The sequence below is a fragment of the Bos taurus genome, chromosome 18 (assembly GCF_002263795.3).
Source record: "Bos taurus isolate L1 Dominette 01449 registration number 42190680 breed Hereford chromosome 18, ARS-UCD2.0, whole genome shotgun sequence".
Lineage (NCBI taxonomy): Eukaryota > Metazoa > Chordata > Mammalia > Artiodactyla > Bovidae > Bos > Bos taurus.
In genome coordinates this window covers 56,956,522-57,094,404 of record NC_037345.1, presented here as the reverse complement: position 1 = coordinate 57,094,404, position 137,883 = coordinate 56,956,522, and the positions used below count along the sequence as shown (strand labels likewise).

The 137,883-nt window shown below is 51.0% G+C and overlaps 10 protein-coding genes, 2 long non-coding RNA genes and 2 other non-coding genes across 23 annotated transcripts; 10 read left to right on the top strand and 4 right to left on the bottom strand.

Annotated features, from left to right (window-relative positions):
* The first annotated feature begins 10,324 nt into the window (after positions 1-10,324).
* Positions 10,325-19,163, top strand: CEACAM18 (CEA cell adhesion molecule 18). The gene is made up of 6 exons (XM_059877116.1): positions 10,325-10,506; positions 11,711-12,067; positions 13,246-13,515; positions 15,158-15,433; positions 16,895-17,030; positions 18,152-19,163. The coding sequence occupies exons 1-6, from the start codon at positions 10,455-10,457 to the stop codon at positions 18,168-18,170; spliced, it is 1,110 nt and encodes a 369-aa protein (XP_059733099.1). The 5' UTR covers positions 10,325-10,454; the 3' UTR covers positions 18,171-19,163.
* A 5,927-nt stretch (positions 19,164-25,090) lies between these two features.
* On the bottom strand, positions 25,091-26,693 carry LOC104974918 (small nuclear ribonucleoprotein Sm D1-like). Its single transcript, XM_059877115.1, has one exon. The coding sequence runs from the start codon at positions 25,875-25,877 to the stop codon at positions 25,578-25,580; it is 300 nt and encodes a 99-aa protein (XP_059733098.1). The 5' UTR covers positions 25,878-26,693; the 3' UTR covers positions 25,091-25,577.
* Positions 26,694-28,203: 1,510 nt separating this feature from the next.
* CTU1 (cytosolic thiouridylase subunit 1) lies at positions 28,204-35,660 on the top strand. The gene is given in 3 exon segments (NM_001077954.1): positions 28,204-28,292; positions 31,534-32,078; positions 34,345-35,660. Coding segments are annotated over 2 exon segments (1,044 nt in total). The 5' UTR covers positions 28,204-28,292; positions 31,534-31,570; the 3' UTR covers positions 34,881-35,660.
* Positions 35,661-52,602: 16,942 nt separating this feature from the next.
* Positions 52,603-58,361, top strand: KLK14 (kallikrein related peptidase 14). The gene is made up of 6 exons (XM_010815248.4): positions 52,603-52,717; positions 52,883-52,991; positions 54,090-54,258; positions 56,195-56,448; positions 57,131-57,267; positions 57,847-58,361. The coding sequence occupies exons 2-6, from the start codon at positions 52,952-52,954 to the stop codon at positions 58,000-58,002; spliced, it is 756 nt and encodes a 251-aa protein (XP_010813550.1). The 5' UTR covers positions 52,603-52,717; positions 52,883-52,951; the 3' UTR covers positions 58,003-58,361.
* A 3,029-nt stretch (positions 58,362-61,390) lies between these two features.
* TRNAC-ACA (transfer RNA cysteine (anticodon ACA)) lies at positions 61,391-61,462 on the bottom strand. The gene has a single exon. It is a non-coding gene; the product is annotated as a tRNA-Cys (tRNA).
* A 3,797-nt stretch (positions 61,463-65,259) lies between these two features.
* Positions 65,260-65,332, top strand: TRNAG-UCC (transfer RNA glycine (anticodon UCC)). Its single transcript has one exon. It is a non-coding gene; the product is annotated as a tRNA-Gly (tRNA).
* A 2,208-nt stretch (positions 65,333-67,540) lies between these two features.
* Positions 67,541-78,021, top strand: KLK13 (kallikrein related peptidase 13). Of its 3 annotated transcripts, XM_010815246.4 has the most exons (6): positions 67,541-67,768; positions 68,426-68,512; positions 71,806-71,995; positions 72,308-72,576; positions 74,492-74,628; positions 76,167-78,021. In XM_010815246.4, the coding sequence occupies exons 2-6, from the start codon at positions 68,461-68,463 to the stop codon at positions 76,353-76,355; spliced, it is 837 nt and encodes a 278-aa protein (XP_010813548.1). In that variant the 5' UTR covers positions 67,541-67,768; positions 68,426-68,460; the 3' UTR covers positions 76,356-78,021. The 3 variants fall into 3 exon arrangements, with proteins under 3 accessions (XP_010813548.1, XP_024834523.1, XP_010813549.1); XM_010815247.4 differs by lacking the exons at positions 67,541-67,768; positions 68,426-68,512 and adding an exon at positions 69,814-71,442; XM_024978755.2 differs by lacking the exons at positions 71,806-71,995; positions 72,308-72,576 and having other exon boundaries at positions 67,542-67,768.
* Positions 78,022-82,391: 4,370 nt separating this feature from the next.
* Positions 82,392-92,195, top strand: KLK12 (kallikrein related peptidase 12). 5 transcript variants are annotated; one of them, XM_010815103.4, is made up of 6 exons: positions 82,392-82,490; positions 88,009-88,064; positions 88,647-88,806; positions 89,642-89,898; positions 90,794-90,927; positions 91,823-92,195. In XM_010815103.4, exons 1-6 carry the CDS (start codon positions 82,441-82,443, stop codon positions 91,976-91,978), a joined length of 813 nt encoding a protein of 270 aa, XP_010813405.1. In that variant the 5' UTR covers positions 82,392-82,440; the 3' UTR covers positions 91,979-92,195. The 5 variants fall into 5 exon arrangements, with proteins under 5 accessions (XP_010813405.1, XP_010813404.1, XP_005219434.1 ...); XM_010815102.4 differs by having other exon boundaries at positions 82,399-82,490; positions 89,639-89,898; XM_005219377.5 differs by lacking the exon at positions 82,392-82,490 and adding an exon at positions 87,550-87,833 and having other exon boundaries at positions 89,639-89,898.
* Positions 92,167-101,312, bottom strand: LOC104974917 (uncharacterized). 2 transcript variants are annotated; one of them, XR_009491204.1, is made up of 4 exons: positions 101,224-101,312; positions 100,780-100,830; positions 99,479-100,559; positions 92,167-92,251 (listed from the first exon to the last, which is right to left on the bottom strand). It is a non-coding gene; the product is annotated as an uncharacterized lncRNA (long non-coding RNA). The 2 variants fall into 2 exon arrangements; XR_812918.4 differs by lacking the exon at positions 92,167-92,251 and having other exon boundaries at positions 92,507-100,559.
* On the top strand, positions 99,356-105,370 carry KLK10 (kallikrein related peptidase 10). Of its 2 annotated transcripts, none has more exons than XM_005219301.5 (6): positions 99,356-99,528; positions 99,911-100,021; positions 101,241-101,424; positions 102,337-102,611; positions 102,800-102,933; positions 103,813-104,462. In XM_005219301.5, exons 1-6 carry the CDS (start codon positions 99,522-99,524, stop codon positions 103,963-103,965), a joined length of 864 nt encoding a protein of 287 aa, XP_005219358.2. In that variant the 5' UTR covers positions 99,356-99,521; the 3' UTR covers positions 103,966-104,462. The 2 variants fall into 2 exon arrangements, with proteins under 2 accessions (XP_005219358.2, NP_001069358.1); NM_001075890.1 differs by having other exon boundaries at positions 99,397-99,458; positions 103,813-105,370.
* Positions 105,371-107,060: 1,690 nt separating this feature from the next.
* LOC107131443 (uncharacterized) lies at positions 107,061-116,356 on the bottom strand. The gene is made up of 3 exons (XR_001494209.3): positions 116,303-116,356; positions 108,413-108,528; positions 107,061-108,179 (listed from the first exon to the last, which is right to left on the bottom strand). It is a non-coding gene; the product is annotated as an uncharacterized lncRNA (long non-coding RNA).
* Positions 108,144-114,234, top strand: KLK9 (kallikrein related peptidase 9). The gene is made up of 5 exons (NM_001205984.3): positions 108,144-108,186; positions 108,321-108,477; positions 110,989-111,254; positions 113,313-113,449; positions 114,082-114,234. Exons 1-5 carry the CDS (start codon positions 108,144-108,146, stop codon positions 114,232-114,234), a joined length of 756 nt encoding a protein of 251 aa, NP_001192913.3.
* Positions 116,357-116,400: 44 nt separating the features above from the next.
* KLK8 (kallikrein related peptidase 8) lies at positions 116,401-122,147 on the top strand. Of its 2 annotated transcripts, XM_010815101.4 has the most exons (6): positions 116,401-116,488; positions 116,906-116,983; positions 117,438-117,597; positions 117,784-118,043; positions 119,918-120,051; positions 121,941-122,147. In XM_010815101.4, the coding sequence occupies exons 2-6, from the start codon at positions 116,914-116,916 to the stop codon at positions 122,094-122,096; spliced, it is 780 nt and encodes a 259-aa protein (XP_010813403.1). In that variant the 5' UTR covers positions 116,401-116,488; positions 116,906-116,913; the 3' UTR covers positions 122,097-122,147. The 2 variants fall into 2 exon arrangements, with proteins under 2 accessions (XP_010813403.1, NP_001180118.1); NM_001193189.1 differs by lacking the exon at positions 116,401-116,488 and having other exon boundaries at positions 116,914-116,983; positions 121,941-122,096.
* Positions 122,148-128,446: 6,299 nt separating this feature from the next.
* On the top strand, positions 128,447-133,668 carry KLK7 (kallikrein related peptidase 7). Its single transcript, NM_001075256.1, is given in 6 exon segments — positions 128,447-128,506; positions 128,828-128,949; positions 129,427-129,586; positions 129,896-130,137; positions 130,352-130,488; positions 132,899-133,668. Coding segments are annotated over 5 exon segments (756 nt in total). The 5' UTR covers positions 128,447-128,506; positions 128,828-128,888; the 3' UTR covers positions 133,055-133,668.
* The last annotated feature ends 4,215 nt before the right edge of the window (positions 133,669-137,883 follow it).

Genomic DNA, 137,883 nt, shown 5'->3' with positions numbered 1-137,883 from the left:
CTCTGGGTTGACTTCCTCTGCCCTGATCCCCTCCACCACCTCTCTGGCAGGACCCCTCCCAATCCTTCACTTTCCCCCAAAACACTCTGCTTCCTCCTGATACTGACCACTCTCATGTTTCCCTGGTGGCCATGTACACTGTCCTCCAAAACCTCTAAAGTTCACACCTGGAGCTCTAGGGGAGGGGGTCTTCACTATCTTTGCCTCCTCCATGGAAGAGGTTCCCAAAGCATCAGATGCCTGCCCAGATAACAGATCCCCACCACCATTCATTTTCATGCCACTGAACCTATATGGTAAATCAAGACAGTGTAAATCCTCTTGGGGGAGTTTAATCCACCCAGATAACCATTCTGAGCCCTCCTGCTGGGTTCCACCCTGACCTCTGGGGAGCTGGGGACACAGAAGTGAGTCAACAAGGAAGATGGACATGGGGAGGAGAGAGCTAGGGTGCCAGGGTGCCGGGATCCAGCCCCGGTGGATCCAGGGAATTCGAAGCGGGGACGGCGTCGGCGAGGATCAGGAAACAACTGCTTAATTAAATGTTAATTAAGGATATAAAGAGTAATAGAATAAGGATAGCTCAGTGAGGAAATTCAGTGGAGAAAAGAGGCTGAATAATTCAGCCAGAAGGTAAGAGAAAGAACGACATGGTGAGACCAAGTTTCGGTGAACAAGGCCCGCACTTTATTTTCCAAAGTAGTTTTTATACCTTAAGTTATGCATAGAGGATAATGGGGGAAGGGGTAGAGTCTTGCAGCAAGCCAGGCTTTCTTCCTGCAAACTTATCATATGCAAAAGCTTAGGTGATTTGCATCATCTTCTGGCCCGGAGGCTTGTTAACATTTTAAGACCCTTTCTTCAGAAAACTTATTTTTCTCTAAAGGTGATTGGTCAGGAGCCACCCTCCAAAAGCATTAGATAAAGTTGCATTCCTACAGAGCAAAGGTGTGGTGGGCTATAACAAGAAAAAGAATTAACAGGTTACAAACATTAAAGCTACTACTTACACCAATTATATTAATCAATACACTGCCAGGGACACAGCAGGTAAGGGATACGGAAACTTAGCAGCAAACATTGGCCCAACAAGTGAAAATCCCTTCACCAATACAATTTCTTATCAATCTTTTAACTGCTCAAAGGAATCTGTATTTAGACAGTTTAGAACATCTCCTGCCTCTCACAGTTGGGAGGCTCTGAACAGTCACATGTGGCCGGAAAAACCTATTCAGGCAGGCTAGAGGATTTCCAAAGGAGTTTGTAGGTTGAAACACTGTCACACCCAAGAATTATTTACTGGAGCTGTAAGCTAACTCTTTTTTCAGAGAGGTAGTGGGGGACAGCCCCCCGTAAAGTCAGAGGTGTAGGTGAAAGCACAAAGCAGAAAGTAGGCAGACTCTGGTTTGGGGGGTAGATTGCTCGAGAATTTCCAGGGAGACTCCTGAGGCTTGATCCCGCCTTTGCGTATGCCAAGCCTCCTTCCTCATGACCTTTGCCAGGGGCGGAGCTCGCTCCCCGCACCAGGGATCTAGAAATGGGGAAGAGCATGTGCAAAAACCCAAGTCAGAAGAAAGTGAAGTTGGTCAAGAGAGATCTGTATGTCTGACTGGGACACACAGCCTGGATGCTGTGTCTTCTGATGAATGAATGAATACATGAGTGAATGAATAGAGGTGGTAAAGTAGGGTAGATGTGACTCAAAAAGAGCCTACATTGGGTCCTACAGACCAGTTCACTCTCTAAGAGTGTGAGAGCACTGGGGAGCCATGGAAGATACATAAGCAGAGGGAGAGCAGGATCACCTGTGGGGCTTTGTAAGGATTCACAAAACTGACTTGTGAGGATGGGCTGGAGGCTGAGTATCCCGAGAGGCGGCCAGCCTGGAAAAGGATGATGAAAGAATGGACCAGGGCAGGGGCTGAGGTGACGGGGAGAAGGAGAAGGGTCGGGGGTCCTTCGGAGCTAGAAACCCATTCACCAGTGTCTCTGTGGATCGTCACCTGTGGGTATAAACCTCTGTGTGTGTGTCTTTTTCTGTTTGTCTTCCTCAGCCAGTCTGCTGGCCTGTGAGATCACCCAGGCCTCCAGCCAAATGTACATCAGCCCAGACCCATTCACAGGTTTGAAGGGATACCGGAGCCTCCTGATTTTCAACAATGCCCATAAAAATGTTCAGGAGTATAGTTGGCACCAGGGTACAAATGACACTGAGGAAAATCTTATTATCAGCTACAACACCACATCTCATTCCCAGCAGAATGGGCCTAGGTACAGTGGCCGGGAAAGAGTGTCCCCTACAGGTGCCCTGCTGATCAAGGAGTCTTGATTAAATGATACAGGGAACTACACCGTGCGGGTGGACGCTATCAATGACACCCAGAGAGCAAATGTCTGGCTCAAGATTCGAGGTGAGTGCGCAGCTGCCCCACTGCCCGACTGCACTGAGTTGAATCTGGAGGTATGGGGAGTGGTGTTCCTTGGAGCTCACAGTGTCTAGTCTCCACCTGCCCTCAGATGACATTCGGAGTCTTGGTAGATCATAGTCTAGCTTCTCCCCAGAGACAGGACCCTCACCATGTTCAAGGGCTCCAAGTTCCCTCTCAGTGTATTAGTTATCTCCTGCTGCGTGACAAATAGGACAAATAGCCTCAAGCTTAGTAGCTTAAAAGAACACTCATTTCTGTGAGTCAGAAGTCCAGGCATGGCTCAGCCATTTCCAGTGCTGAGACTCACAAAGTGTCAGCCAGGGGTATGTTCTTATGGGTGACTCTGTCCATAGGATTTCACATCATGGCTCTTCGTCTCTTCAAGGTCAAAAACAGTATCTCTCTCTAGAGTGGTGAGAAGGAACCTTATATAACAATGGGTAAAGAATACACCTGCAATCCAGGAAATTCAGGAGATGTGGGTTCAATCCCTGGGTCAGGAATATCCCCTGGGTGAGGGTATGGCAACCTACACCAGTATTCTTGCCTGGGGAGTCTTACCTGGGAAGTCCTGTGGACAGAGGACCCTGGCAGGCTAGAGTTGGATTCAGTGACTGAGCACTCACAGGCACACAATGATGGGAGTGACAGCCCACCCCCTTCGCCATCTTCTATAGGCTACAAGAAAGTCACAAGTTCTACCGGCATTGAGGGGATGGGATTATACAGGGGTTATAGTAGGGAGTGGAGATCATGGAGTCATCTTGGAATTCTGTCTACTCCACCGACCTCCAGGGGGCTCCACAGGGCTAGGGCAGGACAGTGTGGATTTTGAAGACTGAAAGACTTTTGCTTACCTCTGACTCTGTATATAACAAATCGCCGTAGTCTTCCCTCTCTGATCCTCTTGTCAGTAGAATCTGAGATAGTGTGGTCTGTTGTAAGGTTAGAGGAAGTATTTGTAAAGGGAATGGGACTCAGAGAGTAGGAGGAATTGTTATGGAGAGCACAGACCATTTCTCAGTCCATACGACCCCGTGGTTCCATGGATGGAGGATCCAAGTTTTATAGAAAGAACCACATGACAACATGCCTATGGGAAGAACTCACCATTTTTGCAATGAACGGCTATAGGGATGGCTCCGCCCATAGGACCACAGGCTCAGGGGATCGCCTGCATCTCGACTACCTGCGCCCACTCCTTGCTTCCCTGTCTGTCTCAGCCCCGAGATCCTAGATCCCATCTTATAATTCTGGGCTTCTTCCCAGCCTGCTCTGAAAGCCCCTATGGAGAGGAACAGAGCTTGGAGAGGCAGATCCAACCCCTAATCTTCTCCTTCCTGCTTCACCCAGTGTTTGAAATCCCAGGCATCTCAGTCAACACCAGCTACGCAGGACTGAATGTAGACTCCGTGGCTGCCATCTGCCAGACGAACGACACGAATGTCTACTGGTTTGTAGGCTACACACAGGTGTCCAGCTCTGAACGCGTGACCATCTCTCCAGACACTAAGACCCTCATCATCAAAAGGATCAGGAGCAACGACTCACTGCTGCAGTGCTCAGGGTCTCCCAGGGACATCATGACAAAACAGGCAGAGAGTGTGGCATGAGACACCGTGAAGACAGCTGTCCTGGCTTCAGATCCCAGTTCTGGCTGTTTGAAGCTTTGGACTTCAGAATTATCCTCACTGCTCACAACCCCGGTCCACTCAATTTAAACTGAGGGCCCTAATCCCTACTTCTCAGACAAGAAATACTATGAATGCACGCACATCTAGCTTTTGTGTAAAGAAGGGACTGAGTGCATGCTCAGTCTCGTCATACTCTTTGCGACCCCATGGAATCCATGGGATTCTCCAGGCAAGACTGGAGTGGTTTATCATTCCCTTCTCCAGGGGATCTTCCCAACCCAGGGATTGAACTTGGGTATCCTGCATTGCAGGTGGATTCTTTACATTCTGAACCACCAAAGAAGCCTGTCTGCTTCTACTCTACACCTATTTTATTGTGACATGAAGGGCAGCCAGATAGCTGGCCTGTAGTAAGTCTCCATAACAGAAGACACTGTGATGACTCTCATTATGCTGGCCCACCTGCCTTCATGGGGTGGGTCTGGGGATCCACTTGGGGCAGAGTGGGGATACCCTTGGTAAGAGGGAGACTTCCTGTGGATTGAGAGGAGACAGGACCCCCAGAGGTCAGAAGCATAGTCCGGGTGTCCTGCCCTGTCTCTGCAGATGGACCCTCCTATGCAATAATCTTCAGCATGCCTGTTAACTACCAGGGCATCCTGCCTGCTGAGGTCAGCTCCCAAGTGAAGATGGAGTATCTTTCTGATGGCAGACCGCAAATCAAGTACCACTGGATCCACAATATCTCTGTCCTGAGCTTCTCAGAGAAGAACATCACCCTCCTAAGTCTGACCTGGGACCAGATGGGCAGATACAGGTGCATCCCGGAGAACTCTGCCACCCACGAGATCTTGTACGATGAAGTCCAGGTCCAGGCCCACATGCCCAGTGAGTGCAGCAGCTGCCCCTTGCTCTCTCCAAATCCTGCCATTCTCATGCCTCTGCCTAGGCAGTGCTTGTCATCAGAAATGCCCTCTTCATTGTGTGTTACCATCCTCACGATGGTCAGATGAAGCCCCCCCAACCTCCCAGATCCAAGTCCAGATTGCTTCCTTTATGAGGCCCCCGGAGTCCTCAGGTCAGAGTTGGAGTGAATTCCAGGGATGCAGGATCAGCCAACACTGACTGAGCATTTACACTAGCAGCCACCATTCTAACCTGGGTGACCCTCCAGTCTCCCTACAGTGTAAGTGGCCATTATTACCATCACCTCCACTGTACAAGTGAGCAAATGGAGCTTCAAAAACTTTGGATGCTTTGTTCAAGGCTCCAGTTCTAATAGGTAGAGGACTCAGGATTCAAACCCTGGCCGTCTGACCTCACAGCCTCTGCCCTCCACAGCCTCTGCCCTCCACAGATCCGCGGGGCTGCTCTGAGATGAGGAAGTGGGAACACGCCAGGGGAGGTGGTGCAGGGGACGTTGGGAGCTGTCCATGGTGTGGCCTCTGGAGCAGGTTAGGAAGGAGTCTGCACGTGGGGGAGGCACCTATTCAGGGACCTCACGTCTGATCCTCTACACCACGGAGAAGGATGGACAGGCTTGGGAGAGAGCAGGCATGCAGGGCCGTGAAGAGCAGGAGCTCTGGAGTCCAGTGACCTAAGATCAAATCCCAGCTCTGCTGCTGCCCCTCTGCGTGAACAGGGGCCGCAGCGTCACCTCTGTGAGCCCCAGTTTCCCCCTTTGCAGTTTGGTAGTGAGGGTTCTAGTCGATGGGGTTGCAGGCACGAGGAGCTGTCAGCCTGGCTCAGAATGACATGAGTGGACGCTGAATGGGGGCTGGAGACATTTATTTCAGTCACTCTGCACTATTTACTAAGCATCGAATGATACAATTTTTGTGTATGTATGATGCCTCATTTCATGACATTTGACACATGCTGCACTGTTAAACTTCAGGAGGACAGAGGCTGGGCAAGTTCTTTGATCACCAATGTGTTTTTAACATAGCACCTGGCACACAGTTGGAGCTCAGTGAATGAATCCCCCTGGAAAGAGTTCATGACCCTGTGCATGCAGCCCACCCTACCCTGGCACTTTCTCTCCCCTGACGGGGGTTGAAGCTTTGCCAGAGCAGTTATTGCTGCCTGTTGTGAATCTGGATGTCTCTATGTTTAATTCTCAACTGTCCACCAGTTAGAATTCCCAGTTAACTCACAGCTAGAATGCCAGTCCCATTAGGGCAGGAAGTTTGCTTTGTTCACTGCTGAGCCCCTAGTACCCGAAACAGTGCTCGCACGTGGTAGGGGCTCGTGAGTCTCCGAGGAACCGATGTGTGGGTGGATGAAGGGATGAGCGAATGGCCGGTCATGACCTCCATGCCTCTTCTTCTAGAGATTAGCCAAGATGTCACCATGTCAACACTGCTCCTGAACTTCCTCATGACGTGGTCAATCTTGGGCTATGTCCTCCTCTTTACACTCATCCTTCTGGGCCTCATCAGATGTTATTCCACCAGGTACCCATCACTCTGGGCCCAGGGTGGGACACCAACTGGGGACTGGGACTCTAAGACCAGCACACCCTTGAGAAGGGGAGGCAGAACCAGAAGGGGAAGTGATCAGCCAGGAACAGGGCTGTCAGGGGTCATCTGGGCAAACAAATAGTTCTCAAGGAGCAGAGGCTTGTAGGGGAGAATAAGGGTCTGGGGTCAGCCATGCCTCTAAACAGCAGTGAGGTTTCGTCCAGTGACATCTTTTCAGCCCAGTTTGTTTGTGTTTACAGTGTAGATATTGAAGGTCAACCTAGAAGGGCAGGTGTGAGAATAACAGGGGTGCGTGCCAAGTATCCTGCATGTATCTGGTCATGGTAGTCACTAGTTACCAAGAGAAGTTGGGGAAACGGGTGGCAGAGGTCAGTGGTGCAGGGGAAGAGATTGGGTGGAGAGATGATTAAAATCTAGGTTTGAAACTCAGCTTTGCTGCCAGCTGGATGGGTGACCTTGAGCAGAGCATTCCTCCTCTCACGTCCTCCCGGCCCCTACTGGAGGATATGAAGAGTCACACTGCCCTGGAGGGTAATGTGGGGATTAGACACACATTGTGGAGGATGAAGGGACTGGCATTAGTTATACAAACAGAGTGGAGCGAAGATTTCCATTCTCAGCGCTATAAACATTTGGGGTCAATCATTTCAGTGGGGCTTCCCTGGTGGCTCAGCAGTAAAGAATCTGCCTGGCAATGCAGGAAACTCAGGTTCGATCCTTGGGTTGGGAAGATCCCCTGAAGAAGGAACTGGCAGCCCACTCCAGTGCTCTTGCCTGGGAAGTCCCAAGGATGGAGGAGCCTGGTGGGCTACAGTCCATAGTGTTGCAAAGAGTCAGACATGACTGAAGCAGCTTAGCATGGGTTCTGTGGCAGGCGTAGGCAGGTCAGTGATGTGAGTCGGCTGTAGGTGAAGCGGGCACTGATCAGGCAGGGGATGGACTGAGAGCAAGAGAACAGCCATTCTGAGTGGCCTGACCATACAGTCCACCATCCCATGACCCATGACGTCTTCCTCCAAGAACTTAAGACCTCAGATATATTAAAAGTATGGGGGGAAAGCTATCTAATCACAAAGGCAAAAAAATCAATAAAAGTGTGGGGACTTTTGGTGTAGAAGTCAAGCCTCTAGATTCATCACCTCCTACTCCTGGGGTTCCTTCAGGATGTGCGGGCTTGGAAAGAAGCAGTGACCTCTCATCTACCCACGACTCTCCTATATTCTTACAGTTTCCTGTGGATCCCAGATTTGACTTCTTCCCTAATTCCTCTCCATAGGGCAAATCGGTCTGTACGACTGTCCACCTCAGACATGGAGGACACGACCTGATGGGCAAGGAGGTGAGAGACCCCATAGAGACGAGCTGGGCTGGAAGTGGCCCAGGGACTGGCTGGAACCGACAGTAAAGCAAAGGACTCAGGCCAGTCACTCTGGCATTGGAGGTGGAGGCTCCTATAGAAAGTCTACAGTCTGCTCCTAGGACCGGGAGGGGGGGGGGGGTGGCGGTGAGAGGGTGGGGAAGCCCAGGAGCACATGGCTACTGACCACTCCATCTGCCAATCAGAACCAGCCAATGGGATGTAGACTGGGGCGGGCTCTAGTTCCCACGCCTCCTCCCCACAGTAAATAGGATTCCAACTTCTCCACTTCCTTAACCTGACCCTGTGGGACCATCAGAGAGGCTGCAAATATGCCCCATCTCAGCATCGCCAGTAACAGAGAGACGGAACCATCTGCACATGTCCAACAGTCGAGAATTGCTTAAACGGGGCACAGCGCATGTCACGTGAATCTGTCATGGTTAGAAACTTCGCTGGGCAACGAGACTCACTGGTGTGCAAAATGTTCAAACTTGATGCCGAGTTAGAAACGCACAATACAGACCATGTATTAGCTGATGGATATGGATAAAATTTTACAGTTTGTATGACTGTCTCCACGTTTTACATACGTATGTATGCATGATGTACATATAGTAAATATGCAGATCTGTGCAAAAATTGAGTAAAATGATAATTATCAGCAGTTCTGTCTCAGTTTCCTTCTTTGCACTTTACTGTATATTCTGAGTGCAGTTTTTTTCATCACAAAGTGTATAATTTGTTCTCATAGTTAGAAAAGACAACCCAATACTTTGGCAGAAACCAACACAATTCTGCAAAGCAATTATCCTTCAGTTAAAAAAAATATTAAAAAAAAATCTGAAAAAAAGAGAAAATATAACCCAATAAATTTAAAACATCATGAAGTTAGTTCAGACCCCATAATGCCATTTCTGAAACTTTTTTCTGAACTTTCTTCATGGGTGTGTCCAAAAATATATAAGCAAATTTGTTCATCACCATGGCAGTTAGAATGAAAGGAAGGAAAGGGGAACAAGGAGGGAGGGAGGAAGAAAGAGATTAGCTAAATCTCCAACAGAGTTTCCCAGCCCATCCTGGTCCTTCTTATGAGACAGAGAGGTTCCAGTTCAGCCTTTAACAACCATGGAGTTACAAGCTACCTGGCTGGAAGCAACATTTGAAGGAAGATCAGAATCTTCTTTCAAATCTGAGGTTGATTGTGATAGTCCTGAATAGGTTCATCAGGTTTTTCTGTGCAAGCCTGAATTTTGTCCAATGAACAGGCTTTGGAAAAACCCTAGAAAGCACATGATAAAGTCATCTAGTGATTGCCCAACCCTGATTGTACAATAAATCAGTTGGCTGGTCTCTGGGTTCCTAGAGACCTCTCAGGCGTTTCCCAGTTAGTGGCTTTCACTCTGGTGCTGGAGTCACTGGCAAGTCTTCACTGATAAGCATATGAACTAACTGATAAGTTGGAGAAACCAGGGTGATAAGTTAGTCTGACTCTATTAAAGGGTGTCCACTTAAAGCAAAACACAGAGCATCTAAGTTTTATTCAGGGTCTTCCTGAGGACTGTAGCCTGGGAGACAGCTCTGAGGAATGGCTCCAAAAAGGAAGGGGAGAAGCCAGTGTGTATTTGAATTTGGGAGCTGGGAAAAATGTGTCATCAAGCATACATCTTGGTAACTGATCACAGCTCATCACAAAGAACAGATATACCAAGTTAATGATTTTAGTGCTTTTTTTTTTTTTTTTTGCATATGACTGATGCAGAATTCCTCTTGCCTGGAGAATCCCATGGATGGAGGAGCCTGGAAGGCTTCAGTCCATGGTGTCACTGAGGGTCGGACACAGCTGAGCAACTTCACTTTCACTTTTCCCTTTCATGCATCGGAGAAGGAAATGGCAACCCACTCCAGTGTTCTTTCCTGGAGAGTCCCAGGGACAGGGGAGCCTGGCGGGCTGCCATCTTATGGGGTAGCACAGGGTGGGACACGACTGAAGCAACTTAGCAGCAGCAGATGCAGAAGTCATCAGTCAGAATTTATGAAATTCATCACCAGAAGAATTCATGAAATTCTTCCTGAGTCATGCATATGGGGGCCCGATTATCCAAATCACAGAGTGCTTCATCCTGTTTTTTCATCCCGAAATCCTCTCAGGGTTCACTGTTGCTGGGAGATTGAAGCAGGTAGTGACTGAACCCTTGTACAACCAGGTGATGAGTGAGCTGTGTGTTCTCTTTTTGTTCTCAGGTGGTCCAATTCAGTTTTAAGAAAAGTCAGTTGGGGATATCAAAAATTCCTCATAATGATTATTGACATTCTAAATTGCCATGGGTCCAAGGTCCTTCCTTGTGGGTATCAAGTCCTAAAGATAATCAGCCACCCAGCAGAGTGTCTTTTCCCCAGCTCCTCCCACCTTGCAGTTCAGAGTCCATCCCTGAGCAGGAAGTGGGTGGAGACCACATCTGGGGCCTGAGAGGACACAGGTCTGTAAAAGGGTACAGGAGGTGACTGGGTCCCTGGAAAGATCCCTCCAGCAGGAGGACCGGAGCAGCTCATGGACCTTTCCAGACCCAGGTGCAGACTCTGGAGGGAACTGGTCCTTGTGGGTAAGACAGTGGGGCTAGCAGGATGCAGGTGGGGTAGAAGGGAGTGACCCAGGACCCTCAGCAGAACTCTCATGAACTCACACACCCGGGCACAGCTTGCCCAAGACACACACACACATGCACACACAGAGGTAGCATTCCTCTCTACCCACCACAAGGCATGATGAAATTGAACCCCAACACACAATTCCCAGCAAGCACTTCCTCTGGGTTCACCTCCTCTGCCCTGATCCCCTCACTGCCTCTCTGGCAGGACCCCTCCCAATCCTTCACTTTCCCCCAAAACACTGTGCTTCCTCCTGATACTGACCACTCTCATGTTGCCCTGGTGGCCACATATACTGTCCTTCAAAACCTCTAGGGCCCACACCTGGAGCCCTGGAGCAGGGGGTCTCAGCTGTCTTTGCCTCCTCCGTGGAGGCAAGGCCTAGGGTTCCTATAGCAGCAGACACCTGTCCCCCCACTTAGGAGATAACAGATACACACCCCCATTGGTGTTTGCACCACTAATCCTAAGTGGTAAATTAAAGACAGTGTAGATCCTCTTGGGGGAGTTTAATCCCCCCAGATAACCATTCTGAGCCCTCCTGCTGGGCTCCACCCTGATCTCTGGGGAGCTGGGGACACAGAGGTGAGTCAACAAGGAAGATGGACATGGGGAGGAGAAAGCAGAGATCAGGGTGCTAGAAGTGAGGAAGAGTATGTGTGGTGGGTCAAGAAGAGCTATGTGTGTGACTGGGGCACACAGTCTGGATGCTGTGTCTTCTGATGAATGAACAAAGGTGGTAAAGTAGGGTAGCTGTGACTCAAAAAGAGCCTACCTTGGGTCCTAGAGACCAGTTCTCTCTACATGTTTCACAAGCTATGCTAAGGGTTGAACCTATAGTGAGAGCACTGGGGAGCCATGGAAGATACATGAACAGAGGGAGAGCAGGGTCACCTATGAGGCTTCACAAGGATCCACAAAACTGACCTGTGAGGATGGGCTGGAGTTCAGGGAGGAGGCCAGCCTGGAACAGGACGATAAAAGAATGGACCAGGGCAGGGGCTGAGGTGACGGAGAGCGGGGGAACAGACTGCCAAGTCCTTCAGGAGCTAGAAGCCCTTGACCCATTTTCCAAGGTCTCTGTGGATCATGATCTGCGGTGTAAACCTGTGTGCATGTATGTATGTGTGTGTGCCTTTTTCTGTTTGTCTTCCTCAGCCAGTCTGCTGGCCTGTGGGATCCGCCAGGCCTCCAGCCAAATCTACATCACCCCGGATTCACTCATCGGAGTGGAAAGATATTCGAGCTCACTGGCCATCGAGAACGCCCCTGAAGATGTTCAGGAATACAGCTGGCACCGAGGTGCAAATGACACTGAGGAAAATCTGATTATCAGCTACAACGCCACATCTCATTCCAGGCGGGATGGGCCCATGTACAGCGGCCGGGAAAGTGTGTCCATTAGAGGTACCCTGAGGATCTGGAGGTCACAGTTAAATGACACGGGGAACTACACAGTGAGGGTGGACACCATCAATGACACCCAGAGAGCAACTGGCTGGCTCGAGATTCTAGGTGAGTTAGCAGTGGCCCCACCACCCAACTGCAGCTGAGTTTAGGGAACGGTGTCCCTTGAAGCTCACACTGTCCTGTCTCCACCCACCTCCAGATGACACTGGGAACCTTGGTGGATGGTAGCCCAGCTTCTCCCCAGAAATGGGACCCTCACTACCTTCAAGGGCTCCAGGTTCCCTCTCAGTGTATTAGTTATCTCCTGCTGTGTGACAAATAGCCTCAAACTTAGTAGCTTAAAAGAACACCGCTTCTGTGAGTCAGAAGTTCTGATGTGGCTCAGCCATTTCCAGCGCTGAGACTCACAGGGTGTTGGCTGGGGCTGTGTTCTCACATGTGACTCTGTCTACAGGATTTCACATCCTGGCTCTTTGCCTCTTCAAGGCCAACAAAAATTTCTCTGTCTAGAGAGGAGTCTAATACAACAAAGCTTATGCTGGAAGTAACAGACAGCTCATCACCTTAGCCATATTCAATAGGCTACAACAAAGTCAGGAGCTCCACTCACATTGAGGGGATGGGATTATAGAGGCGTTATACCATGGAGTGGAGATCATGGGGCCATCTTGGAATTCTGTCTACTCCAGTGAGATCCTGGTGCTCCACAGGGCTAGGGCAGGACAGTGTGGATTTTGAAGGCTGGGAGAACTTAGTTCCCCTCTGACTCTTTATATACCATGTCACTTTTTGAGCTTTGGTTTTCTCATGTGTAAAATGGCAGTATTATCCATCGCTGTGGTCTGTCTTAAGGTTAGAGGCAGAAATTTGTAAAAAGAATGGGAAAAGTTAATGGGAGGAATCGTTATGGAGAACAAACACTGTCAGTTACTTTGAGTTCTATCTGCACTTCCTTTGATGGGGGTGTCCTGGTTTGGGGGTTCAGAAGCAACCATCAGGCCACTGGAAAATAGTAAGAATTCACGGTTATTGTAATGGAGCCATAGAGATGGCTCAGAGCATTGGAAGACAGGTCAGTAGAGAACCCTCATTTCGACTGCCTCGTGCCCACTCCTGCTTCTCTGTCCCTCTCAGCCCCAGGGATGCTCTCTTGCCAGGATCCTAGATCCTATCTTAGAATTCTGGGCTTCTCCCCTCAACATAGCCTGAAACCCCCGTTGAAGAGGAGCAGAGTGTGGGGAGACAGATCCAACCCCTAACCTTCTCCTCCCTGCTTCACCCAGAGTTGGAAATCCCGCAAATCTCGGTCAACACCACCTCCGTCGTAGATGGCGAGGATGCGGTGGCTGCCACTTGCTACACCAATGACAGCCACGTCCAGTGGTATGTGAATCATGCACCGGTGTCCAGCAATTACCGGATGACCATCTCCCCGGACAACAAGACCCTCATCATCCGAATGTTCAGCCGCTTCGACTCACCACTTCAGTGCGGGATAGAAATTCTCCCAGAGCTCATTCAGAAAAGTGACCTCGTCTATGTGACAGTGGCCTGTGAGTGTTCTGGGGTCATGAGAGTGAAGCTGTGGTGGGGCTCTGGGTTTTCCCACAGCATAGCAATAAAACCGGCAGAACTGGAGAGAGCAACATGAGCTGCCTTGCAGACAGCTGCCCTGGGTTCAAATCCCAGGTTTGACTATTTAACCCTTAGGCTTCAGAACCCTACTGGCTGCTCAGAACCCTGGTCTCCACTCAGTTTAAAATGGGGGCCCTAATCCCTACCTCTCAGATTAGAAATAGTGTCAATTTGTGACACCTGTCCCTTGTGTCATGAGGGGACTGCTTACAACCAATTGTTTGAAACATCATTTTATTGATTTGTTTTTGGCTGTGCTGGGTCTTCACTGCTTCGTGCAGGCTTTTCTGTAGTTGCATCGAGCAGGCGCTGCTCTTTGCTGTGGTAGCTTCTCCTGTTGCTGAACACGAGCTCTAGGGTGGGTGGGCATCAGTAGTTGCTGCTCCCGGGCTCTAGAGTGCAGGCTCAAGAGTTATGGGCTCGGGCTTAATTGCTCTGAGGCTTGTGGGATCCTCCCTGATCGGGGATGGACCCCACGTCTCCTGCATTGGCAGGTGGATTCTTTACCACTGAGCCACCAGGGAAGCCCCTACAACCATTTCTTAAAACGACATTTCATTTCTTAATTTTTCAAAACCCAACTGTTCACGAGTCTTCAAATTCAGCCCACTGATCATTTTATTCAGTTCTTCTAAATTTAATAAAATCATGTTCACTTTTGCTGTTACTGGGATGGGACTGATCATACTCCTTTAAAGAGTTTGGTTTTCAAGCTAAATTATGCATTTTATAGACACTCTGTTAAAGTCCTCTGCTGCCCATCAATGCAAGTTGGTATCCCACTAAGACCTGCTCAAATTCTCAAACAAGTCTTGTAAATCCAAGACACTGAACTTAGAAAGGCAGTGAAACTCAGATTCTTTGAAACCTTCCAGGACTGTTCACACTGATTCAACTCTTTCATCTCTAAGTCTAGCGTCATCATCACATTTAAATCTGGAACCACTCTTGCAGTGTCTCAGATTCCCTAAACCGAGAGCTGTGGACAAAGGGGTCATCATTTCTGACCTTCCCACACTGCTCACTGGCCAGAGGTTCGGAACCAAAGCCAAAGACACGGGGGCTGCAAGTGTTCAGGGAAATTCCTCCCAGGTCATAAGGGTACTTGCCTGGTCCTTTTGTAGGTCAACAGGGGACTCGTGAATCCCTAAACCTCTCCTCTGAGCCTCGTTATCCTCAGGCATGAAATGGATCAAGAGTGGCTGTGGTCACATGGGTTGGGTGGGAATTAAGTGAGTGTGTGAATGTGTGACATGTTTAAAACAGTGCCGGGAGTGCAGTAGGTGTGATGCCTGCTTCTACTTTTACTTTTCTATTTTATTATGAAGTGAAGGGCAGCCAGGGAGCTGGGCTGCAGTACCTCTTGGCAACAGAAGATGCTACGGTTACTGTCATTGTCGTTGGCTCAGCTGCTCTGGCTGGGATGGGTCTGGGAGTCTGCTTGGGGTACAGAGTGGGGGCATCTGGGGGCTGGGGAGGACTTCGTGTGGACTGAGAGAAGGAGTCAGGACCCTCGGGTGTCAGAAGCATGGTTCCAGGGGTCCTGCTCTGTCTCTGCAGATGGGCCCTACAGTCTGCAGCTCAGGAGCAGTCCCACTGACTTCAGTGGCATCCTGTCTGCTGAGATTGGCTCCCAGGTGGAGATGGAGTGCATCTCCTATTCCAGACCAGAATCCAAGTACCGCTGGATCCACAATGGCTCCCTCCTGAGCTTCTCAGAGAAGAACATCACCCTCCCAAGTCTGACCTGGGACCAGATGGGCAGATACAGGTGCATCGCAGAGAACTCCGCCACCCAGCTGACCTTGTACGATGAAGTCCACATCCAGGCACTCTGTGAGTGCAGGAGAGGCCTGTCGCTCTCTCCAAATCTCCCCACTTCTATGCCTCTGCCTGGGGGATGCCTGTCATCAGAAATGTCCTCTTCACCGTGTGTTGCCATGCTCACAATAGTCAGATGAAGTCCCCTCAACCTCCCAAGTCCAAGTCCAAACTGCCTCCTTTATGAAGCCCCCAGAGTCCTCAGGTTAGAGTTGGAGTGAATTCCAGGGATGTGGGATCAGCCAACACTGACTAAGCATTTACTCTAGCAGCTACCTTTCTAACCTGGGTGATTCTAAGCTGGGTGACCCTCCAGTCTCCTTACAGAGAAAGTGACCATTATTAGCATCACCTTCACTCTACCAGTGAGCAAATCGAGCCACAGAGAGTTTGGGCACTTTGTTCAAGGCTCCAGTTCTCATGGGCAGAGGATGCAGGATTCAAACCCTAGCCGTCTGACCTCACAGCCTCTGCCCTCCACAGATCCGCGGGGCTGCTCTGAGATAAGGAAGTGGGAACACGCCAGGGGAGGTGGTACGGGGGACGTGGGGAGCTGTCCATGGTGTGGCCTCTGGAGCAGGTTAGGAAGGAGTCTGCACGTAGGGGAGGCACCTATTCAGGAACCCCATGTCCAACCCTCTACACTATGGAGAGAGATGGACAGGCTTGGGGAGAGAGTAGGCATGCAGGGCCGTGAAGAGCAGGAGCTCTGGAGCCTAGTGACCTGAGATCAAATCCCAGCTCTGCCACTGTCCCTCTGCATGAACAGGGGCAGCAGCGTCACCTCTCTGAGCCCCAGTTTTCCCCTTTGCAGTTTGGTAGTGAGGGTTCTAGTCGATGGGGTTGCTGCATAAGAGAAATCAGTCGGCACGAGAAGCCGTCAGCCTGGCTCAGAATGACATGAGTGGACATCGAGTAGGGGCTGGAGACATTTATTTCAGTTACCTCTCACTATTTACTAAGGATCGAACAGACACAACTTTTGTGTATGAATGATGCTTCAATTCATGCCATTTGACATCCATTGGACTATTAAACTTCAGAAGGTCAGAGAGAGGCTGGACAAGCACTTTGATAATCATTTGTCCCCAATTTTTAACACGGTACCTGGCATACAGTTGGAGCTCAGTGAATGAATCCCTGTGGAATGAGTTTATGACCCTTTGTATCCAGCACACCCTGCCCTGCTGCCCTCCGTCCCCTTACTTGGGCTCATGCTTTTCCAGAGCACTTCTCACTACCTGTGATGAAGTGGGATGTTTCTTTGCTTAATTGCTGACTGCTCCACTTCCCAGCTAGAATGTCAGCCCCATCAAATCAAGAAGTTTCTTTTGTTCACTGCTGAGCCCCTAAACACATGGAACAGTGCTTCGCACATAGAAGAAGGTGCTGAGAAATCATCAAAGAGCAGATGTGTGAGCATACAAAGGGATGAGCGAATGGTGCTCTTGACCTCTATGCATCTTCTCCTCCTAGGGCGCCGGCCTGTTGTCAGCAGAAGTTTCACCATCTCAGGCTCCTTGTTGGTGTTTCTCATCATATTCACAGTTCTGGGCTTCACCCACTTCCTTATGGTCCTGATCCGTGCCCTGTTCAGACATTACTCTACCAGGTAGGTACCTATTGCATTGGACCCAGGGTGGGACACTGGCCGGGGGCTCAAACTCAAGGGACAGTACATCCTTGAGAGGGAAGGCAGAGACAGAATGGGGAAGGGACCAACCAGGAACTGAGTATTCAGGGATCATCTGGGCAAACAAATAGATAACAAGGACATGAGGCTCCATCTGCTCACCGGTAAAGTAGAGATGATGAAAGGACTGATGCTAAAGCTGAAGCTCCAATACTTTGGTCTCCTGAGGCAAAGAGCCGACTCATTGGAAAAGACCCTGATGCTGGGGAAGATTGAGGGCAGGAGGAGAAGGGGGAGACAGAGGATGAGGTGGTTGCATAGCATCACCAACTAGGTGGACATGAGTTTGAGTAAACTCCAGGATATAGTGAAGGACAGGGGGGCCTGGCGTGCTGCAGTCCATGGGATCGCAAAGAGTCAGACACAACGTAGCGACTAAACAGCAACAATAACAACAAAGTGGAGGTGATGCTGATAACAATCACTTACTCTGTGCGGAGACTGGTAGTGTCACCCAGGTTACAGTGCTTGGCGCTGGCATGGAGGAAGTGCTCAGAAAATGTGAGCTCTCCTTATTGCCCCGGAATTTACCCCAACTCTGATCTTAGGACTCTAGGGGCTTCATAAAAAGAGGCAGTTTAGACTTGAACCTAGGAAGTTGTGTGACTTTGGGCAAGTGACTGCCCAGGAACCTCTGCAAACACCTGTTCTTTCAGCCACAAAATATGTCTTATGTATCTGTTTGGTGAGTTCAGGACAATTTCTATACATGATCTACCATAGTGCCTGGCATAAAACAGGTGTGAAATTCATCATCATCAATAATCAAGCCAGGTAGTACCTATATCTTTTCCAGGAACACCCTGTCTGTTTTCCCTCTCCCCTGCCCCACAGCATTGCTCTCTAGCGACCTTAAGACCTCAGAAATATTAAACTGTGTAAATGTTGGAGACACTCATTGTAAGGGGTAAGCCCCCAGATTCCTTATCTCTCTTAGGAGTACGGGGCCTTGGAAAGAAGAAGCTGACCCCTCATCTACCCAGGACTCTCAGTTTCCTATGAATCCCAGATCTGACTTCTTCCCTAATTTCTCTCCATAGGGCAAATTGGTCTATATGACTGTCTGCCTCAGACCTGGAGAATAAAACCGGACAAGCAAGGAGGTGAGGCGGGAGTGAGAGTCCCCATAGGGATGGGCTAGGCTGGAAGGGGCCCAGGGACTTCCTGGAGGGGACAGTCAAGCAAGGGACTCGGGCCAGTCCCGCTGGGACTGGAGGTGGAGGCTCCCAGAGAACGTCTACAGTCTGCTCCTAGGACTGGGTGGTGGGATGCTGGGGAACCCCAGGAGCACATGGACACTGACCATTCCATCTGCCAATCAGAACCAGCCAATGGGATGCAGACTGGGGCGGGGCATGCGCGGAGCTCGGAGTTCTAATTCCCACGCCTCTTCCCCGCCAGTAAATTGGATTTCAACTTCTCTACTCCCTTAACCAGACCCGGTGGGATCATTAGAGAGGCTGCAAAGATGCCCCATCTCAGCATCGCCAGTGACAGAGAGTTGGAACCACAGCGCATGTCGGATGAATGTCATGGTTAGAAACTGCTGGGCAACGAGACTCACTGGTGTGCGAAATGTTCACAACTTGATGCCGAGTTAGAAACGCACAGTACAGACCTGCATCTGATAAGACCATGTTGTGAAAAGTATAGATTAGTTAACTGATATAGGTACAATATTACAGTATGTGTACACACACACACACATATGCTATATATATCCAGTGAGATGGTTGGATGGCATCGTCGACTCAATGGACATGAGTTTGCACAAACTCCGAGAGATAGTGAAAGACGGGACCCTGGTGTGCTGCAGTCCATGGCGCAAAGAGTGGGACATGACTTAGCAAGTGAACAACGATGACAATATCCACATATAGATATACCATATGTATCTCCATATATATAAAAATATCTGTGCACAAATTGTAGAAACTGTTAACTCTTAATGGTGCTATCTAAATTTCCCTTTTTGCACTTTACCGTATGCTCTGAAGTGGTTTTTTTTTTTTTTTTTCCTTCTCAAAGTGTATACGTTGTTTTCATATTTAACATAAGAACCAATAAAATTAAAACAACATACGGTTTATTGAGACCTCATAATGCCATTTCTGGAACTTCTTCTTGAGCTCTCTTCATGCACGTGTCCAAAAATATCGAAGCAAATTTGCTCATTCCCATAACAGAATAGAAAGAAGGGAGGGAGGGGAAAGAAAAAGATCTCCTGGCCATATCTATGGGAGTGTGGAGGCCCAGCCAAGCCTTTGTGGTTGTCGCTGCTCTCAGGAAATACCTGACTGTTTGAAGGTATTTCAAACAGTGAAATATGAAGCAGTTAGGGCCATTTCTGGACACAAGGCAGTCTCCTGGGCCCATTGCTTAAGACCTCTTGTTCCGTCTTGGGGTCCTCTAGCCTTCGTCTCCTCATCTGCATCTGCCTGTCCCCAAGTCACTAGGTCATTCACTGCTGTTTCTTCAGTAAAAATCAAAAGTCCTCATGGGAGATTATTTTGTGCAAACACATGGCCAAGGGGTCTGCTGGTTGCCTGACCCAACAACAGCCCATGAGGAAGAGACCCTCAGAACCCTGGAGGGGCGTGAGTCCCAATGCTGCCCTGAGTAGCTGGGTGACCCCGAGGCAGCTGCCTAACCTCTCTGAGCCTGGTTCCTCATCTCCATAACCTGAGAGACACTTTGCATTCCTTAGGATCCTTCAGCACACCTGGCACAGAGCCTCACACCAGCCAGGTGCTTGGCAAAGGTCCCAGGAAGCCATATGTGTATCTGATCGTTTTTTAGAAGAAAGCTACTGTCAGACTCCACCACCCAGCTGGGACCCAGCAAGGGCACAGACGACCTTCCACACCCCAGTTCATTCCCCAGCTTGATTCAGAAGTGACAATGCTTCTGGGAACTTTGAATTAATGCCTGGTCTCAACTGGGGAGTGGGAGGTAGTTATAAATTCTGCTGTTCAAACCCAGAAGGCATCCTGGGTGGGGCTGGACAGTGGCCAAGCCACGTCAGGTAAACAGGGACCTTCCTCTGGGAGGAGCGATGAGGTTTTTTTTTTCATCCTGAGTGCAGGAAGGGAGAAGGAAAAGAGTGAGTGGGGCTTTCTGTCTGTCACTGCCTGGATCCACCCACCGGGCACAGGTCATTCCAGGATTGCAGCTGAGCGGCTCAGAAAAAGCTGGGAGGGTTGTTATGAAGAGTGATTCAGGAGGAGGAGGCAACAGGGATCCCAGTCCTTGTTAGGAGAGAATTGGGACTGTGAGCTGCCATGAGAAATTCTTCCGGATGTAAATTGTCAAGCTTTGAGATGGAAACCTCTTCCCCTGTGCCAGGCTCCCAGCTCCCTCCCCTGTGGAGTCCTATTGGAAAGAAGTGCCTGCTATTGCATCTTGGTGCTATGTCTGTATGCTCTCCCTACACATCCCAAACCCTTTTTTGTGGCCTCTGTGCTCGATTATTTAACCACCATTGTTGTTGTTTAGTCACTAAGTCGTGTCCAACACTTTTGCACCCCCATGGACCGCAGCCTGTCATATCTATGCATTAAGATGCATTAGATTCGCAAGTATTTCCAAAAATTGCTTGATGTGAATAATAAAAAACTAAACACATCCCTCATAGGCTTCCCTCATAGCTCAGTCGGTAAAGAATCTGCCTGTGTGCGATGCATGAGACCCTGGTTCGATTTTTGGGTTGGGAAGATCCGCTGGAGAAGGAAAAGGCTACCCACTTCAGTATTCTGGCCTGGAGAATTCCATGGACTATACAGTCCATGGGGTCGCAAAGAGTCGGGCACGACTGAGCGACTTTCACTTTCACGATACAGACTTCCCTGTAGCTCAAACAGTAAAGAATCTGCCTGCAATGCAGAAGACCGGGATTTGTTCCCTGGGTTGGGAAATTCCTCTGGAGAAGGGAATGGTAATCCATTCCAGTATTCTTGCTTGGAGAGTTCCATGGACAGAGAAACCTGGTGAGCTACAGAGTCTGTGAGGTCACAAAGAGTTGGACACAACTGAGCGACTAACACAAACACATCCCAAGTTAACCATTGCGTATTCCCATTGACAGAGATGGGCACGTGTTCTACGTCTGTATCTAAACCTATATCTCCATAAAAAAAGTCAAATCACTCTATTGTACACTTGAAACTGATATAAGATTGGAAGTCAATTGTGTGTGCTCAGTTGTGTCCGACTCTTTGTAGCCCCGAGGACAGTAGTCCACCAGGCTCCTCTGTCCACGGAATTTTCCAGGCAAGAATACTGGAGGGGGTTGGCATTTCCTTCTCCAGTGGATCCCGTTTTGTTAGAACTCTTCACTATGACTCATCCGTCTTGGGTGGCCCTGAGCTATGGCTCAAAGCTTCATTGAGTTATGCAAGCCCCTTCACCAGGACAAGGCTGTGATCCATGAAGGAGGAATTTCTGATACTGCACATTAATTTTACCTATTCCTGAGCTTCATATCAATGGAATTATAAGGTATGTATTCTTTTGCATCTGGTTTCTTTCATTCAACATGTATTCAAAATTCATTCTCGTTACATGTGTTGTTGTTGTTGTTTTTGAGGACTAGTATTCCATTGTATGGATATACCATACTTTGGTTATCCATTCTCTTCTAGTATTTGGGTTATTTCCACATTTAGGCCGTTATAAATAACGCTGCTATACACAGTCACATATAAGTGTTCGTGTGGATATTTGCTTTTATTCTTCCAGAGTAAATTTCTAGGAGTAGAATTGCTGGGTCACAGGATGGATGCATTATGCGTAACTGTACACAAAACTGCCACATCATCTTCCAAAGCAGTTGCACTATTTACATTCCACCCCAGAAATGTGTGGCTTCCAGGTGGTGCAGTTGTCAAGAACCCTCCTGCCAAGGCAGGAAATGCGGGTTCAATCCCTGGTTTGGGAAGATCTCAGGAGTAGGAAATGGCAACCTACTCCAATGTTCTTGCTTGGAAAATTCCACAGCCAGAGGAACCTTGTGGGCTACAGTCCATGGGGTCACAGAGAGTCTGACACGACTGAGAGTCTGAGCACACTCAGAAATGTACAAGAGTTCCAGCTCCTCCACATCCCCTCTAACATTTGGTATGCTTAGGTTTTAAAACTTTAGCCACTATAACAGTTGTGATAGAACATCTATTGTGATTACAATTTTCATTTCTCTGGCATCTTTTCAGCACTTTTTCATGTGTCATTTGGATCTCTTCTCTTACAAAAATATATATATATATATTTTCCCAATTTAAAAATTAGGTTGTCATCAGTGTAAAAAGTAAAATTCAACTGAGCAGATTTAAATATCTAATTAGATATTTGCTTATTCATGAATCAGGCAACATCTCACTGAACAAGTAGAAAGATGTACAAAATGGAAGTCTTTTATATCGGAAGGGTGCAGGGACCAGGGAAGAATGAATTACTTCATCTTTCTTTGGGAGATAGAGATCTATATGGAACATCATCTCACTAGTGCTGACCAGAAAATTACAAACGGACTGGTTAAAGGTCACATCCTTGGGAGGCTGAAATCGCAATTAGGTTAGGTAATAAGTGTTGTTTGCTGATATGGGGCTTAGCAAGTATGACTCCATTTGGGGCCCAACTTCTTTTTTGAAAACATTGGTTCATCAACTAGTAAGAATTCTTTATATATAAGTTCAACCTGTCTTTCAGGGATCTCTTGATAGATAGAAGATATAGATAGATAGATATGATTTTCTCCTACCTTATAGCTTCCCTTTTATATTATTAATTCTGTCTTTGATGAACAGAAGTGTTTAATGAAGTCTAATTTATGTATTTTTATGCTTAGTATTTTGGATGTCCTTTAAGAATTCTTTGCACATCCATAGATATTTTTCTAAGTTTTCTTCTAGAGTAATGCTGTCCAAAAGAAATAGAATGCAAGCCATGTATGTAATTTTAAAAGTCTTAATAGCCACCATAGAAAAACAACTTGGTGAAATTACTTTTAAATTTTATTTATTTATTATTTTTGGCTACACTGAGTCTTCGTTGCTGCATGCAGGCTTTTTCTAGTTGCGGTGAGCGGGGCTACTCTTCTCTGCTCTGCGTAGGATTCTTATTGTGGTGGCTTCTCTTGTTGCAAAGCATGGGTTCTAGGGTGCAGGGGCTTTTGTAGTGGTGGCTCGAGGGCTCTAGAGACTCAGGAGTTACGGTGCATGGGTTTAGTTGTCCCATGGCATGTAGGATCTTGGTTTCCCGAGTGGAAATCTTAGTTTCCCGAGGGATCAAACCCATGTCCCCAGCATTGGCAGGAGGACTCTTAACCACTGGACCACCAAGGAAATCCGAAATTACTTTAAATTGTATTATATTTAACCCACCATATCAAAAATATTTAAACATGGCATTGCCAACTGAAAAAAATTCACAACGTGAGAGTTGTGAGTTAAGCTTTATTCAGGGCAAAATGAGGACTATAGCTCTGGAGACAGCCTTTCTAGGTCTAAGAAACTGCTCCAAAGAGATAGGGCAAAAGGTCAGTATATATGTAACTTAGGAACATGCAAGCAAGCTTTTTTTTTTTTTTTTGCCACTTCATTTATTTTTTTAATTAATCACATATTTTTTTGAAGAAGGTTTCTGCTTGCCTTGTGAAGGTTACTGCTAGTCACGAGGAGCAGACATCACCAGGAAGGAATTGAATGCTTTTCTAGACATAAGGAGATGCATGAATTGGGCTCATAAAATCATCTCCTGAAAATATCTAACTGTCTGAAGACCTGTCCTGCCAGTTTTTCCCACAACACAGATACCTCATTCCTGATCTCCACCCTGAACTCTCTTCAGGGGGTAACAAAGGTCAGCAGCTACAGCGGCTCAGGATTTGATCTTTGTCGAGGTAGATGGCAAGTGCCAATTTGTAGGGGACAAAATCAATATTATAAAGTATGAAAGAGACTCTCCTTCAGAAATGGGGCTTGGGGTAAAGCAGGAGGGGGGCCCAAGGGAGGTGATGGACCAAAGCCTGAGGTTGTCTGGGGGTCACACCTCGAACCCCGCTTTTAATCCTTCTATCTCCCCATCTCCTCACCAGCCCTAAACCACACACCCCACATTCTTATTTCTGAGACGCTGGAGCCCGGCTGCCCCGGGAACCTGACCTGCTCTATGCCCTGGGTCTGTGAGGTGGGCACACCCCCCATCGTCTCCTGGACATCAGTTGCTGCCACCTCCCTGGGCCCCAGGACCCCCCTCTCATTGGTGTTCACCCCATGGCACCAAGCTCCCCTGTCAGGTGACCTCACCTGGAGCCGAAGTGAGTGCAGCGAGGATCGTCCACCTCAATGTGTCCTGTGAGAGCTGGGCCAGGACGCCCGGGTCCCTGACAGGGTCCAGAGGGCAGCCCTTACCCATAACCGGGGGTCACAGGCCTCGAACACAGGTCCCAGAATTTGGCCTGGGAGGGGGTCAGGAGGATCCCTGCCCCATCCTTTCCCCATTTATGCAGCTCCTGAGGACACAGGGCCCACGTCCACTGAGGCCTCACTACTGACACGGGTCCCCCATGTCTCTCTGTCACAGACTTTCCACTGAACTTGACCGTGACCATTGTCCAGGAAAATGGCACAGGTAGGAAGGAGACCTCTCCCAGGCTGTGGGAAAGGGCTGCTTCCAGCCCAGGGCCCCACCTCAGTGATCCGAGACCCTCTTGTGGATGAACCCAGTAGTCCCTCCCCCTTCTCTGCCCCCATGACCACTGTACCATCCACGAAACAGAATGCTGACGGCCCCTCGGAATCTCCTTCTTGTTTCTCCTCCCCACTGCACACCCACTTCCCTCAATAAGCCCCAAGTGGAAAAAAAGGGAAAGTGTTAGCTCAGCCATGTCCAACTCTTTCCCACCCCATGGACTGTAGTCCACCAGGCTCTTCTGTCCATGGGATTCTCCAGGCGAGAATACTGGAGTGGGTTGCCATGCCCTTTTCCAGGGGTTCTTCCCGACCCAGGGATCGAACCAACATCTCCTGCACTGCAGGCAGATTCTTTACCTGATTTCTGAGCCACTAGGAAAGCCCCAATAAGCCCCTAGCCTCACTTTAATGCCAACTGGTTCCTTGCTTTTCTCTGTAGTTTTATAATCTGAGCATGCTGCCTTTGGTACTAAGCTTTGCACTTGTTTGTCTTTGTGTGTGTGTGTGTGTGTTACATTTATGTTTATTAAAAACTGCTACAAACAAACAAAGCCTGTACAAAAAACTTGAACATCCACCCCTGTGAAACAGCAAGCTCCAGCAACATTATCGCTTAGGACTTCACATTCCTCATTCCTCTGCCTTGGCCTCATAGTCTTCCTCTGTCATGTATCTGTCTTCCTGCCCCACTACTTTGAAATAGTAGTCTTGAGAGACATTATCGCCTAGGACCCCCTCTTCCTCTGCCTCGGCCTCGGCCACATCCTCTTCCTCGGCCTCAGCCTCTTCCTGCAACAGCTTCCCTTTTCTTAGACTTCACCTTTGGTTCCTCATCCACGAGTAGTGTATCCAGAGGTAAGCTGTCTGGCAGAATAAAATACCGAATGCTATTTCCTCGAATACTCAGTGGTTCCAGCTGTACAGGTTCTCTGTTCTTCAGGGTCATTTTCACTGCTCTAAGATGTGTATTCATACTGACATCTACACCTGTGATTATTCCATGGACCTGTGTTCCATTCTTTAATTCGATGGTTACAGTTTCGTGACTCAATTTTATAAAAAACCTCATGCGCTTCATCCTAGCGGTGCCGCCACCCTTTTGGCCTGATAGTACAGGAAATCCGACCACCGAGAGCCAAGGTTGGGCGTATGAATGGCTGGAAACACTTACTCTCAGGGCCTGCACTTGTTTTTCTTAAGACTTGGTATAAAGAGAAAAAAAAAATGCATGTTTTCTTCCATTCAGCTTCATGCCTCTGCCCATCTTATACCCCTCACCCCTCTCGTGGAACCATTACCCATAACCTGGGATAGGGTCGGTGCTGTGATCACTGAGAAGGGAAGGTGCAGGGTATATGCATACATGGGCATGCCCACACCATCATCAACTCTTGCCTTTTCAGCTGATATCTCATCTTGCAGCCCCATCCCCTTTTTGGACCCCCTCTATCCTGACCGACTCACTGTCTCCTAGCAGGGGTAGTTATAGTATCTCAGTGCTCAGAAGGGCTGTTTCCTATGGTCCCTAATTTGCAAACAAAAACAGAAGAATCGGAGAAGAGACAGAGGGAAGTCACGGAGAATCCAATGGTGGGTGAAAGAGGAACTTTTGACCACAAGCCATCAGAGTTTAGGAGGACTTTTAACCCCACTTATTCAATTTGCTGAAGAAGACACTGAGGTCCAGAGTGGGCAAGTGAATTGCACAGGAAGTCAGTTCATCAGTTGACAGCTTAGGGTTCATTGGGCTGGGTGATAGGAAGTGTATGTTAATATGAGAGGGAAGAATTGTCAACTCTTACCATGAGGTGAGGGAAGAAATTTCATTCACTCACCAACCAACTACACTGTACCTTTAGGTTTTTAGTAAAGATTCAACCCTTGCTCTTGAGAATATCGACATCTGGTTGGGAGACAGATCATCCGACAATTCCAATGAGAGAGGGAAAGTGCCTGTGGTGGGGAAACAAAGACATGTGATGGGTGGGGCTCTTGCTTCTCTGGACTAAAGGGTGAGTTCTCAGAGAGGAATAGGCCAAACAGACATAGTGGGGACTTTCAGGGTCTCACAAGTGATGTGAGTTCTGCAGATGACCCAGGACGCTCAGGTACCATGTTCCCAATCCCATTCACTCTCCCACTGTGCTGGGGATCCTCCACCAGCTACCAAGCTCTGGGCTCTGTCTGTGACCAACCCCACCTCTGCACCCCTTGGGTTCTCTCTGGTTTCTGGGGATCCCTAGGAAACGGCGATGCCGCTATCCGTGGTGCTGATTCGGAGTTGATTGGTGACTCGGAATGTCTGCAGCCTTGGGGAGGGGGAGGGGAGGTTGACCACAAAGAACAAGGACCCTCGGTCTGGATTCAGGAGGGTCAACAATATGTCAGACGTGCCGGGAAGGGCCAGGTCTACCTGGGAGGAGGGACTCCAGGGAAAAGAAGATCTCTGTTCGTCTTCCTTGACCTTCTGGCCACCCTCAGGAATGTTTTTTGGAAAACGCTAGGCTGTTGACACACTGGTCCAAGCACTGGGTAAGGTGAAAGCTTTGTTCTATCCCTTAACATATATGATCCCATTTCATTTTCTGAACATGCCTGACAGAAAGGGCTAATCCCCCTCATCAAATAGAGGGAGCAGTTGACAGACAGATAAGTAGCTGTAGGTACTAGTTTCCAAAGAGCTCCAAACAATCCCACCACTTCCTTAAGGCAAAATAGTAATAAACTTCGTTTATTACACAACGAAATTTATTACGTCTTCCTCTTGAATCTGGACTGAGCTCATTACTGCTTTTACCAATAAAATGTGGAGGACAAGATTCACATGGCTGCGACCCAAACTCAAAGGGCAAAAATAATGTGCTCTATGAAACAAAGTGAAAGTGAAGTCGCTCAGTCGTGTCCGACTCTTTGCGACCCCATGGACTGTAGCCTACCAGGCTCCTCCGTCCATGGGATTTTCCAGGCAAGAGTTCTGGAGTGGGTTGCCATTTCCTTCTCCAGGGCATCTTCCCCACCCAGGGATTGAAACCGGGTCTCCCGCATTGTAGGCAGACGCTTTACTGTCTGAGCCACCAAGGAAGTCCAATGTGCTCTACAGTCTTTCTAAAAGCCTATCGTAATCCCACAAAAGCAGATAATCGAATGCAGCCACTTCGCCTTTTAAGCGTCCGGCACGGTAACAACTCACTACCCTAGTTAACAGTACGCGCTCCGCGTCCCTTGCCCATGCGCAGGCGCAGAAGGAAACAGCGCAGTGGATTTTGGGAGTAGTAGGCAGATTGAAATAAGGGGCCGCAGGGACTGCTGGGAGTTGTAGGCCGAGGGCCTCAATAACCACCGCTGCTTCAGGTGGAGCCGTCGCGTGGGGCTATGGGAGCCGTAGGCAATACAGCGCCCAAACCCTTGTGGGAGTCGTAGTCTCGGAGCCACTTCCGTACAGGAGTTCCGCGTGTTAGGCAGTTTGGACGATCCAGCACCGCGTTCTACTCAGGTGAGTTATTTCCTCCCGGACCTGGTCGGCCCCTGAGCGCCCGCTCTTTGTTGCGGTGCCGTGCGAAGGTTGAGGAACTCTCCGGGGGTGATAACATTCGCCTCTGACGTCCCAATGCTTGTATCCCAGAGGCCGACTGACCGGAATCCTCACTGTGGGCTCTGCGGTCCAGCTTGTCTCTGGCCCGCCCACCCCTCTCCCCCGCGTGGGCTCGGGGAAATTCGACCATTTCCCTGCCCTCACCCCCAACTGGATACTTCCAGGAGGTCCCTACACTGTCCTGAAATCCGTCTTGATAGAATGATGTTACACACTACCCATCATTCTGACAAAGCTGCGATCTGGAGGCATCTCACTTGGGGTCTGGGCCCCGCCTTCTGGGGGCGCTTATTCCCTCAGCATACAGATCTTTACTGAGCCCCGATCCTTTGCCAAATCCCTTGCAAGGCAGGGGGTCAGTGGTGGCTGAGCCAGACCCTGTCCCTCCCTGCTTGTAGTGAGGTCACAGGACAGGGGAAGGGTGACAGGCCTGTCACCATGAAGGGTAGCGTCGTGATCCGGTTGGGATGGAGGCCTACAAGGGGCTCTGCGACCCCAGAGGGGGCGCCTGAGCCAGCCTGGGGTCTATAAAATTTTCGAGGGGAAGATGCTTAATACACGTTTCAAATCTGACGTGTCCAAATGGAATTCTAGTCAGCCTCCTCCACAACTAAATGTTCCCATCATCCTCCCAGGTGCTCAGGCCCAAGCCTCCAAATCATTCTTCATTCCTCTCTTTTCTCATGATCCCACCCCAATCCAAGTCTTGTGCAAGTCCTACGGACCCTACCTTCAAAATAGATCCAAAACCCCACCTTTTCTTGTCATCGCCACTGCCAGCACCCCAGTCCAGGCCAACATCATCTCACTGACGATCACCATAGCCTCCTCTCTGGCCTCCCTGCCTGCCACAGTCTGTTCCCCATACAGCAGCCAAAGGGAAACTTTTAAAACCTAAGTCAGATCATTTGCCTCCTTTGCACAGAACCCTCCCATGACTCCCATCTCTCTCAAAATTAAAATTAAAGCTGTTTCATGGCCTATGAGCCACTGAAAATCTGCAGACTCATTTCCTGGTGGAGTCTTCCTCATTCAGGAGGCAGGTTCCTGGGCCCTAGTGACTGTAGATTTAGGGGGAGAAGAGAGATGAGTCCAGAGTAACTTTATGTCCTGTCCTACGGAGGAGCTGGGTGGAGATGTGGTACTCTCAGCAAGCAGGGAACAGCTGGGCAAGAACAGGTTTCTCCGTGGGGAGCAGGGGACTGGTCAGTTTGGGTACCTAGGATTCTGGAGAACCGGTGGGTATCTTCAATGGGACATTTGAAGGACGAGCCTGATGGACATCGTGATTCAGTCACCCACAAGGAAAACGAGTTGGGCAGGACCTGGGAACCACGAAGGTGCCTCTCCAAAAGAGGCTGAGCAGGAGGCAAATGAGGAGAGCGAGGGAGAATCAAGCCAGAGTGGCAGGGGTGAGGTGAGATGCATGGGAGGATGTAGAGAAGACCCTGGGCAGTTTTGTGGACAATTTTGCGTGTAGAGGAGGGGAGGGGAGGGGAGGGGAGGGAGACCAAGGAGGAGCCTCCTGCAGTATCCAGGAGAGAGACATGGTTCAGACCAGGGTCGCAGCTGTGGAGATGCTAAGGAGTGCTGGGCTTCTGGGTCTGTTTTGAAGCTACAAACAGGATTTGCTCCATTCTAGTTGGATGTATGGGGTTTGAGATTTGAGGACATGCCCCAGGTACATTCTCAGTGGGGCATTTGGAGGAAAGGTTGAGACCTTACACTGCAATTTGGAATCACCTACAGGGAGAGTTAAGAGGGATGGAGAAAGCAGGTCAGTGTCCTGGGACACAAAGCTCCTGCCCTGAGTAGCTGGAGGGACAGAGCTGAGAGAAGCAGGTTTGGGAAGGGGGATCAGGAATCTGGGTTCTGCGATGCCTGTCAGACAGCTGAGTTGCATTGGCACCTAACTGGTGTTATAGACAGTAAGCATGCGAGTCACATAAAATGATTCCACACTCTATGGGAAATCCTGGAAACAGGATGAACTGCTCAGAAGCTACTGCACTATGATAGTCCAGCCCGGAGATGATGGTGCCCTGGAGGGGAGGGACTCAGTCTGGTGGGTTCTTATGGGTTCCCCTGGCAGGTGGGTCCAAGAAGGGAGGGAATTGTGGCTGGGTGGGGAGGAATGAGGTGGGGGGAACAGAAGGAGTCAAAGATGGGCTGATCCATCTCTTGATAAGGCCACAGAAGCTTGCAGGAGATTCTGAGATGACTGCCCTGCCTTTCAGAGGATACAGTCGGGACCCATTCCTAGAGACAGCATCCCACCCCCACCAAAGTGAAATTCAGTTGGTCTTTCCTGTTTATCCCCCTTCCCCTAACAGAACTGCTGGCAGTCCCCTTGCCTCCTTCTGTTCTTAGATCACTGACCCTTCCCAAGCTCTCTGAGCAGCCCTGGAAGCCCAGGTCAGTGACCTGTCCTTCTGATCAGGGTTGTAAGAGGGGTGGCTTCCCCGGAGACTGTGAAACGGGTCCTTAATATGCACCTCCATCCCTCCAAACAGAATCCAACCTAACTTGCCTATCTCTCCCTCTCCCCTCCACCCTTCACCCCCAACCAGCTACTTCTCTCTCCTTGGTGTGTAATGGGTGTAATCCAAGAAGCCTTCCTGGAGGCACTAGCCTCCTTAAACCTTCAAGGGTCAAACATTTGACCCTTGAACAACATGAGTTTGAACTGCTCCACTGAGACTCAGACTTTTTTTTTTTCCCAATAAATACATACAATACTACACCATCCGCAGTTTAGTTGAATCCTTGGACTTGGAACAGGGAAGATATGGAAGGCCGACTGCAAAGTTATGTGGAATTTGGTTGTACTCCCAATCCTCGCGTTGTTCAAGGGTCAACTGTATACATATAACCCTCCCTTACTCTGGAAGATGGAGAAGGAAATGGCAACCCACTCCAGTATTCTTGCCTGGAGAATCCCATGGACAGGAGCCTGGCAGCTCCTGTCCAAGGGGTCGCAAGAGTCGGACACGACTTAGCGACTAAACTACTAAGTACTACAACTACTCTGGAAGAAGCCTACCTGGTCCCCACTATTCTCGGCAGGGACACTACCCTCTGTAAGCAACGACCCGTAATCCGGAATCCACGTGTAACCCGCCTCCCCTCTCCACCCATCCAGGAGAAGCCGACCCCTCCCGCCTCTCCAGGACCCCACGATGCCCGCCCCGCAGTGCGCCTCTTGCCACAAGGCGCGCGCCGCCCTCCGCCGTCCGCGCTCGGGCCAGGCGCTGTGCGGCTCCTGCTTCTGCGCCGCCTTCGAGGCCGAGGTGCTGCACACGGTCGTCGCGGGCCGCCTGCTGCCGCCTGGCGCCGTGGTGGCCGTGGGCGCCTCGGGCGGCAAGGACTCCACGGTGCTGGCACACGTGCTGCGTGAGCTGGCCCCGCGCCTGGGCATCTCGCTGCACCTCGTGGCGGTGGACGAGGGCATCGGCGGCTACCGAGACGCGGCGCTGGCGGCTGTGAGGCGGCAGGCGGCGCGCTGGGAGCTCCCGCTCACCGTCGTGGCCTACGCTGACCTCTTCGGGGGCTGGACTATGGACGCCGTGGCCCGCAGCACGGCCGGCTCTGGCCGCAGCCGCGCCTGTTGCACCTTCTGCGGGGTGCTGCGGCGCCGCGCGCTGGAGGAAGGGGCACGCCTCGTGGGAGCCACGCACGTCGTGACCGGTGAGCGCAGGCGCGACCCAGAGGGGGCATGGTGGGAGGGGCGCATGCGCGGGATAGGGCACTGTAAGGGTGCTGCAGTGCGTGCCCAAGTGGTAATGGAGACTATGAATAGCCTAGAGGAAAGCACCGAACACGGAGAAGGGGATGTGCGCATGCTCCAGCATGGGGCCTGAAAGTACAGGTTACTGCCAGGGTGGTGCGGGCAGGAGGAAACAGGATGGGCTGGGCATCACAAAGACTTTGAGTCTTGGCCGCTCTCTTGGTCTGCACAGCTTGGCAAGGAGGGTGGGAGGTGGGAGAACCGAGTGGCAGGAGTTAGTCTCTGGGTATTAGGTCTTTGAGTCTTTACTTATCTGTAATCGTCTCTAATACTCTTGGTCTCATGGCCCCCAGCTGTCTCTCTTCAGAATCCATCTCTATCGCTGGAAAGTATCTCTCTGCCTCGTAACTTCTTTTTCTTGTTGGCACCTCTTCTTTTCCATAACTCTTCTTTTCTTCTCTCGCTCTCATCCATTCCTTCAACAGACAACCACCGGGTTTCTACTAAATGCCAGCTCCAAGCTGTTATTAATATATAGAGTAGGCACTACACACATTTATATTAAATACGCTCACATCCTCATCGGGCTGTGGCTGAGAATACAGCAATGCCCGGGACAGACCTAAGCCCGCACCTTTGCACAGTACAAATATAAAATGATAAACGGTCATAAATGCTACTGGGAAAAATTACATGGAGCAAAAAGAGGACCTTATGGTGTGGAGAGAGGGGATGAGGGAGGGCTTTTGAGATCTGGGGGCTCTGGGTGAGGAGGTGAAGAGGAGTGATGTTTGAGGGGGGTGGAGGTTGTTCCAGGCAGAGGGAACCATCTGTGCCCGGGCCAGTCTGAGGGGCCCCAGGAAGACCAGAGCAGTGGGTGGAGTTCAGATCCACTTTCCCCTTTTGATGGTGAGGCGTTAACATCTGATCCTTTGAGCAATGGGGAAATGGCTGACAAAGGCTCTGAAAAGCACAGTAGAGCAGGGGTGAGGCGCCTGGGTTGGAGAGGCAAGGGCGGAGCAAAGGACATGAGCTTGGAGGGTGGCAGCTGTGGGTGGTCCAGGTGAGCAACGATGGTTGTCAGAACCAGTGCTTTTTTTTTTTAATGCTGTGTAAATATTCCCTTACTTTCTCCCTGGTCCCTCTAAACAAAGACAACACAAAAACATTGCAGTCTGTGCCATCAAAGGCACTTCTGTCAACTACTATGAGTTTTCTATGGCTGCTGTAACAAATCACCACAAATTGAGTGGCTTAAAACAACACAAATGGAAAACACACACACACACACACACAAATGCATTAGGTTAGATCTGGAGATTAAAGTTCAGGCAGAGGTCTCACTGGTTGGCATTCCTCTGAAGAATCTACTGGAAAGTCCATTTTCTTGCCTCTTCCAGTTTTTAGAGGCTACCTCTTGGAGGCCTCCTTCTTCCAGCTTCAAAGCCAGCAGCTGAGTCCTCATCTTGCATGGTCTGACCTTGATTGTGTTCCCACATCTTCCATCCTGATTCTTTAACTTTAAGGACCCCTGTCATTACCCTGGGGCCCACTTGGCTCAGCTAGGCTGATTAGTAACCCTCATTCTATATGCAATCTTTATCTCTTTCACCATGGGACCCAATATATTTTCAGGTTGGGGGGGTGGGGGATTCTGCTTACTACAACAGTCCTCTTTCCCATCTCCATTAAATGACTTCCGTGTAGTCTGAAGTACATTTTTTTGTTGGTGGTGGTGGCGGGGGTTGGGGGTGGGGGGGGGGTGGTATTTTGGCCTTATGGGATTTTGGTTCTCCAACTAACGATTGAACCTGGTCTCTCAGCATCCAAAGCACAGGGTCCTAACTACTGGACCACCAGGGAATTAATTCCCTTTAGTACACTTTTAATTGAGACTGAAATGACAGTCTTCCCGACCCAGGGATCAAACCCAGGTCTCCCGCACTGCATGCAGATTCTTTACCTTCTGTGCCACCAGGGAAGCTCTGAAATGATAGGTGTAGCCTAAAGGACTTTCACTGCTAGCAGAGGGCTTGGTCTGCGATAAGTGGGGGGTAAGTAAGTTACCCCGCGTTGCTCTACAGGAGCCTGGGTGTGTCGCCCTCTCGTTTCTCGCCGGGTCCCCCAGCAGCCTCCCGCAGGCCACCCCGCGGTGCCCCGGGGTCTCCTCCCGAGGCCCCGTCGGCCCCGGCCCCCTCCTCACTGCTCCCGTCTCCCCTCCCTCAGGACACAACGCGGACGACATGGCGGAGACGGTGCTCATGAACTTCCTGCGGGGCGACGCGGGCCGGCTGGCGCGGGGCGGGGGCCTGGGCTCCCCGGGCGAGGGGGGCGCCCTGCCGCGCTGCCGCCCGCTGCAGCTGGCGTCGCAGAAGGAGGTGGTGCTGTACGCGCACTTCCGCCGCCTGGACTACTTCTCCGAGGAGTGCGTGTACGCGCCCGAGGCCTTCCGCGGCCACGCGCGCGACCTGCTCAAGATGCTGGAGGCGGCGCGGCCGTCGGCGGTGCTGGACCTGGTGCACTCGGCCGAGCGCCTGGCGCTGGCCCCGACCGCGCGGCCCCCGCCGCCCGGCGCCTGCTCCCGCTGCGGGGCGCTGGCCAGCCGCGCGCTCTGCCAGGCCTGCGCGCTCCTGGACGGCCTGAACCGCGGCCGGCCCCGCCTGGCCATCGGCAAGGGCCGCCGGGGGCTGGACGAGGAGGGGCCGCCACGGGAGCCGCAGCCGTCCCGACCGCTGACTTCCGAGCCGGTCCCTGACTTCTAGAGACTCCAGTTCCCCGCGGGGATCCAGCGCCGTGGGGGCACGGGGCCGCCTATAAATGACACGGAATGAACCCGAGTTATCTGAGCCCGGGCTTCGTGTGCAGCTGGGAGAGAGACGGAACCTATTGCCTGCGATCCTGCAGACGCTGGGGCTCTGGGCTCCTGGGGCTGGGGGCTGGGGACTCCTAGGTCTCAGAGAGGGGAGCACTAAACGACCTCCATTCCTGAGTGAGTGGGAATTAGGGGGCTGCTGTACAGGCTTGCCTGTACCTCTGTGGGGTTCTGGACGTGCTCAGATAGCCCTAACCCCTCTCGATCGCCTACTGCCCGCCTGATGATCGTGTTTGCCTGTAGTGGGCTAAGCACAAACACGCAGCTGGATGGACATGTCAGTTACAGCACTCATGGTGTTTCTGTGTGAGCGCTGGGTGTACTGCAGGCGCTGGGCCATCTCATTTCACCCGCACCACGATCTCATTGGCTGTAGCCCGAGGCCCATAACTGGCCTGGGGTCACCTCTCTGGAGCCCCACCTGAGGCTCTTCAAGACAGTGGAATTAGTCCTTATTCCCACTACCTCCTGAATCTCTGATGGATGAAGAGCAACTGGGGCGGCTCTCCAGACTTCAGATTCTAGAGGCAGAGCTGGGTGAGCTTGGGTCAGTGACTTAACCTCTCAAATCTTCCATTTGCTCCGCTGAAAATGGAATCAAGGCCTCCCACCAAAGCATTGTTGTGAATGTTTGATAAAGCGCTCAATAAATGTCAGACTTGGCTGTTCACACTAAGGTTTGGCCACCAGGGGGCGCTCGATTTCGGGGTTTCTGCCCTGCCAATCCAGATAGGTGTGAGGCTCAGAAACTGCCTGCCTGACTCCTGAGGAGGCTTGATGTCCTCAGTCCCACCTCCAAGCTTTGCTGGGCTGCTCCTTTGTTAGAAATGCCCTCCTTTCCCATCTTCCTGCTTACATCCTCCAGGGGCCTCCTGGAAGTGTTCCTGAATCTCTCCTCCTGCCCTTCCCAGCCCAGGACATTGGGAGTCTCCCAAACCCCAGCTGCTGGGTCCTGGCCTCTGGCCATCCACACTCTTTGGGTCTCTCTTTTCCTATTTAGATTGGGCTGGAGGGCCGGGAACAGATGCTTGGAGTCCCCTGTGAATTAATCGACCATTAGGTTAATTATTCATTCAACAAACACGTATTGAGCACTTCATCTGTGGCCCATGTGCCAAGGGCTAGGAATACTGCAGTGAGCAAAAGACAAAACCCCCGGCTGCCATGAGGTTCACAGTCTGGGAGAAACAGACAATAAGTCAATGAATATATAATGTCAGATAGTGATTAACACAACAAATAAAAATAAAGCAGGATTAGAGAGAGAGATAGTGAGTGCCAGTGTCCATAGGGGTCAGGGCATGGCCTCTTTGAGGAGGTCACATTTGAGCAGAGACCTGAGTGAAGCAAAGGAGTGAATCATAAAGCTATCGGGACTGTCCTGGTGGTCCAGTGGTTAAGAATCTGCCTTGCGATGCAGGAGACACAGGTTTGATCCCTCTTGTGGGAACTAAGATCTCACACGTCAGGGGGCAGCTAAACCACCCCCCCACACACCCACACCACAGCACCACAACTACTGAGCCCACCCACCCCAACTAGAGAGTCTTTGGGCTGCAACAAAAGATCCTGAGTTAACTAAGACTGAAGGCAGCCAAAAAAAAAAAATCATAAAGCCATCTTGGGAAAGAACTTTCCAGGCAGAAGGAACTGCTGATACAAGAGCTCAAGGGTGGGAATAGAGTTGATAAGTCCAGGAAACAACAGCCAGGTGGTGTGGCCAGAGCAGAGCGGGCAGGGAGAAGAATAGCAAGAGTTGAAATGCGGTGGTAGCCAGGGTGGGTCCTGCAAGGTCTCGCTCAGGCAGGAGCCCATTTCCCAGTTCTAGTTTGCCAGGCCCTTGCGGAGCACTCCTTCCTTGCGTTAAGCTCAGTGATACGATAGATTGTTTTGATCCCTAATTTTACAAATGGTGAATTTGGGGCTCAGAGATGTGAAGTGACTTCCCAAGGTCACAAAGCCGTAAATCAGTGAAGAAGCTGGGGCTATTCACCCTTTTTGCCGTGCCGCCTGCTGGAAGTCAGGGGACTTGGGCCCTTGCTGCAGATCAGCCACTGATTCACCTTGTGGTTTTGGGCAAGGGACTTTTCTTTAATCGAGTTACCCCCTTCACATCAGGAGGTGGGTGGTTGATTAGACTTCTGTTGTAGTTTAGAACAACACTAACCAACAGAAATATATTAATAATATGAGCCATATATGTAATTTAAAGATTTTCTGTAGCCATATTTTTAAGGAGGGGAGGAAACAGGTGAAATGTTAATAATATATTTTATTACAGTGTATTAAAAAGTAGAGACATCACTTTGTTGACATAGGTCCATAGAGTCAAAACTATGGTTTTTCCAGTGGTCATGTATGGATGTGAGAGTTGGACCATAAAGAAGGCTGAGCACTGAAGAACTGATATTTTTGAACTGTGGTGTTGGAGACTCTTGAGAGTCCCTTGGACTGCAAGATCAAACCAGCCCATCCTAAAGGAAACCAGTCCTGAATATTCATTGGATGGTCTGGTGCTGAAGCTGAAGCTCCAATACTATGCCCACATGATGTAAAGAGCTGACTCACTGGAAAAGACCCTGAGGCTGGAAAAGATTGAGGGCAGGAGGAGAAGGGGGGGTGACAGAGGATGAGATGGTTGGATGGCATCACCAACTCAATGGACATGAGTTTGAGCAAAGTCTGGGAGATGGTGATGGACAGGGAGGCCTGGTGTGATGCAGTCCATGCGGTCACAAAGAGTCAGACACGACTTAGCAACTGAACAACAACAACAGATATCCAAAATATTACTATTTTAATGTGTCAGTTCAGTCACTCAATCATGTCCGACTCTTTGCGACCCCATGGACTGCAATAGGCCAGACGTCACTGTCCATCACCAGCTCCCGGAGTCTGTGATGCCATCCAACCATCTCATCCTCTGTCGTCCCCTTCTCCTCCCATCATTAGGGTCTTTTCAGATGAGTCAGTTTTTCACATTAGGTGGCCAAAGTATTGAAGTTTAACCTTCAGCATCAGTCCTTCCAATGAAGGGAAGGACTGTCCAAGGGACTCTCAAGATTCTTCTCCAACACCACAGTTCCAAAGCATTAATTCTTCGGTGCTCAGCTTTCTTTATGGTCCAACTCTCACATCCATTCATGACTACTAGAAAAACCATAGCCTTGACTAAATGGACCTTTGTTGGCAAAGGAGTGTCTCTGCTTTTTAATATGCTGTCTAGGTGAGTCATAACTTTTCTTCCAAGGAGCAAGCATCTTTCAATTTCATGGCTGCAGTTACCATCTGCAGTGATTTTGGAGCCCCTAAAAATAAAGTCTGCCACTGTTTCCCCATCTATTTGCCATAAAGTGATGGGACCATGTTGAGGTCCTTTAATGGACTGGAACCTGGTGGTCTGGAGTCAACCGATAAGAAAGTAAAGGAGAAAGAAAAAGGCTGATATTCCTTGGTTTACGCAGAAAGCCAATAAAGCCCCTGCACGGGGCTTTATTGTTCATGGAGGCCTCAGGCGCCCTCTCGATGGGGTGAAGGCACAGAGCGCCTTCTCGAGAGGGTCTCAGAAGCCCGGGCAGGAAAGTGAACTCAGAGAGCCTCTGTGCTCCAGGGGATCAGCCTGAGAGAGAGAGAGAGAGAGAGTGAGAGAAAGAAAGAAAGACACGGGGACCAGAGTTCTGATGGAGCAAATGTGTTTTAATCAACATGGTGTGGGCATATGTACTGTAGTTATTCTCAGCAAAGATAAAGATTAAAATTCCAGACTTACAAAACATAGGCAATCCTTATTAAGGAGAGAGAGAGTTGTAAATAATCACTTTTACCATATGGTTCATAAAAAGGAAGAGTGTACTTATCACCGTATAGAAAAACTAACGAAGGAAATGCCTGGATTCCTCAGCCCCCACCCCCCCCCACCCAATTCCTGAATATTCAGGAATTAATAAGGAACAGAGAATTCCTGACAGATCCAAAACAGCACACAGGAAGCCTCCTGTTAAATGCTTCCTGACAGGACCAGATGCCATGATCTTACTTTTCTGAATGTTAAGTTTTAAACCAACTTTTTCACTGTCCTCTTTCACTTTCATCAAGAGGCTCTTTAGTTCTTCTTCTCTTTCTGCCATAAAGGTTGGTGTCATCTGCATATCTGAGGTTATTGATATTTCTCCCAGCAATCTTGATTCCAGCTTTTGCTTCTTCCAGCCCAGCGTTTCTCATGATGTACCCCGCATATAAGTTAAATAAGCAGGGTGACAATATACAGCCTTGAGGTACTCCTTTTCCTATTTGGAACCAGTCTGTTTTTCTATGTCCAGTTCTAACTGTTGCTTCCTGACCTGCACACAGATTTCTCAGGAGGCAGATCAGGTGGTCTGGTATTCCCTTCTCTTGAAGAATTTTCCAGTTTGTTGTGATCCACACAGTCAAAGGCTTTGGCATAGTCAATAAAGCAGAAGTCAATGTTTTTCTGGAACTCTCTTGCTTTGTCGATGATCCAACGGATGTTGGCAATTTGATCTCTGGTTCCTCTTCCTTTTCTAAATCCAGCTTGATATCTGGAAGTTCACCTGGCTGGGAGAATTCTGAGTGTTACTTTACTAGCGTGTGAAATGAGTGCAATTGTGCCGTAATTTGAGCATTCTTTGGTATTGCCTTTCTTTGGGATTTGAATGGAAACTGACCTTTTCCAGTCCTGTGGCCACTGTTGAATTTTCCAAATTTGCTGGCATATTGAGGGCAGCACTTTCACAGCATCATCTTTCAGGATTTGAAAGAGCTCAACTGGAATTCCATCACCTCCACTAGCTTTGTTCGTAGTGATGCTTTCTAAGGCCCACTTGACTTCACATTCCAGGATGTCTGGCTCTAGGTGAGTAATCATACCATTGTGATTATCTGGGTCGTGAAGATCTTTTTTGTATAGTTCTTCTGTGTATTCTTGCCACCTCTTCTTAATATCCTCTGCTTCTGTTAGGTCCACACCATTTCTGTCCTTTATTGTACCCATCTTTGCATGAAATGTTTCCTTGGTATCTCCAATTTTCTTGAAGAGCTCTCTAGTTTTTCCCGTTCTGTTGTTTTCATCTGTTTCTTTGCATTGATCACTGAGGAAGGCTTTCTTATCTCTCCTTGCTGTTCTTTGGAACTCTGCATACAAATGGGTATATGTTTCCTTTTCTCCTGTGCCTTTAGCTTCTCTTCACAGCTATTTGTAAGGCCTCCTCAGACAACCATTTTGCCTTTTTACATTTCTTTTTCTTGGGGATGGTCTTGATCCCTGCCTCCTGTACAATGTCACGAACCTCCATCCGTAGTTCTTCAGGCACTATATAAAATCTAATCCCTAAACCTTGAGAAATTTAACCTTTTTTTTTTATACTAAGGATTCAAAATCCTGTGTGTATGTTATGCTTACAGTCCATCTCCACTGAGACTCAACCACAGTTCTGTCGCCAGTGGGACCAGAGAGCCTCGAGGAGCTGAGGAAGACGCTGTTCTCAGCTCCAGCCACAAGAGGTCACTATGACCACACCGTGCGTCCGTGGCCGGCACCTTAGAGCAGATCTGTTTCCTTCCCCTCCGCCTTGGTGAACTCTGCTGTCTCCTCCTCCCTCTCCTCGCCTGCCCCCTCCCCGCCACACACACACACACACACACACACCTGCCTTGGTGAACTCTGCTGTCTCCTCCTCCCTCTCCTCGCCTGCCCCTCCCCGCCACACACACACACGCAAACACACACACACACACCACACACACACACACACACACACACACACACACACACACACCTGCCTGAACTCTGCTGTCTCCTCCTCCCTCTTCTCGCCTGCCCCTCCCGCCACACACACACACAGCACACACACACACACACACACACACACACACCACACCCCTGCCTTGGTGAACTCTGCTGCTCCTTCCTCCCATCTCCTCGCCTGCCCCCTCCCCGCCACACACACACACACGCCACACACACGACACCACACACACACACACACACACAGCTCTGCCTTGGTGAACTCTGGGCTGTTCTTCCTCCTCCCTCCTCCTTCGCCTGCCCCCTCCCCGCCAGCACACACAAACAACACAGCACCACCGGCCTGCCTTGGTGAAACTCCTGCTGTCTCCTCCTCCCTCTCCTCGCCTGCCCCCTCCCCGCCACACACACACACAGGCCCCTGCCCCCTCCCCGCCACACACACACACACGCACCCGCACACACACACACACACCCCTGCCCCCTCCCCACCACACACACACACACACCCCTGCCCCCTCCCCCCCCACACACACACACCCCTGCCCCCTCCCCACCACACACACACACACACCCCTGCCCCCTCCCCGCCATACACACACCCACACCCCTGCCCCCTCCCCGCCACACACACACACACACATACCTGCCCCCTCCCCGCCACACACACACACACACCTGCCCCCTCCCCGCCATACACACACACACACACACACCGGTCCCTCTGGCCCCAGCCAGCCTGGATCCAAGGGTGAGATAAACAGTCTGGCAGAAACCTGAAGGTCCCATATGAACACTGGAAAAATTCCATGACCCGAAGACTCATGTGTCTGTCCATCCATCCATTCATTCTGTAAATATTTATGGATCACTCAATTTGTGACAGCAATGAACAAAACAAAAGCCTGCCCTCACGGGAGAGGCCCAAAAGGGAAGAAAATAAGTAGAATATGTAGCATTTCAGATGGTGATAAATTGATCGATCGATCACGTCAAACATTTAAGTAGGGTGGACGGGGAAGACCTCTGCTGGCTGCGAAACCACACGTGCAATCTCCAAGGGAAAGACTGAGGGCAGGAGGAGAAGGGGAAGACAAAGGATGAGATGGCTGGATGGCATCACTGACTCAATGGACATGAGTTTGGGTAAACTCCGGGAGTTGGTGATGGACAGGGAGGCCTGGTGTGCTGCGGTTCATGGGGTCACAAAGAGTCAGACGTGACTGAGCAACTGAACTGAACTGATGGTCGATATATCTATGTGTATACATGATATTGATAATAGAACAGCAACAACAGTATGGACTACTTTCTACATGATAATTACTGTTTTAAGCATTTTATATAAGTGGAACCATTTCTATATCTCTGACTATAAACATACATAGATACAATGGATATATAGATATAATGGATCTAATGGATAGATATAGGTATAGATAGGTATGAATATATCTAGATATAGGTATGAATATATCTCTATGTATCATTATATAAAATTATATACATCCCCCCCCCAAAGGGAGGCAGGAGAGTGGTGGAGGCGGGTGAGCAGAGGAGAGATGAAGGAGGGGCCAGGTCGCAGGAAGCCATTGAGATTTGGGAACAGAGGAGTGATAAGGATCATCCTTTATTCACGAGACAAACATCTGCCCAGGCACCTCGCAGGAGCCGGGTCCTGCAGGGGGTTCATGGGGATACAGCTGAGTCAGCCCCAATCCCTGCCCTCGACGGGCTCCCTGTCTGATGCGGGGAGGCAGTGCGCACCGACTCTGGCAAATCAAGACCGAGTGGGATAGGCGTCAAGGCGGAGATCAGTAAGGGCCCAGGGAAGCCCAGAGGTGGGGCAGCTAATTCAGCGTGGGGCGTCGCGGAATGCTTTCTGAAAGAGGTAGTGTTTAAACCAGGATCCAGATGAGTAAGAATGAGCACGGGAAAAGGGTGGGAGGGGGACGACTGCACCTGTGGCGGAGAAAACAGCTGGTGGAAAGGCCTGCAGGCCAGGGCGCACCATGAACCCCTGAGCCCCGGCGGAGGAATGGCTGCTTCTGGTGCAGGATGCCCCTGGAGAGGGGCCAATGGGGGTGGGCGGCGACGCCCCTACCCCCTAGGGTCAGAATGCCGTTGCACAAGGCAGAAGGGCTTAGAGCTGACAAGACTTGTTCAAAGAGAGCCTTCTGGGGACTTCCCTGGCAGTCCAGTGGGTTAAGACGGTGCTTCCTAGGCAGAGGGGCACAGGTTCATTCCCTGGTCGGGGAACCAGAATCCCACATGCCTCAGGCCAGGGCCAAAACCAAAATATATATATGTGTATATATATATATATATTTTTTTTTTTTTTTTTTAAAGCCTTCTGTGGCTGCCTCTAGGAGGACTGTGGGGAAGGAAGATACTTAAAAGCAAGGAGGCCAGGAAGAAGCCAAAACCATAAGGAGGTGGGGACGGTGGGAACAGATATGAGGGCTATGTAAGAAGCCTGGAAATCCTGCTCAAGTCTAAGGTGTTGTTTTATAAGCATAAGAGCTCCTGCATAACCGCTCCATGCACACCCCCCACTAAAAACAAAACAAAACAAAATAAACCCCCAAACCCTGTAAATACAAGAGAAGCTTCTCCTAAACAAAAATAAAGATGTTTGCCACTTAGGCAGATGGCAGTGGTGATCACAAGAGAGTCTTGCTGAGAGGGAAAGCCGTGGTAAACATGGAGGGCGGGGCACAGGTGTTGCTGAGACAAGAAGCCGGAGTCACCGTGGAGCGGGGCTTCTGAGGTCTATGGCCTTGGAGAAGGCTGTGCTGTGTGCTACCACCCCAGGCACTGTAGCCCGCCAGGCTCCTCCGTCCATGGGGATTCTCCAGGCAAGAATACTGGAGTGGGTTGCCATGCCCTCCTCCAGGGGATCTTCCCAACCCAGGGATAGAACCCAGGTCTCCCACATTGCAGGTGGATTCCCTACAGTCTGAGCCACCAGGGAAGCCCAAGAATACTGGAGTGGGTAGCCTAACCCTTCTTCAGAGGATCTTCACAAGGAATGAAACTGGGGTCTCCTGCATGGCAGGCAGATCCTTTACCAGCTAGCCTACCAGGGAAGACCTTGGAGAGGCAGCTCCTACATAAACACAAGGGGTCCTTTATACTTATTGAATGTCTGGGAAAGGACCCAAGTTGGTGAGCCAGAAATTCCCATGCCCTAGGGTACCACCACCTGGAGTCAGAAGCATTCTTTCCTGCAAGGATGGGACCCAATCTCAGAAAGATGGCCTTCCCCATCTTCCCCACTGTGTGTGTTCTCCCAGGACTGTGTAACTGGAGACCACTGTCAGGTCTGAAGATGTAGAGGCATTGGGTGCAGAGATTCTGGAGAGAAGTCTCTCGATACCCTTAATCTCATCCAGCCTGTTTTCATAGAGCCACTGCACATGTCAGGGACCAGAGTGGGCTCTAAGAATTCAGCGGTGAACTTGTTAGACAGGGTCCCTGCCTTCATGAAGCCTTGGTTTGAATGAGAGAAATGTTCCTTCAGTCCATAAAAGTTTGCTGAACACATACTATGTGCCAGGGAAAAGAAGCAGAGAAAACAGGCAAACCCCCCTTCCCTGTCAGAGTTGGCACTCAAACTGTGGGAGACAGACTACACAGAAAAGGAAGTAAATAAAAGATGAGGGACATTGGACAGTGATAAATGCCACAGAGAAGAAAACAAGAGCAACAATAAATAAGGCAGCAAACACAGAAGGCCATCATAGATTAAAATGAGGAAAAGAAAGCAGCAAGGGGCTGAGACAGAAACCAGAAGGGAATGTCAACTCCAGAGAAAGTGACCTTGGGCAGAGTGATGGGACGTGTGTCCCAGGTGGAGGGAACAGCAAAGCCAGGCAGTGAGGTGGGGGGCCCCGTACCGTGTCAGGAAAATCAAAGAAGCCCAGGGGGCCCTGAGGCACAGGGCATGGTAGAATGTTGATGCTGGAGAGACGGACAGAAAGCCAGACAACAGAGTGCCTTGGAAGTGTTGAGGTTTTATTATAACTGCAGTGGGAAATCACAGATGGGTTTTAAGCAGATTCTAACATGATACCATTTTATATTTTAAGAACGCACTGCCTGCCAAGTGGAGAATGGACTTAGTGTGGGGTGGGCGTAGGGGGGAGGTGGAAACAGGGTTCAAATTTGGAAGCAGGGAGACGAGTTTGGAGGCTACGGCACCCGTCCAGGTGAGAGATAAGGGTAGCCTGGACGAGGATGAGTGAGAGGAAGTCAGTGGGTGGCTTTGATGTCTATTTTGGTGCTAAGGTGACAGGAATTGCCAAAGTGGGAAGTGGGAGTGAGGGCGGGATCAAGGACCACTCCCAGCTTTTGAAGGAAGCAATTGGGGAGAGGGTGGTGTCGTCACCTACAGATGGAAACAAGTGCTTGATGATGGAGACAGGAGAGGGAGGCGGGGCAGAGATATTTGGTGGTTGACAGAGCATCAGGGGCGCCCAGGCATGCACACAGAAGCGGCCTGGCACGTAGCAGATACAGGTGCTGACTCAGAGCCATCTAAGGGATTATCCAGAGAGACTTTGGGTAATCTTAGGGACATGTGAGGTCAGCAGCAGAGGGCTATGGAGTCAGACAGGCTGGGGTTCGAGTCCCAGCTCCACCTCTTGCTTGTTGGGCAATTGACCTTCTTTTCTCTCAGTTTCCTCATCTGTAGAATGGGAGTGATTATATGCACCTCTAGGGCTGGTGCAGGGGATAAGTGAGATGTGGCGCTTGGATGGCACTAGAGAAACTGTCAACCAAAAGCTGATGGGGGACAGAAGGCAAAGCTGAGGGACTGGCTCGTTTGTCTGTCTGGCAGCTGCAGATCTTAGAAGGATTGATGCTGAAGCTCCAGTACTTTGGCCACCTGATTCAAAGAGGCAACTCATTGGAAAAGACCCTGATGCTGGAAAGATTGAGGGCAGGAGGAAAAGGGAGCAGCAGAGGATGAGATGGTTGGATGGTATCACTGACCCAATGGACATGAGTTTGAGTAAACTCTGGGAGCTGGTGAAGGACAGGGAAGCCTGGCAGGCTGCAGTCCATGGGGTCACAAAGAGCGGGACACGACTTGGTGACTGAACAAGAAGATCTTAGTTCCCTGACTCAGGATCAAACCCATGCCCCCTGAAATCAAAGAGTTAAGTCCTAACCACTGGACCACCAGGGAAGTCCCAAAGCTGATTTGCACATTCCAGACCATTCTCTGCAGGCACTCTCTGGGGCTATACCAGGAGATAAGGATGCAGCTGAGAACTCCTTGCCCATGGCGGCACGGAGACAGATTTGGAGACTGAATGTCATAGCGTTTAACAGCCAGATGACCCAAATTCTGACCCCAGCTAACGCCATTTGCACAAGGGACTTCTGTCTGAGAACCCGGTTTCCTCATCTCTCACATTATCCTAACACTAACCCTAACCCCAACTTCATACAGCTCCTGCAAGAATTAAAGGCGATAACACAGGCAAAGTCCTAGACAACCTGCCAGATTTGTAGTTATAAGTGGAGGTCAAGACAGGCATTTGCTGACAGGGAGTCAGGAGCCCCCTGGAGAGAGGACCCCCGCCCCACGGGGTTTCACAGTCCCCGGAGGCGGCCAGAGTCTACCTCCCCCATCACTTATTCCCAAAGTCACACCCTGGCCTCTATCTGCATCCAGAGGAGCTCCACCTCTAAAAACCCACAAAATCCCACATCCCACTCCCTGACCACAGCCTCCCTCCCATGCTTCCAGAGCTCTGCAGGACCTGGACCCCGACCGCTCCACCAACCGACCCCTTCTGTCTGCGCCTCCTTTACACTCACAGTCGGCCCTCATAACGCCACCCCCACCACCCCGCCCCTCCACTGTCTTAATCTCCCCTCTCTCAGCATCCCTCCTCCCAATCACCCAGCCCTGCACTTTGCTGGAGGCAAACGGAACAAGAGCCATCCAGCTGCTCAGAAGACGCCGCTGTTTAATTCCTGGTCGCCAACCTTACCTGGGAACCTACCCGCCACCCTTACCTCCCCAAGCAGGTGCCCCCTGGAGACCGGATGAGCAGGCCCTAGCCTCCTGGCCACCTGACCCCCACCCCTTCCTGCTTCCTTCCCGAACGATGGGAGAGGCGTCCTTCCTTCCGTCTGGAGCTAATTCCCGCGCCGGGGCGGCTCACCCTCCGCCCCTGCGTTCTCAGGCATCCGGCTCCCTGCGGTGGGGAAGAGCCCGCCGCCTGGGTTCGGACGACGGTGCCACCGTTCCGCTTTGCGTAACCGTGGACGGGCGACTCCCCTTCCCCACCTGCGTGCGGAGGATAATAAGAGCACCTTTCTCATGAGGCCGTGAGAAGGGTTCGGTGAGGTAATTGACGAAACATGCGTTAAAACAGCGTTGGACACACAAGTAAGGGCTCAGATGAAACTGACGCTCAAATCACGGAGACAATAGTGAGGGTTCAGAGGGTCGGGGAGCCCAGTGCGCCGCCCGCCTTCCGGGGCTTACCCGCTGATTGACCTTGGACGGGTCACTCCCCACTCCCCCAGCCTCCTTCCTCAGGCTGTAAACCCGGCTCAGGATAGTACCTAGCCCAGGGAAGGTGGACTTTCCACGGCCTCACTGCACTCATTCCCTTCTCTTCTCTCCCCTGGCTCAGCTTCTCCAGCTACACTGGCCTTCTTGCTGGTCCCCAGGCACATCAGACCCCTTACACCCCAGAACCTTTGCAGGTGAGGCCATCCCCCCCAACAGGGTCTCCCCACCCCCATGTCACTCCCGACCTTTAGGTCTTTGCTCAAAGAGTGCCTTCCCCCTGACCTCCTCCCTGCTTTCTTTTTTTAAGATTTTTTTTTTTTTGATGTGGACCATTTTTGAAGTCTTTATTGAATTTGTTAGAATATTGTTTCTGTTTTCTGTTTTTGTTTTTTTGCCTGTGTGGCATGTGGGATCTTAGCTCTTCCCCGACCAGGCATCGAACCCCTGCTCCCTACAGATAGTGGTGAAGTCTTAACCACTAGACCACCAGGGAAGTCCCCTCCCTGCTTTCTTCTTCTTAGCACTCATGACTTGTGATATTATATATTATATTTAACTTTCTTTTGCTTCCAGGGTTTAAGTATCAGTGAGGCAGAGATCTCTGTCTACTTTGTTTATTGCCATATCCTCAGCACTTAGAAGGCTTCCCTGATAGCTCAGCTGGAAAAGAATTCGCCTGCAATGCAGGAGACCCCAGTTCGATTCCTGAGTCGGGAAGATCCACTGGAGAAGGGATAGGCTACCCACTCCATTCTTGGGCTTCCCTTGTGGCTCAGCTGGTAAAGAATCCACCCGCAAACGTGGGAGACCTGGGTTCGATCCCTGGGTTGGGAAGATCCACTGGAGAAGGGAAAGGCTACCCACTCCAGTATTCTGGCCTGGAGAATTCCATGGACTATATAGTCCCTGAGGTCGCAAAGAGTTGAACACACTTTCCACTTTCCAGCACTTAGAACCGTGACTGATGTATAGTAGGTACTCAAGAAATACTTATTGAAGGGAAGGAGGGAGAGGAAGAAAGGGAGATAGGAAGGTGCGGGCAGGGAAGGAGGAATGAAAGAAACTAACCCACATTAAGAAAGTTACCTGGGATCTCCCAGACCAGGGATCGATCCAGTGTCCCCTGCATTGCAAGGTGGATTCTTAACCACTGGACTACCAGGAAATCCCACATGCCACGGAGCAACTAAGCCCGCGCGCCACAACTGTTGAGCCTGTGCTGTAGACCGTGGGAACTGCAACTACTGAGCCCACGTGCCTAGAGCCCGTGCTCCGCAACGAGAGAAGCCACTGCAATGAGAAGCCCACGCACTGCAGAAAAGACCCAGCACGGCCAAAAAATACAAATAAACACTTGTCCCTAAAATGTCAATAACCTGCGCCCAAAATAACTCTTAAAAAATAGTTACCTGGATACACAAAATGTGGCCCATCCATACAAAGATGTATGATCCAGCCTTTAAAAGGAAGGAGAAAAGAAAAAGAAAGGAAGACTTCCCTGGTGGTCCAGTGGTTAAGGATCCACCTGCCAGTGTAGGCGACACGGGTTCGATCCCTGGTCCGGGAAGATTCCACACGCCACAGAGCAACTAAGCCCCATGCACCACAACCCCTGAAACCCGTGCTCGGCAACAAGAGAAACCACCACAATGAGAAGCCCACGCACCGCAACTAGAGAGGAGCCGCCACTCGCCACAACTAGAGAAAGCCCGCGTGCAGCACTGAAGACCCAGCACTGCCAAAAAGAAAAAAGGAAGGAAATTCTGATGTGTTACAGCATGTCACGTGAACCTGGAGAACATTATGCTCACTGAAACATGAAATACCTATTTCAGAGTCAAATTCAGAGAGACAGAAAGTAGAATGGACTCTACCAGGGCTTGGGGCAGGGAGGATGGGGAGCTGGTGTTTCATGGGGACAGACATGCAGTCCGAGAAGATGAAAAGATTTTGGAGACAGATGATGGTAATGGTTGCACAACCAAGTGAAGGGATTTCCGCCACTGGACTGTACACTTAGTGATGTAATGACGACTTTTCCGGTGGTCCAGTGGTTGAGTGCAGTGTAGGGCACCCGGGTTCGATCCCTGGCCGGGGACGTAAGATGCCACATGCCACAAAGGCCAAAAGAAAAGACAAGAAACAAAGTTCCCAGTCCCAGTGGCCACCTCGCTGGGTCCAACCCTCGTGCCACTCTCTTCTTAAAATTCTTTTTTTTTTTTTTTCTCTTCTTAAAATTCATCTCAACTTCCCTGACGCCATCCTCTCCTTGTTTCCTTCTTAGCTCTTCCATTTCTCCTTCTCGGCCCTTTGCCCCCTAAGCTGAGGATCTTCCTTGGGGTCTTGAGCAGACGCCCCGGGTCTTTTCACTCTATTCAGTCTCCCCATGTGAGTGGGACAGTGCTCTGGTTTCCAGCACCTTCCGTCAGTGCTAGCGACCCCCCACTGCTGTCTCTAACGAGACAGCTCCCCTAAGAGGCAGCCCAGGTCTGCAGTGAGGACCCTAAGGGCTCTTCTCTCCGCTGCTCAGAATCACTGGGGGATCTCTTCTCCCTCTAGCACTCTGAGCTCTGCACCATCCTCCCATCTGAAGAGCTCTACTCAGAGCTGCTCTCCTCACTCTGTCCATCCCCCTGGTGAACTCCTACTCATCCGCAGTGCCCGACTTAGAAAGCCCACCCTCTGGGAGCCCTTTCCCTACTCCTGGGGCTTCATCAGAACCTTCAATAGTCCTCTCCATCCAATCAGGACACACATCACACTGGACTGAGTTTCCCGTTGCATCTTTGACCTTTCCTGCCAGACTGTGAGCTCCCGGAAGGCAAGGACTGTGGCCGTATGTCCAGTCATTCACTCATCAAATATTTTTTGAGGACCCCCATAATGGGTGGAGTGGGAGCAAGGCAGCCAAGAACGGAGTGTGGCTGGAAGGGAAAGAATAACCTGGCAGCAACGCTGAGGGGGCGAGGGGCTGGGATAGGAGGGGGGTGAGCCAGTTAACGAGCCCTATTTGTGGCCACATCCCCAGCACTTTTGTCCTGGGCTCCCTGGGTTTCACTGAGGCCTTCTGCTTAAGCTGAGTATTCTTTCTAGGAAGAGATCTCAGGTTTATCTTCCAGCTCAGCAGAGGATCCCTGTGAGTCCTTCAAATTACAGCCTTCTGGGACCTCCCTGGCAGTACAGCAATGAAGAATCCGCCTGCCAATGCTGAGGACAGGGGTCCGATCCCTGGGTTGGGAAGATTCCCTGAAGGAGGGCACAGCAACCCACTCCAGTATTCTTGCCTAAAGAATGCTGAGGACAAAGGAGCCTGGTGAGCTACAGTCCATGGGGCCACCAAGAGTCAGACACCACTGAGCACGTGTACACGAGCTAGTGGGAAGCTGCTTTATAGCACAGGGAGCTCAGCTCAGTGCTCTGTGATGACCTAGAGGGGTGGGACAGGGGCGGGAGGGAAGCTCAAGAGAGAGGGGATATATTTATACATAAGGCTGACTCACGTTGTTATACAGGCAGAAACTAACATGCTGTAAAGCAATTATCCTCCAATTAAAAATAAATTATAAAATGGAATGTAAAACAGCAAATGAAATTAAAATTAAAATAAATTATAAACAAAAAACCACCATGCTCTTGATGCAGGGGGGACAGGGGTTCAATCCCTGGTCGAGGAACTAAGATTCTGCATGCCAAAACAAAAACAAAACGCACTATAGCATCTGAGCCCTCCCAGAGCAGCTGCCTGTTCCACCCCCACCCCATCCACCCCACCCCACTCCTCCCCACCCCTCCCCACCGCCACCTTGTCCACAGAGAATTCTTTCTTGGCAGAAAGGCTTCTATTTGTGCATTTCACCCTTCTGGTCTACCAGGGCCTGAACCAAGGTTTTCAGCCTGAAGCAGTGTGGCTTCTCTGCAAAGCCAGTTGAAGGGAAAACAGTTGAAGGGGGTGCTGAGCGCCTCTGCAAGGGAGCGGGGGAGCAGCAGTCCAGGTGGAAAGGGGAGGAAAGTGGTATGGGAGCCAGACCCCCGGGAGAGGGGGCACTGGAGGGCAGTGGGGAGAGTGCAGACAGCTGACCTCCTGAGTCACCGTGAGGTGGTCCAGACCCGGACTGACTGCCTTGAGACAAATTGCAGTCATTAGGGAATTTAAGAGGCTGGGGGAGGAGTTGAGGGTGGCGGGGCCCTGCCCAACAGTTAGGATGGGTGCCCCAAACCCAAGCCCATTCCCCATCTCATCACTCTGTCTCTCCTGCTCTCCCTGGGTCTCTGACCCCCTCTCCCTGGGTCTCAGTCCCAACTCTTTCTGGGTCCTTCTATCCCACTCTCCCTGACCTCTCTGCAGAGCCTGAGTTGTGAGGCACCTATTCTGCCCTGACTCTCGCTGCCCTACCTTTCAGGACCGCAAGGACCACAGAATGAGGACGTGTGGGAGACAGGACAGCCAGAACCTTGGTGCCCCTGGCACCTCCCGCCTCCTGCCAACTCCCAGCCCCACCCCTTGCCCCCTCTGTCCCTCTGCAGCTGTCATCTCTCATCTCTGCCTCCCCGTCTCCCCTTTTTCTCAAGTGCCCCCTGTGGCCTCCGCTCCCTCTCCCTCTCCCCCGTCCTCCGCCTGGTCTCTTCTCGGGATCTCTGCATGCTTCCTCGTCCTCTCTGGGTCTCCTCCCGTCATCTCTGCTGCCATCCCTCATGTGTGTCTTTGGAGGGTGGGGCGCCTCTGCTTCCTTTCTCTCTGTGTGCTTTTTCCTCCTTCTCTCTGCCTGTTTCTGTTCTGTCTTCCCCTCCTTCCTTCTGTTTCTCTGCTTCTGTCTCTCACTCTTCCCACTCTCATCTCTCCGTGAATCCCTATCCCTGCGCCCTGCCCCCACCCATCTTGTCTTGTTCTGTCTGCCTCCCCCTTCCCCGTCTCTAGTCTCCATCTCCCTAAATTCTCTCCACCTCTCACACGTCTCTCTGGCCCGTATTCCTCTCCCTCTCCCTCTGCCTTCCTATTGCTACTTCTCTCACATTTCCTCGCCTCTCTCTGCTGCCGGGGCAGCCTCTCTCTCTCTCTCTACCTCTGTCCCTCCCTCTCCCAGCCCCTCCCAGCACCTTCCCCCGAGTCCCTCCCCCACCCCACCCTGTCCACCCTGCCCCAGAGTCCCCCCTCCCTGAGTTCCTCCCAGATTATAACACCTTCCCCCGCCAGGTAGGCAGGTTCTCGTGAACAATTATGGCTGCTTCTCTGGCCAGAGAGGAGATGGGAGGAGATGGGACGGGGATCCTGGAGTGGGAAATAGGCAATTAAAAAAAAAGAAAAAAAAAAACCTCAGAAGGGTGGAGGAAGGAGCAGGGCCAGCTACTCAGACCAGGGATAAAAGGCCTCGGTGAGTGACAAGGAAGCCAGATGCCACCCCCACTCCACCAGACAGGAGACATCAAGGCAAGCCCTGAGCCTTTCTCAGCATCCTCTCCAGCCACCAAGGAGCCCCCCGACCCCACCCCAGCCCAGACCCTGCCCCTCTGGTCTCTGACCTCTATTCTGTCCCCCAATCCATGTCCCTAAGGGTCTCAGTCTCTAAGAGGCTCTCTCACCTATAACCTCTAGGTCTCTTGAAGCTTCCTTGGCCCTCACGTTCTCTCTGCATTTACCAAGATCCAGCCACCAGCTCTCAGAATGTTCCTCATGCTGATGGCTCTTCAGATCTTGGCTGTAGGTAAGACAGTGGGTGGGGGTGGAGCTGGACTCTGAGAAGAGTCGGGGAGATGGGGAAGGGCCTGGGGACCTGAGATGCTCACCTGGCAAGAAGGGGTGGGGGTAGTCTGGGGACCATGGTTGAGGAGCGTGCTAGAGGAAGGCCCAGGTTCTAAGTGGTGGAGGTGTTGGAGTATCGCAGGGTCCAGAGACTTGTAGGAGATAGTGAAGTCAGACATGACTGAGCAACTGAACAACAACATCAAGAGATAGTGAGAAATCAGGGAAGGAATCGAGCAAAACAATCAGGTCTTGACTGAGTCGTGTGAGAAAGTACCAGCAGGACACTTGCTGACTGCGTTGTTGTCTAGTCGCTCAGTCGTGTCCGCCTCTTTGCAACCCCATGGACTGTAGCCCACCAGGCTCCTCTGTCCATGGGATTTCCCAGGCAAGAATACTAGACTGGGTTGCCATTTCATCCTCCAGGGGATCTTCCCAACCCAGGGATCGAACCTTTGTCTCCTAAATGGTAGGCAGATTCTTTACCACTGAGTCACCTGGGAAGCCCTGTTGATTGTATTAGGGAAGAACTAAGTGACGGCAGAAATGATGATGGGGTGGTGGGCTCCTGGCTGGGGAGTGGTGTGGCATGCAGAGCGGGTGTAGGGAGCAAGGGGGCCCTGTGTGATCCTGGGGGACCACACACAGAGTGAGAAGTCTGGGGAAGGGACAGGGAGCTCCCTGAAGGTGTTGGAGGATTGCTGAGCGGAGCTGTGGCATGTTGCATAAAGTGATCGTAGAAAGCATGCGTGGGAAAGCAGAGTTAGGGGCGGTAGTGTCAGGACCGTGGATGAGGTGGTTCTGGGGCCTCATAATAGATGCTATGGGGTGCCTGGGGGTGAGGGGGCGTCAGAAAACTCCCTGGTTGTGTCTGGACAATATTGGGGGCACTGTTGGGCGTATCTCATACAGGGTGGGGTATGTAAAGATGGGTGGGTTAAGGATTAGGCAGCATAGCGGGGACTTGTGGGTTCCAGACATCCTAGAGAGCTAGGGGGAGGGTGGGAGAGCTTTTGTTTACCTGCTTCCCCCACTCTAGCTCACCGTTGCCTTCTCCTAGCCATGGCCCAGAACCAAGGGAATGAGAAGATAATCGGTGGCTACACATGCACCCAGGGCTCCCAACCGTGGCAGGCAGCCCTCCTGCAAGGCCCCCAGCGTCGTTTCCTCTGTGGAGGGTCCCTGCTGTCCGACCAGTGGGTCATCACCGCTGCTCACTGCGCCCGTCCGTGAGTGGTCCCTTCCTAATTCTTCTGCCAAGTGAATTCCAGAGTCTAGCCTGTGTACTACCCAGGGTACTAGCTGGATCCTAGTTTGGGGTCTAGATAAGAGCCTAGAACCACAGACCCAGAACATGGAAGCCAGCCATAAATCGATCAGCTGTTTAGAAACCATGATCATGTGCTCAGTCGTTCAGTGGTGTCTGACTCTTCAGGTCTCCGTGGACTGTAATCTGACAGGCTGCTCTATCCATGGGATTTTTCTAGGCAGGAATACTGGGGCGGGTTGCCATTTCCTCCTCCAGGAGATCTTCCCGATCCAGGGATCGAACCTGCATCTCATACACTGGCAGGTAGATTCTTTACCACTGAGCCACCTGGGAAGCTGGTTGGAACCCATATACCAGCTTAGAGTCCTGCACAGAATCTAGAACCTAACACAAAACCTGACATCCATCCAGAGGCCAAGCTCCACATAGAGACTAAGATTGGGAGTGGTGGTTGAATTCAGGACAGAGCTACCTTCACTCAGGACCCCCTCTCAGAACACTGCCTGGAATCCAGAGTCAGGTTCAGAGCCCACCATCCAGCCATGAAATCTGGAAACCTGCTTGTAGCTCAGAGCGTGGGATAAAGACAGAACCTGGAGCTTGTTCTAGATCCAACATTTAATCCAGAGTCTAGTCTATAGCTCTTCTTTGAGCAGCCTAGAACCCAGACCTCAACCTTCTCTCTCCATCCCAGAATGAAGACCATAATCTAAAGCTTCATAGAGAGCCCAGAGCCCTTCCCAGATTCTAGACCTAAACCTGGACCCCACACTAGAAGTCAAAGTCCAGACAAAAGCTCACCCAGTGCCCATGAACCAGATCTAATGCCATAAACTGAAGTTCAGTGTAGAACCGAGGCCCCAGAGTCTAGAACATAAAGCCCAGGATGGAACCAACACCTACAACCTGGGATCCTGACCATAGTCTGGAGCTCCTTCTAGAACCTAGAGCCCAACCTGAGGTTGAAGGCTCAGACCAGAATCTTGAACCAAGAATCTGGACTATCACCTGTAATTTGATCGAAAGCAGAACCCAACCTAATATCAAGAATACAGGCTGATGTTTAGAACCCTGAGTCCAGCTGGACCACAGAGCTCAAGCCACTGTCTGCAACCCACGTCATAAACCAGAGCTTCATCAAGAACCCAGAACTCAACCTAGAAACTGGAGCGCACACCAGTATCTAGAAAGTATGCTAGCCTCTGGATTTAATCTAGAACGCAACTCCTAGCTTCGAGTCAAAAGTTTAGGATGTCTAGAGCCCAAAGGCCAGGCTGGAACTTCAGTGGAGCTTCCCTGGCGCCTACTCCAGAAGATCAATTTGATTTAGAGCCTAGAGCCATAGCTCAGAGCCTCACTTTAGAATACAGAGTATTGACCCAGGCGCATACCCTAGGGCAGAGCCAGCAAGCACAAACCTCAGAAGGCAGGGCACAGCCCACCAGGGGAAGGGGAGGATATAAGACTGGACCCAGAGAGAGTGTCCAGGCTGGGGGAAAGGGCCCAAGAATCCAGGAAACCCTCTGCCTGTGGTTAGAGGGAGGGTTGTGTGTGTGTGTGTGTGTGTGTGCGCGCACGCGCGTGCGCGCACACTCAGCAGGGTCCAGCTCTTTGTGAGCCTGGACTGTAGCCCGCCAGGCCCCTGTGTCCATGGGGATTCTCCAGGCAAGAATACTGGAGTGGGTTGCCATGCCTTCCTCCAGGGGATCTTCCCAACCCAGGGATGGAACCCGCATCTCTGGTGTCCCCTGCCTTGGCAGGGTGATTCGTTACCACTGAGCCACCTGGGAAGCCCAGGGGGAGAGTTAACCTGGAGGAAAACTCATCCCCAGGGGAGGGAGCGGGGTCTCCAGCTCACATCCTGAGCAGCACCACCCTTGGGGGTCGCGGGCCAGGATCCTTCGAGTTGCTCTGGGCAAGCACAACCTGAAGATCCCGGAGGCCACACAGCAGGTGCTGCGCGTGGTCCGTAAGGTGCCACACCCCCGGTACAACTCGCGGACCAACGACAACGACCTGATGCTGCTGCAGCTGGAGCGGCCCGCCCGGCTGGGGCCGAGGGTGCGGCCCATCTCCGTGGCCAGCTCCTGCGCCCGCGTGGGCTCTTCCTGCCTTGTGTCGGGCTGGGGCACCATCTCTAGTCCTGTTGGTGAGGGGCCCTGCATTGGGAACGAGGGGCTGGTGGCTGGACCCCTGGGTCTGTGGGAGGAGGGGCTGGGAGTCTGGACCCCTGGGTCTGAGTCGGGAGGGTCTGGGGGTCAGGACTCCCAGGTCTGGGGGAGGAGGGTCTGGGGGCCTGGATCCTGGGTGTGGGGGAGGAGGAGCTGGGGGTCTGGACCCCTGGGTCTGGGGGAGGAGGGGTTGGAGGCCTGGATCCTGGGTGTGGGGGAGAAGGGGCTGGGGCCTGGACCCCTGGGTCTGTGGGAGGAGGGGCTGGGAGCCTGGACCCCTGGGTCTGAGGGAGGAGGGGCTGGGGCCTGGACCCCTGGGTCTGTGGGAGGAGGGGCTGGGGGCCTGGACCCTGGGGTCTGAGGGAGGAGGGGCCCGGGGTCTGGATCCCTGGGTCTGCGGGAGAAGGGGCCCGGAGTCTGGACCCCTGGGTCTGTAGGAGGAGGGGATGGGGGCCTGGACCCCTGGGTCTGCGGGAGGAGGGGATGGAGGCCTGGACCCCTGGGTCTGCGGGAGGAGGGGCTGGGGGCTGGACCCCTGGGTCTGAGGGAGGAGGGGCTGGGGGTCAGGACTCCTGGGTCTGCAGGAGGAGGGTCTCAGGCCCTGAGTTCTGGGTCCTATTGGAGAGTAGACCTCATTTTAACACCTCAATGCTCCCCCAGCCAGGTACCCCAACTCTCTGCAATGCGTGAACATCAACATCTCCTCGGATCAGGAGTGTCGGCGGGCCTACTCTGGCGCCATAACCCCAGGCATGGTCTGTGCAGGGGTTCCCCAAGGTGGGAAGGACTCCTGTCAGGTGAGCCCCAGGGAGAAAGCCTGGTGAGGGGGCTTGTTCCAGGCTGGGACTTAGGTACAAGAGGACCTCAGGAGCAGGAAGATCAGGGGAGGCCCCCCTCCCACCCCCAGAGACCGAGAGAGGTTGTCACAGCCAGGCTGTCTCCTAGCTGCTCACCCTTGGGTATGGACCTAACCTTCCGGGCTTCAGTTTCCTCACCTGTCCCATGGGGGCAGCAGGACTGGGTGGCATGGGATGAGCTCGTCCATGGCAAGAGTGCAGAGCTCTAATTGCTGCTGTCACTGCCGTCTTTACATATGGGGCCCTAGAAAGCTGTGCTCAGGGTCTGGAGGTCTTAATCCATCCCTGAGCAATGGCTCCAGAGACACGCAGTGTGGAAACACACATGCGGTTTTCTAGATGCAGAGCTAAGATGAAGAGGAGCCCAAGAGTCACATGGGACAAGGGACCCCAAGCCTCAGGGGCTGAGATCTCCAGGGGTCTCAGCCCACCCCCCACATCTTTGCCTCTCGGGTTCCCCGTGGCCAGGGCTCTGGCTGTCGGTCCACGGATGTCTCCATCTCCATCTCTCCCCATCAGGGTGACTCCGGGGGACCCCTGGTGTGTGGAGGGCAGCTCCAGGGCCTCGTGTCTTGGGGGATGGAGCGCTGTGCCCAGCCTGGTTACCCCGGCGTCTACACCAACCTGTGCAAATATCACACCTGGATCCAGGGAACCATACGGAGAAGATCATAGCCGGCGGGACAGAACATCACCTGCCCACATGCTCCCCAGACCCTGCCCTTCCCACTCAAGACCCAGGGACCCCAGCCCCCAGCTCCTCCTCCCTCAGACCCTCAGCATCCTGATCCTGACCCCTGGCTCAGAACTCCCCTCTCCCAGAGCAGTTCCTTCAGGAGTTCTCTCTGCACCCCTATATCCTCCCCATCGTTATCCAGGGTACCCCAAGACACCAGAGCAGGAGCATGAACACAAAGGCATTGAACTGGCACCACATTCCGAAGAAGACAATTTTCAAAGCTCTCTGTCTCTAAAAACCAGATAAATGCTACTAATAAAATTTTAACAGTCCCACAAGGACCTACTGTGTATCACAGGGGACTCTGCTCAATGTTATGTGGCAGCCTGGATGGGAGGGGAGTTTGAGAGAGAGAATACACGTATATAGTGTGGCTCTGTCCCTTTGCTGTCCACCTGAAATTATCACAACATTGTTGTTAATCGGCTACGCCTGCGTGTTTAGCCGCTCAGTCACATCCAATTCTTTGCGATCCTTTGGGCTGTAGCCCTCCAGGCTCCTCTGTCCAGGGGATTCTCCAGGCAAGAATACTGGAATGGGTTGCCATTTCTCCTCCAGGGAATCTTCCCAACCCAGGGATCGAACCTGAGTCTCCTGCATTGGCAGGTGGATTCTTTACTCACGGAGCCACCAGGGAAGCCCTAACTGGCTATACCCCAATACAAAATAAACAGCTTAAAGAACATTTTTTAACAATCTTAAATTCCATTCACCCATTCATTTAAGGCACTCAACAGAGACATGCATAGAGGTCCGATCACGGCCAGCCAGGAGCCGTGCCCCGAGGTGCATGGTGTCCCCTGGAGGGTCCACCCCCTCGCCATCCACCGTACCTGGTGTGGTGGAAGAAAACGCCCCAGCCTTGCAGTGTGACCCCCTGAGCAGGACCACCCCTCTCCCAGCCTCTTCTTGGGGTCCTATGAGTAGGGACTGCTGAGGCCCAGGACAGGCAGAGCAAAGCCCGACCTTGTTTTCCTGGGAAAACACGGTGCAAATGAAGAGGTCCTCTTTTTCCTAATCAGATGTTAGGTGAGGAGAGTTAAGTTCATCACACCCTTGAGTTCAGGTCCTGAACTCATTTTATTTACGTATTTCTACTTGTCACCCCTGACTCCAAACACCCTCCTTTACCACAGGCACCAGCCCAGTTGGCCTGTGATAACGTGCCTCCTTGGCACACGTCGGTTGTTACAACGCGTTGCTTCTAATTTGTACAACATCATTGTGTTACGAATCTCATTCTCTTTCTTATTTTCATTCAAGAACCGCTATTTACTGGGCACCTACTATGCGCTGAGCATGGTTCTAGGTACTGGAAGTAGGCCCACGAACAAGCCAGATAAATGTAAACGCTTCTCATCACAGAGCTTGCATCCTAGCAGGAGGTGCCAGACAAGAAACAGTAAACATCATTTAAAGGCAGAGAGTCTCTAGGAACAAAAAGGTCATTAAACCTGGGCTGGGTGGCAGGCCCTGTATGGACGCCAGAGCCAGCTCATACCAGCCCATAAGAGCCTCTTGGCAAATTTTCAGGGATTTGGAGCGCCGGTTGCTCAACATAGCCATAATATAAAATTAAATTACAGAAACTTGCAATTAAATAATGTACGCTTTTGAAAAGTCAGTACTCAAAACTCAATTCCTAATTATCATTGCCAGTATCTATGCTTCGAGGCTGTTTATGCCTGTCATGTTATGTCTGTAACGGTGAGCATCTGGACATCTGTGCGTACCAAGTCACTTCAGGTGTGTCTGACTCTTTGCGACCCCGTGGACTGTAGCCTGCCAGGCTTCTCTGTCCATGGGATTTCCCAGGCAAGAATACTGGAGTGGGTTGCCATGCCTTTCTCCAGGGGATCTTCCTGATCCAGGGATCAAACCCACATTTCTTCTGTCTCCTGATTTAGCAGGCAGGTTCTTTACCTCTAGTGCCACCTGGGAAGCCCCAAGCACCTGGGCAGCCCTTCCCGATTCCATCTCCATCTTGTCGAGGTTCTGTGCTTGGATACTGCAGAACTCAGATACAGTAGAAGCCTACGTGGCCACATGTGTCCAGCTGCTCAGCTGTGGGGGACAACCCAGGATCAGAGAGTTCTGAGGGGGCAGCCTGGGACCTGCCTGGCTACAACAGCTCAGAAGACTGCTGGGGGGAGAATAAAGTCAATACTTTACAAAAACTGTAAAGGCAGCATAACCTTTAAAATTGTGAATCAGGACTTCCCTGGAGGTGCAGCGGATAAGAATCCGCCTGCTGATTCAAGGGACACAGGTTTGATCCCTGGTCCGGGAAGATTCCCCATGCTGGAAGGCGACTAAACCCATGTACCACAACCACTGAAGTCCGAGTGCCTAGAGCCTATGCTAGGCAACAAGAGAAGCCACCGAAATGAGAAGCACGGGCACCAAAACGAAGAAGAGGCCCCACTCGGCTGCAACTAGGGAAAAGCCCTCTCAGCAACAGAGACCCAGCACAGCTAAAAATAAATATTGAAAAAGAAATAAGTCAGAGTCTTGGACTCCATCCCAGACCAACTGAACCAGAATAGGCATTATAACAAGATCCCCCGCCCGAGCCACCAACCCCTACCCCCACCCTGTCCCGCAATCCAGGGGATTCAATGCTTATTACTTTGAGAAGCACCACTCTTGGTATACACCCGCCACATTTCATGACCCAGTTCCCCAGTGATGGACACCCAGGCTATAGTGTAATGACCACTGTGGGGCAGGCCCCTTATATATCTACAGAAGGCTTCTCTGGAATACTCACAAAAGCAGGATCACTGGACCAAAAGTCTTACTCTTCATCGATTTCACCAAGTACTGGCAAGCTTTTGCTCAGATAAGCATTCATATCTCACCACACCCTCAAAAATGCCTGCAGCTCATTCACTCATCCAGCAAATATTCATTGAATCTTATTACATGCCAGTTACTGCTCTAGGAACAAAGCACGCAACACTGTTGCCCTCAGAGAACTCACTTCTGGAGGAGGGGCAAACAAGGGACAGATAAATAAGTAAAACATGAAACATTGGGAATTCCCTGGTGGTCCAATGGCTAGGACCCGGCACTTTCAATGCTGGGGCCCAGGTTCCATCCCTAGTTCTGGAAGTAAGATTCCACAAACCTCATAGAGTGGCCAAAATACATACATACATACATATATATATATATATATAAAGTGAAAAGTGAAAGTGAAGTCACTCAGTCCTGTCCAACTCTTTGCGACCCCATGGACTGTAGCCTACCAGGCTCCTCCGTCCATGGGATTTTCCAGGCAAGAATACTGGAGTGGGTTGCCATTTTCTTCTCCAGGAGATCTTCCCAACCCAGGGATTGAACCTGGGTCTCCTGCATTGTAGGCAGACGCTTTACCATCTGAGCCACCAGGGAAGTACCTCCAGGGAAGTATATATATATATTACGGATGCGAGTAAATGCTTTGGAGAAAAGTAAGGCAGAGTAGGCAGAGTAAGGTAGAGTTAGCTTCCCTGGTGGCTCAGAGAGTTAAGAATCTGCTCGCAGTGCGGGAGACATGCGTTCAATCCCTGAGTCAAGAAGATCCTCTGGAGAAGGAAATGGCAACCCACTCCAGCGTTCTTGCCTGGAGAATTCCACGGACAGAGGAGCCTGGTGGGCTACAGTCCATGGGATCCCAAGGACTGGGACACAACTGAGCCACTAACACTTTCACTTTCAAGGCAGAGTGAGGGGATAGAGATGCAAAGAATGTCAGAAGAGTGTTATAATTGTAAGTGGGTCATGCACTGAGTGGTTAATTCAGCAGGACTGTTGTTTACCTTACAAAGAAAAGTTTGGCCCTTGCCCATTCTCTGGAAGATAACCTGTAAGCCCTTGGAGTATTCTGCCTAATAACAGTGTCTTTCTTTACCCAGGGGCCTTGGGCCACGTCAGATAGTCTATTTCAATAAGGCGATTCGTGGTGGAGGTCTGGGGGCGTGCTGGACCTGCAGGGGAGCTGAAGACTAAAGCTAGCAGTGCAGGCAGATAGCCACGTGCCCACGTGACCAACACCCAGTAAAAGCAACCGAGACACCAAGGCCCGGGGGGCTCTCCTGGGGGGCCATACTCTGTACGTGTTATCACACATTGGTGTTGGGCAACGTAAGCACTGTCTGTCTATACGACCCCAGGGGAGAAGGCGGTTGGAAGCACAGGCCTGGTCAGCCCTGGACCTGGCCCGGTGCGCCATTTTGTCTCGCTGGAATAAACCAACATCCTGAGTAGAGGAGCTTTTCTGAGCTCTGTGAGCCCTCCTTAGTAATTCCCGGACCTCATCTCAGGGATCTCCAGCTACAACAATGAAGGAAGTCTTCACAGAAGATGGCAAGAAGGGAAGAAGTCAGGCAGACATCTGGTGGGGAAGAGGGCTCCGGGAATGAGAACTGAACTACTGAAGTTCTTTTCTGTTATTTATTATTTTTGGCTGCACTGGGTCTTCACTGCTGCGCACGGGCTTTCTCTAGCTGTGACCAGCGGGCTTCTCATCGCAGTGGCTTCTCTTGTTGCGGCAGAATGGACTATAGAGCGTACAGGCTTCAGTTGTCGTGGCCCACAGGCTTAGTCGCCCCACGGCATGTGGAATCATCCCGGACCAGGGATCGAACCCACGTCCCCAGCGTTGGCTGGCAGATTCTCAACCACTGAATCACCAGGGAAGGCAGTAACTACTAAGGTTCTGAGATGGGATTGTGCATGGCATGGGAAGGGTGGGAGAAGAGGAAGGGGTAAGTGATATCGGAGGACTATTGGGAGCAGAGGTTCCAGAGCCTTCTCGGCCACCATAAGGACACCTTCACTCTGAATGAGGTGGGAGGCAATGCATGCTGTTCAGAAGAGGAGCGACCTGCCCTGACTTACATCTTTAAAGGGTCACACTGGCGGCTGTGTGCGGTAAACAGAGAGTAGGCAGACAGGGACGAGAGCATGGAGACCAGATAAGAAAGTTGTGACAATCCCAGTGAGAGATGAGGATGGCTGGGAGGGACTGGGGTGGTGAGGATGAAAAGTGTTGAGAAATGGTCTCGATTCCGCATCTGTTTCGGAGTGGGCAGGGTTTGGTAGCAAAACAGATGTGTGGCACGTGAGAAAAGAAATTCAAGGGCGAGACTGAGGTCGGGGCGGAGGGGTGGAACGGATGAAGAGACTCTTTACTGAGAAGACCAGGACTCTAAAAGGAGCTCATCTGGAACGAGAGAGGGGTGGAGGTCAGGAGCTTGGTTTTGAAGGTGTATTTGTTGAGTAGGCAGTTGGATGTGAAGTGGGGAATTTAAGAGTCAGATCTGGCTGGAGACATGAAATGTGGGAGTCGTCAGCATGTCGATGGTATTTAAAGCCACGATGAGATCACCAAGGGAGTGAGCGTAGACAGAGGAAAAGAAGAGGGCCAGATGCTTGATCATGTAGAGGTTCACAAGAAATAAACAGCACCAGGCACGGAGGAGAAGCAGTCAATGAGTTAAGAGAAGGGCCAGGAGAGGGTAGTGTCTCAGAAGTCGAGGAAAGACTTCAAAGGAGCAGGAAGTGATCCACTCGTTAAATGCGGCCGATGCATCAAAGGTGAACCCCAAAGAGCCAGCCACTGGCTTCAGTAACACAGATATCACTGGTGTCCATCAAAGGGGCACAGTTGGTAAAGTTTAGCAGGGGAGGAAGCCTGCAGGGAGTGGGCTTAAGAGACCAGGAGAAGAGAAATGCCAGGCAGGACATGTAGCCAACATTTTAGAGACTTGCAGTCAAGGGGAGCCAAAACTGGGAGGAGAGCAAGAAGGCTGAGAGCAGGCTGTTTAAAAAAAAAAAAAATTCTTTTCCATGGAACATGGGAGAAATTGTAGTATGTTCGTATAATGGGGAAGGTAAAAAATTGATGATGCCAGTGAGGGAGCAGAGAACTGCTGGCTGGAACAGTGTCCTCAAGGAGGTGAGAGGGGATGGGGTACCTGGCGCCGGTGGAGGGGTCTGTCTTAGAAGGGGGTGAAGATTGCTCATCTATAGAAATGGGAGAGGAAGCGGAGGATGTGGGCACAGAAGCAGGTAGATGGCAAGACTGACACTTCTAGTTTTTGCTGTTTCGATGGATGAAAAGTGGTATTTTGTTGCTGGGGAGAAAGATGGTGACCAGGGCCAACATCCTTAATAACACGGATCCAGAAAGAATTCACGTGAATTCACTGAATTTCTTGGGCATTTTCTCTCCGAAAGCCCAAGTCTGGTTTCTCCGCAGGCGCCTCTCTGTCTTTTTCCCTCTTAGATGCCTTGCCTTTTTTTTTTGTCTCTCCGTGCATTTCCTCTGCCTGCCCTCTCCCATCCACCTTGTTTTTGTATCTCTGTGTATTCTCCGTGTCCTTCTCTGTCTCCCCTTCCCTTAGCGTTTGCACCAGGGCCTCTGCTCCAGGCCTGGGTGTGGGGCCAACTTTCTCGCCCCAGCCAGCACTTCCAACCAGAACTTCCAGTTCCTGCTTGACAAAGAATCCCATTTTGAAGCCAAGCTAGGGTGGGGCACCCCCCACCCCCACCCCAGGAACCTTGGGCTGCCTCCATCGCCAGATTTACTTACATAACAAGTCACGTTTGTGGCCTTTGGTTCATATCAAACTCTGGTCTAAGCATCTTCAAACATCATTAACTCATTTACTCCTTCTCTATGAGCCAGGTGCTACTGAGAGCACCATTTTACAAACGGGACCCTGAGTCACAGAGTGGCCGAGTCACTTAACTCAGCTCTGAACCACCAGGAACACTCTGTTTTTGTCCTTTCCCTTTCTTTCTCTGATCCATGAGACCCCCCTGGATTCAGTCTAATTGGTACGTGCCTGTCAGCAGCTCACTGCCCTCCGTGGGCTCCGTTCATCCCGTGAGGGGGTGGAATACTCCTAGTCCTTATGGGGTCCATGACCTCACTTCAGCAAGAGTCAGCCGGTCATAAGCCCTAATGTCAGTGTTGACCTGGTACTCACCCCTCAGCAAATACCAAAACCAGCCACCCCTACTCTAAGTTCCAGCCCTTCCCAAGTGAGAGAGGCTTTTTCTGGAAATGTGAACCCAGGCCACCAGAGGGCACAAGTACCCCGACTTCCCATGCAAGCCTGTCACCTCACTTAACCCCACATCTTCCCTCCTGGCACTCACCCTGAACCCAAACTGATTGGAAAAGAGTGAACTCGGGGACTTCCCTGGTGGTCCAGTGGTTAAGACTCTGTGCTTCCAACGCAGGGGACGCAGGTTTGATCCCTGGTCAGGGAACTAAGATCCCAGTGCAACAACAAAAAAAAGGTGGGGGGGTGGGTGTTGCTGAACTCAGTCTCTACTCTGGGCCCAGTCCTGGGAGGTGGGCTAATTCCAAGGTGGGGAAGGACAGTGACCTCTGTCACCTTGAGCGGCGTTCACAGCTACGACCCAGCCCACTCCCACCAAAACCTGATCCCAACACAGACATGTCTAGTGCTCATTATCAGTGTCAACGCACAACACCAGCGCAACCGTATTTCACCACCTCCACATCCAAACACTGTCTTGGCCTCTTCTCTAGCCCCAACCCAGCTGGACTCCATCAACAGCGTTATTCCCAGACCCCTCCATTCTACAACTCAATCCTATCCCCTAAACCGACTCCAACCCTACCCTCACCCCAGGTCCATTCTCTTCCCCAAACTTGCCTGCTAGCATCAGATCCCCCCCCACCCCCAACTACACCCCTTACCATCCTAAACCTGACCACAAACTTTTCTTCCTAGTGTAGGGAAAATTTGTGAAATGCTTTAAGATGGACCCAATGATACCATCAATGGAACACTAGACGAGTTATGATTGGGTGGGGTCTCAGCTTCTTTTACTGTCTGAGCTACTTTACCACCCTGTGAATGATAAACAGTTGATAGCAGTGCAAATAATTCTCATCAATAACCGAGTAAATGACTTTTGTCGGGTGGAAGTACAATTCCCTCCCCTCCATATAGAATAGGGCTTCCCAGGTGGTTCAGTGGTAAAGAATCCACCTGCCAATGCAGGAGACACGGTTCCATCCCTGGGCCAGGAAGATCCCCTGGAGAAGGGAATGGCAACCCACTTCAGTGTTCTTGCCTGGGAAAGCCCGTGGACAGAGGAACCTGGTGGGCGGTCCATAGGGTGGCAGAAAGTTGGACAGGACTTAGCGATTAGACAACAGCAACACAGGATAAGCTACTTTTGTATCTATTGGTTAGTTCGTTTCAGCACTTCTTATTGCCCAGATGTGTGTGGTTCTTTTAATACCTTGCTAGCTCCATCACTTACTAATGAATCCAAATAACATCTTTGACATATGTTCATTTTATAGATGCAGGAGTGTCATGATTAGATCTTCTGTTTTTTGTTTTTTTTTAAAAAAAACCTTTTAACACTAGATTTGACCCTTATATACAAACCTTTAATCTCTCAATATGGGTCACACCAGTTTTGAGATGAAGGCTTACTCCATCCATCTCAGTTCCTCATCCCCATGACACCACCGCTGTCTCTCTTTCCAGACCTCATCTGATCCCCATCCCTGGCTTTCTTTCAAATTCTGACTCCACCTTGGTCCTCTCTAATCCCTAATCCTGCCTCCTCCACCCCCGGGGATTAGCTCACGGGATCCACCCAGGCCCAGTTCCAGGAGACGCCTTCTCATTCCTCAAACACCTAAAACAGTGTCTCTTCCTCCTTCCTCTTCCCCCTCATCTGGCCGCCAGACGCCCCAGAGCTCTCTGATTCCTGCTTCTCCCTCCCCACCTACGCCCGGTGGACTGCCTCATCCCTGCTCCTAAAAGGCCACGTTTATCCAAAATGTTGCTTTCCCAGATCCAACCCCTGCCCACATCCAATCTAAGTTGACTTTCTATCCACCGACCTGAGGATTCCCTTCTTATGTCTGATTAGGAGAGAAGGGGAGGGTAAATTTCGGCATTCTTGTGTTTTCCAGAAGAAAAAGGGCTGGCGATGGAGTTGGAAGTGGCTGGAGATGAGGCTGAGAACTGGAACTTAGATGTGTTTAGCTTGACATGGAGAATTAAACTTGAGAATGGCTGTGGACCGGGATGGGTCTGAGGGATGGGCTGATGGTAAGTGTGGAGAATGGTTAAAATTAGATAGGGAGGTGGGAAGAGGATGGAAAATGGCTGGGAACTGATGTACATTAAGAGTATGGGTAGGGCTGGGTAGGAGGGACTTCCCTGGTGGCCCAGTGGCAGAGGAACCTGGAAGGTTACACACAGTCCATGGGATCACAAAGAGTTGGACACGACTGAACAGCAACAAGGTTGGAGGGGAGATAGGAAAGTGGGATGGAAACTTGGGTTGATGTTGGAGAAGACCCCCCACCCCCACCCCAGGGGATTTAAGGTGGACCTGGAGAAGGAACTGGGCTCTTCCCTTCCCTCCCAGATGGGTCCTGCTGCCTGAAAGTTCACAGTGGGTTCAACTTGGGCGGAACCAGATCTGGGTCCTAGCTTGTCCTGGGAGCTCCGCCCCACTGAGAAGGGCCAAGCCCAGGCTGGGGGTGCCCAAAGACAGCCTGCTGAGCTATTGGGGGTGGAGAAGGGAAGGCCAGCAACAGGGAAACAATGAAGGCGCTGGGGGAGGGAGTTCAGGGGTTAAAAGCCATGGGTCGAGGCTGAAGTTGGAGGCAGCTGGCAGCAGAAGTCACGCGGGGCCCCAACCCAGGTAGGGTCCGCCTATGGCAGAGGCAGGAGCACTGGGAGGGAGGAGGGTCGGAGAGAGCGGGAGACAGCTGAGTCAGGGAGATGTAGGCAGAGGCCAGAGGCAGGGTTCCAGACAGAAATTTGCAGAGGTTTGAGAGGTGAAGCGGACAGGGAGGCCTGGCGTGCTGCGATTCATGGGATCGTAAAGAGTCGGACACGACTGAGCGACTGAACTGAACTGAACTGAACTGAGAGGTGAAGCAGCAGAAAGATAAGATGCTCAGTTTTAGACCAGGGATCCGAGAGGGGAAAGGCGCCTGCAAACAGTAGAGAGGGGCAGGAGAGTGCACAAGGATCCAGCTGGCTGGAGGGCTGGGGTGGAGGGACTGGCCACCCAGGGTGAAGGGCATCGAGAGAGCTGCAGCCCCTGGGAGGGATGTGCAAGCTGCCCCTCCCATCGCGTTACCGGGACCCCCACCCCACCCCCACACACACACCAAGAACGGAACTGGGAGATGGGGGGTCGGTGCAGCTTCCAGGGTCAAGGTTTTCAGAGTAAAGGAGAGGACACTCAAGACTGGAAACCCGCAGAGCAGAGCAGGCAGGGAGTATCCAGAGGGTAGGGAGTATCCAGAGATGGGGGATTCTGGCCCGCTCTTACTCCCTTTCAACTTCTCAGGCTCCGCCCGCCCTGCCCCCCACCACAAAGTCACTATGTGGCCCCTGGCCGCTGCGATCTCTTTCCTGATGGTGGCCTGGTCAGGAGGTAAGAATGCAAGCCGCGGGGGCGGAGGCGGGGTGGCCACTGCAAACAATGGTAGGAGGCGGGAGCCGCAGGGAGCCGCAAGCTCCGCCTCCAGCCCGCTGGTGGGCGGGGCGGGGCGGGTCCCGGGGCGCAGGCGTGATTCCTGCGTGTCCCTGCGTGACCTGGTGACCCAGCTGGGGTCAGTCCATGCTCCGCACCTACCCCAGACCTCTCCCTGGGGTATCCCGGTTCAGATGGGCTTGCCCTATTGTTAAGCCTTCTAGATCTTGCACACCAGCCCTCTCACTGACTGTCCTACTCTGTACCGGAAAGTCCATCCCCAAGACCTTCCCAAGTTCAAGAGTTAGAAGACATAGACAGGGGTTCAAATCCCGACGCCTGGGGTCACAGTGGGATGACTGAGTGAGCATGTGTATGAGTGTACATGCACACGCATGCGCGCGCGCGCGCGCGCACACACACACACACACACACACACACTGCTTTATTGGTAGTATTCTGTCTCTAGTCTCAGGCCCTTCCAGAACCTAGATTGTTCTTTAGTCCTTGATAATCATTACCGTGTTAGTTGCTCAGTCGTGTCTGACTCTTTGCAACCTCATGGACTGTAGCCTGCCAGGCTCCTCTGTCCATGGGATTTCTCCAGGCAAGAATACTGCAGTGGGTTAACATTCCCTTCTCCAGCTTCCTGACCCAGGGATCCAACCCATGTCTCCTGCATCTTCTAACTGACACGAAGATTCTTTCCTATCTGAGCCACCAGGAAGGAGACCCCAAACCTGATTCCACGCAGAGCTGGTCCCCAGATATTCCTCTCCTCCCATTTAAGTCCCCTTTCCCTGCCTTGGCAGGCGAGTTGTCTGGAAACCCCATTCATCCATTCATTCAGCAGACAGCTGAGCAGCAGGCACCATGCTAGGTGCTGTACAAGTAGACACAGTTGCTGTGTTCAGCATCCAGAACCTAGCAGGGATGGATGCTGGCATCATTCAGACAATTCCCCTAATATTTAGTTAAAACTGTGATGCAAGGTGATGGTTTCAAGGAGCCAACCTGGAAGCCCAGAGATGTAGTGGCAGTTCCTGGCCCAGAACCGGGGCCCCCAAAGGACTTGACGCCTGAGCTGGGACCCGAAGGAGGGGGTCCTCAGGCACCCATCACCACTCTTGGGCTGAAGGCAGGGTAGCTTCTGTCTTGTGGTGACACCCCTAGGACTCCCGTATCCCCTCCTGGTGCCATGCCCCGGAGCTAAGAGCTCCACATGCAGGTCTTATGGAGCCCTTAACAGCCTGGTGAGGTAGGTGCATGGTAATTACTCCAGTTTCATAGCTGAAAAACCCAAGATTCTCAGACAGCAAGGTCCTGCCCCAAAGTCAGCAGCAGTGCCTGAGTCAGGACCTTAATCCATGTTGCCCGCCCTGTCCTCCACATCCTGGACTTTATGCTCTGGCAAACCATCTCTGGAGTAGAGAATGGCAACCCCTGCCAGGACTCTTGCCTGGAGAATCCTATGTACAGAGAAGCCTGTCAAGCTACAATCCGCACGGTCACGAAAGAGTTGGACACGACTGAAGGGACTTCACACAAACCATCTTTATTTTCAACCTAATGGGCTTCATAGAGGCAACTTTATTTTTTTTTTTTTTTACTTAGAGCATATTTGAAGTTAATATCACTATTCTAAGTGGAAAACAGCATCTTTTGCTATAAATAAAGGTAAAGGAAAAGGGCGACAGAAGATGAGATGTTTGGATGGCATCGCCGACTAAGTGAACACGAATCTGAGCAAACTCCGGGAGATAGTGAAAGACAGGGAAGCTTGGCATGCTGCAGTCCATGGGGTCGCAGAGTCAGACGGGACCTAGCGACTGAAGGACAACAATGGAAAAAAAAAAATCAGTTCTGCACAATGAACAAAAAAACAGTATTTATTGAATTGGACCAATATTGTTTTCAATTATAATATTTATTGAATTGCCTGTTGATGACAGGCAATTTCCCTTTCTGACCTCCTTCAATAATAGGCAGTTTCCCTTTCTAACGTCCCCCATAATAGGAAAGGCAGCTGGTTCTACTTACTTTGGGGGGTTGCCAGCCAAAGGCAACCTTCTGCTTCCTCCTGGTTTGAAAAGGTGACCTCAGCAAGACAAGAGAGATGTTAAAAGGATATGAGCACCATCATGCAAACTTTCTCCTGTCAAAATCAGGTTTGAAAGAGAAGTGATGATGACTCAGTTTCTGAGGGTGCAATTAATATCACTCCCTGCTTCCTGAGTGCTTGCTCCACACCAGGTCCTGTGTGTGTCTTGAATGTAGGATCTCACGGAACCTACGACTGTCTGATGAGAGACGAACTATAACTTTCCCTCCTTTACAGCAGAGAAAACTGAGAGTTGTACCCAGCCAGGAAGTGGCACATTCAGGATTAGACGTCCTTTTATTTTTTTCAATTTCTTTGCTTATTGTATTTGTCTCGACTGCGCTGGGTCTTGGTTGGTGCACCGGGCTTTCCCCAGTTGTGGCGCGCAGGGGCTACATTTCCTTGCGGTGCTCAGCTTTCTCCATGCGGTGGCATCTCATTGCAGGGACTCTAGAGCATGCAGGCTTCAATGGTTGCAGTGCACAGGCTTGGTTACCCCTCAGCATGTGGGATCTCCTGGGACCAGGAATCAAACCTGTGTCCCCTACGTTGACAGGTGGTTTCTTAACCACTGGACCACCAGGGAAGCTCCAGGATTAGATCTTCTTTGTCTCTGTGTGGACTGCTGTGCCTCCAACCTGGGTCTCCTGTATTGCAGGCAGATTCTTTACCATCTGAGCCACCAGGAAAGTTCCCTTCACAGAGGTTATGAATGGTATTTAAGGTCATGAAGGCACTCAGCAAATGCGTTTAGAAAGGATGGAGGAATGGATGGATGGATACTGCCTAGGTAGGTAGGGTAGGACCACCTCTACTCCTGGAAATCAATCCCTATGGTGGACCAAGACAGAAAATTCAGGTGGGAAGAAATCAGGCTTCTGCTTACGTATCAGAAGCTTCCTCATTCCCCAAACCCTTCTTTTACTCTCCAGTGGAGGGTTTGGCGCTTCTAGAAAGAAGGGACATCAATCTCTTCGCCCCAGCTCATCTCCACTACGTAGAAAATGGCAATGCCAAGAGACCGATAAATGAATCATCAGTTCCTGGCCACCCAGAGCAAAATTTTGACTCAGTCCCCAAGCCCAAGAACCGTAACGCCCAGCCTCCTTTCCCTGTGAACCCCAATTCTCTAACACGTTCTCTCCTCCACCAGGCATCTCTCGGGAGTACCCCAAGATTCTCAATGGCACCAATGGGACCAACGGGTTCCTCCCTGGTGGCTACACCTGTATCCCCCACTCTCAGCCCTGGCAGGCAGCCCTAAAAGTGCAAGGGCGGCTGCTCTGCGGGGGAGTCCTGGTGCACCCCAAATGGGTCCTCACCGCGGCGCACTGTCTAAAGGAGTATGTGGGGCCTCGGGGAGTGAGGGGTGGGGATGAGACTGTAACTGGCGTGGTGCGTGGGCGGAGCAGAATTTGAGGATGAGGTTGGACTTGGGTTGTGATGGGCATGGGGTGAGCATGAGGTTTGGTGGAGACGTGGGGGTATGGGTATGGACAGGGAGTCCCAGCAGAGGACTTGGAGGAAACTGGAGTCAAGGATGTGGAAGCAGACACCTTTGGAAATAAGGAAGGGGGTGGGGAAGGGTGAGACTGGGGATGGGAACGGAGACGAGCTCCTGGACCCCTCTGACCACCGGCTTCTTGCACCCGCAGAGGGTACAGAGTGTACCTGGGCAAGCACGTCCTGGCGCGTGTGGAGGCTGGGGAGCAGGTGAGGGAGGTGGCTCGAGCTATCCCCCACCCTCGGTACCAGAGCAGCCCCACCCACCTGAACCATGACCACGACATCATGCTTCTGGAACTGAAGTCCTCTGTGCAGCTCACCAGGCACATCCAGACCCTGCCCCTCTCCCACCATCACTGCCTGCCCCCCGGCACCTGCTGCCGGGTGTCTGGCTGGGGCACCACCACCAGCCCCCAGGGTACGCACCCGCACGGGTGGCCGGTGGCCGCACAGAGCGGCCGGGGAGACTGGGGCAGAGACGGGAGGGCAGGTCGGAGCAGGAGTCTTTATAGATAAAACTAGATTTATTAGACATGGGTTAAGTCATGAATCGCATAGTGATATATAAAGGTATATATATCCTTCATGTAAATATAGAAGTGTAGATAAAACTAGATTTATTAGACATGGGTTAAGTCATGAATCGCATAGTGATATATAAAGGTATATATATCCTTCATGTAAATATAGAAGTGTAGATAAAACTAGATTTATTAGACATGGGTTAAGTCATGAATCGCACAGTGATATATAAAGGTATATATATCCTTCATGTAAATATAGAAGTGTAGATAAAACTAGATTTATTAGACATGGGTTAAGTCATGAATCGCATAGTGATATATAAAGGTATATATATCCTTCATGTAAATATAGAAGTGTAGATAAAACTAGATTTATTAGACATGGGTTAAGTCATGAATCGCATAGTGATATATAAAGGTATATATATCCTTCATGTAAATATAGAAGTGTAAATACGTAAAAATATAAATATGAAGTTATATAATGTTACATATAATGTATAGTTTTGTATATCCTTTATAGAATATATAAATGTAGCATATATAAATATATAAACATAAATGTATATTTATAAAGAATATGCAAATGTGTGAATATATATCAAGTTATATTTATATTCTATATTTATAAAGACTATATAAATATAATTGTATATATAAGGTTATATTTATATTCTATGTAAAGAATACTTAAATGTATGTAAAGTTTTATTTATAAAGAATGTATAAATATAAATGTATAAGTATATATAGTTATATTTATAGTCCATATTTATAAAGAATATGCAAATCTAAATGTATAAATATATATAGCTATATATAATATGTCATATCATGTAAATGATTAGTTATATTTCCTTTATATAAACATGCATAAATTTACCAATACAGAGCTATAATTACATATGTTATATACCATATATAAAATTATGTTTCCTTTATATAAATATATATAAACTTATATGTAAAAATATATAATATATAGTATATGTACATATTTATTTGGATCATATTTATATGGATTGACATAGTAAAATATCTGTATATAAATATGTAAATTATAGAAATTAGATTTATTTCCTAAGCTATAAATGATATATTTATTTAAATACATTGTATTCAAATAACATATTATACATAAGTATGTATTTAAATATATATGTATCATTTATAATTTAGAAACTAAATTTAATATATTGGTTATTAAGTATAATAAAATATAAATAAATACATCTTTTGGATATAAATATGATATATATATGACTGTAAGTTGAGCTCTATAGCAGCAAGAGCCTTTTGCACCTCCTTAGCCGTCCCTCGCTCTCCCCTCGTCTCATCTCCACATCTCTCTTCCCAGCGTGCCCCACCCTTCTTCCCACCACTCTTTCCTGCTCTCTTGCATCTCCTTCCGTCTCTCCTCTTCCCTGTGTTTTCCCCATCTCCGGTTCTCTCTCATCACCGCTGCCTTCCTGTCTCTTCCCACCACCTTCTCTCCATCTTTCTGCATCACTTTCTCCACCTCTGTCCTCACCTACCTCCCCACTTATATCTCTTGCTGAGATGTATTTATTTACCCCTTACCATTCCTCTCCATCTTTCTCTCTACTTCTCATCCTTTCTTCGAGCTCTCCCCCACCTTCTCTCCACATTTCTGTCTTCCATCACTTTACCCAAATACATATCCCATCTCTTCTCCCATTTTTGTCTTCCCATCGTTATTTTCTACAGACTTGCTGCCCATCCAACTTCCACCCCATTAACCTGTCCAGAATAGACATCCTTAGACCTTCCTCTCTCTCTCCTCCTCAGTGACTTTCCCCCAAACCCTCCAATGTGCCAACATCGAGCTTCGCTCAGATGAAGAGTGTCGTCAAGTCTACCCGGGGAAGATCACACCCAACATGCTCTGTGCCGGCACAAAAGAGGGTGGCAAGGACTCCTGTGAGGTGAGGCCAAGGGGGTGGTGTGTTGCCACAAGCCAGGAGGTGGGGACTGATGCTTGGGGGGAAGGATTTGCTTCCAGCCTTGGGCAAACCAGTCTTTGCAATGTGAGATGTCTCTTAGCATAGAGGGTCAGGATAAAAAGAGGGTGCCCACAGCTGGCAAACAGAATTTATCTTAAGCCTGGGCTTTGACTGGCAGTGGCTACCCAGATCCTTGTGTTGAGATATATAAATGTTGGATCTCCTTTGGTTTGAGTGACAGAAACCCAACACAAACTAGCTTAAGCAAAACCTTGGCTTTTGTGACTGAAAAGTCCAGGATGTCTTGTTTCAGGAATGGGTGGATCCATTATCTTACACATAATGTGTAAGAATCTCTCTTTAACTCTCAGCTCTTCTGTTTTGGTTTCATTCTCAGTTAAACTTTCCCCATGCCATATAGCATGTTGGCCCCAGCAGCTTTGGTCTTAAATCTTACCCTCTAAGGAACCATCTTTGAAAGAGAGAGGATCTCCTTTCCAACTGTGTACATAATCTCTGAGCATGATTCTCTTACTAGGCTGACTTAGGATATCTGACCCTTGAACATCACTGGTTAGGACTGCATGGGTTCACTTATACATGAAGTTTATTTCAATAGTAAGTACTACAGTAAATACACGATTCAAGGCTGATTGAATCTGCAGATGCAGAACCTCAGACACTGAGGAACAGCATATATATAGAGGGCTAATTACAAGTTATAGGGGGAGTTTTATTGTGCACAGAGTCCGTGCCCTTAACCCTTGTGCCATTCAAGGGTCAGCTGTATTGTGTCCTGAGCCACCACTCTAGCCAGAGCTGTGGGGTTCTCTGATGGACCAAGTCTGAGTCGTGTGACTAGCTGTGGGGGCAGACAGAGGCATGGACAAGTTGTATGGATTGAAAGTGGGAGAGAGGGCAGTCTCCAAATGAAAAAATCAGGAGGCTGTCATCAAAATAAGGGGAAATGGGTACTACACAGGCAAACAAAATATATTAAAAAAAAAAAAACAAAACCTATGCCCAAGAGAGGGGGGCTTCTTAAGATTGAGTTTTGGTTTCGTGGGAAACGGTATGATAATGAAGTAGTAATATGAGTCTTATCAGTTAGTAATGTCTGCCCTGGGCCCAGAGGGAGAAGTGGCCCTTCAGGTGTATTGCATACCCTACCAGGAACATGGCTGGATTAACTCAATAGTAAGACGACACCAAGGAGCCATAAAGTCGAAGCAGGGTTGAGAGGTGGGGAGGGGTAGCAGGTGAGATCTGGGGCCAGAGAACCAAGAACAGTGGTGTGAGGTAAGCCACCACCATTTTAATGGGACTGAAGAACAGAAAAACAGGGAGAGACACAGAAATGTCTGTCTGTTTCTCTGTCTCAGAGTTTATCTCTCTCTGTGTTTGTCAGCTTATCTTTGTTTCTCTCTCACCCTCTCTCTGTATTCCTGTCTCTATCTCTGCCTCTATGTGTGTCTCTGCCTTTGTTTAGGACACCCCGCCTCTCTCTTTCTCCCACTTAGGGTGACTCCGGGGGTCCCCTGGTCTGTAACGGAACACTTCATGGCATCATCTCCTGGGGAGACTTCCCATGTGGGCAGCCCAACCGGCCTGGTGTCTACACCCGAGTTTCTCAGTATGTTCCATGGATCCAAGAAACAATCCAAAAGCGGAAAACTTGTAAACAGGAATGGACGAAGGGCCCACAATAAAAGTCGGGTTGGCGTTCCTGCTCTCTTACTCGGTTTGCCCAGCCCTTCCCTGTCCCTCCCAAAGCGTTCCACTTGCACCAGCAACCCATGTTCTCCAAACTTCCAATGCCAGCTGACACTGCACGTTTCAAAAGCATTCAGTCATTTTCAGCATCATGCTCTCCCAGACGTTGCATCACTGAAACATCCCAGTCCCCTGAACGTCCCAAAGAAGACAATACTCCGGATGTCCCAACTGTTTCAACATAAACCTAGATCACCATCTGAATGTGCAATCTGTGGAACACTTGAATGCCTCCGTCTGTCCGTCTCAACGATATTCTATGTTCTGTGAATGGAACTTCCTTGACAACATCCTATACCCCTTCAAGTATTTATTCACTGCCAATATTCTAGATCCGTCTATGTTTTGTACTCAAGAGAGTTCTAGACTCCCAAGACATTTCTTCCTGAAAATATTGTCTGCAGTATATTCTGCCCTGACAACATTATGTGCACCTCTGATTCGTCACAGCTAACGTTGGAGCCGCATGACGGTTCGTTCATTCAAACGAGCCTCGGGAAATTCCTGGAGACATTTCTGGGTCTCCCCAGTTGTCCCATTCCTACCGACATTCCATGTTCTGCCAGTATTCCCTGTCTCTGAACCCCCGTGCGCATTCAATATCAACAGTGCTCTAAACTCTAGGGTGCTGGGGTCGACTGCTCCAAGAGGCCTCCGTGCTCCTTTGCTGCTGCTGTTGTTCAGTTGCTAAGTCTGTCCGACTCTTTGTGACCCCATGGACCGCAGCACACTAGACTCCTCTGTCCTTTACTATCTTCCTGAATTTTCTCAGATTCATGTCCGTTGAGTCAGTGATACCATCCAACCATCTCATCCCCTGCCTGCCCCCTTCTCCTCTTGCCTTCAATCTTTCCCAACATCAGGATCTTTTCCAATGAGTCGGGCTCTTCACATCAGGTGGCCAGAGTACTGGAACTTCAGCTTCAGCATCAGTCCTTCCAGTGGATATTCAGGGTTGATTTCCTTGAGGATCAACTGGTTTGGTCTCCTGGCAGCTATTGTCCACCAAATCTTCTGTTCTTTTACCCACAATCCTTGTTCAGTACCCCGTGATGTTACATCTTTGTCTATGACCCTCAAGTGCAGTGGTTAGATGCCCAAGTGGAAAGTGTAACAAAGGCAAAGACCGTGAGACAGGAGCCCGCCTGATGTATTAGATTAGAGAAGAAGATGCAGAGGTTGGTGTGGAACGACTGCAATGGCCCAGGTGACAGCAGATGGTGCTTGGATCAGGGTGCCATCCTTGGAGGAGTTCAGGGATCAGATTTTAGATCTGTTTGAGGGGATTGTTACACAGCGTCTGTTGATTTCAGCCAGAGAATGTGAGAAAAAGAGGAGGATCGAGGGGGCAGGAGGGATAAATTAGGAGCTTGGGATTGATGTAAACACACTACTATATATAAAGTAGATAATCAACAAGGACCTACTGTATAGCACAGGGAAGTCTACTCAGTACTCTGTAATAACCTATATGGGAAAAGAATCTGAAAAAGAATGGCTATATGTATATGTTTAACTGAATCACTTTGCTGTACACCAGAAACTATCTCAACATTGTAAATCAACTATACTCCAATATAAAATAAAATAAAATAAATTTTCTTTAATGTTCAACATTAAAAAAAAAAAAAGAGGATCGAGGAGTCAGGATGGAGCTGCCATTTACTAAAATAGGAGGAAGCTGAAGCAACATTTTTGCAGGGAAAGGCCAGGAGTTTGGGGTTCAAACTGTGTATCAGATAACTAAGCAGCCATAAACTCTGCCCTCAGCGGTTTCACAGGAAATAAACAACACAAAGTAAATAACTGCAAATCGTGATTGTTGTTGTAATTCAGTTGCTCAGTCCTGTCTGACTCTTTGCGACCCTGTGGACTGTAGCCAGAGGCTCCTCTGTCCCTGGAATTTCCCAGGCAAGAATACTGGAGTGGGTTGCCATTTCCTTTTGCAGGACATCTTCTGACCCAGGGATGGGACCCATGGCTCCTGCATCCTCACATTGGCAGGCAGATTCTTTACCACTGAACCATAGCCGGGTGGGGGTGGGGGGAAGCCCGCACTAGCAAAGGATATACAGTAATAAAAAGCGATCACAAAGGATACGGAGTGACAGAAATACTAGCAAAAGATATACAATAATAAAGGTAACAGCCGAAGGAAATGAGGGCAAAAGGAAATAAAGAAGGAAAACAAAAAGTGGAGGCTTGTACAGATCATTAACAATAATGTGCCACCAACGAATTCACTTCTCCCCATCTGAGGATGAAGAACCATCTCAGTGTATTAATAAAGTTAAAGAGAACATCACCTACTTCAGAGGACTCTTAAGAGGACTGATTTCATACGTGAAAGCACTCAGAACACCTGGTACTGAGTGAATGCTCCCTAAGTGGCAGCTGTCACGAGCATTATTGTTCTTATTATTGATGTCATTGTTATGGTACCCTGTCTCCAAGGCTCCAGCCCCAAGCAGGTCGCCTTGGGTGGCAGTTGAAGATCTGAGAACCGGAGGCGGAGGTCCAATCCTTCCAGCGGAACAGAAAATAATGACGTACTTGAGCAGGAGGCTCTGATTGCCAACAGGACTTTAATTCAAGAAGGCCAGCCAGGTGGCAGGCTGTTCAGACCGCCTGCCTCCCTTGCATCTCCTGGGACTTTGTAACCACTTGCCCACTCCTTCCTGTTTTGCCCCAGGGGGATTTTTAATAACAATGAGATCCTGTGTAAGAAGGAATTTGGAGGCCTGTGGAGGAAGAGAGGAGGGGAAAAGATGGGTGGTGGGGAAGGGGGAGACCAAAGCAAAAAAAGAACACTTCCTGTCATCAGTCCAGCAGATAACGCCCTCTCAGATCTTTCTCTCCAGGCCCCAGTTGGGGAAATATCAGCTCCCCCCATTTTACAGCGTGTGGACCTAAAGACAATCCAGCAGTGAGTCAAATCCCTCCAGACTGATGGAGACACCTTCCTGTATTTCTGCTCTGAGAACATCCCCAGGGACATTCCTTCCCATCCACCACCCCCCTCCATGCCCCACCCCCACCCTGCAAGTCCAGAAGGATGCAGGTCCTGAGCCACTGCCCCACTTGTGAGGCCCTGTTTGGTTTCACTTTTTGCTAAATTAATTAATTGTTTGGCTGTACTTGGTCCTCGTTGCTGCACAGGCTTGTCTCTAGCTGTGCTGAGTGGAGGGGGCTACTCTCTGGCTGTGGTGAACTGGCTTCTCCCTGCAGTGGCTTCTCTTGTTGCGGGCCACGGACGCAAGGATGTGCAGGCTTCAGTAGGTATGTGCTCGGGCTTAGTTGCCCCGCCGCATGTGGGATCTTCCCAGACCAGGGATCGAACTCCTGTGCCCTGCATTGGCAGGTGGATTCTTAACCACTGGACCACCGGGGAAGTCTTTGTGAGCCCTTGTTTAAGGGACTAGGCTGGACTCACCAGGTGAATGGGAGCAATGGGCATATGAGCCCACAATTTCATCCTAACAAATTCAATGTTAAGATGAAAGAAGCAGATGGGTTGTGAGCGGGTTGAGGAGGTTGGACACTCAAGTCAGGCTTTTTGGAGGAAGGGAGGCACGCATGCGTGCCAAGTCACTTCAGTTGTGTCCGACTCGTTGCGACCCTGTGGACCGTAGCCCACCAGGCTCCTCTGTCCCTGAGGATTCTCCAGGCAAGAATACTGGAGTGGGTTGCCATTCCCTACTCCAGGGGATCTTCCTGACCCAGGAATTGAACCTGAGTCTCTTATATCACCTGTATTGGCAGGCGGGGTTCTTTACCACTAGCCCCACCTGGGAAGCCCAGGAGGAAGGAATAATGAAGAATAATGTAGTCGCTCCCACAGAAGTAGGATGGACTTCCTCATCCAAGCGTTGGTTCAGATGTCATGACTCATGATGCCGCACATGCACCAAAGGGTCATTTCCACCTCTGAGGGGTGACCACAGTTGGCACTGTGAGTGGGAGCCTAGCTAGGGCCACCACCTTGTCAACGGAAAAAAAACGCACAACCTCAAAGCTGAGAAATATGTTTTATTTTACAAACATACTGAGGACTTAACCCCGGAAGACAGCCTCTCAGAGAGCTCCAGGGGACTTTCCAAGAGATAAGGGAGGAGCCAGGATACACAGCAGTTTTTGCAACAAAAACCAGGTAGTTGGAGCATCAAGAAATTACTGTTAAATAAAGAAAAAACAAACAGCTCCAGTTAGTAAATTTCGTGCTTTTCTATGAATGTTGCTGTTTAGTCGCTAAGTTGTGTCCGACTCTTTGTAACCCCATAGACTGCAGCATGCCAGGCTTCTCCCTTCACTGTCCTCTGGAGTTTGCTCATACTCATGTCTATAGAGTCGGTGATGCCATCCAACCATCTCATCCTCTGTCATCCCCTTCTCCTCCTGCCCTCAATCTTTCCCAGCATCAGGGTCTTTTCTAATGAGTCAGTTCTTCGCATCAGATGGCCAAAGTATTGGAGCTTCAGCTTCAGCATCAGTCTTTGCAATGATTATTCAGGGTTGATTTCCTTTCAGATTGACTGGTTTGATCGCCTTGCTGTCCAAGGGACTCTCAAGAGTCTTCTCCAACACCACAGTTCAAAAGCATCAATTCTTCACCACTCAGCCTCCTTCCCCTACCACTTGGAAAATTCCAAAAAATTTTAAAACCTCCATGACCAGAATCCAGAAGGAAAATCAAATGCATACCAGGGACCCACAGGAGGGGTGTGAGCTGGACCAGAGAAGCCTCTAGATGTAGAAGGATCCCTCCAGGGCTTTCTGAGTGGTGGACTAGGTGGGGAGGGGCAGTCAGAGGCTGAGAATCCAGGTAAATGACTTGGGTGAGGGTCTAGGAGGAGGGAACAAGGCCAGTTGGGGCCAAGTTAGGGCTTGAGAGAATCGGAGACAAGAGGAACAGTGTGAGAAGGGGTAAGAAGGAGGACAGTGTCTGGATTCAGCCTAGTTAACCGGTAGGTGGCGGGGCCTCCTTGTGATAACCCAGGGGTAAGACGCAGAGCTCCTGAGGGACACAGAGGGAGATGGGCTGTGGGCATGCCCGAGGGCAACGGCTGCAGAGGGCCGGAGCTCGGGAGCCAGGTTTCAAAGATGTAGAGAAGGAAGTGTTCGAAGCCATCTTTGGGGAGGATAATGGCGCCACAATCTTCCCTTTCTCTCCCTGCCGAAAAGACAGAAAAGAAAAACACGGACAGAGTTCGGAGGGAATAGAAATTTGGCTTTAATCCTCAGCTGTTGGATGGGAGAACAAGTAGGCTTGTGCCTCAAAAACTGTGCCCTCCCACCCCTACCTTCCATGAGGAATCTGGGGGATTCTGTAAGAGGAGGGCTCGCAGTCAGGGGTAGTGATGGGGAACAAAGGTGGAAAGATCTTGTCTTCCTCTTGCCTTGTTTCAAAAACAGTCATGGGCTGGCATCAGGCAGCCCAGTAATCGGGTGGTGATTGGGTCTGACAGTCCTGTAGCCCACTGTCTTCTGTGCATTGTTTTCTGTAATGCAAAAACAGAAAAACTACAAGGGCTGGTCTGCGAAGAGAGTGAGAGAAAAGAAGCTGGGTTCCAGAGAGAAGAATCTGGGCAGGGCACTGGGTGGATGGTGGAGCCACCCACAAAGATGGAAAGTGTAGGGTCTGAGAACAGGTCGGTGAGGAGAGATGGCGAGGTAGGTTTAGCTTGTCCAGTGGGCTGTCGGATGCTCAGGAATAAAGCTGGGGAGAGACCTGAGAACCAGCTGCCCCAGGTGATGGGTGAAACTGTCAGCTGTACACACTCAGGTGCAGAGGGCACGGCTTAGGACAGAGCCCTGGGAACACCCTTGTTTGTACCGACACTGATGGAGGAAAAAGGTCCTATTCATGAGGGAGGCTGGGAAGGAGAGTCAGGAGTAGGAGGGAAACCAGAAATGCATGGTGTCCCGGAAGGAAGCCGGGAGAGGAGGCGCTGGCCGTGTTTTGAATCCTGCCCGAAGCTTGAGTAAGACGGGGACAGACAGGTGACCGTTGGATTGCTCAACATGGAAATCTCTGGAGACCCAAGAAAGACTGTGGCTGTGGGGTGCAAACAGTGAGTAGATCTCCATGGAAAAGTTTTGCAAGGAAGGATGGTAGAAAAACAGGGCAATACCTGGGAGGGGGTGTGGCGCTATGGGTTCTGATTAAACTCTGTGACCCCAGCATCACCCAGCAGAGGATCAGGTAGGTACACAGGGCAACCGCAGAATGTCTGTTGAGTGAACCAACGAGACAGAAATAGAATGAGAGAGAGGTGTAAGGATAAACTGAAGACTGCAGAAAGATTCTGTCATCTGTCAGCTTTGAAAGTCCCTTCTTTATAAAAAGGAATAAATGGATAGGGGCAATCTTACTTGTGTCTGCATTTAGCATACATGATATCCCATCCATCATTACTGAAAATTTTTTTCTTGATTTGTGGCTGTGCTCGGTCTTTGTTATTGCTGTGTGTGGGCTTTCTCTAGTTGCAGCGAGCCGGGTTATACTCTCTAGTTGCAGAGCTCAGGCTTCTCATTGCGGAGGCTTCTCTTGCTGCTGCAGAGCTTGGGCTATTGGGCTCGCAGGCTTCAGTAGTCAGGCACACGGACTTAGTTGCCCCGAGATATGTGGAATCTTCCCGGGCAAGGGATCGAACCCATGTCCCCGGGATTGGCAGACGGATTCTTAACTACCGGACCACTAGGAAAGTGCCCCCAAACATCTTTTATGTTTGTTTACATTTTTTTCTTGAAGTGTTGCCGGGATCCAGCCCCAGCAGGATCCGGGATACCCTCAGGATGACGGCATAGGCGATAAGGAAAGTAAAAAGGGAAGAGAAAGAGGCTTGATCTTCCTTGGTTTACACAGAAAGCCAATAAAGCTCCTGTGTTCCAAGGAGTCATCCTGAAAGAAGAACAGAGAGAGAAAAGGAGAGAAAAGAAAAAAAGAATGACACGGGGAGACCAAGCTTCAGTGAGCAAGGCCCATAACTTTATTTTCAAAAGGGACTTTTATACCTTGACTTGTACATAGAGGGAAATGAAAGATGCAAAGTCATACAGCGTCAGCCCAAACATTACATCTGTTTTGTCTTTATCGAAACCAGGACTTTTTCTGCATACCTTTCCCATAAACAATATTGTGTACAATATCTTCTGGCCTTGGAGGCCTGTGGACATTTTATGACCCTTTTTTGATAAAGCCTGATCAGCCAGAAAACTTGTTTTCCCTTAAAGTGTTTCTTCTTTATTTCTCCCAGCCTCAGAAAGTACTAAACAGAGTTACATTCTCACAGAGCAAAGGTGCAGTGGGTCACAGCAAAGAAAGAACCAATTAGCTCAAAGGTCTGATGTGGTTAATTCCAAGGCTGCTACTTGTTTTTTTAAACATTCCAACTGTGTCAACTACTGCACTCCCAGGTGCACAATGGATACGGGATATGGGCACTTGGCAGCAAGCATTGGCACAGCAATGAAGCCCTTTACCAGTACTATCTATTCTAATAATTTTTCATCCCTTAAAGGACTCTATGCTCATTAGGACTTTTGGAATGTTTTGGCTTCCCATGCCTTTCAAGGTTGGGGAGTTGTGAACAATCATGTGTGTTAATTGCCAGAGTATGGATAAACCTGTCAGGCAAGCTAGAATGCCAACAGAGGGGTTAAAATAGAAATATTCCTTTCATGCCCAGGAGACTTATTAACTAAAGCCCTAAGTTGACTTTTTCCAGAGAAAGGTGGTCAGGGATAGCCCCCTGTTAATGTCAGAAGAGTTGGTGAAAGGCACAAAATAGTAAGACAGATTCTGGTTTTGGGGTGGATGCTCGAGCAGATCCAGGGGGTCCCTTGAGGCCTGATCTGCCTTTGCCTGTCAGGTTCTCTCCGCATGACCTTTGTCATGGGTGGGATCTCCCATGGTGGCTCCCGGCAAAGTGTAGTTTACACTGTTATGTTAGTTTGAAGTATACAGCAAAGTGATTCATATATGTATATGTGTGTATATATATATTCATATATACTTTTTCAGATTCTTATCCATTGTAGGTTATTACAAGATATTGAATATAGTTCCCTGTGCTATATAGTAGTCCTTGTTTGTTTGGGTTTTTTTTTTTCCTATTTTATATATAGTGGTGTGTTTATGTTAATCCCAAACTCCTAATTTATTTTCTCCCCTCCCATTCATCTTTTGTTGCCTTGTTTGATGACCCCAAGGGGAAGTGGTGGGTAAACATTTAGCTTCCTCCCAGACCCATTTTTCTGATGGACAAATAGAAGACAAGACAAGAATGTCCCATGGTCCCCAGTGAGTCACGAGAGGAGCTGAGGTTTCAACCCAGTCTGTACATTTCCAAAAGCTCACCCTCTTTCTTTGAAACCCACAGCAACATCCACACGTATATTCCTTCAGTTAGTCATTCTTTCGTTCATTCGCATACTTGGGAATGATTAACAATACAAGTTCTGGAGCCAGTCTGCCTGGGCTCTGACTCCAGCTTTGCCTCTTCTCAGCTGCGTGACTGTGAGCAAGCGGCTTCATTCAGTCGTCTCCCAGTTCCTCACCTATGGTGGTCTCCGTGCTCGGGGACGTCACCCCTGAGTTCTCCCTAAAAATGGGCTTCATAGTGAGCTTATGATGATGCCCAAGAGGAAAGTGTGAGGCACGGGGACTTGAGAGCTCTGGGGGGCTCCCTGGGATAGGGGACAAAGGCTCTCGGCACTTTTCTTGAAAGCAGGAGGTCTGTCCTCTTTGAGCCTCCAGCTACAGAAAGGAACTGGCTTTATGTGGAAGCCACAAGCTGCAAGTCTGTGTGTCAAAGAGAACCACCACAAAGCACTCCCCATCCCCACTCCCCGCAGCCCCAGGCGACCACTGAACCACTTTCCGTCTCCATCAGTTTGCCTTTTCTGGGCATTTCATATAAACGAGATCGTATGGTTTGTGGTCCTTTGTGACCGACTTCTTTCACTCTCCACAGTGTTATCAAGGTTCGCCTACGTATAATGCTGGTTTAGTCGCTATGTTGTGTCTGACTCTTTGCAACCCCATGGACTGTACCCTGCCAGCCTCCTCTGTCCATGGGATTTTCCAGGCAAGAATACTGGAGTGGGTTGCCATTTCCTTCTCCAGGGTATCTTCCCCACTGAGGGATCTAACCTGGGTCTCCTGCATTGCAGGCGGATTCTTTACCAACTGAGCCACCACGGAAGCCCTTCTCCATGTATGGCACACATCGGTACTTGTTCCTTTCATATTAATAGTTGAATATATAGTGGGCTTCCCAAGTGGTGCTAACCAGCTTGCCAATGCAGGAGACGTAAGAGACACAGGTTCGATCCCTTGGTGGGGAAGATCCCCTGGAGGGAGACAGGGAAACCCACTCCAGTATTCTTTTTTTTTTTTTTTTTTAAACCTTACAATATTGTATTGGTTTTGCCAAATATCGAAATGAATCCGCCACAGGTATACATGTGTTCCCCATCCTGAACTCTCCTCCCTCCTCCCTCCCCATACCATCCCTCTGGGTCGTCCCAGTGCACCAGCCCCAAGCATCCAGTATCGTGCATCGAACCTGGACTGGCGACTCGTTCCATATATGATATTATACGTATTTCAATGCCATTATCCCAAATCATCCCACCCTCTCCCTCTCCCACAGAGTCCAAAAGACTATTCTATACATCAGTGTCTCTTTTGCTGTCTCGTATACAGGGTTATTGTTACCATCTTTCTAAATTCCATATATATGCGTTAGTATACTGTATTGGTGTTTTTCTTTCTGGCTTACTTCACTCTGTATAATAGGCTCCAGTTTCATCCACCTCATTAGAACTGATTCAAATGTATTCTTTTTAATGGCTGAGTAATACTCCATTGTGTATATGTACCACAGCTTTCTTATCCATTCATCTGTTGATGGACATCTAGGTTGCTTCCATGTCCTGGCTATTATAAACAGTGCTGCGATGAACATTGGGGTACACATGTCTCTTTCAATTCTGGTTTCCTCAGTGTGTATGCCCAGCAGTGGGATTGCTTCCAGTATTCTTGCCTAGAGAATTCCGTGGACAGAGGAGCCTGGTGGGCTACAGTCCATGGGGTCGCTAAGAGTCAGACATAATTGAAGTGACTTAACACCCATGAACCCCATAGTAGGGACAGACATTTTATTTGTCCATTCATCAGTGGATAGGCATCAGCTTAACAGGTAGAGGGTGTTCTGTGAGGGTGATGAAAACATTCTGGAATTAGATGGTGGTGATGGTTGCAAAACATTCTGAGTACAGGAAAATTCACTGCATGGTAGACTTTAAACTGGTTCAAAGGCTGGATTTTTTAAAAATATTTATTTATTTGGCTATGTTGGGTCTTAGTTCCAGCACACAGGATCTTTCATAGTGGGCTTAGTTTCTATGAAGATTGTGGAATCTTAGTTCTCTGACCAGGGATCGAACCCATGTCTCCTGCATTGGGGACTGGACCACCAGAGAAGTCCCCAAAAGCTAGATTTTATGTCGTGTGAATTTTAATAAAAAAAAAAAAAAAGATGATGGCAGAAAGAGAATGAGAGAGAAGGACTCTGCCCTAAATCTCTTTCACCCTCCCTGTTTCCTATTCCATTTCTTTCTCAGTGGAAGTCCCCATGCAAAACAATTTTCATGGAATTAGATAAATTGACCTGATATCATAAGACCTGTGCTCTGAAAGGCAGGAAAAGAATTGTTTGCGCATTTTAAGACTTCCATTAGAACCAGGCTTCCTTGGATCCTGGTTTGGAAATTCCTCTGTCTCACCTATTTTGAAACCTCTTCCCTTTCCACCTCTTCTTTCTCGGGCTCTCTCTGCCTTCGGTTTCCCTGACTCTAATTTCCACCCTTCCCTGCACCTCTCAGAGGAAGAGTCCCAGGGATCCACCGCCCCAGCCCTCCCTGAGGCTTGTCATTGGAGTCAGGATTAGAACTCGGCTCCCAGATGGCCGTGAGTCACTGGCTGCTGACCGGTCTGGAGAGGAGGGGAGAAGGAGAGGGGCTGGGTCTTCCCTCCAGAGTCATCCGGGCCCCCTCCCCCCTCCATTTAACTGTAAATCTCAGTCAAGTGTCATTAGCCTAGAAGAGTTTCCCCGGGATTAGAGGGCACCCCACCCCATGACTTCCTTGTCCCCTTCCCTCAACCCGGAAAAACAGCATGGGCTGGGACAAAGAGAGTTAAAAGCTGTGTCAGCTGCTGGTCTGGGACAGACAGACAGAAGGAGGGGGACAGGTGGACAGCATGACAGGTGGACCGCGGGAGCGTGGACTGGCAGGGTAGCTGGCAGATGAAAGGACAAGCTGGTGGGTGGGCAGAGATAGCAGAGAAAGAGAGACCGACAGGCTGATTGCGACAGACACCTGGAGGAATCGGCAAGCAGAGAGACCGGGTGAGGAGGAGGCAGGCAGACACCGGTGCTGGAGGCGGGGGTGACCCTTGGGGGGATGGGCACAGAGAAGGATGGGTGTGTGGACTGTCCCCTCCTTGTGGAGTTGCTGGTGAAAGGGATGGGAACTGGAGGGTCCACTTGCCATCTCTGAGATGCTGCCTCTTGTCCCCCTCAGAACCTGGAAGTGGTCCACCATGAGGGCCAGCATCTTTTTGCTCCTGTGTTTCGTTGGTGAGTTACCCAGAGGGAAGGTGGGTGCCTCCCTCATGCGAATGCCGAGCGCTGAGGAGGGGAGGGCGGCTGGCAGATCGACGCCTCCATTCATTTCCATCTCCCGGGGTCATGTGCCTCTCTTCCTGCATCCACCAGCCCATCTCCCCTCTGTCTCTCCCTGTCACCACGTCTCTGTCCTTTCTGTCTCTGAATCTCTATTTCTGTCTTGAAGCATCTCTCTCCTCTCTCTTCCTCTCTGTGTCTCTGAGTGTTTCAGTGTGTCTCTCTCGGTGTATCATGGGTCTGTGTCTCCCTGTCTTTGACCTACCCCCCAGCCCCCGCCATCTCTGTTTCTTGTTTCTTTCTCTTGCCTTTCTCTTGCCCATTCTGTATCCCTCTTTTTTTTTTCAAATTTATGTATTTATTTGGCCACATCAGATCTTGGTTGCAGCACGTGGGATCTTCCGGGATCGTTCATTGAGGCGCGCAGACTTCCTAGTTGTTGCTTGTGTGCACCAGAGCTGCGTGCCCCTCTTTCTATCTGATCCACAGTCTCTAAGCCTCTGACTCCCGTCTCTCTGCCCTGTGTCCCTGCCTCAGGGTTCAGCCACGAGGCCAAAGAGAAGATCACTAATGGCACAGAGTGCATCCCTCACTCTCAGCCTTGGCAGGTGGGGCTGTTTGAGGGCACCCGTCTGCGCTGTGGGGGGGTCCTCATTGACCGCAGGTGGGTTCTCACGGCTGCTCACTGCAGCGGCAGGTAAGCCCCCACCTGGGAGCCTCCCTACTCAGGGTGGTCAAGGGAGCATGATGGGGAGGGGTGGGGCTCACAGGAGTAAGGAGATGGTCCTGCAACAAGAGAGCCTGAGGTTAGACTGGAAGTAGGACTTCCTCACAATGGGCCTGGGGTGGACCTGGGTGGGGAGCTGTGGGGTGGAGGGCAGGGGCCTTGCAACCTGCCCACCCAGGCCCTACGTTCTCTCATGGCTCATTTCCTTCCCACATGGTGTGTGTCACCAGTCCAGCATCCCCTGGCCCAGTCTGAGCCGTGGGCCCATGTCTGACCCAAACTCTCTGTGCACTGTCAAAGGCTATATCTGGTACCTCTCTGGGCCTCAGTGGTCCCATCTGTAAAATGAGGGCATTGGGCTTCATAAGTCTGATGCTCTAAGATATGGATGGAGAGGCAGAGAGATGTGGGGACAGGGAGGGACACCAGCAGGACAAACAGAATCTATTCATCATTTCCCCCTTCATTTAGTTGACAATAGTGATGACCCAGGCTTTCTGCTGGGTGGTAGGAATGGGGCAGTGAACAGGACTAACGGATGTCCCTGCCTCCGTGGGCATCACCAGCTAAGAGAATCAGAATCAGAAAGTGACACAGTGGCTTGGAGAGGACAAATAGGACGAACGCTAGAAAAGGAGAGATGGCAATGGAAATAGAGACCAAGAGATGGGAAGAGACAGAGAGAGTGAGAGCAAGGGAATGAAGGAGCAAGAGAAAGCCATCAAGGTGCCGAGTAGTAGAGAGGAGCAGGGGGTCTGGGAGCCCCGGGATAGCCCACCCACCACCCGCCATGCCCCCCTAGCAGGTACTGGGTGCGCCTGGGAGAACACAGCCTGAGCAAACTGGACTGGACGGAACAGATCCGACGCAGTGGCCTCTCGGTGACCCACCCCAGCTACCGAGGCAACCTGGGGAACCATGACAATGACCTCCGGCTTCTTCGACTGGGCACCCCTGTCCGGCTGACCACCAGCGTCCAGCCCCTGCCCCTGCCCACGACTTGTGCAACAGCTGGCACCGAGTGCCACATCTCAGGCTGGGGCACCACCAACCACCCATGGAGTAAGGGGGTCCCGGGGTCAGGGGTCAGAGGGACAGAGCTGGGGGTATAGGGTGAGAGGTCAAGGGTCTTGCCTTCTCAGAGGAAGGATGGGTAAATGGTCCCCCATCAGGATCATGCCCTGGGATCTGAGAATATGGTACATCAAGGGCCTTGGGAGTCAAAGTGTTTCAGTGGTTGAATATGGAGTCGGAAGTCATGGGTCAGGGATGAGGTTAGAGGCAGAGAGATGTCAAGGGTCATCAGACTAGAGAAAAAGGCATAGATAATAGAATCTTGAGGTCATGGGTCATGGACTCCGGTGTTGGTCACTGTGGAGTTGAGGTCATAGGACCCAGATATCGACCGCAATCTGAGGATGGAAACTGGGGTTCCATCAAGCGTCACCGGTCTGGGACTGGAAGCCATAGGGTTTGGTCTGTGGAGCCAAAGGTTAGAGGTCATGGAGTCTGGGGTCAAGTAAACTAGGATCAGAGGCCACTTTGGAGTAGGAACCAGTGGTTTAGAGGATGCAGAGCTGAGGTCAGAGGTTAAGGTGAAGACAAGGAAGACAGAGACAGAGAGAAGACGTGAGGCCAAGGTGGGCTCAAAGGGTTATTTTAAAAGATTGAAGGTCAAAAGTCACAGTAGCTGGGATTGAAGAAGGTCAGGTCCAGAGTCACTGTATCTGAGTCACAGGCTAAAGGTCGGGGGGACTGGGCCAATGAATTGAAAACAAGAGCCACTATGTAATCAAATCATCTGAAATTTAAAGGCCCAAGGATTGTCTTGGAGGTCACAGGGAGGGGGTGGAGGATAAACTTGTATCGGGCTTCCATGAGGCCTCTTTGGGGGTGGGGGGGTGGCGGGATGAGGGAAGCACTGGGGGATCCTCCAGCATCCATCTTCCATCTCCAGGCCCATTCCCAGACCGACTCCAGTGCCTCAGCCTCTCCATCGTCTCCAATGCCACCTGCCGGGCAGTGTTCCCAGGGAGAATCACTGACAACATGGTGTGTGCGGGCGGCAAAGCTGGAGAGGATGCCTGCCAGGTGAGTGACTTGCAGGCAACACCCAGGACAGGAGGGAGGGGAGGGAGAACGGGGTGGGGTGGGGGGGCGGGGAGAGGGCAAGTCAGGGGAGCCGGGGAGACAGATGAGGTCAGAAAGAAGGAGAGGCACAGAAGGCGCCAGGGAGAGAGCCCAGGGAGTGGAGGGCAGAGAGGGAGCGCAGGTACAGAGCAGGAGAGATTTGGGGTGGGGCACAAAGGGAGGGAGAGCAAAAGGTAGCGGACATTCGGAGCTCAGGCAGGTGACCGCGTGTCTCTCCAGTCCTGAGTCTTCCCCATACCATCCATCCTCCTGTTGGTGCTGGCCCAGGTGAGAACCATTCCTGGATGGAGCAGGAGAGAGGGGCCGGAGGGCTCTCTCATCTCAATCCGGCTAGCTTGTCTTGTTGGTCCTCCAGCTAGAAGACTGCCCCTCCCTATTGGCCAGGGCCTCAGCCAGAGTCCTGGAGAGGACTCTTGAGATGTCCGGTCTTCTTTCTCTACCATTGGTCACTGGTACCGCTGTCCTCTTCCCTCATTGGTCAGGGCCCTAGCCATGTTCCTTGAGCCGGCATGGAGTCCCGCCCTCCTCCACTGGGATTGGTCATTGGTGCCTGCACTCTCTTCCCTCATTGGTCAGGGCTCAGCCATTGTCTTTGAGAAAACCCTCTACCCTGGCATAGAGGCCTGCCCTCCTTCCCTGGGATTGGCTCCTAGGGACAATGTGTTCTTCACTAGTCACTGTTGTCCTCTGGAAACGTGGCTGTGCTTGTTTTCTCTGATGACAAGGCATGGAGCCACCGTTCTCAAGGCCCAATACATGGGTGAGGGGGCAGGAGGCAAACTGGAACAGGGTTTCCCCATGTTCATACCATGCTACTACACCTCTTGTCTTCCAGGGTGATTCCGGGGGTCCCCTGGTGTGTGGCGGGGTCCTTCAGGGTCTGGTGTCCTGGGGATCCGTGGGGCCTTGCGGACAAGAAGGCATCCCAGGGGTCTACACCAATGTTTGCAAATACGTGGACTGGATCCAGACGGTCATGAGGAGCAACTGACCTGCTGTCTGCATCGTCATACCTCAGCTTGGGGGCCACTCTGAGCGCCAACACCATCTCCATCGTCACCTCTAGCTCCCACTCTTCTTGAGCAGGGGATCTTCTTGGCAGAATTCCCAACTCCAGCCAGCCCTCCTAAGACCCACGGTTGAAGTGGAAGGAAGTGTGTGACTGTCTGGAATAAATAAACCTGGAGGAGGGGCTGTGTCTATTTGAATCCCTCTGCTGGTTGAGATTAGAGGGAGGGCTCATCAGTTACCCTCCCCATAGGTGCTGAAATAAAGATGAGAGAGGTTAAGGGTTTTCCCTCAGGAGCCTCAGGTGAATGCACTAGAGAAAATTACATTAGAAATTAAGGCCATTTTTCTCAATCTGCCACAACAGGAACTTATAAGTTTAGAGCTTATAAACTTTTCAAAGGGCCATCAAGGACCTGACATGGGGCGGTGTGTTTGTGTGTGTGTGTGTTGGTGGGGCGGTGAGGGGACAAGGTTGTCAGCTCCAAAATACCAAATGAAAGCTGCAAGATCAAAATTCACTAGCATTTAATTAAATGTCTATAAAACATAACATTCTTCCCACAAGCCAACTGCAACTTGGCTCAGCCGGAGTTGAGCATGTGTTATATTTAATGTGGGGTGCAGGTCTATTTTGATGTCTATGATGATAGACAGGGGGTTTAGCCCTAGAAAGCAAGAGGACCCAGCCTTGGTCTTAAAATAGTTCTGCCCACCTCTTAGGGTCAGTCTTCATAACCTCTCCAGAAGTTAGAAAGAGAATTTCTTCTCCCCAATGAATGGAGGGGACACTTGAAATGGGAGAGGGAGAGGGGCGATCAGGACAGCCATGGCAACATTTTGCTGGATGCCTGCTGTACCCGGCTCTCCTTGAGTCTTCATCCCAACCCCCTGAGGCAGAGCTGTCACCCCCACCTCACAGATGAAGAAACTGAGCCTCAGCCGGGTGGAGTCCTTCATCCCACGTCACTGTGGTAGGAAGGGGCAGTGCCCAGATTTGGGGCCAAGGCTGGCTGCTGTCAGAACCCAAGCCTATCCCCTAGTCTTGCTTCACATCTCATTAGGGGAGAGAGGAGGGCAAGACAGAGAGAGATCTAAGTGATAATAAACAAGCCTGCAGAAGTAGGGATCGGCACTTGAGTTTTGCAGAGGAGGAAGCTGAGCTGGCTCAGATTCCGGAAGTCATCGGACCTAGGTCACAGAGTGAGTAAGGGCCACAGCTGGCTCCCGAGGACCCTGGGAGAAGGGTGGGCAGGGAAGTGAAGCCCCGGAGGAGCCCTCGGAGTGGCGGGGGTGCCGGCCCAGGGCGGACTTCCCTCTCCTGGGCCTGGAATCCCACAGGCCCCAACCTGCCTCCCCCACCCTCCTGCCTGCCCCTCCACCTGGCAGCAGCCCCACCTGTGTGATGCCTGAGTCCCCCCATTCCACTCCTTGGAACAGTGAAGGAAGGGGCCGGGGGGAGGAGCAAGGACAGGAGACAGACAGACTGGGAGAGGAGGAGGACTGAGAGGGATTTAGACATGGATGTGGGGAGAGACGGAAGGACAGGGATGGAGGGAGGCAGAGACGAGACAGAGGCACAAAGAAAGATGGAAAGAATTACAGGAGACGTGCAGAGACTGGGAGGGAAAAACAGCGTTGGATAAAGAGAGAGAAAGGATCAGAAAGAAAAATGGCACACACACATACACACAGAGAATTATAGAAAAGTGGGAGAGATGAAGGCAGATTCACAGTGACTGGAAAGGAAGCAGATAGACAGATGGGCGCATGCGTGTGAGGGGACACAGATGCACAGAGCAGACAGACCTGGGGACGCGATGGTGGCAGGTGGGCAACACATCCAAGGGCCCGGGCCAGGATGGGGAGTGCCCCCCGCACCCTGCCCGCCGGGTGCTAAGGCAGGGCTGGGAGGCCAGTCATCCTGGGCCCGCCCTGGGCCACCCCCTGCCTGCTCACCTTCCTGGTGCCTCCCGCTCCAAGACCTGCTGCATCAGCCACACTGCTGCCCCCTGAGCCCCAGCCCCAGCGCCCGTGAGTCTGGCGGTGGGGTGGGAGGGCGGAGGGAAGGCGCCCTGCTGAGGGTGCCAGGCCTCTGCCTGGCATCATTCCTCCTGCTCCGTCCTTCTCAGGGTGGAGGGATTGTGTCTGTCTGCCTTGATCTGTGTCTCCAGTAGGCTGCCCCAACCCCAATCTCAGTGTCCTCTGACCCCAGCTTCCATCACCTACTCCGAGCCTCCACCCCCACCCCCACTGGCCAGTTGACCAGCCCGACTCTGCCCTGTCTAGCTGTTCTCCCAAGGGGCAGGGGTTCAGCAGGGGTGGGGGTCAGAATGCTGTCCCAGGCTGCGCTCCCTCTTACACCCCAGATAGCTCTGGGGTGGGTTCTGAATGGAGCCTGGTTCCCTTTATGCCCCCATATCCAGCTGGCTGGGCCCTAAGTCTCAGGTGGGCAAGAAGGGCCTCTGAGGTCCCATGGCTGACTACACAGGGTCAGCCCATCCCTTGCCCTGGGCAAAGCCCTCCCCTAGCTTCTGGAGGTTCCAACTGGGATTGCATGCATATGTCCTCAGTCTCTCCAGTCGTGTCTGACTCTTTGGACCCCATGGACTGTAGCCCGTCAGGCTCCTCTGTCCATGGGATTTTTCAGGCAAGAATACTAGAGTGCGTTGCCATTTTCTTCTCTAGGGGATCTTCCCCACCCAGGGATGGAACCCGGTCTCCTGCATTGGCAGGCAGATTCTTTACTGCTGAGCCACTGGGGAAGCCCCCAACTGGGATTGGGCCCCTGCAAAGCCACCCTCCACAGTAGAGATTTATTTTAAAAATGTGGAGGTTGGGGTGCTGTGAGAACCAGGGAATTCCGCAAACCTGGCTGTTTCTCGCTGGGGGAGCAGGCGAGGGGGTGAGAGGGTCGCGGACCAGCCCTCCATCTCCCCAGGAAGTGATTTGACTCCTTGTCCCTCTAATCCCCAGAAGAACCTGGGGCCTGCCCCTCCCCGCTCCAGGCCATGATGACTCTGCAATTAATCATGTTTGCTCTGGTGACAGGTATGGTGGGGGGGGGGTGGGGACGGGCAGGGGCCTCCCAAGTCTCTAGGATTCCCAGCCCTCTGTGTGTAGACACTGACGGAGCTGATATTAAAAATACAGAATAACAGGGCATCTGAAAGAGTAGATGAGCCATAACAAGTCCTGGATGCCCCCTGCCACCTAAAGGTGTATTCCCTTTAGAGCTAGAATAAGGAGAGGGCAAAGAGCGTCCCAGAGGAGGGGCTACTGGTATGGAAGGATTTCATCTAATACCCAGCCTGTCCATACAGTGCGTCCTCCAGGATTATGATCCTCTTCCCCCCATTTCTGGGAGTCCTCTCACGCCTGGGCCCCCTCTTTGGCTTCTCCACCCTCTTCTAGGGCACGTTGGGGGAGAGACCAGAATCATCAAAGGCTACGAGTGCCCCCCTCATTCTCAGCCCTGGCAGGCGGCTCTGTTCCAGAAGACGAGGCTGCTCTGCGGGGCCACGCTCATCGCCCCCAGATGGCTTCTGACAGCAGCCCACTGCCGCAAGCCGTGGGTGCGGGGGCCGGGGCGGGGCCGGGAGGGGAGACGGCTGGAGATGGAGAGACGGGTGGAGAGGGCCTCGGGTGGGGACGGTGCATTTAGGGATCGGTGGGGACGGTGCGTTTAGGGATGGACGGTGGGATGGGCTGAGACTGAAGGTAGGAGGATGAAGGATTTCGGAAGCCGGGATGGCGCTGGGCTCGGGGTCGGATGTTGTGTTGAGGATAAGGTCGTGGTGGGCGATGGGGACGAGGTTGGAGGTGGAGCCGCGCTTCCTCATTCTTTTCGTCTCTCCCCCTCCCCACCACGCCTCTCTCCATCTCCTGTGTCTCCCTCCCCTTCCATCTCTGACCGAGGCGTGTCTCCCACTTCAGCCGATATGTGGTTCACCTGGGAGCGCACAGCCTCGGGCGGCAGGATGGCTGTGAGCAGACGCGAACTGCCACCAAGTCCTTCCCCCACCCAGACTTCAACAACAGCCTCCCCAACAAAGACCACCGCAACGACATCATGCTGGTGAAGATGGTGACCCCGGCCCACCTCACCTGGGCTGTGCGACCCCTCACCGTGTCACCGCGCTGTGTGCCTGCTGGTGCCAACTGCCTCATTTCCGGCTGGGGCACCATGTCCAGCCCCCAGTGTAGGGGCTCCAGAGGGGAATGTGATGGGGAGTGGGGGGGGGGCACGGTGGTTACGATTGCGGAAGGACAGTGGGAGCCAGAGGAACCTTCAAAGGCGAGAACTTGCAGTAATACAGGAGGCAGTGACCTGGGGGTGTCAATAGTGGTATAAGCCGAAAGGAAGAGTGGAAAAGTAGGGCTGGGGAGGGCAGAGACAAATGTTTGGGGCCTGGATTCAGCAGATCGGATGTACAGTTTCAGATTTATGACCTGCAGAGCTGTAGGTCCTTAGGCAAGTGGCTTCTCTATAAGATGAGAATAATCACACCCACCTTCTAGGTCTAGATAAGAGATAATGTTTATAGAGCAACTGGCATAAAGAATTTTACTTAATGGCATTACTGTTACTGTCGCTACAAGCAGAGAGGTGAGTTGGCTGCAAGCAAGAAGGATGGGAGCTGGGTGCAGAGAAAGGGCCTTGGTTCTCTCCTGGGGTTAGAGGCAGCCCTGCAGAGAGGAGAAGGGGACCAGGGGTTCTCATTCTCTCTGCCCCTTCATGTCGTCTCTACAGTGCACCTGCCCCATACCTTGCGATGCGCCAACGTCACCATCATCAAGCACAGGGAGTGTGAGGACGCCTACCCTGGCAACATCACGGACACCATGGTGTGTGCCAGTGTCCGCAAAGAGGGCAAGGACTCCTGCCAGGTCAGAGGGCAGGGCCTGGGTCTCTGACCACATTTCCATTTCCAACTCCCACCTCAGTTGCATCTTCATCAGCAACCAGAACCTCATTCCCCAACTTTCCCCGGCAACCCCCCAATCCCGCTCCACTCCTGGTTCCCATTTCTCACCTAAACACAATCTCCAGCTCTACTCCCATCCCCACCCCTATTTCCAACCCCAACCATCCACAGATCATTCTTTCTCTAGTTGTGGACTGCAGGCTTAATTGCGTGTGGGATTTTAGTTTCCTGACCAGAGATTGAACCCACGTCCCCTACACTGGAAGGCCGATTCTTATCCACTGGACCACCAGGGAAGCCCCCCCACTCCAGTCAGTTTTCTATCCTATCTTTGTTCTCACCCATAACTCTAACCTCATCCTCAATCCCACAGCCAATCTCATCTGCAATCTCCACCTCTCTTCCAACACCATCCCCACCTCCTCTCGAAGACCATGAACCTTTTCCCCTCTCGCCTCCTCTCTAACTGTTTCTCTTTTCTCCATCTCCAGGGTGACTCTGGGGGCCCTCTGGTCTGTAACGGGTCTCTTCAAGGCATCATCTCCTGGGGCCAGGATCCATGTGCTGTCTCCAAAAAGCCTGGTGTTTACACAAAGGTCTGCAAATATGTGGACTGGATCCAGAAGACCATGGAGAACAATTAGCCAGGACCTGCTGATCACAGCCCAATCCCCTAATCCCTACTTGGGGCTGTGGTTTTCTGTTCATTCTGTTAATAAGGAAGCCTGAGCCAGACCCCCTTCATGTACTTTGGTGGGGGGGGGGCCTTCTTGACCACAAAAGATGCTGTTAACTTAGTAATCAATGTGAGGTTTGGATTAGGAGACCTGGGTTCTGCTTCATTCTAACTTGTGACTCTGGGAGTGAAAATAGCTAGCTGTCTGGTTCACTATTGTACCTCCAGCTGCAAACCCAATTCCTGGCACACACTAAGGTTTCAATAAATATTTACTAAATGAATGAATCTTTTGAATGCTCACTGTGTGACCCTGGTCTCAGGGCTTTTAAATATGTTGACCGACATAATCTTCACAAAACCATACGAGGTTGGTGCTGTTACTATTACACCCATTTTGCAGATGAGGAAAACTAAGGCACAGAGATAGGAAGTTGCCTATTCACGGTCACACAGCCAGCAAGGAAGAGGAGCAAGGGATCATTTCTTAACAATACTGCCTTGATTAAGACTCCTTTCCTTATCTGTAAAATCGTGCGTGCAGAAGTATGCACACTACATCTGTCAGCCTGCACACAGCTGAGACCCAATAAAAGGAAGGGATCATTGTTTTCTTTCTAACCTTCATAATAGGCAGTTCATCAAGACCTGTGCAGGTGAATACAATAGCCACTAGCCACATATGGCTATTTAAAATTAAATTTAAATGGCCTAAAATCAGAAATGTAATCCTTGAGTCATACTCGTCGCATGTCAAAACCTCTGTAGCCACATGTGGCTGGTGGCTACCACCTTGGATAGCAAATACGGAGCTTCTCCATCACGGCCGAAAGTTCAATTGGATGGCACAAGAGCTGGACAAAACCTCTGGAATTAACCCACTTCTTGCTGGAGAAGATGCATCACAAATAGTGCAGAACTAGATCTCTCCTCACATTCTGCTCAGCTGGCAGGGGAGGTAGCTGGCAGGAGGAGTAAGAGCCCAGAGCTGGAACTGGGGCCTCTGCGTGCAGCAACCTAGACCTTGCTGTGTGACCTCCTGTGAGTCACTGCCCTCTCTGAGCCTCCCATTCCTCACCCAAAATGAGGGAGTTGGCTGAAGTGCCGTGAGATGCCCCTTGCAGCTTTCGGCCTCCTGTGACTCACTGGCCGGTGTGTCGCCTGGAGACACAGGTGGCAGGAAGGACAGGAAGTGACCGCACAGGATGCGGAACCTCCCCCTACACACAGGGGCTGGGACACACGAGGACACTGCTCTGGCTGTGGACGGATGCACACCCAAGCACAGAGCATCCCTCTGTGTCTGCACCTGCCTCTCTGTGTTTTCTTTTCCTTGTGTGTGTGTCTCTTGCTCCCACTCTTTTTCCTTCAATCTGTCTTATCTCTCTTTCCAGGTCAGCGGTCTGGCTTTTCCCATTACGTCACTATAAGTATGCATTTCCCTGTTTATTTATTTCCCCCTCTCTCTGCTTACAGTCATCTGTCTCCAACACTATGCCGGTGACCCCCGGGAAACTCCTGGGGATGTGGCCCCCGTCTCTCCTCACCTAAGAAGGCTTCTGGGAACACCAGACCTGGGGAAACCCCACGAAATCCAAGTTTAGAAAGGGTGTTTCAGGCACTGGGAGAAGCCTGTATTCCCGGGCCCCTCCCAGAGCAGGAATCTGGGGCCCAGCCTCACCCACGGCATAATTAGAGAGAGGGAAAGGGAGTGGGTACCTCCCTGGGGGGAGGGTGGGGAAACAGGCTCTTCGGGGTTAAAAGGGGAGGCCTGCCCAGGGGTCCCTTGGCAGAGAAGTCCAGCGGCCCACACGGCAGGGCTGAGGCACGTCTTCCCCTCTCCCCTCGACGGCTCCCAGGTGAGCGGCACGCTCCTCACCTTGGTGGGGGTGGGTCGCCAGAGCCCAGGTGGGCACCTTCGGATGGCGGGTAGGAGACTTGTTGGAGACTCATCTTCTTTATCCTCTTTATCCTCTGAGCCTCGAAGCTCCAGCCCATTTATATGAAGGAGGGCAGGAACCCGAAGCGCCGAGAGGCTGGCACCCGGGCCAGCCCGGGCCGGGAGGGCGCTGCCCTCAGGCGTGGGAAGGGGAGTGCGGGAGGATGCCAGAGGGGCGTCATTAGAGTAATTGCGCCCATCACTGGCGGTTCAGGCCAGAATCGCCAGGCTACCCACCCCTGCGCTGGCCGGCCTCAGGTTAAACGGGTCCCCAGCGGTTGGGGTGGCCCAGGATGCGCGGACGGGCAGGCAAGGTGGGGGTCTCGGACCCGGCAAGTGTTTTGAACTGCCCCCGTCGCTGCTTCTCCCCAGCACAGGTCCTTGCCATGACACCCCGACATCTCCACCTCTCCGCCGCCTCCGGCGCTCAGGGCGGCCTGGGGAAGCTGCTGCTGCTGCCGTTACTAGTGGCGCAATTCTGGGGTGAGGCGGGGAACGGGGCTTGGAGGGGGCCGCCGGGGAATGGGGCGGGCGGCGGGCGGGGGAAGGGGTGGCAATGGGAGAGTGGGCTGTTACCACCAAGCCTGCCGCGCACTTCTCCTCCCCTTGGGACCCCTAGCACTCACCCACCGGTTCGGAAAGGCCCGGCCCCAAGTCAGGCCCGCCTCTCTTCTAACTCCGCCCTAGCTATCCCAACCCTCTTCACTCCGCTAGGATCAGTACCACCCCCCCCACCCCACCCCACTCTCACCCCACCCCCCGCCACACACACACTTTGTCCTCGCCTTTCCCTTCCCCGCCCCTTCTTACTCCGCCCTATTTTAACCCCAAGTCTTTTCTTTGTTTTAAATATGTATTTATTTATTTGGCTGCGCCGGGTCTTAGTTGCAGCACACAGCTGCAACTTTCGGTTGGGGTATCTTTTTAGTTTCGACGCGCGGGATCTTTAGTCGCTGCCGGCGAACTCTTAGTTGAAGCCTGTGGAATCTAGTTCCCTCCAGAGACTGAACTCCTACGCCCTCTGCATTGGGAGTGTGGAGTCTCAGCCACCAGACCAACAGGGGGCGGTCCCTATCCCAGGTCTTGCCTTGAAGTATTTTGCCCTCACCCCTTCTGCTAGCGGGTAGCGTTACTCCCAACCCTAACTTTCACCCACCCTGCGCAGCGTTCTATCCCCGCCCCTTGCCACGCCCCTATTAGCCACGCCCCCACACCCCCGCCTCCTCCCCCGTATTCCTGACCTTCCAGTACTCGGTTCAGTCCTCACTCCTCCAGGATCAGCCTCAGGTCTCCTTGCAAGTGAAAGTGAAAGTGTCAGTCGCTCAGTCATGCACTATAGCCTGCCAGGCTCCTCTGTCCACGGGATTTCTCAGGCATGAATCCTGGACTGGGTTGCCATTGCTTCCTCCAGGGTATTTTCCCGACCCAGAGATCGAACGCGAGTCTCCTGCCTTGCAGGCAGATTCTTTTCTGTCTGAGCCACCAGGGGAAGCCCCTTAGGTCTCCTTTCCCCTCTCAAGCCGTTCTCCGCCCACTTCCATTCGGTTGCTTCGGGACCCCCAATTCCCACATACACCGTCGGGTTCAGGCTGTGCCCACCACCCACCAAAAAGCCCCGTCCTATGGCCTCACTCGGATCCCAAACCCAGTGCTTGCCATACTGTCCTGCTTGCTCTGACCCCCACCTGCTTTCTTTCTCCAGTCTCGGAGGCTCTTCTGCTCCCCGCAAACGACACAAGCTCCAACTTCGTGGCCTCCGGCGCCCCGTGTGCTCACGGCTCGCAGCCCTGGCAGGTGTCCCTCTTCAATGGCCTTTCGTTCCACTGCGCCGGCGTCCTGGTGGACAGGAGTTGGGTGCTCACCGCTGCACACTGCGGGAACAATAAGTAGGGGGAGCTCCTCTGGGGCGCTACGGGGGGCCTGGGGAGACGGGCCTCGGGGACCGGGCAGGAGGACGGGAGCACGTGAGGGTATGGACCTGCCAGCTCCACCTGGGGGCAGTCCTCGAGGGCTTCCTGTACGAGGAGAGGTGGGGTTGTGCTGTGGCCACGAGGGGGCAGTGTGGTCTTTCTCAGCGTTTCTAGGCCCATCCAAAGTCACTGCCTAGCCAAATCTCTTAGGGTTCCATTTGTCTTGTTTTTGTTGTTCAATCGCTAAGTCATGTCAGACTCTTTGTGACCCCATGGACTGCAGCACACCAGGCTTCCCTGTTTTTCACTATCTCCTGGAGTTTGCTCAAACTCATGTCCATTGAGTTGATGGTGCCATCCAACCATCTCATCCTCTGTTGTCCCTTTCTCCTCCTGTCCTCAATCTTTCCCAACATCAGGGTTTTCCATTTAGGTGTAGACTGTTGTGTGCAGCAGGCAGAAGTTGGGGTCTAGTGTGATTAGGACTTCAAAACTAAAAGAAATTATTCACCTTGTGAGTCCTCACTGAAGGAGGAAGAAAAGAGGAGGTTTACCCCTGGAGGCCCTCTGTGCTCAAATCCTGCAGAACTTAGGGACCCAAACCTGTGCTCATACCTCCCCATCCCCCCCACCTCAGGTCTCCAGCTCCCTTCTCCCCTACACACTGCTTCCTCAGACCTAGGAGTCCTAGCCCCCTCCACCATCAGACCCAAGAATCTAGGCCTCCAAGCCCCTTCTCCCTCAGACCTTGGAGTCTGCCAGCCCCCTCCCCTGCCAGGACCCGAGTCCACCCCGACCCCAGTGCCTGTACCCTCCTTCCCAGGGACTCAGGGTTCAGTCCCAGTCCCGATGAAGGTTTTGCCTCCTCTATGGCTCTTCCCTCCCCAGGCCCCTGTGGGCTCGAGTCGGGGATGACCACCTGCTGCTGCTGCAGGGCGAACAGCTGCGCCGGACGTCTCGTCCTATCGTCCACCCCAAGTACCAGCAGGGCTCGGGCCCCATCCTGCCGAGGCGCACGGACGAGCATGACCTCATGCTGCTGAAGCTCGGCAGGCCCGTGGTGCCGGGACCTCGAGTGCGGCCCCTGCGCCTGCCCTTCCGCTGCACGCAGCCCGGGGACCAGTGTCAGATCGCCGGCTGGGCCACCACATCCTCCCGGAGAGGCAAGAGCCTGGGGTCCCAGGGTGGGGCCTGGATCTCGGGGAAGGAGTATGAGGGGCTGGGACTCCTGGACGGAGGAGAGGTTGGGAGCCTGGGGCCTGGGAGGGGCACGGTCTGGGTATCGGGACTCCTGGGGCCTGGGGGGTTGAGGGGCCAGGGCCCAGGGTTACCCGATGCTTTCTCCTACCAGTGAAGTACAACAAGGGCCTGAGTTGCTCCAGGGTCACTATCCTGAGCCCTAAGGAGTGTGAAGTCTTCTATCCCGGCGTGATCACCAGCAACATGATGTGTGCAGGACTGGATCAGGGCCAGGACCCCTGCCAGGTACAGACTGGCCAGGGAGGGTCTCTGACTGGTGAGAGCAGGACAGGGAGGCTATGGGAAAACAGACACCCCCTACTCCCAGCCCAATTTCCTCCCCACGTCCAGCACTATCCCCAGCACTGCTATCCCAGCACTACCCCCAACATCAACTCCATGTTCAACTCTACTTCCTTGTGTCCACCTTCTCACGCCCAACCCTGTCTCCACCTCCACTCCCAAGCCCGTCTCCCCATCCTGTATGTGTTGCTCAGTCGTGTCTGACTCTGCGACCCCATGGGCTGTAGCCCTCCAGGCTCCTCTGTCCATGCAATTTCCCAGGCAAGAATATTGGAGCCAGTTGCCATTTTCTTCTCCCAACCCCTTCCTACCCCATCCTAAACCACATCCCCATCCTGAAGCCATTCCTAAACGCCCGCGTGCCAAGTTACTTCAGTCATGTCCGTCTCTTTGCAACCCTATGGACTGTAGCTCGCCTGGCTCCTCTGTCCATGGGATTCTCATACCAGAGTGGGTTGCCATGCCCTCCTCCAGGGGATCTTCCCAACCCAAGGATCGAACCCACATCTCTTACATCTCCTGCATTGGCAGGGGGGTTCTTTACCACTAGTGCCACCTGGGAAGCCCTCCTAAAGCCCGACCGCATCCTTATCTTTAGAGCCTGCTCCATCCCTCACCTACCGTGAATGACAGTCTCAGCGCCATCCTATCTCCAACTTCATCCCCACCCCATCCCACCTCAACCCAACCCCAACCTCAGCTTTATCCCAATCCAGCTCCAGGCCTACCCGACCCCTCCCTTCCTCATTAGTACCCGAAACCCCCAAGTGGCAGCCTTTCCGTTGGTGTATTTATTTGATCTCTCCTTCCTCCCACTCCCAGAGTGACTCTGGTGGCCCTCTGGTCTGTGATGAGACCCTGCAGGGCATCCTTTCGTGGGGCGTTTACCCCTGCGGCTCCGCCCAGCATCCAGCCGTCTACACTCAGATCTGCAAGTACCGCTCTTGGATAGAGAAGACCATCCGCTCCAACTGACGCAGGAGATGCCCTGTGACTCCTTCTCCACCTGCCCTCTTCCTCCGACTTCCCCTCCTTCCTCCAGCTGGGCTGGGCTCTCCCCCTGCCCCACTCAAATTTCTGCCGCCCATGCACACCTGCTAACATCTCTCCTCTTTCCTCACACCCCTTGCCCACTGCTGCTCTTTGCCCATGCTGAAGCTGAAATGCAGAAAGCGGTGGCCAACTTTTGTTCATGAGAAATGAAGCTGGTAGTCACTAGTCTCTGAGAGAAGTTATACATCACTCGACCTGGCCTTCTTCACCACTGCCTGCTGTGTGACCTTGGGCAAGCCAAGTACCTTTTCTGAGCCTCAGTTTAGCCTGACTTGGAAAGCCGGAACAATGAAGTGCTTACCTCATAAAACATGTCATGAGGAGACTATAACATGTGCATGTAGATTGTCATGGAAATTGCCACGTCAAGTATTAACATGATGGGTGGTGAACTCTGACTAAATGGCACCAGGTCCTGGTGGGCATGTGTGTGATTTTTGTGACCTGGGGAGAAAAGCGCAGGGGAAGCCTCTAATCCTAACCACCCTTTGCATTCCCAGCCCCATCCATCAGGACTGACGGGAGAATCGCATTTCTTTCTTCCTGTCAAGTTCTGTAGAGCACCTCTTAATCACTTCCTTCTTCCCTCCCACTGTTTCCCATGTTGGGGTCCACCCAACACCTGTTCCTCCTGTCCCAGGAACTGGGCTGTCTCTGAGTCATCTGGTACCTTCCATACCTTGCTAGGGCCACCGAAACTCAAGGGACCTCACCTTACAGGCATCTTAGCCTCTAAGACGAGAGGACCTCTCCCTACCTCAGTTGCTAAGTTTACGCCAAGAAACTCTCTGAAATTTAAGGGAAATGTTTCGGTTTCTTGGTTAGATCCATCCCCATCCAATTCCATCTCTACCACATCTCCATTCTCATTGGCCGATCTGACAACCAGACACTCCAACTCCATCCTCTCCCCTCACCTAAATTGGCTTTGAGCCTTTTGCCCTGAAAATTTGGGACAAAGGGGTTCTTGTCCTCTCCCTGAAACTGTTCTGGTGTAAATATTCCCATGCTAGGGGCTAAATGGGACTTCCCAGGTGGCGCTAGTGGTAAAGGATCAACCTGCCAAAGCAGGAAGATCCCCTGGAGGAGAAGATGACAACCCACTCCAATATTCTTGCCTGGGAAATCCCACAGACAGAGGAGCCTGGTGCACTACAGTCCATGGGGCCACAGAGAGTCGGACATAACTGAGCACACAGAACAGAGGCTGTTATACACGGAATCCAAGCAAAGCTAACAGAAGCCTGGGTGTCTCCTCCACTGAGCCTGGACTTTAGAGTGGTAACACAAGTGGAACACATGCACAATAGAAATTTTCTAACCTGCACAGGTTTCTTTGTTTTCTCTTTCCAACATCAATTTATTGAGCACCAGTTGTATGGCAGGCTCACTACTACGTGCTGGGAACACGGTGGTGACCAAAAGCTCCCTGTCCCCCAACAGAACCCATGGAAGACTGGGGCACAGCGTTTGAGCAGAGTCTACACAGCTCTCTTCCACTGTTTCCTCACCCCTATTAGCACACCCAGGAAACGCCAATGAAGCATATCAGCTGAGCTTATTATGCAAGAATCAGAGCGAAGTAGGTGGGAACTCAAAAACTCGATTCATTTTTAAAGGCAATTCACCCATTCCTTTAGTCACATCATAAGTGTTTATTGAGCTGTGTGCCATGCCAGGTCCTGGAGATGAATCAGACTAGTCTCTACCCTCAAGGAGCTGCTAGTCTGGTCCAGGAGACAGGCAAGCCTTACATTCTTGTCATTCAGGTCCCTATTCAAAGTCACTTCCTCAAGGAAGCCTTCCAGGATCTCCCTGGCTGAAAGCTTCTCCCCACTGTACTCCTCCGCACTGGTCACTAATCCATTGCTCTGTTTATTTCTTTTGCACACTTGTTACAGCAAAAATGATCTCAGTATCTGTTTACTCCATAATGGTCTGTCTCCTTCCCCTCACCCAGTCAATTCGGGCAGGGACTCTGATTTATTCACTGTGGTTTTCTAAGCACCTAGTCTGATGCCTGACACACAGAAGGCATTCAACGCATTGCCAAATTAACAAATAATACAAAACGATCAATGCTGTAACAGAAGAAGGCCCAGGGTTTCCCGAGGGCCTGAAGACTCCTTCTGAAGGAATCAGGGAAGGCTTTTCAGATAAGGGGACATATGCATGGGGTTTTAAAGGATAAGTAGGAGTTCACCAGGTAGAGAAGGAAATATATTTCTGTAACTCACTGTGTGACTTGAGCAAAATTCTTGAGTGCTATCTCTAGCTCAGCTATTTCCACTGTGAAAGAGAGATTGGTTAGACTCTTGTGAGAATGTAGTGAGAAAACATACGTGAAATGTTGACCCAACTGCCAGCAAAGAGAAATTGTCCAAAAAAAGCTAGCTATCAAAATATTCTATAAAGCAGTTACTATGGCACTTAGCACATAGTAGGTATTCAGTCTCTGGTCTCAAGGACGTCCCAGCCTGCAGAGGATATAAGGCAACTGCAGTCATGGATGATCTGTATTATGATGGAAGTGCAGGGCTCTGTAGAAGGGAGACAGGCATGTTTATTGAATCCCTACCACTGCTGTGCTCCATACATGTTAATCCTCCCACAGCCCCAGTTATTATTGCTGCTTAGTAGATGGAGCAACTGAGAGAGGTTCAGTGACTTGCCCAAGATCACACACTTAATAATGACCAGCACTGAGGTTTGGACCCAAATGGTCCAGTTCCAGAGTCCATGCTCCAAACCACTACATCATGGTGAAGTATACACATTCAAGGGAGCCCAGACCAAGCTTGATAATCAGTCTTACAGCAACAGAAAGTAAAAGGGCCAGGGTGGAAGTGCCCAGTGTGGAAAAGATGTACTCTGCCTAGAGGAATCAGAGAAGACTTCCTGGAGGAGGGGGCATTTAGGTTGGGTTGTGAAGGATGAGTAGAAGTTCACTACTAACAAGGATATGGAGAAAGACATTCACTCACTCAATTAACATCTCCTGAGGCCTCCATGAGCCCACCCCTGAACAGGGTGATGCGAGGAACACAGAGATGAGTCAGATCTGGGCTTGGCCCTCAAGGGACAGCTCATCTGGTGAGAAGGAGGGATGGGGAGAGAGGCAGGGAAGATGGGGTGATACGAAGGACACTGGAAAGATGGAGATGGGTGGAAAAGAAACAAAACCATGTTCTCAGGACTTAGCCAAGATCTGGTGATATTAATGGGAAAAGTGCTGTACCAACCAGGCTGGGCACCTGGATCCTTGGGGTGGTAGAGATGTGAAAACGGAAGTAGGTTATGACAAGAGTAGGTTAACCCAGATGGGATCATATTTCTCAACCTCCTGGGAGAGGCCTTTATCCTCGTGGGAAGGGGTCCAAGTCCCCATGGCAGGGAGGGTTCTGTGGGTGTGCAGCTCCCTTTGTAGTCTCTGCCACGCCAGACAGCATTTCTGTCTCTTTTTCTTTTTCTCGCCTGCATCCTTCAGTGTCTTTGTCTCCCTGTTTTGTTTTTTCTTCTTTCTCCCTCTTCCCCTACCTCACCCCCATCCTGCTGGCTGGTTTGCCTTCTTCCCTCTGAGTCCTGATTCTTTCTCCCACTCCTAGTCTGATTACCGGGAGGTCATGCTAGGTAACGCTCCAGCCTGCCCAGTGCGTTGGTCCTAGCCCACTGCAACTTCATTCAAAATGAACTTGCTTCCATGCTAGGACTCTGCCTTAGGGACCTTCCTCCTTTCTCTCTTCCTCCTCCAGGCCACAGAATATCCTGTAACCGGATGCTGCCACCCCGAAGTCAGGGTGAATCAGGGCTGCCCTTTCTGGAAAGCCCACCTGAGAAGGACAGCCTCACCCAGGGCTCCTCCCCCATTGCGCCAGACCCCTGATGCTGCCGGCCCCTGGCTCATCCTGACGAAGGGTCTACCGGTGCAGTCTGCCTCCTCACGGCCCCCAGTGAGGGCCCCTGGGCTTCCCCCTCCTCCCTGGGACATGTCCCAACCCAGATTAATCATGGGGCGGCCCCAGGGAGGAAGACAGCATGGCTTACCATAAAGAAGCAGGGCCACTGAGCACAGGCTTGAAGATCCAGGCACTCCAGAGGCCATGAGGCTGGGATTCCTCTGTGCTCTGCTTTCGCTCCTGGAAGGTGAGGTTCCCGCCATCATGCTCCCCTCCATGGCCCCCCCGGGACCCTTCCATCAGGCCCTTTGTCCAGAGTCTGTCCCCGAGCCCTCCCACCTGGCTCTCCGATAACCCTTCTGCCTCCCATCCCCACCCCAGGGCAGGGCTGGGCAGACACCCGAGCCATCGGGGCCAAGGAATGTCGCCCCAACTCACAGCCCTGGCAGGCTGGGCTGTTCTACCTCACCCACCTCTTCTGTGGGGCGACCCTTATCAGTGACCGCTGGCTGCTCACAGCTGCCCACTGCCGCAAACGGTGAGTGACCCGGACGGGGCTGGAGGTCAGGAGAGAGAGGGCTGCGGACCTCTGTAGAGGAGGGAGGGAGCCATGGGCAGGAAGGGCCAAGCCTCCACTTCTGTTCCCCAAAGTTCAACTCCTAGAATGACAGAGAGCTGACTCTCTAAATTCTAGCATGCTAAAGAACCTGGTCCTCAGGGTGTAGATTTTGAAACTTTGAATCTTAGATGAGCTTCCCTGGTGGCTCACACGGTAAAGAATCTGCCTGCAAAGCAGGAGACCTGGTTCGATCCCTGGGTCGGGAAGATCCCCTGGAGAAGGGAAAGCAACCCACTCCAGTATTCTTGCCTGGAGAATTCCATAGACAGAGAACCTGGTGGTCTATAGTTCATGGGGTTGCAGAGTGGGAGATTACTGATCATCTTCACTCACTCAGACTCCTAGATGCCTAGACTCTGACCTGGAAAAATCCAGAGCTGTACATTCCTAAAATCTTGCATCCAGGAGATTTTACACTAATGTAAGTAAGTAATAACATTAGTGATGTTGCCGAATTGGAGAAACGTAGATTCAGGGACAGGTAGAATCTGAGTAGTCTAGAGCAGCACTATCCAATGGAAATAGAACCCTAACCATGTAGGAAAGTTTAAGTTTTCCAGCAGACACACCAAAAAGGCAAAAAGAAAAAAAAAAAAAAAAGAGTAAAATTAATTTTAATAATAGATTTAACTTGCCATACTCAAAATGTTATTTCAACATGTAATCAATTTTAAATTCTTATGAATGACATAGTTTAGTCTTTTTTTTTTTTTTAATACTAAGCCTTTGAAACCAGGCTTGCATTTCACAAGTATGTTGCATCTCCATTTGGACTAGTTGCATTTAAGTGCTCAATCACTGTGTCAAATAGCACAACCCTACGATCTTAGATTCAAAGATTCAAAGTATTCTAGCTAGGTTCATTGAGTAGGGAAGCTTATAGTCTGAATTACAGTGTCCTAGAATACTGTGGCTTGTAGAATTCTAGAATCTTGAACCAAGAGAATTCTAGAAACTTATGTTTATACATGTCTAGAATCTGGTGGATTTACTATTCCTGCATGCTATCATTCAAGATTTCTAAAATCCCCAAAGTGTTAACCAAGAGAATTCTAGAGTTTCAAATTATTTGAAACCTAAATTCTTATACTTCTAAAAATCACAGATTTCTAGATTTCTATAATGATGAAATTCTAGTTTTACTATCCCAGAATATCAGAACCCTAGGTTTTTATGACCTAGATTTAATTCAGATAATTTAAAAATCTTGGACTTTTTGATTCAGGGAAATCAAAAACATTAGAATCTCAAATTCTTAAGATACTAGAGCTTGAGCCTCATAGAATACTAAAATTGTGGGTTTCCAAGGTATTAGAACCTTAGAATTTTAGAATCTTAGATTCTGGGCATTCTAATAGAATTCTGGAATCTACCTGATGCAGAAATCCTTTTTATATTATCTGGGGAAAGGGGCCATGACTCCTGTTGGATATTTTCCCTCTAGAAAGGAAGCATAGGGGCTACCCAGGCTGCTCTGTGAGAATTTCCCATCATACACCACTCCATGCTGGAGCCTCTTTAGCTCAGGCCTGTACATCAGGCTAGGAGAACAAGGGCCACATTTCAGTACCAAAGACAGAGGGGAGAAGCAGAAACATGGAGGTGCAGGAGATTCAGGAGCAGGGACAAGTCGGGGCTGCGGGGTGGGGTTGGGACTGACTTCCCAGACACAGAAACCAAGGCAACAGTGTGACAGAGAGGGAAAAGACAGAACTAACACCTTATGTTCCTCAAACCCTGAGTTCTCAGTCATTAGCCTGGTCCCTAATGTCAGAGGTCAGGGGTTGGGGGATGGACATGTAGACACCCTGAGGGTCCCTGGCTGTCCAGGGCATGAACCCAGAGCAGAGCAAGTGGGTTCTGCCACTGCAGGGAGAGGGTTTGAGACCAGATTTCAGGAAGAAGTGCATTGAGAGATGAGGGATCTAGCAGACAGGAAAAGTCTGAGGCCACAAATGAGCCTAGCTTGGGGATTTTCCATATCCCACCCTTTCCACATACACACACACGAAAACACAGAGCGCCACTCCCCACAGAAGCCACCAGACCTGTGCGTGCAGGTTGTGCGGCTGTTGTTGGGTGGTGGGCGGAGGCCTCGCCTGCCTCCATGGTTCCAGGGGACCCAGGTCACCACTGCGGCTCCAGGTGGGGCAGAGAGGAAGGTGGTTTACTTGACATGGGGTGAGGAAGAGGTGTGAGCTTTGGCGGAGAGCTACAAAGGTCGAGGCAAAGGGACGGAGTGGGAAGCAGGGCCCAGAGAGGGTGTGTGCCTTGCTTAAAGTCACGCAGCCCTGTGGGTCACAGACAGATGACCAGAGAGGGTGTGTGGCTTGCGAGTCACACAGCATCCCGGTGGTCAGAATAAAGAGGATCAGGCCCGAGAAGACACCTCACCTTCTCCCACCTTGACCTCTGACACCTGTCCAACAGGTATCTGTGGGTCCGCCTTGGGGAGCACCACCTCTGGAAATGGGAAGGTCCGGAGCAGCTGTTCCGGGCCACAGACTTCTTCCCTCACCCTGGGTTCAACCAGGACCTCACTGCCCAGGACCACAACAATGACATCATGTTGGTTCGTCTGCCCCGGAAGGCACATCTAGGCCCTGCTGTACAACCCCTCAACCTCAGCCAGACCTGCGTCTCCCCAGGCACCCAGTGCCTCATCTCAGGCTGGGGGGCCGTGTCTAGTCCTAAGGGTACAGCCTTGCCCACTGAAGACACCCTGATGTCTCATGCCAGGGGGCTGAAGCCCCTCTCTGCCTCTGTCTCTGCTTTTCCATCTGTATGTTCGGTCTATCATCTGTCTATGCATCCATATATTTCATCAGATCTAAATGCTATGAATGATAAGATGCACCATTATCTTACAACCCACTAAGAATGAGAAAAAGAAAAACAGGTTTCAGCCATCCTTTTCTTACAAAATACACGAAAGTACCGATAGCTGAAAGGACATGTTTGCAATGTTTCTCACTTATCTTCTTTTTTAAAAAATTTTATTCCTTCTTATTTATTTTTGGTTTTTGTTGCTGTGCTAGGGCTTTCTCTAGTTGTGGCAAGCTGGGGCTCCTCTCTGGCAATCCACTCCAGTACTCTTGCCTGGAAAATCCCATGGACGGAGGAGCCTGGTAGGCTGCAGTCCATGGGTTCGCTAGGAGTCGGACACGACTGAGCGACTTCACTTTCATGCATTGGAGAAGGAAATGGCAACCCACTCCAGTATTCTTGCCTGGAGAATCCCAGGGACAGAGGAGCCTGGTGGGCTGCTGTCTATGGGGTCGCACAGAGTCGGATACGACTGAAGTGACTCAGCAGCAGCAGCAGCAGCAGTAGGGGCTCCTCTCTAGTTGTGCTGTGCAGGCTTCTCTTGTTGCAAAGAGCGCAGGCTCTGGGGTACATGGGTTCAGTGACTGCAGCTCGAAGGCTCTAGAGAGCCAGCTCAGAAGTTGTAGTGCATGGGCTTAGTTGCCCCTCGACAAGTGGAATCTTCCCAGAGCAGGGATCAAACCCACGTTCCCTGCTCTGGCAGATGGATTCATAACCACTGGACCACCAGGGAAGTCCCCATCCATCCCTATATGACATCATTTACTGGAAGGCACATCTTGACTTCAGAGATGTTTACATGTGAAAATACGTGCATCTCAGAACTGAAATAAGGTCTATCTCACTCAGAGTCAGAAATCAGCACATCCATTAGTCAAATTTGGCTTGCCACAGCAGTAGTGGCTTTCAAAAGGCCATGAAAATAAACAAAAACAAAAACGTCAGTTTGTGGCTGCCAACAGTTAAAACCTGAGTGATGTGATATAAAAGCCAAGTTTCTTGATTTGCTTGAAAAATTCAAAACTGACAATGCTGGGTCCGTATTTCTAAAATAACGACCACTGTTAGGCAGAATTCGGCAGAATTCAGTGGAGGCTGTGCCCTTCAGACAACATGTGGGTTCTTTGGTTCACTGCGTTTCTCCCCCAAGGACCGCTGTTTCCCTAGACAACCCCTCCCCCACTTCCCCATCTCTAGTCTGTCCACGTCTTTGTCTCAGGCTCCATCGAGGGCCATCTCACTGCAAATGTCTCCTCCCCTTGATCTCACTGCTTTCTCCCTGGATGTCTCTTGGTCTCTTTCTTTATTAAAAAACATTTTTTGTTGTTGTTATATTTGTTTCTGTCACTGCATGTGGGCGTTCTCTGGTTTCAGAGAGTGGGGAGTTAGTTCCCCTGCAGCTGTGGTGTTCAGGCTTCTAATTGTGGTGGCTGATCCAGGCGAAGCACAGGCTCTAGAGCATGTGCCCTTCAGTAGTTGCAGCATGCGGGATCTAGTTCCTTGCAGGGATCGAACCTGGGCCCCCTGCATTGGGAATGTGAAGTCTTAGCCAACTGGACCACCAGGGGATTCCATCTCTAAGTCTGTTTCTCCATATTTCTTCATTGCCTCCTCTCAGAATTCTCTTTCCCCTACAGTGGTCTCTATCTTCCCATCAAGGTCCCTCTTTTTCTCTGTGTGAGTTTTATACATATCTCTTCTCATCTCTTGGCTCTCTGAGTCTTTCTTTCTCTCTCTTCGGCCCTCTCCCCTTCGTCTCCATCTGTTTCTCCTCCACGCTGTGATTCTGTTGCTTTCTCACTTGTTCCTGTCTTGGAGAGTCTCGGGCTGTGGCTTGGTGGGTCCGCCTTCGGAAAGTGGGGCAGAGGGCGGTGCTGAGTTGCGATGGAGACAGCTGCTGACCTTTCACGGACCTTCTTTCCCCACAGTGGAGTACCCACTGACGCTGCAGTGTGCCAACATCAGCATCCTGGAGCCCAGACTCTGCCGCCGGGCGTATCCAGGCCACATCTCCGACAGCATGCTCTGTGCAGGCCTGTGGGAGGGGGGCCGGGGCTCCTGCCAGGTGAGACGTGCTCTGGGAAGGACGGGGGTGGGCATCCTGCAGCAGCTCTGGGGTCCTGGGGGAGAAGGCAGTTGGAGCCCCAGACTTCCTAGAACAGAGCATGGAAGGATCTGGGATACCTGGGTCTTGGGAAGGGCGGCGGGTGGTGACCAGTCCTGCCAGGATTCCTGGACCTAAAAGAGGAGGGGACTGGGGGTTGGACTCTATGTCCTGGGAGAAGAGGGGTTAGGATCCACGATGCTAGGTCCTTGGGGGAGGTGGGGGCCATGAGATTTTACTCCTGCGTCTATGGCCTTCCCAGGTGGTTCAGTGTAAAGAATCTGCCTGCCAATGCAGGAGACACAGGACACGTGGGTTCCATCCCTGAGTTGGGAAGATACCCTGCAGGAGGAAATGGCAACCCGCTCCAGTATTCTTGCTGGGAAAATTCAATGGACAGAGGAGCCTGGTGGGCTACAGTCCATGGGGTCACAAAGCAGTTGGATACGACTGAGGGAGGAGGAACTGGAGACCGGGACGCCTGGGTACTGGAGGAGAAGGGAACTGGAAGCTTCCTCGGAGGGAGCAAATGCCTTGTGTCAGGTCCTGAGTGGATCGGCCTAACAGTTTCTCTGCTCTTGTTCTGCGTGCAGGGTGACTCTGGGGGCCCCCTGGTTTGCAATGGGACCCTGGCCGGTGTGGTGTCCGGGGGCTCGGAACCCTGCTCCAGGCCCCGGCGCCCTGCCGTCTATACAAGTGTGTGCCACTACCTGGACTGGATTCAAGAAACCATGGAGGACAACTGAACCCTCGCGCCTTGGACGACCAGGATTGGAGAGTGGGGCAGGGCAGGTGGATTTGCAAGACTCCAGTCTCAATGGTCTAAGCCCCTGGCCTCTCCTGGCCTGGAGAGGCCTTCTGGATATTCAAGTTCCCGGTTTCTGGATATTCAGACCTGGGGTTCCGCGTGAACTGTATAGCTGTCCCCCCAGTTGAAAGGAGCGGGGAGACACCTCCGCCCTTCTTGGCCGCATCTCTGAGTCACCAGGAACTGGCACCGCCCCCATAGAATAGCTCCCCTGCGGTCTACCTTGGGAAAGACATCTACTAAATAGCTTCAGGTGCTTCCCTAGTGGCTCAGTGGTAGAGAATCTGCCTGCCAATGCAGGAGACGCAGGTTCGATCCCTGCTCTGGGAAGAAGAATCCCACGTGCCCGGGATTAACCAGAGTCCCGGAGCCACAACTACTGCGCCTGCGCTCTGGAGTCCAGGGACGGCAACTGCTGAGCCCACTGCGCCCGCCGCAGCTACAGAAGCTGGGACACCGAGAGCCCGGGCTCCACAACAGGAGAAAAGCCCAGGCAGCAAGGGGAATCCAGCACAGCCCCAAATAAATAAGTTAATTAATAAATAATGTCTCCCTCCAGAGCTTTGTCCAATGAGATTTCCCCTTACAGCCCCACCTCCTTCGTCAGCGACCCCGCCTTACTGGAGGGTCCCTTCCGCTACATGGAACTCAGGCAGTGGGTTAGTCTCTTCCCACTCCCACCATCCTGCACCTTTGCCCCTTCCTGGGCGTGTCCAGGGTGTTCATACTGGTGGGGACTGACCGAGAGGAGAGAAGTTGGGAGAGGCGCTCAGTCCCCGCCGATCTAAGGGACAATTTTGCATTAAACGTGCGGAGTCCGGCCTTCCTTCTGCCAGTTTTGTAGAATAAAATATGGGCATCGCGTGGGCGATGGACGGCAGAGAGGGAACACGGCCGCTGCGTTGCGATTCCCCATAAGCCCGGAGTTCAGTTCAGTTCAGTTGCTCAGTCATGTCGAACTCTTTGCGACCCCATGAATCGCAGCACGCCAGGCCTCCCTGTCCATCATCAACTCCTGGAGTTCACTCAAACTCATGTCCGTTGAGTCGGTGACGCCATCCAGCCATCTCATCCTCTGTCGTCCCCTTCTCCTCCTGCCCCCAATCCTTCCCAGCATCAGGGTCTTTTCCAATGAGTCAACTCTTCGCATGAGGTGGCCAAAGTATTGGAGTTTCAGCTTCAACATCAGTCCTTCCAGTGAACACCCAAGACTGATCTCCTTTAGGATGGACTGGTTGGATCTCCTTGCAGTCCAAGGGACTCTCAAGAGTCTTCTCCAACACCACAGTTCAAAAGCATCAATTCTTCGGTGCTCGGCTTTCTTCACAGTCTAACTCTCACATCCATACATGACTACTGGAAAAACCATAGCCTTGACTAGACGGACCTTTGTTGGCAAAATAATGTCTCTGCTTTTTAATATGCTATCTAGGTTGGTCATAACTTTCCTTCCAAGGAGTAAGCGTCTGTTAATTTCATGGCTGCCCAGAGTAGGTCCTGCCTAAGTCTGGCTCCATCAGCCCTATTGCAGCAAGGCTCCTGGGCTCTGCTTGGGCCGGTCCCGACGCCCCCAGGGGAAGGGGAAACCAGGTCACAGCGCCTCCCAAACCTGCCTTCCCGGAATCTGGACCTCATAGGGGGCAGCCAGCGGGCGGGGCGCCCCGCCCTCAGAAGTTGGGACCCAGAAGACGGGCTTGTCTCCCATTCGGATTATTGGCAGCACCCTCCTCCCACAAAAACCCAGGCTCTGAATTTTTCCTTCCAAAAAAATAACCTTAAGAATTCAGCCTTCAGCCCCTCCTCCCTCAGACCCAGGAGCCCAGGAGCCCAGGCCCCCAGCCCCTCCTCCCTCAGCTCCAGGAGACTGGGCACGCATTCCTTTCTGTTTCAGACCCAGGAGTCACAGTACTAAGCTCCTTCCCTCCCAGACCTCAAGAGTTGGAGATTCCAGCCCCTCCTCCCTCAAGATTTCCCATTTAGCGCCCCCAGCCTCTCCTCAGCCATACCCAGGGTTCCAGTTCCTCGGTGCTCGGTGCTCGGCCGGCTCCCGGGTGGGAGGAGTTGGATCTGGAGGCGGGCCATTCCAGTTAAAAGGCTCCAGGATCTTGTACCAGGCACGCAGAGCTGAAGTACTGGGAGCTCTTCCTCTGGGTCCGAATCAGTAGGTGACCCCGCCCCCTCAATTCTATAAGGTGAGATGCCAAAGTTCTCAGGCACAGGGTATCAGACCCCTGCCCCCTCCCCTAGAACCTCAGATCCCTTCCTCCTTGCAGATCCAGCAATCAGCACCCCAGTCCCATGCTTTCCAAGACTTAGGAGTCTCAGCTTCCAGTTGGCTCTTCCTTCAGACCCAGGAGTCGGAGACCCTGACTCCCTCCTTCCTTGGAATGTGGGAATCCAACCCCTTGGGCTCCCAGCAACTCAGATTCAGCAATCTGGAGCCCCGTCTCATTTTCCTTCAGACCCGAGACTGGGTCCTCAGCTCCTGCTTCCTGCAAGACCCAGAAGAATGGTTCAGGATCTTGCTTCTCCCCACCCCAATCCCGAGATCACTAGGGTTTTGGTCTCCTCCTTCCGCCTCCGCTCAGCCCTGTCCTCTCGTCTCCCAGGTCCCACCATGGGACGTCCCTCACCTGCTGCAGTTTGGATCTGGATGCTCCTGCTCTTGCTGTTGGAATCCCAGGCAGGTGAGGGGGCCCAGAAGGCATCGGTGGAGCACGTGAGCCTGGGGGAACACTGTGATGGTGGCTACGTGGGTGCCTGTGGCGGCCTGTGGGGAGATGGGAAGTGCAAGATGACATGTGGGAGTTCCTGTGGGGTTTCCAGAGGGTGGAGGCCTGGTACACGTGGCAGCAGGTAGGAATGTGTTAGTTTCTGTTGGGTATTGCAGGAGCACACCAAAGCCAGCGGGGCTGCCTGCTGAAGGGCGCAGATATTCACGCGAGTCTGCGGGGCGGGTGCACGCAGGCTCAGGTGTGCGACTCCGTGTTTGGTGACTCATGGCCTTCCATGAGTGTATGTGTGCATCTGTGCAGCAGCATGTGCAAGCCAGGCGGCAGACGCCGGAGGAGGGTGTATGCGTGTGTATCCTTTTGAACCCACTGTGTTTTCCTGCCCCAAACGTCTCCCTCCTGCCTCCAGGACATGTGAGGGCACAAGAGAACAAGGTGCTGGAAGGGAAGGAGTGCAAGCCCCACTCTCAGCCGTGGCAGACTGCCTTGTTCCAGGGTGTCCGGCTCATCTGCGGGGGTGTTCTCATAGAGGACAACTGGGTTCTTACAGCAGCACACTGTCAAAAAAAGTGAGTGGATTCCTGCAGCAGAGGGGGTGGAGAAAGAGCGGCCTGGGGCTTTGCTTCAGGAGGGGTGAGCTGGGGAGCGGGTCTCTGAGAATGGAAGTCTGAGAGAAGAGGGGACCTGGGTCTCAGAGAGGAGGGGGCCGGGAGCCCGGATCCCTGCCTGGGTGCCCAACCACCCCATCGTCACAGGAAATACGTGGTCCGCATGGGAGAGCACAGCCTGAAGAAAAAGGATGAGTCAGAACAAGAGAGGGCCGTGGCTCGGTCCATCCCGCACCCCTGCTACAACAACAGCAAGAACGACCACAGCTACGACATGATGCTCATTCAACTACGCGGTCGGGTATCCCTGGGGCCCAAAGTGAAGCCCATCAAGCTGGCGGATCACTGCCCTCAAGTCGGCCAGAAGTGCACCATTTCAGGCTGGGGCACTGTCACCAGCCCCCGAGGTAGTGGGAGGGAGAGGAGGAGCTGGTTGGCCCAGTGGACCCCAAGCCATTGGCGACGCTTTGCCTCTAGAGCAGATAAGGAAGGGAACGTGATTGTGAGGTTGACAGTCACGGGCGGTCCACGTTAGAAACCTTCAAGACCAGAATATTGATAGGCATGATGGGGAAAAAGGAAACAGATTGTTTAATAGGGCTCAGAAATGTGGATGGATGAATGAAGAGTGGATGAGTGAATGCATTCCTCCACCTTTAAGGTGGAGAGTTGTGAGATTTTCTGTTGTACAGAAAGTCAAAGTGTTCGTTGATAGTCGAGCCTGACTCTTTGTGACCCCATGGACTGTAGCCCGCCAGGCTCCTGTGTCCGTGGAATTCTCCAGGCAAGAATACTGGAGTGGGTAGCCATTCCCTTCTCCAGGGGATCTTTCTGACCCAGAGATTGAACCTGGGACTCCTGCATTGGCAGGGAGATTCTCTACCGTCTGAACCACCAGGGAAGCCCTATTTTGTTGTTTAGAGTTTTACGTAACCTTCACAACAGACTTGGGATACAGGGACTCAGTGGCCCAGGAAAACAGGCTCCCTCTTCTCCATCTTGAACCCAAGATTCTGGGCCCAGATCCTGCCACACCCAGGAGTCCGGGCCTTTTCTCCCCCAGGACACTCAGTCTAGATCCCCAGCTCCCTCCTCTTTCTTGACTCAAGTCTGGACTCCACTGAGGTCCTCCCTCTGGGGCTTCAGAGTTCAGGGAGCCCTTTGCCCTGCTTCACAATGAAGAGATTGGGGCTCAGCTCAGAGGTGATATGATTTGCTAGGAAAGCAAAAATCAGGATTCAGGTCCCTGCCTGTGTGACTCCTAAGAAAACAATGGGCTGCTGTGGAAACCTACCTGCTCATGAATCAGGCAGGTCAGTTCAAACCATGATTCTGCCCCTTTTCTCTGGACAAGTCCCTCCCCATCTCTTGACCTCAGTTTGCTCAGCTACAAAATGGGGATAATTATCCAGTAGGTTTCTAAGCTCCACGAGGGCTCAGATTATATCTGTTTTCTGCATTGTATGTTCCTAGTGTTCAGGGTGGTGACCAGGATTTGTTGAAGGAATGCATGGATGAAGGAATGAATGACTCCCTCCTTCCAAGAGCTCATGTGAGGATTAAATGAGATTCTGGGCATATAGCTTCTGGTACCTAGGGGTACCAGGTAAACTTTTACCTCTGAAGTCTGTTTCTCAAAAGTTAATAAGAAAAACTAGTTCCACTACCCATCATCTATTCAGCGCTTACTTTGTGAGCATCCGATATTCCTCAGGTATTGTACCATACAAAGCCTGTGGAGCTGCACGCTAGGTGGGGGGATAGACAATAAACAAATACATATAAAATGAAATATTAGGTGTAGCCAAGTGCTATAATGGAATATTACGGGGGGGGGGCGCGGTGAGAGGAAAGGGAGTGATGGAGATGTGGTGTTGTAGTTAGAATAATCAGGGAAGGCTTCTAGGAAGAGGTGATATTTGGAAGAAGTAGGACAGAGCTGAGATGGAGGACCTGGTGGTCTGGGAATGGGAAGATTGGAAAGATTCAGAGGTGTCACAGAGGGGCGCTTCCAGGTCCCCCAGTCACCGGATCCTTCATTTGAAAATGACCTCAGGGCAAGAAACAAACAGTAGGGTCCAAAGGTCCTTTTCTGGGTGGAGAAAAAGAAACAGCAGGGGCCATGGCTTTGTTTCCTGTGATGAGAGGAGAACACGCCCTCCCGTGAGACGTCTCAGAAAGCCCTGTGCTGCTGTGGGTGCACGGATGGGAGGTTAGATCCCGACAGGGATGGAGGGAAAGGATTGCTATCTCTGATGACTTACAACCTCTGCTCCCTCAGAGAAGTTTCCTGACACTCTCAACTGCGCAGAAGTAAAAATCATTCCTCAGGATCAGTGTGAGAAAGCCTACCCAGGGCAAGTCACGGACAGCATGGTCTGTGCCAGCGACAGCAGTGGGGCTGACACGTGCCAGGTGAGTGCCTTCGGAAACTCCCTCTTTTATTTACTGATTTTTGGCTGTGCTGGGTCTCCGTGGCTTTGCTTGGGCTTTCTCCAGTTGCAGCGAACTGGGTGGGGTGTGTGTGTGGGGGGGCGGGGGGGGTTCCTCTTCACTGAGGTGCGCGAGCCTCTCATTGCTCTCTTGTTGCCGAGTGCAGGCTCTAGGCGCGTGAGCTCAGTAGTGTGGTGTCCGGGCTTAGTTCCTCTGCAGCATGTGGGATCTTCCCGGGCCAGGGATCAAACCCGAGTCCCCTGCATTTGCAGGCAGATTCTTATCCACTGGGGCACCGGGGAAGTCCTGAAACGTCCTTCTTCCCTTGCTCGCCTTGCAGAGATGTGAGGCTTGGCAGTGGGGTGATCCCAAAGAGTCAGCACCCCTGTCTCTACAGAGTGGGAAGCGAGTTCAGAGGAGGCACACTCTCCCTGCAGGCCACACAGTGCAGGAATCAGAATAATTGAATCGTCCTTGCTGTTTCTTTGGGAAGGCTTGCCAGCGGGGGAAGGTGCAGGGGATTAAAGGGAGTGAGAAGCTAAGTCCTTGAGGGATAAGCTCCCTGCCCTCTTTCCTACTGTTAGCACCTGGAATTTGTGCTGACTTTCCTACTTTTCTCCGGGTCCTGACTGGGTTCCCTAGCATGGCTGCCTTCTCCTATGACTGGTTCCTTGGGGAGCAATGCTGTTTTCCCAACTGGCCAGAGGATGGCACCGTTGATTTCAGGGCTCCCTCAATGGGCTCCCCATCCTCAAGATGACACATCTTGGGCTTTGCCATTGATACAGCACTCTCTAGCCTACTGGCTTCAAGTTCAGTCCTCAGGGCTCCACTTGGATTTGTCCCCACCCCCTTTGCTAAGGATTGGTCCCTGAAGACAATGCTTCAATGCTCCCTTTCCTATTGGCCAGGAATAGAGTCATTCCCTTTCTTATTGGCTAAGAACAGAATCATTTCCATGAGTAGATCCTGCTATGGAAGCTAGTCTTTTCTGGATGATTCCTTAGAGACAATAATGTCTTCCCACATACTCCCCACCTTTTCCCCTTGGGTGTGTGTATATCCACAAGAACCTGGCTCCTTTCTCCTGTGTTTTGTAACCAGATGATCTCTTCCAGATTGGCCAGGAATTGTTGTTGTTACTGTTCAGTCGCTCAGCCATGTCCCACTCTTTGCGACCCCATGGACTGCAGCATGCCAGGCTCCCCTGTCCTTCACTATCTCCCACAGTTTGCTCAAACTCGTGTGTATTGAGTCGGTGATGCCATCCAACCATCTCATCCTCTATCGTCCCCTTCTCTTGACGTCAGTCTTTCCCAGCATCAGGGTCTTTTCCAATGAGTCAGCTCTTCGCATCAGGTGGCCAAAATATGGAGGAGCTCAGTCTCCCCGATGCAATTGCTACTCTCTGCTCTCTGGATTGGACCCCCCAGAGAGCATTCTCTTCCCGCGTTGATCAGGATTTCCTCCATTGCCCTTAGACATCCTGTCTGTAATCCCACACATGGAAGCCCCACCCCTCTCTCTCACATTGGTCCCAGGATACAATGATCTTATGCCTGGGGAACCAATCACGTGACAGAGATGGTACAAATGCTGGCGTGTGTGTTTCCGTTGGTTGCTCAGTCAGTCCGACTCTTTGTGATCCCATGGCCTGTCCGCCAGGCTCTTCTGTCCAGGGGATTCACCCGGCAAGCATGCTGGAGTGGGTAGCCATCCCCTTCTCCAGGGGATCTTCCAGACCCAGGAATTGAACCCAGGTCTCCTGCATTGTGGGCAGATTCTTTACCATCTGAGTCACCAGGGAAGCCCACGAAATGCTGGTAACAGCTGAGCAACTTAGGTGAAAATCTTCTATTCCCCCCTTCTAGGGAGATTCTGGGGGCCCGCTGGTGTGCAATGGCGTTCTCCACGGCATCACATCATGGGGCTCAGACCCCTGTGGGCGGCCTGAGAAACCTGGTGTCTACAGCAAAGTCTGCCGCTCCCTGGACTGGATTAAGAAGACCATAGGCCGCAGGGGCTGATCCCAAGACAAGCTCTAAACCTCCCTCAATAAACTCACAGCATCAGCCTGGCTCCCTGCCTGTCTGTGCTTTGGCCCTCCTGGGAGGGGTGGAGGGGCAGAGGGTCTGCACCCCGGAGATGGAGAGATCAGAATCCCCATGGTCATTCTGCCCATCACCACTGTTCAAAATTGTTCCCCCCAGCCCGCGTTTTTTTTTTTTCTGGGAGGACTTGGAGAAATGGGAGGTTAGTTTCAGAGGATTTTCAGATGTCCAATGGACTGGCCTGCAAAAGACCATTAAAAGAGTTTCTGTTCGGTTTTTCTGAGCAGCTAAACTTACTAAGCTCTGGGGGGAGATGCTGTTGTTGTTCAGTCGTTCAGTCTTACCTGACTCTTTGCGACCCCGTGGAGTGCAGTAAGCCATGTTCCCCTGTCCTTTGCTATCTCCTGGAATTTGCTCAAATTCATGTCCATTGAGTTGGTGATGTCATCCAACCATCTCATCCTCTGTCATCCCCTTCTCCTGTCCCCAATCTTTCCCAGCATCGGGGTCTTTTCCAGTGAGTCAGCTCTTCCCATCAGGAGGCCAAAGTACTGGAGCTTCAGTCCTTCCAATGAATATTCAGGACTGATTTCCTTTAGGATTGACTGGTTTGATCTCCTTGCAGTCCAAGGGACTGTCAAGAATCTTCTCCAACACCACAGCTTGAAAGCATCAATTCTTTGGTGCTCAGCCTTCTTTAGGGTCCAACTCTCACATCTGTACATGACTACTGGAAAAACCACAGCTCTGACTATGGGGAGATTTCTCCTTATAAACTGTGAGATATGCAGAGTAGGGTCCAGGAAATACATGAATAGCTAACAAATGCACCCATGAGCATCCATGAGACTGAGGCAGCACAAAAGCTGGAAGGACCTATTTGTGTCAAGCTTTTGCATACAAGTGGCTGAGCCACAGTTCAAACTGGCTGTGTGCATAAAGGGGGATTGGCTGGTTTAGGTGCTTAGGAGGGCCTTGGAGATGATTCATAATATTAGAGGATGTGACATGGATATCAGAGTCTCAAGTACCTGAGTTGACGTGTGTGTCTATGTGCTCGGTCACATCTGCCTCTTTGTGACCCCATGGACTGTAACACCACCAGCCTCCTCTGTCCATGGACTATCTGTCGTGGGCTATCATTTCCTACTCCAGGATATCTTTCCAACCTAGGGTTTGAACCCACGTCTTTTGCATCTCCTGCATTGGCAGGTGGATTCTTTACCACCAGTGCCACCTGGGAAGCCCACCTGAATTGGTGAGTTAAGTCAATCATCTCTCTGTCATTTCTCTGTCTCTCTCCCTGCTGTCTCTGTCTCTGTTTCTCTCTCTCATATGTGTGGACTGTTTCTCATCTCGGCTCATCTCTTTTCTTCTCCTGTGGATCTCATTTCAGCCTCTATAGACAAATGTCTTCACATTCAGGGAACATAGTAGCCTCAGACAGCCCCAGTTCAGCAAAACCAGCAGAAACAAAGATCTCTGTTCTTCCAACCTCTTAATATGAATCCCAGGGAAGAACTCTGGTCCAGCTTGAACTGAGCCTACCCAATGGATCGATCATTATTTCTAGGGAGGAAACCATGATCTTGACTTAACTGGACCATGTGTCTATATCAATGGGTGGGAGGGTTTTGGAAAACTATGGTTGACAGTTTCACCAGAACTATATGTATGTGGGGGCAGCTTTCCAAAAGAAGTGGGGGCTGATGTTGAAAAAAGCGGGGAAGGGAATCCCAGAATTCAGAAACAATGGGCTTTCAGAATCTAAGAAGCTGAATCAGAAAGTTCCAGGATGACGATGTCCGGGATGCCTGAGGGCAAGGCACAGCTTCAGGACAGCGAGGTTCCAGTGCTCACGTGTGATGGTGAGCCGGATGATGAGTCTTCAGGCAGAAGACCAGGACATGAGTCTCAGGGCAAAGGAAGTATGGAACTGGGTGTCTGGGTGGGACTGAAGAGCAGGATTAAGCACAAAGGGCACGCACAAGAGGGCTGGGATTTGGGGCTCTGGCCAACGTGGGGACGAGCATCGTGAAGAAGTCCACGGGGTTCCCAGTTCATTTTGAGCCAAGAGAGGTTCTGAGCATAGATGACGGTGTCCCAGAGAAATTTCCTTCTCAGACTGGGTCTGTGTGATGGTGATGGGTCATGTATGCTAAGTCACTCAGTTGTGTCCGACTCTTTTTGACCCCCTGGACTGTAGCCCGCCAGGCTCCTCTGTCCACGGGATTCTCCAGGCAAGAATACTGGAGTGGGTTGCCATGCCCTCCTCCAGAGGACCTTCCTGACCCAGGGATCAAGCCTGTCTCTTCTGTCTCCTGCGTCAGCAGGCGGGTTCTTTACCACTAGTGCCACCTGGGATACCTTGGGCAATCAATCCTCAGCATTCCAATTCTGACCCTTCTGACTCCATAGCTATTGCTTTTCCACAAGGATTCTAACTTTCTTTTTTTTTTTTTCCTTTGGTAGCACCTCATGGCATGTGGAACTTCCCCAACTGGGGATCGAACCCACACCCCCTGCAGTGGAAGGGCAGAGTCTTAACCAGTGCACCACCAGGGAAGCCTCAGTCCTAATTTCATTTTTTTTAATATATTATTTATTTGTTTGGCTGTGCTGGGTCTTCGTTCTGCATAGACTTTTCTCCAGTTGCGGCGAGCAGGGCTCCTCTCCAGGTGCGGTGCGCAGGCCTCTCACTGCAGTGGCTTCTCTTGTTGGGAGCACAGGCTCTAGGCTCGAGGGCTTCAGTCGGCGTGGCTCTTGGGCTGTAGAGGACAGGCTTGGTAGTCGTGCACATGGGCTTAGTTGCCACACGGTATGTGAGCTCTTTAGGGATCGAACCCGTGTCTCCCACATTGGCAGGCAGATTCTTCACCACTGAGCCGCCAGGGAAGCCCTCTAACTTCTTCTAAACCTCCCTTTTCTCATCTATAACGTGGGGAAGACAGTCCTCGCTTGGACCCAGGAGAGGAACAGAGATGAGGGTCCCAAGGCACCTGACACATCACACAGTAGGTACACAAGAAATAGACGTTGCTTCTTTCCCGGGAGGACGGGGTAAGGCAGCACACAGGAACTCAGGGGTCAGTCCCTGGCCCGGGAAGTCTCCACGAGCCGTGGGCAGCTTCCACAACCTCTGAGCCCACTCTCTAGCATCTATGAGCCACAGCTACTAAAGCCCAGGCGCCTAGAACCTGTGCTCTGCAACAACAAACCTTTAGTATCAGTATCTTCTACCCTCAGATACCACGCTCCAAGCTTGGTCAGAATTCAAAGTGAAATCTATGTGTTGCCTTTTAAAATGTCTATAATTTGACCATATCCTTCATTAGTGCTAGAGGTGAATGAGAAGGTGGACTACCATCTTTTAATATGCTTCCTTGTTCTGTTTCCCATGCAACATTTTAGAATATGAGTTAGGTGAGATTCAGGCTTATAATAAAGTAATTGGATTATTAAGAAACAAAAAAGACTGGTGTTAAGAATTGGGTCAAAGTAAGGATTGTGCACGAAGTCCCTGGATTTCTCTTCAGCCTCCTCAGCATGCTGTGAAAAAGAGTGAGGTCTTTTCCACTCTCTCTTGAGCACCTGATCGTATCCAACCGTGTCTTCTCAGTGAACGGCAGCTCCATCCATCAAGCGAGAGACTTTGAAGTTTTAACATCTGTCTCCCTCTCCCCAGCTTCCATTTAATCCATTGCCAAGACCTGTTGATTCCTCTACATGCACCTTGAATCCCTCCACTTATTACCATCCCCACCTCCCAAATGGCTTATATCCAAGTCGTCATCATCGCTCATCGGAACAATAACGATAGTTTTCTCATGTCTCCACACCCCCTTAAAATCCATCTTCCATATAGCAGCCAGAGTGATTTGGAAAGTACAAATCCTGTTACATCACTCCATCCCTCTGTTGACCATCTGCGGTGTTTTGGCTTGGTCCACCAGCCACTTCTCTCCCCAGTCCCAGGAAGGCTGCCATGCTTGCAAAACTTACATCCAGAGGGGGTGCTATCTAGAAAAAAGAAAAGAGAATTCTGCCAGTGTCTCTTTTTGAAAATAAGAAAGCCCCAGGGGTCTCCTCTTCACTCCTCATTGGCCAGACCTGCATCACATGTTCATTTCTAAACCAATCCGGGCAGGTAGGATATGGTCTTCCTGCTTGGTGCAGTAAACTTCATAGTCATGATGAGGATAAAAGATTATCCAAACAAAATTGGAGTTCTGATAGAAAGGCAGAAGGAATGAATGCTTAAGTCGGCAACAGTAATGTCTATTGTGGGACAAACCTAGAGTCTGGTTAAGGGTCAGAATTGAGGTAAGATTTAGGCCCAGGGTTGAGGACCAGATCACATTTTGGGGGTCTGATTTAGAAGCTGGGGTCAATTCCACTTTTTAGGAACTGGCCTTCAGGTATAATGGTTCCCATCTTACTCAAGGTAAGTGCCAAAGTCCTACACTGATTTTCAAGATCCTATGTCATCCGAGTCCTGTTACCTCATCACCTTGTCACCTGCCCTTGTGCTCCTGCTCATTCAGCTCCAGTCAAAGGGCTCCCTTGGACTTCTCTTGTGGCGCAGTGGATAAGAGTCCACCTGTCAATGCAGAGGACATGGGTTCGATCCCTGGTCAGGGAAGGTTCCACGTGCCTAGGAGCCCACAACTTCTGAGCTCGCTCTGTAGAGCCCAGAAGCCACCACTAGTGAAGCCCGCATGCCTAAAGCCTGTGCTGTGCAGCAAGAGAACCCACTGCAATGAGAAGCTGGAGCCCTGCAACAGAGAGCAGCCCCCATCCACCGCAGCTAGAGAAGGCCCTCGCACAGCCACGGAGACCCAGCACAGACAAAAAGAAATAAATGGAAATTTCCAAAAGGGCTCCCCTGCTAGAACAGTCTATCCACGCCTCTTGCCTAACTTACCAGCCCATTTGCTCCGCCTAGAACTCACTCCCTCCAAGGAGCTACATGGACCCATCCAACAACTCCTTTAACATTTTGTTCAAATGTTATCTTCATGTGGAATCTTCCTAATAATACAACCCCAGGGGTCCCTGAGAGTGGGGGAAACCAGTATCTCCCTGTCCCTCTTCCCTGCTTTTATTTTTCTCTTCAGTACTTAACCAACATCTAACAAACAAAGCATGCATTTTATATGCTTATTTTTGTATTCCCAGTCTCCACCCACTAGAACAAGAGCCTGTATGAAAGAATGCTGACCACAATGTCCCCAGGAGCCAGAATAATTTCTGGCACAAAACAGATGCTCAGTAAATATTTCTTGAATGAACATAATTAGCAAAGATGAATGTACAAGGAAGCGCAACCCAGCATTATTACAATTAAAACTATCCAAACATACTCTTATTTGAAACAGATTGCATAAATCATGATACAACTATAACATGGAATATTATTTTGCAACCCTTAAGAAGGTGGGGGAACCCATCTAAATATACTAAGAGGAAAAAATCTTCAAGGTAATTTATAAAGAAAGAGGTGATATTAAGTAGATAATGTTTAGTACAGATGCTTTTGTTATAAATACAGAGTATGTATAGAAATCTGGGTATAATATGAAAACACAGATGATACTGATAACAGTAAGCATTTATCAAGTTAGGAAAGAGCTTCTTCTTTTAATTCATATCCTATATGAGGGTTAAATTAAAAAGAATCTGCCTGTAATTCAGGAGACCTGGGTTCGATGCCTGGGTCGGGAAGATCCCTGGAGAAAGGAATGGCAACCCACCGCAGTATCCTTGCCTGGAAAATCCCATGGACAGAGGAGCCTGTCGCGGGTGGCGGGGGCGGGGGAGGGGGGCGGCTACTGGCAAAGAGTCAGACACGACTGAGCAACTAACACTATATGAGGGCTGGGAATGGGTTCAGGTTCAAAGACGACTGGGTTCCAGCCTGAACGAATTCTCCCAAACTGGTGAGAATTAGGGTATAGGGTCTAGGGCATCCCTGAGAGGGGATGGGGGCCAGAAAATGGCCCCAGAGGAAGGCCCAGCCAGAGCCCATTTCCTGAGCCCCGCTGCCCCCTGAACTCCGCCCCCGGCCCTTGGCTGGAGCGTCTGGGTCCTCCCTTGGCAGCTGCACCCCGGATGCCGGCCCGAAGGCGCGGGGGTGAGAGGGTGGAGAGAGCGGAGAGCAAGCGCCTGGGCTGCCACAGGGGTTCGAGATAACCGCGAACGCGGTAGGGGGCGTCCCAGAGCGGGCCCCACCTGCACCCCAGGGCGCCGAGGGCGAGGGCGGGGGCGGGGGCGGACTCGGTATAAGACAGCCGCCGTGCGCCGGGCTGGAGACTCCTGGCTCCCAAGCGAGTCTGGCGCCCGGGTCGGACTTGACCTCCCCAAGCTGAGAAGGGGCTTCATCTACGGTAGGGGGAGACGGGGGAGAGGAGGCGGATGAGGCTGGCTGGACCCCTGACTCCTGTTCCTGAGGGGAGGGGGCAGAGGGAAGCCTGGACGCCTGGTTCTGACGGTCGAGGGGCTGGAGGTCTAGAATTTGAGGTCTCAGGGGAAAAGAAACTAGGAATACAGATTGATGGATGGGGAGGGATGGGAGCCCAGATTCCTGGGGCCCCAGAGGAAGGGCGTCTGGGGCAGAAGGAGGAGGGGCTGGGGGTCCAGACTCCTGGGTCTGAGGGAGGAGGGGCTGGGGGCCAGGACTCCTGCTTCCCCAACTCTGTCCTTCATAGCCGCACCAGAAAAGAGACACCTCCCTGCCTGGCAGCCCCTGAGAGGCTCAGAGGGGTCACCATGACGACACCCTTGGTGATCCTGCTGCTGACCTTCGCCCTGGGATCTGTTGCACAGGAAGGTGGGGACCAGCCCTGGAGTGGGGGTGGGGGCTGCCCTCACCCCCGACCTCCCATCTTCAGCCCTGTTGACCCTCCTCAGGGGCTCCTCTCTCCGGGGTGTGCCTGCTCAGGGCCTCCCCTGGCTCCAGCAGCTTCATCCTTTGGAAGACAAGACTCCTCTGCCTTCTGCCTCCTTCCTTCCTGCTTCCTTCTGCCTCCCGGGGTCTCTATGCCCCCCAGACCCTGTCTCCGCACGCAGCGTCTCTCCCATCAGCTTTGGCGGTGACCCCCCAGACAAGATGCTCCTCCTGGCTTTCTGAGCGGGCTGCCTCTGTCTCTCTCTGTCTCCATCTCCTGCTCTTTCTGCACTTTTCTCCTTTTCTGCCTGTCTCCTTGTCTGTCTGTCTGTCTGTCTCCATGTCTCCAAATCCCTCAGCAGCTGACTCAGTCTTCCTCTGAGGCTTGCTACCCACTTGTTCCTCCATGTCTCTGTCCAGACCAGGGCAACAAGAGTGGGGAGAAGATTATTGATGGAGTCCCGTGTCCCAGAGGCTCCCAGCCCTGGCAGGTGGCCCTGCTCAAGGGCAGTCAGCTCCACTGCGGAGGCGTGCTGCTCAACGAGCAGTGGGTGCTCACTGCTGCCCACTGCAAGATGAAGTATGTGCAAGCACTTCCAGCCCTTCCTCTGGGTCCCTGTTCCCCTCTCTCTCTGGGTTCTCACTGCTGCCCACTGCAAGATGAAGTACGTGCAAGCACTTCCAGCCCTTCCTCTGGGTCCCTGTCCCCCTCTCTCTCTGGGTTCTCATCCCCCTCTCTCTCTGGGTCCCTGTCCCCCTCTCTCTGGTCCCCGTCCCCCTCTCTCTGGTCCCTGTCCCCTCTCTCTGGTCCCTGTCCCCTCTCTCTGGGTCCCTGCCCCCCGCCCCGTTTCACTCATAGCATCTCTCTGAACACTGCTGCCTCCTGCAGTGAGTACAACGTGCACATGGGCAGTGTTCGGCTGGTGGGCGGCCAGAAGATCAAGGCCACGCGGTCCTTCCGCCACCCAGGATACTCCACACAGACCCACGCCAATGACCTCATGCTGGTGAAACTGAATGGCCGGGCCAAGCTGTCGTCCAGTGTGAAGAAAGTCAACCTGCCTTCCCACTGCGATCCCCCCGGGACCATGTGCACCGTTTCCGGCTGGGGCACCACCACCAGTCCTGATGGTGAGGCTGCCTGGGAGACCCAGGGGCCCTGGACCCTGACCCTTCCTCCCCCAGACCCAGGAGATCAGGAGTCAGCCCCTTTTTCATAATCCGAATGTGGAGTCCCTCCCCCCACCCCTCCTCCCCTCGTCCTTCAGGGTCTAGAATCCTGAACCCCCATCCTCTCCCCATCCGGACCCCAGCCCTCTGACTGACACCCCTCCCCATCCCGCAGTGACCTTTCCAGGACAGCTCATGTGCACAGACGTCAAGCTCATCTCCCCACAAGACTGCAGGAAGGTTTACAAGGACTTGCTGGGAGACTCCATGCTCTGTGCTGGCATCCCCAACTCCAGAACCAACGCCTGCAACGTGAGACCCCCCTCCTCTCCCGCCCCGGGTCCCCGGCTGCTTCATCTGAGCACAGAGCCCCCGTTGTCCCCCTTCACCCAGAATCTCTGCACCTGACCTTGGTGCGGAGCCTTCCCCATCACCCCCGCAGCCCCCGCCCCAGGCTCGGCTTTCCTAGCTCTTGCTACCCCATTCTCTGCTCACGTCAGTAGTGGGAGCCCAGTGCGGGCTGATGTGACCCTGAGGATGAGGCAGAAAAATGAACAGGAGGGTCTGAGGATGGGGAACCTGGGGGCCAAAGGGTAGGCATGTGTGGGCTTGGCTTCAAACACAAACTGTATTTATTTTTTAATTGACATCTTTGTTGAGTATTGCAACCCATGAACACAGTGCTGGTGGTTTAGTCATTCAGTCGTGTCTGACTCTTTGCAGCTCAATGGACTATAACCCACCAGGCTCCTCTGTCCATGGGATTCTCCAGGCAAGAACACTGGAGTGGGTTGCCATTTTCTTGTCATAGGGATCTTCCTGACCCAGGGATCAAACCTAGGTGTCCTGCATTGCATGCGGATTCTTTACCAACTGAGTCACCAGTGAAGCCCCCAAACACAAACTTTACAGGGGAAGAGGTGCCCAAAAAACTCAATAATCAAGATAAATCACATTCTAATGTAATATTTTTTTGTCAATTCATGCAAAAGTCCACGATGAACAAAATATCATAATTTTCAATACAGAGGCCTCAGTCTTACTGAATTTCTCATCTACTTCAGGCTTCAATGAGTCTCAGCACAGCCTGGTACCTGACCTGACCCTTTATCTAAAATTGGGATACAGTGTTCATCATGAACTTTTTCATATTAAATTCAAATTTTAAGGTATTGCATTAAATGGTATTTATTGCATTACTGAGATTGTGTGCTTGAAGTTAAGGTCTTACTCCCCTCCCTTGGGACCCAGTCTTAAGCCAAGAATTCTCTCTGCCCTCTTCTTTGTAACCCCCTCTCTGTGATAGCTCAATTGGTAAAGAATCCACCTACAATGCAGGAGACCCCAGTTCGATCCCTGGGTTGGGAAGATCCGCTGGAGAAGCTATAGGCTACCCACTCCAGTGTTCTTGGGCTTCCCTGGTGTCCCAGCTGGTAAAGAATCCGCCTGCAGAGCGGGAGACCTAGGTTCGATCCCTGGGTTGGGAAGATTCCTGGAGAAGGAAAGGCTTCCCGCTCCAGTATTCTGACCTGGAGAATTCCATGGACTATATCCATGGGGTCGCAAAGAGTCAGACACTACTGAGCGACTTTCACTTTCACTCTGTCTCTGAACACCATCTTTCCACATCTCTCTTTTCACTGAATTTCATTTCATTCTTTCCATCTGTGTTGCCCCCACCACCCCCACTGGCAGCCTCTTCTTCATCCTTTGCTATACCTCTCTTCCTTTTTTTTCTCTTCATTGTCCCACAGCATGTGGGATCTTAGTTCCCTGAGCTCCCATGTCCCCCTACATTGGAAGGTGGATTCTTAGCCACTCGACCACCACAGAAGTCCCCTCCGTTCCTTTTCTCTGTGACTCTTTGCCTTTCCTTGTCTCTCCCCATACCTCCCCACCCCCACTCCTTTGCCTCTCATCTGCACCCTCAGCTGTCAGGAATGGGGGGACCATATGTGTGAGGGATGGGGTCATGGGACAGGAATGTGTGTCCCAAAGAGTAAGGCATCCTCTTCCTCCCCTAGTGACAGCCAGCTTCTTGAATGTGCGAGTCGTACCGTGACACAGGGTCCCACACTCGGGAGAGTCCCACGCTTGGTTTAATACATTCCTGTTGCTGTTTTGAAATTCTTAATACTTTTTGAGCTATGGAGCCCACATTTTCTTTCTTTCTTTCTTTTTTTTTTTTTTTGGCAATGCCAAGTCACTTGGGAGATCTTAGTTCTCTCACTAGAGCTCAAACCCAGGCCACGGCAGTGAAAGTGCCAAGTCCTAACCAATGGACCGCCAGGGAATTCTTTGTATTTCCGTTTTGCACTGGGCCTTCTGAATTATGTTATCAGTTTGGCCCCTGGGTTCCAGGGCCACCCCGTCCTCCTTTCGCACATCTATCCATCCCCTGGAGACAGTACACCTCCCTCCCTTGGCTTGGTGCCAGAATCCCGAAAAACCTGGAAGAAACGAGGCTTTGACCGCCAGAAGCCCCGCCCCTTCCCTGTGATTGGTCCCATGGGCTGGGGCTCAAGCCAATGTCTTTAGAGAATGTGGTTTATCTTCTCCGCGATGGCCTTAATTTCTGCTCTTCCATTGGTCCCCAGAAACAATGACTCTCTCCCCATTGGCCGTGGTGGAAATCCAGGGTCCGCCTGACAAAGACTGACAACTGAGGCGGAGGCAGGAGCTTCCCTGTGAAGCTGAAGCTAATTTGCTTTATCCCTTCCAGGGTGACTCAGGGGGACCACTGATGTGCAAAGGTACCTTGCAAGGCGTGGTGTCCTGGGGAAGTTTCCCTTGCGGCCAACCCAACGACCCAGGTGTCTATACCCAAGTCTGCAAGTATGTCAACTGGATAAAAGAGACCATGAGAAGATATCGCTAATCTCTCCACTCCCATCTCTCCATCCCTACGCCCTGGAGCAGGAAATTTACAGAAAGAAGGACCTCAGTGACCTACAGTCTTACTTGACTTTATCTTTCCTCGGAGGCATGTCAAAACCTCAACAATATGTGTGTAAGCCAATCAAATCAGTAAGGACCTAAAAACCAAACAAATACAAAAACCTTGATGTTGGTAAGGATGTAGTGAGACCAGCCCTCTCTGCCACTGAAACTGTAAATTCATACAGTTTTTATGGAAGGTGATTTGGCAGTGTGAGTGGGGACATTTGTTTTATCCTCCACCTTTGACCTAGTGATTCTAGTTGTCTACTAAAAAAAAAAAAGTCCAAAATGTGGAGCAAAGTTGGAATTTATCACAATGTTATTTTTTCATAACAAAATAGTGGAAACACAGAAGGTGTCTAGAAACAGTGGATTGTTAAAACGGTAGGCTGGTTTGAGGCAAGGATATTCTGAAGCTGTTAAGAATAATTATGCAGAATTCTTAGTATCATGTGAGGATGTTTATGCTATGTGATGTTAAATGAAGGAAGGAATATACAGAAATATATGTGTATGTGGTTCTCACTATGTAAAATGAAAATATTCACAAAATTAAACCTGAAGGACGTGTACCAACCTGCACACGGTGGTAGTCACGGGGCGCCTGCTTCCTTCCATTTACTTTTCTATGGGTGTGCACTTTAATAGCCTGAAAAACAAAGGTGGAGAAGCTCTGGAGCTCCAAAGTGGAGGAGAAGACACCCTGAAGAGAGGGAGATGGGAAAGAAAAATGTATCTGATGTTTGGTCCCTTGTCCTGCCTCCCTGCCCAGTGGCATATTTTTCTCCATTTTCCAGGTCTCAGTTTTCCTCATCTGTAAAATGGAAGAGAGAAAGAACAATAAGGCAGAGAGAGTAAATGGGTGGTGTTAGAGAATATGCCACTTCATCAGGGTGTAGAGGGATGTGAAAGTGTTTCTAGGCATTCCACAGGTGATGTATTAGGAGAACGAGGTGGAAGCAGAAGGTTGGCAGGAAGACAGGGCCCCTGGGTCACCCAAGGGGCTGTGTGACTGAAAGTGAACACCCAGCCTTCAGGGTGTCAGGGGAGATGGGGGGCTGGGAACCCGGGTAGGTGGGCTCCTATCCTCAAGAAGGGGCCTCACAAAGGAAGGAGGGAGAAGCCCCAGTGACTCAGCCTGGCCACACCCCTGCTGCTGCCATCAGAGGCTCCCCGGGGAGTCACACATCAGAAGCTGCTGACAAAGGGATCCTCTCCTGCCGGTCTTTCCAGTTGCTCCTCCAGAACTCCCTCCCAGTCAACATTCTCCTCTTGTGGCAGCTCCACCAACTTTCCTTCTCTCCTCGCCTCCCACTCTCCCACCCCTCCGCGTATTGCAGGAATTCCACTGTCCCTGCAGAATGTCTTAACTTCCTCTCGCGTTCCAGCGCAAAGCCCCCTCCTCCCTCAGACCAGAGTCCAGACACCCAATCTCTTCCGGCCTCTGAATCTGTGTCAGGTTTCAGTTCAGTTTGGTTCAGTCGCTCAGTCATGTCCGACTCTGTGCAATCCTGTGGACTACAGCACACCAGGCATCCCTGTCCATCACCAACTCCCAGAGTTTACTCAAACTCATGTCCATTGAGTCGGTGATGCCATCCAACCATCTCATCCTGTGTCATCTCCCTCTCCTCCTGCCTTCAAATTTCCCAGCATCAGGGTCTTTTCAAATGAGTCAGCTCTTCAAATCGGGTGGCCAACATATTGGAGCTTCAGCTTCAGTATCAGTCCTTCCAATGAATATTTAGCACTGATTTCTTTTAGGATGGACTGGTTGGATCTCCTTGTAGTCTAAGGGACTCTCAAGACTCTTCAACAGTTGAACCACAGTTCAAAAGCATCAATTCTGCAGCACTCAGCTTTATTTATGGCCCAACTCTCACATCCATACATGACTATTGGAAAAGCCATAGCTTTAACTAGACAGACCTTTGCTGGCAATGTAATATCTCTGTCTAGGTTGGTCATAGCTTTCCTTCCAAGGAGTAAGCGTCTTTTAATTTCATGGCTACAGTCACCATCTGTGGTGATTTTGGAGCCCCCCAAATAAAGTTAGCCGCTGTTTCCATTGTTTCCCATCTATTTGCCATGAAGTGATGAGACCAGATGCCATGATCTTAGTTTTCCGAATGTTGAGCTTTAAGCCAACTTTTTCACTCTCCTGTTTCATCAAGAGGCTCTTTAGTTCTTCAATTTCTGCCATAAGGGTGGTATCATCTGCATTATCTGAGGTTATTGATCTTTCTTCCGGCAATCTTGATTCCAGCTTATGCTTCATCCAGCCCAGCGTTTCTCATGATGTACTCTGCATATAAATTAAACAAGCAGGGTGACAATATACAGCCTTGAGGTACTCCTTTTCCTATTTGGAACCAGTCTATTGTTCCATGTCCAGTTCTAACTGTTGCTTCTTGACCCGCATACAGATTTCTCAAGAGGCAGGTCAGGTGGTCTGGCATTCCCATCTCTTTCAGAATTTTCCACAGTTTATTGTGATCCACACAGTCAGGCTTTGGCATAGTCAAGAAAGCAGAAATAGATGCTCTTCTGGAACTCTCTTGCTTTTTCGATGATCCAGCAGATGTTTGCAATTTGAGCTCTGGTTCCTCTGCCTTTTCTAAAACCAGCTTGAACATCTGGAATTTCACAGTTCACGTATTGCTGAAGCCTGGCTTGGACAATTTTGAGCATTACTTTACTAGCGTGTGAGATGAGTGCAATTGTGCAGTAGTTTGAGCATTCATTGGCATTGCCTTTCTTTCGGACTGAAATGAAAACTGACCTTTTCCAGTCCTGTGGCCACTGCTGAGTTTTCCAAATTTGCTCACATTCCAAATTTACTGGCGTATTTGTCAAGTTTAAGGAATGTCAAAAGGCTTTGGGGGACTTTCCTTGGCAGTCCAGTGGTTAAGAATCTGCACTTCGACTGCAGGAGGCAAAGGTTCAATCCCTGATCAGGGAACTAAGATCTCCTATGCCATACAATGTGGCCAAAATCAAACAGAGTATTTGGCCACTACCTTTGTGACGCTCCATCAACATCCCCTCTCTCTAAATCCATCATTTTTAAAAGAACAAAACATCGCAGTTTCACTAGGTCAGCCTCGGGATAGTTGACTATGCCTCTGCTAAGTCGCTTCAGTCATGTCCGACTCTGTACAACCCCATAGACAGCAGCCCACCAGGCTCCTCCATCCATGGGATTTTCCAGGCAAGAGTACTGGAGTGGGGTGCCATTGCCTTCTCCATGACTATGCCTCTAGGCGGATCTTTATGCAAATCTGAAGGTGGGTTTTTTGCAATGATTTGAGAGTTCTCTCTTGTTGAATTTTTTTTTTTTTTTAAACAACTTCTTTTTTTTCTCTGGGCAGACAGTACACTGTATTCGTTAAAGACACTGACTCTAGAAACGGCTTTTCAATGTCAATCCCATTCTGGCAGCTGTGAGCTATTTGCCTTTGAGTGCTTCACTTCCCCACCTTTATTCTTTCGTCCTTTTTTTTTTTTTGAAGTAGAATAAACCAAGTTTATTGCTTGTTGGAACGGAGGAAACTGCACACAATGGGAATCATGGTATCTCAGTAAAGGGACGTTCAGAAGAATTTATTTGGTGTTTCCATGGAGGGTTTACAGAAGTAGTTGTTGTTTCTGTTTTTGTTTTTTTCTGGTATTGTGTTTTTTTTTTTAATTAACTTTTTAATTGAATGATGATTGCTTTACAGTATTGTGTTGGTTTCTGCCATGCATAAACATGAATCAGCCATAAGTATACATATGTCCCCTCCTTCTCAAATTCCTTCATCCTTTTTTTTTTTTAATTTTTCTTTAAATTTTTGGCCACACCCCCCAGTGTGTGGGACCTTAGCTCTTTGACCAGGAGTTGAACCCGCATTGGTGGGGCAAAGTCTTAACCACTGGACCACCAGTCCCCCGTTCACCCCGGAAATGAGGCAAAGAGCATCTGTTTCCCATGGCAGTTACAAACAATAAATTTAATATTCAGAAAGTGCATGAACGGTGTCTGACATAGAGTAAGCCTGCAGTGAGGGTTGGTTTTTATGGTTTGTGACTTCTGGCTCTTCTTCGTGCTTCTACTTTCGTAAAGTTTTCTAATAAAACTTTTTTTTTTTAAGTTTTTTTGTAACGCGGACTATTTTTAAAGTCTTTTCTTGAATTTGTCACAATATTGCTTCTGCTTTATGTTTTGGGTTTTTTGGCCCCAAGGCATGAGGGATCTCAGCTTCCTGACCAGGAACTGAGCCCGAACCCCCTGCACTGGAAGGTGACATCTTAACTGCTGGGCCACCAGGGAAGTCCCAAACATTTTCTTCATTGAAGACTTTTGCAGAGGATAAGCATGCATGACGTGTGGGGATGGCAAAACCATGAAGGCCACTGGCAAATGCCTAGTGTCCTGGGCACTTCACTCTCTCTGTTAGAGCTTCTTGTACTCCCCACTGCCGACCACCTCCCTCCTTTCCTATGGGGCTCTCTGCAGCTCCTCAAAAATCCACCCATCCCATAAGGTGGTAAGGTGGATCCAGAGGTGGCGCCCAAGAGATGGGTCATGTCCACCGCCATGTTGGAAGTTGAGTTCCAGTTCAGGCTCCATCATTTTCTGGGTGTTCGAGGTTGAGCAACTAAATTCCCTTCTCTGAGCCTCAGTTTTCTTTTCTGTAAAACAGGAGTGGGTGTAATGAAATCATTTAATCACTTGGTCAACATTTCCTAAGGCTTCCTCTGGGCCAAGTCCTGTGCTGCTACTTG

Bases quoted from the DNA above. Each gene is read 5' to 3' on its own strand.
- CEACAM18 (XM_059877116.1), top strand. From the start codon at position 10,455: ATGGACCTTTCCAGACCCAGGTGCAGACTCTGGAGGGAACTGGTCCTT. The intron at 10,507-11,710 runs GTAAGACAGTGG...TGTCTTCCTCAG, and splicing joins GAGGGAACTGGTCCTTGTGG to CCAGTCTGCTGGCCTGTGGG. The intron at 15,434-16,894 runs GTGAGTGCAGGA...TTCTCCTCCTAG, and splicing joins AGTCCACATCCAGGCACTCT to GGCGCCGGCCTGTTGTCAGC.
- LOC104974918 (XM_059877115.1), bottom strand. From the start codon at position 25,877: ATGAAGCGCATGAGGTTTTTTATAAAATTGAGTCACGAAACTGTAACC.
- KLK14 (XM_010815248.4), top strand. From the start codon at position 52,952: ATGTTCCTCATGCTGATGGCTCTTCAGATCTTGGCTGTAG. The intron at 54,259-56,194 runs GTGAGTGGTCCC...GTCGCGGGCCAG, and splicing joins GCTGCTCACTGCGCCCGTCC to GATCCTTCGAGTTGCTCTGG. The intron at 57,268-57,846 runs GTGAGCCCCAGG...TCTCCCCATCAG, and splicing joins GTGGGAAGGACTCCTGTCAG to GGTGACTCCGGGGGACCCCT.
- KLK13 (XM_010815246.4), top strand. From the start codon at position 68,461: ATGTGGCCCCTGGCCGCTGCGATCTCTTTCCTGATGGTGGCCTGGTCA. The intron at 68,513-71,805 runs GTAAGAATGCAA...CTCCTCCACCAG, and splicing joins GATGGTGGCCTGGTCAGGAG to GCATCTCTCGGGAGTACCCC. The intron at 74,629-76,166 runs GTGAGGCCAAGG...TCTCCCACTTAG, and splicing joins GTGGCAAGGACTCCTGTGAG to GGTGACTCCGGGGGTCCCCT.
- KLK12 (XM_010815102.4), top strand. From the start codon at position 82,441: ATGGAAATCTCTGGAGACCCAAGAAAGACTGTGGCTGTGGGGTGCAAA. The intron at 82,491-88,008 runs GTGAGTAGATCT...TGTCCCCCTCAG, and splicing joins GTGGCTGTGGGGTGCAAACA to AACCTGGAAGTGGTCCACCA. The intron at 88,065-88,646 runs GTGAGTTACCCA...TCCCTGCCTCAG, and splicing joins TTTGCTCCTGTGTTTCGTTG to GGTTCAGCCACGAGGCCAAA.
- KLK10 (XM_005219301.5), top strand. The intron at 101,425-102,336 runs GTAGGGGGAGCT...TTCCCTCCCCAG, and splicing joins GCACACTGCGGGAACAATAA to GCCCCTGTGGGCTCGAGTCG. The intron at 102,612-102,799 runs GCAAGAGCCTGG...TTCTCCTACCAG, and splicing joins CACCACATCCTCCCGGAGAG to TGAAGTACAACAAGGGCCTG.
- KLK9 (NM_001205984.3), top strand. From the start codon at position 108,144: ATGAGGCTGGGATTCCTCTGTGCTCTGCTTTCGCTCCTGGAAG. The intron at 108,187-108,320 runs GTGAGGTTCCCG...TCCCCACCCCAG, and splicing joins TCTGCTTTCGCTCCTGGAAG to GGCAGGGCTGGGCAGACACC. The intron at 113,450-114,081 runs GTGAGACGTGCT...TTCTGCGTGCAG, and splicing joins GGGGCCGGGGCTCCTGCCAG to GGTGACTCTGGGGGCCCCCT.
- KLK8 (XM_010815101.4), top strand. From the start codon at position 116,914: ATGGGACGTCCCTCACCTGCTGCAGTTTGGATCTGGATGCTCCTGCTC. The intron at 117,598-117,783 runs GTGAGTGGATTC...CCATCGTCACAG, and splicing joins GCAGCACACTGTCAAAAAAA to GAAATACGTGGTCCGCATGG. The intron at 120,052-121,940 runs GTGAGTGCCTTC...CCCCCCTTCTAG, and splicing joins GTGGGGCTGACACGTGCCAG to GGAGATTCTGGGGGCCCGCT.